Source organism: Manis javanica, chromosome 1 (genome assembly GCF_040802235.1).
Source record: "Manis javanica isolate MJ-LG chromosome 1, MJ_LKY, whole genome shotgun sequence".
NCBI classification, from domain to species: domain Eukaryota; kingdom Metazoa; phylum Chordata; class Mammalia; order Pholidota; family Manidae; genus Manis; species Manis javanica.
The window spans coordinates 55,515,398-55,637,293 of record NC_133156.1 but is presented as its reverse complement, the minus strand read 5'-3'; the positions used below and the strand labels follow the sequence as shown (position 1 = coordinate 55,637,293).

Sequence of the window (121,896 nt, the reverse complement as noted above, 5' to 3'; positions counted from 1 at the left end):
CATTTTCTAATATTTTCTCCCTTGCAGGTCCCAGTGAGTTCCCAGAGGTCCTTGGGAGTGACATACAGATTGTACAGGCATTAAGTGACAAAATATGCATTTTTCATGGAGAAAAGAAGATGGTAGCTACGCAGCAGCTCTAGAGTCAGCAAGGAGACAGGAACGTGGTCTGAGTAACCCAGGGCAGTTTTAACGTGGACTAGGAAGAAGCATATGCTTCAGGTGAAGTAAACTGGTAGGCTTACTGTCCCAAGAGCTGACAAAGACTTTCTTAATATTCTAGTATCTGACCTGTTTCACAGAATAAGATATCAAAAGGAAGAGGCATGAAGGGAACACTGTAGAAAAAGATGAAGACTTAATTATTAAGGGAAAAAACTGACAATTTTCCAAAGAGGTGTGGACAAGATACTTAGTACACCCAGTCTAGGGTAGGCCATTAATACCCTCCTGGGAACTGCCAGGAAAACAGCTGTGAATTCCTGACAGGGAGGGAGGCCCTGAGTTAAGTGGGAAAACTCCTCTTGGCATGGTTGTCAGCAGGAAGCACACTTTGCAGAAGGTTGAGCGGAGAACTTGTTTTATCCTGGTATTCACTTGAGATACATTTTAGGACAACAGTGAGCGATTTCCCACTCATCTGGCCTTGCGACAGCAGGAAACAAATTAGAATAGGCAGCCGGGAGAATACGTAAGTTTTCCTAAAGATGGTGTTCTAGACACTGGTGCTAAGACTACTGGGCAATTCTCAGGCCCCCCAGATGCTGCCTCTGAGGCTCCTCGCCCTGTCCCTTTGTGTTTACCCCAACCACTGAGGGCTGCAGAGAACAGGAGCCACATTACTGCTACCTGAAAGAGTGGCCCTAAGGTGTTAGTTAAGCAAGAGAGAAAGCCTTTGGAGACTGCAAATCTAGCAAATTATGTTTTATCTTGATACGCACACCCTGGCCTCACAGCATGCTAGGAACTACAATAACTTCAGAAGATTGCAGTGTTACCACGAGTCTGCACCAGTCTAGCTATGGAACACTTTGGAATACTTGTCAGCTCACGCTGGCATTGTTTCATACATGGCCTGACCCACATACCCATTACCATTAACTGAACCAGACGAGACATCCAGAGGTTAAAAAACCCTATTACTTCAACATAGCAATAGAGGGAGAGAATAAAAACTGCCTCCAGTAGGTGGCTACATCAGAAACGGAAATATGCCTCCTGACAGTGTACACAGGCTCAGTTGTCTTGGCTCCCTTCAAGGCCTCTCCATCCTTAAGCCGCCACCACACTCCAGATGCAGGGCACTCCGTGGTTCTGCTGGTTCCACCACAGGCCTGCCAGTCCTCTGGAAAGGCACCAAGCTTGGCAATTTAGGAAAGCTTAGGGCTGGGCAGGAACAGCGTAACAGCATGCACATGTCAGAAGAGTAACGAAGAGCTACCCTTTGGTTCACACCCCATAACCACCTGGTACAGATTCCCAGGAAAAGCTGCAATTATGTGTATAGGTGAGTATACATGGAGTTCATACTGCATTTATGGGTGTATCTGTAATACACAGACACTGTGGGGCTATATACCCAGATGCCCTCCCACTGCTCCAAGTGGAGTGCATAGGGAGCCAGAAAGGACAGCGAGAATTGGACCAAAAAGAACGACCTCTCTGGGAATGTGAGAGGGACAATGGCAGAAATAAGCACAGACCAGCCCAGGGCACCTTTATTATACTCTTGTGGGCTAAGAAGCCCAGGGCATGAACTGATGGGTTTAAGAATTGGCTTTTTACCAAATGAAGTTAAGGAAAAAATATACACCTTTGTCAGCTTCATTCCTTTGGTCATTACAAAGCAACAAACAAAATTAAAAGTTATCCATAAATTGTGGGAAGTGCAGAGAACATCTTTGCTCTGTGCCTTCTCTTCCCTCTTCTCTCTGACGGTGGGAGAAGTCCTCACGAGATGCTGCAGTAGTTCACTGATGAAGGTTTTTTTCACTTTTATTTTCTATAAAAGCAAGAAGAAATGAGAACTAGTGGGAATGTCTCCTTCCCCAGTTGGGACAGTGGCTGGGTTGGAGGTGAGGCGTCTCCTTTGGTTGGAAGGTGCGTGGTGCATGGGCAGTGGGGAAGGACTCCCTCGCTGGCGGGGGCGCTCGTTACCAACCTCGGGCACACACTCGGGTGGTGACTCTTGCAGGCAGCATGGTTTCTGATCCTTCCTTAGGATGCAGCAGTCTTTTAAAAAAAATATTGTATTATAATAATAATAATATGAATTTCTCTTTTTTGTTTTTGTTTTTTTCCATTTCTTTTAGGGATTGGAGTCGGAAGGGAGAGGAAGAAAAAGTGTCATTCGTCTGTTAGGTCCTGAACAAAGAGAACTTCTGTGTGGCTGAGTCCGGCCTCCTGCAGCGTTGGGGGGTTGGGCCACTCCTCGGAAGGGATGCAGGGCAGCACCCGCCGGGGAAAGTTGGCTTCAATCTGAAACTTTTCAGGGCTTTCTTTCAAGGAGAATAAGAAGTCGTGGATTACCTGCCAAGGTCATATAAGAGGAGAAGGGCAGTGAGAAAAAGACAGACAGGCACACACATAGCTACAAAATCAAGTATCCCACCGGTTCCCCAAGGATGCCTCTGAGATAGGAAGTAACCACACTACACTGGAATTCAATTTTGAGGTCCTTTCATTTCACAGAGCAATAGGTAGGGCGACTGTTTTAAGAGATTTATCAATGCTAGTCCTACTCTGAATTGATTCATCTGTTTCTTCTTTGACAACCATTTGATATAAAGCTAATTTTTCTTTAACTTAGAAATAATCAAAGAGTTAACAGAAAAGCTGGAAGTAGAAGACACAATATTTTTTTCTTTGAGCCAGCTGACAGTGAGGTGCCAACCTGATGTCACATTACCCTTGAGAACTGGTATGTCTTACAAACACTAGTCTCCTACACAACCATATACAGCCCTCAAAATCAGGAAACTTAACTAATACATTATTACTACAATAACATATATGAAATTTTTATTCAGGCCCCATTCGAGTTCTGCCAGTTGCCCTTTAGAGTAAAAGGACCCAGTTTAGAAATGTGTGTTACATTTAGTCCCATCTCCTAAGTCTCTTCCTTTAGTCTGCAGCAAATCCTGTCTTTCCTTGACTTTCATGACCTCAACACTTCTAAAGCTGAGTTATTTTGTAGAATGTTCCTCAATTTGTCTGTCTGATGCTTACTGACAATTAGATTTCAGTTTTGCATCTTTGACAAGAGTATTATAGAAATGATGCTACATTCTACGCCATGCATCAAATCATATTCAGCAGGAGCACAATTTCAGTTTGTTCCATGACTGATATTGTTCACTTTGATCACCTAAGGGTGACTGCCAAGGCCTCTCCACTCTGTTATTCTTTTCCCCTTTGTGATTAAAGAGTATTCTGTGGGGAAGTCCTTTGAAACTATGGAGACATTCTGTTACCAAACTTTTAATTTGTTTACCTATATTAAATGAGTCAAGCTTTCCTATTTTATTCAGTAGGTTATAATGTTAGAATTATTACATACTGTAATGTTTAAACTGTTCCAGATGGAGTCAGAAGGAACCCATTCACACTAGCTTCTGTGTCTTTGTAACATGTCCCCATGGCTCTTTGAATAATTCCTTGCTTTCTGGCATACAGTGTTCCAGACTGCTCTTGCATTTTCCCTGTCCCAGCTTTGGAAGCAGCCATTTCTCCAAGGAGTTCTGGTTCTTCTTAATGGACAGTGGTTTTTAAAAGCTATAATCTGGGTGCTAGGTATGTTCACTGCTGTTGGGGTGCTGCTCCCAAGCACTCTGTGAGAACTACAGAGTATGTGCACATACATATATACACCTACAGCTATATTTCTACACATGCAGTACACTGAAAACCATGAGTTCATTCTCCCCCGGACTCTACCCTCCTTTTTTCATCCACTTCTGACTTTAACACCCACCTTGCCCCAGGCATTTTGGGCTCTGACTTCTGCACTGGCAGCCCCAACATGTGGATGTCCCCCAAAACTTAATCAAGATCTGACCCCTTCTGTGTGGACCTCTCTTCTGTACAAATGCCCTCCTCATCCTTCTCTGGCTTTGAGAAGGTACAGGTTAGTTCTAACAAGAAGGCAAAATCATGACAACTCACATTGCTAAAATTTAAAATATAAGATACCTGTGGAATAATTCAACCTTATCTCTCCCTGTCTCTTAATGCCATATATTAAGAACAGGCATACTGGATCTGCTTTATAGCCCTCTTCACCTAGCCTTCTACTTCTGACAAAGAGTCTAAGGGATATGTTGTGAAGAGCACTCCTAACCTCTTCCAGGTCATTCCCAAAGATTAGGGACACACCATCCAAGTTATTCTTACTTCTTTGATGGAATTTATTTCTATATTCTTTTTGTTTCACCTCTTGTAAGTTTATTCACCTCTATGTGAAAAAGTCTTTTCTTCACTTGTCTTTAACTTACCTCTTTAGAGCTTTTAAGGGGCTACAACTCAAGAATTTGAGGAGTAAATCCATGTTCTTTTTATCTAAATTGATTCATAATTTTATAAACTTCTCATATTTTAGTCTATTAACCTCATTCATTTAGTTCCCTGCCCTCTTGGAAATTTCCACTAACATCCATTCTCCTTCTTTTCTTCATATGCATCAATTATATTTGCACCAAGTATTGCTGGTATGAACCCAAAGTGGGTTTTATATAAGGGTGAAATAACATAATAAAAAATTTTGTTTCCTTTTCAATTATTGCTTGAAAACACTCAACACTGGTACAAAACTAGCAATTTTTTTTCTTCACCCCTGACAATGGACCGATACCATGACATCACCTCCTGAGGTCCCTTTTGGTCATAATGGATAGAAAAATGAGTTCTGGGCTGAGCATGATTTGGATTCTAATATGCATTCATTTACGTTAAGTCAGCTACCACTCACAGGACCTGGAGTTTTTCCTACAGGTTACCCTTATTTATCTTAGAATTTTACTTTCAAGAGCTGAGCATCATGTGCAAATCGAATACTTCACTGAACACTCACTCTTTGAGGTTATTCATGAAGGGCACAGGAATATGACAAAGTCTGCAAGAGCATTAAAAACTATATTTTATTATGTAGTTTTATGTTATTAACTCTACGAATATTATACTGAAGATAAGCAATGCCATCACACTTCTTTACACTTCTTTCCCATCTCTAATTCTCATCCCCATTTATGACCAAGGATTTCTCTCAGTTTAAGGTTTGTTTTGTAAAAAACTTTTAGTGAGGACCTATTAAAGCCTCTAAGGATTAAATGGTTAACAATGGGATGGTTCCCCTTGGGCACAGGCCTATTCTGTTCTACTGTTCTAATATACTTTCCTTCAAAATTGTCAGGATAGTAAATTTTGGTTGTTTTTCACATACATAATGAGAGTTTGGGGAGGAGAAGCTCCATAAAATTCAGGCATACTACAGTGAAATTGTTATTGAACAAGGCTGCAAGCTAAAATCCATATTCACATCAACAGTTTGGAAACATACAAGGGGAAGGGAATGAACAATAATTACCTACTTACTACTACATGGGTATTTGTGAGGCTCATTCCTGTCATCCCAATTTAACAATCCAAAATTAGAAATGTGAGCACCTTCCCCCAATATAAATCAATGCATAATGATAAATAAATGAAATGAAGTATTACTTTGCTTCTCTTTCACCAGGATGCCCCTTGCCCTATTACTCTGTATTAGCTCTTAGACTTGTATTCCCTACTGGCCAGTAAGCTCCATGAATTCCAGAACCACATTTCTCATCATGTGTATAAGCCCTAGAGTGCCTCGGACAGTGCCTGAAATGTCATCAATTTGAAGTCATCAGAGGGCAGATTATATTTCTGTTTTACAGAAATATATTAGAACACTTTACAGAAGGGATCATATGAGGCTCTGTAAAAGATTGTGTAACTTGTCCAATGTTCTCCAGGTAAACAAGGAGAAGTAATGAATGTGCTACTCAGCCTCAAACTGACTACAGTGCATCTTCACTTATATTATGCAGTTAACTCTCGACTGCTTTGAAATGATCAGGGAAATGGCAGAATCTACTATACACGCATACCTCACTTCACTGCACTTTGCAGATACTGTACTTTTTACAAATTGAAGGTTTGTGGCAACTCTGCATTAAGCAAAACTATCAGTGCCATTTTTCCAACACCATTTGCTCACTTTGTGTCTGGGTTACATTTTGGTAATTCTCACAATATTTCAAACTTTTTCCTTATTGTATTTCTTATGGTGATCAGTGATTACGACTAGCTGGAAGTTCAGATGATGATTAGCATTTTTTAGCAATAAAGTATTTTAAGATTAAGGTATGTACATTGTTTTTTTAAGACAATGCTACTGTACACTTTCAATAGACTATAGTACAGTGTAAACATAATTTTAGGGGGAATCAAACAATTCGTTTGACTCACTGCATTATTCACTTTATTGCGTTGGTCTAGAATCAAACTAGCAATATTTTTGAGGTGTGCATGTAGTTGTAAATTTGGAAAGGCAGCATATCAACTCTCAGTATAAACAGAAACTTTCTTTTGGTTGTAAGTATCAAAAACAATAGCATTTAAGTGCTTTCTATGAGCTAAACACAATGTTGAACAATTTGCATATGAACTTAACCTGAATAACAATCCTATGAGAGAGTGCCTTTTATTATACCCATTTTAAAGATGGAGAAACAGAGAGTTAATTAAGTACAGTGACCAAGAACACATCTATTAACTCTGGAAGAATGAAAATTTGATCCTCATTCTGTGATAACTCTAAGAGTCTCTGCCTATAACTATTTCCCATGGAATGACAACACTACTTACCTATAGATGTTGAATATACCAGGTAGCGCCAAAAAGAGGGGTTTCTTACGGGCTAAATAGGTGGAAAGGGAGAATAACAACTGCATGCAAACTGCCCATGCACTTACACTCAGATGTGTAATTCTGATACTTCTACATCAGCACAGAGCTTTCTTCACAGAGCAAGGGGTTCTATGGGATTCTGAAGCCAGCCCAAACTGAGCACCATGGACCAGCCTCCCACTCCAAACACTGCAAGTCCTTCCTGGGACTTCTTGGTAATTACGGTACCTTTCTTTCTTAGCAGAGCTCAAACATGATGATAGAAAACCTTAATAACTGCTCTGAGTTAAAAGCTAGGACTAAGGAACATAGTTCACTGCACTATTCTCTTTCTGCCCCACTCCCTTCCCTGTTCATCAGAGCAGCATATAAACCAAGCACACTCTCAAGAGTCCTTAAAAGCTTCCAGATCTATACACTGCACACAACTTAGGTGGTCCTTACTGTTAAAGACTGTGAAAAGTGGAATCGTCTCTCTACTCGAGAATCATTGGGTAATTTGAAAACGATCTTGACACTTTCAGGATCATCAGGGGAAGGCTCTGGGGGCAGGCACTCCGACTTCCTTTCCTTTTCCTCCTGTAAATTCTACAGAGAGACAAAAGCAAAAGTGAGGCTACGGCTCCAATAGGAAAACAAGAAATACTATCATCATGTAGGTTTACTATGCAGCCAGAAGAAAAATTAGTGACTAATATCATAAGGAACACTTCTTGGCAGGAGTCATAAACACCCTAATTCAAAGTACTATTGCAGCATGTGTATTATTTATTGATTGTATTAGGGCATTTAACTGTCCAAACAAAAAGGAATTACTGAAAACACTGGGTATAATCAAGTGGTAACACATAATGAAATAAGATCGTGAATGAAATGGCAAATAAGCTAACACTGGTACTAAGAATGAATATTTAAAAACTACTGCTGTAACAGCAGTATGGACTACTTGTTATCTACTTACACTTACTATTAATCAAACACTTGCTTTGCCTGACTTTTACTCACTGTTCTATTTATTTTAATAAAATTAAAAAAAAATTCTTTGACTACTTCTTGTGAAAACACACTAATATAAAAATGACAAGGAGGATTTAAAACACCCACCATTCCATTATCTTCTAGTTTTTCCTTTCACAGGGAGAAGAAACTGTGGGCATCAGGAGTAAAGACAGTTCATTACCTGCCGCCGTCTCTCCTCTGCCAGCTTTCGCTGCTGCACCTCCTCCTCCTTCCGTCGCTTCCGCTCCCGCTCCTCCCGCTTCCTCCTCTCTTTCTCCTGGTCAGCCCTGAGAGAGGCCAGGTAGGCCTCATCCTGCTGCTGTCTCAGCACCTGCGTCTGGTTTCGCTCTTCCCTGCAGACAGATCACACAGAAGGAGAAGAGCAATCTCAGAAAACTCTGTGTCTTCTTATACTGGAATTTTGCGGGGAGGGTAGACAGGTAGACAATCTTGGCAGATGACTCTCCTCACTCTCCGCTAGGGGTTCCAAAGCAAAGCACGGCTGAATCTGAATAAGCCATCTCTCTCCCTAGGTTGACTAGGCAGAAAGAGAAATGGCAAGCTCCTCCTTCCCCTTTCAACTTTTTTCAAATAAAACTATCTTTCCCCCCAATTCTAACACAAGTACATAGTATTGTTATAGAACAATCAACGAGATCATATTTTACAAATCAATATACCCTTTGGCTTACTGCATTTTTGTATATGTTGCTTTCAAAAAGCCAAAAAACCACATATACACATCTTTGAAGATTTGAAAAATGAAGAAACACCTTACTCAGAGGTAACTAAAGAGAAACACTGTAACATTTTGGTGTATTTCCTATTTTCTCTTCCAAAAACTGTGTTTGTGTATAGGAGGATTGTGTGTGTGTGTCCATAAAATTAAAAGAAAATATAACAGTATGTTAAGAGTGGTAGGATTAAGGATGATTTTAAGTATGTTTTTGTGCTTTTCTGTGTTTTCCAGATTTTCTACAATTAATGTACACTATTTTTGTAATAGGGGAAAGAATTATAACCCATCTTCATTTTTTACATTCAAGTTCTTCATATCATGGTTCAGCTATTCTAACTGACCAGATATATACTCTTTTTTGTTGTTGTTTCAGGTATATATATTCTTGAGCACAGAGCCCTGTCTTCATTTTGGTTCATGTTCCCAAGAACAAATAATCTAATGGAGAATTACTTAGGTCAAAGTGCTAAATATTTTAACACTAAATGGACAAGGTTTTTAAAGTTGCTTAAGACAAAAGGTCAGGATTTGTGGAGCACTGGGTCAGCCACCCAAATCTTTAGCTGGTCTCTCAGTTCCAGAGAGGAGCTCCCCTGTACCTTTCTAGACGTTCTGACACCAGGTAAGTCTGATTTGCATCCATTATAAATGTCAGCTGATTAATGAGGTCATCAGGTTGAATGAGGCCTTCTAGCCGTCCCACCACAGTCATCCGCCGATCCTTCAGCATAATCATGGCCAGGAAGGGATATGTGTTTTCCCGTAAAGCCTGTGAGACTGAGAAAACGACCGAGCAGATAAAGAGCAAGATTTGGGATGAAACAGATTAACTCTTAGACTGTCAACAAAGAACAAGAAAGAACTGCTTTAATTCCACATAGGAAAGAAGGAAGGTATTATTTATTCTGGCCTGCTTCTTTTTTCCTCCTAGTTTCTTAATCTTTGTTGTTATATATTTGTGTCCCAAATTCCACGTAATTTGATTTGAACAGAACAGGATTTTCTGGTGGGGGTGTGGTTGTTATGATGGTGTTAGGGAAGGCTGAAGAATTCAAGGACAATGTCTATTTGGTGGGTAGGAAAGGATCTATAAAGAATCTGGCTGCTGTTTGGCATAATTTTCCCTTGTCAGGGGTCAAGCCTGAAGAAGACAAGGCTGCAAGTCAGCCTCAGGCTAGTGGTGATGCTCTCCACTATCACTGTCCTCGGTCCTTTCTTCCTCTTATCCAAGCCTTCCTTATCCCATTTCCCATGTTCCACCAGCCCCCCAAAAGAGCTAGCCTTTCTGTTCCAAAGGAGTTTAGAAAGTTGGTCTTCTAAGTAACCAACGTTTTACCATAATGGAGTTTTACCTATGTTTTCCTTATGGTTTAAAAGATAAGATTTTATTAATAATAATAATAAAGGGAGAAATGTGGGATCAACATATAAATCAAGTACAAAAATCAAACGAATATTCATATTTGACCTGATTGTTTGTAAGTCATAATGCGTGATCAAAACCGAAAGTTTCTGTGATGAATGCCCTTGTACTGTTCACCATGTAAGAATTTATTCACTATGTAAGAATTCGTTCACCATGTAAGAACTTGTTAGTTATGCTTCAGAAGATTGGAGACTGACGAGAATTAGACTTGAGATGGATTAATGATTGTACATTGAGCATTGACCCCCCATACTGAATTTTATTGTTGTTAACAACCATTTGATCAATAAATATGAGAGATGCCCTCTCAAAAAAAAAAAAAAAAAAGATAAGATTTTATAAACTTCTATAAAAAATATCCTTAGTCTCCTTCTATCCACCACTCCCCACCCACAAAGCCATATTAGAATGGCAAATGCATTCTGTTGGAATTTACCACATGTTTAAAAACCAATTAGAAGTAAAGAGATCCTAGGATATAAGTAAACATCTCCTGCATTTCTGGTTCTCAGGATCTAGCACAGTGCCCGGGTGCTAAGTATACATTCATAAGTTGCTGAAGAGAAGTAGCTGCAAAGTAACTAGTTTTCTTCACTGGATGCCTTTTTATCTTATCCTGACTTCTAAAAATACTTATCTCTAGTTATTGTCAGCGAAGATCTCAACTTTCTGAATCCCTTTCTGCATTCAAGGTACTCAAACAACTAACTCATTGTGCAAGAAGCTCTATTAAAACTGCTGATGATGAAAATAAACTCTTCAGTAAAAAGCCCATTAAGATTAAAAGGCAAGCTGCTGGCCAGGAATTGGTGTTTTAAAAACAAAACAGGCTTTGGCAATGGTTACCTGTAAAAAATGGGCTAGAGTCTGACAGACCTGTGCTCACTCCAAAACTTACCAACTCTGTGATATTGGGCTAGTGACTTAAACTCTCTGGGCCTGTTTCCTAAACCATAAAGTGACGGTAACACAACCCCTGTCTCTCAGGACTGCTGATAGGAATGAACACAATAATGTAATGAGTTGCAACTATCATATGTCCACCACAAATAATCATGCAGTAAATGGTATGTCTTCCCAGATTATTCCAAAGATAACTCAACAATCTCAATAAGGCAAAAGAAACATAACTTACCCCTGTACCCTTCAGGTTTGTTTGTGGAACATGCCCAGAAGAGCATCCTAGTGTTTATTAGAGAAATAACCTCAGGTGCACAGAGTGTGTTGCTGCGGAGAGGGATGAAAAGGACATGAAAAGAAATTGCTTACTACAAACTATCAGAAAATAACATCAGAAAAGAGAAAGAAAACAAGGTACGCTAGGGTAGGTAGGGCACATTCTACTTACCGACAGAACTCATCAGAGTCTTGGTGATCATCTCCATGAAGATAAACCAAAAGAAAGCGAAGTTCTCGCTTGGCATCATTAAGTGCCTGTGGGAAACAGAAGATTACTACTTACTATGAGGACTGTGCCTTGAGCTTTTAATTAGGCTAAGGGAACAAAAGGAGAAATGAGAAAAAAAGATGAGCAAGAAATGAGATTCCTAGGCTCCTATCTTCACACCCTTGGGATTTTTCTCCCTAAAGAAAGTCCATGCTAACAAGCTTTAATGAGAAGATTTTAGTGTTGTAAGGATTTAAATCATATTAGGCACATGAGAGTAGACAGGCTGACACAAAGTACCCAGCAAATCACAAAAAATCCAGCTATTTCCACAATCTGAAAGAAGATAAAAACAGGAGAATCTGACCATGGAAAAGGGAAGGGGAATTGTGCCATTTCACAGCTACAACATCCTTGTAAATAAAAAATGCCATGAAGATGAGCTTGATCCCAGGCCACTTGGCAAGCAGGGATGAGGGACCTGGGACCCAAAGGCATTTTAAAAGCACAGGGTTTAAAAGCTCTTCAAACACAAGGCTACTATCCAAGATTCCTGTGTATGTTTTAACATTTGCATAATCCTGCACAAATTAGAATTCAATTAACATTTCCTAAATAATCAATGGTTTTCTGCCCTCAGATCACAACAGAGGGTGCATGAGAGGTGCTCATCTTATTCATGTCCGCATCTCAAGCATTGAGCACAGTGCTTGGCATAGAGTAGGGGCTTAATGCTTATTCAGTAAGGGCCAGTAAGGAGACTGAGAAAAAGCAGATGTGGGAGATTTAAACACAAAATAGAATAAGCATTTTTCTCTTTCTCCAGGTAGTTTCAGAAATCCTAGAGGCTGCAAAATGGAACCCTTTGGCCTATACCCACAGTATTATTTCTGCATTTTTCTCTAGAAACTAGAGTTATGCTTAACACCCATAAGAAACCTTTATTTTTGCATGCTGAGAGACTACCAGTCAAAGGTCTATGTGGCTTGGGTTGACTGAGATATGCTGCCTTGAGTCTACGGTCTATGCCCTTATTCAATTCTGTGAGGAACCAAAGAAGACTTAGGCTTTGCCTTCAAGGGGCTTAAGGTCTGGTACAGGAGATAAGACAAACACAAACACCTGTAACATAGAGAATGTGAAATTGCTTTGTTTTTTTGTTAAAGCTATAAAAGCAGAAAAGGAGAAATTAGTATTTTAGATTGCAAGGTATGCCAGGGTAGGGCAAATTAATCAGGAAAGGGTATAAGAAGGGAGTGACATGAGCTGGTTGAAGGATGGGCAAGATTCCAATTAGCAAAAATGTGAGGAAGGCATTCCAGGTGGAGGGAACAGCATAAGCAAAAATAAAAGCACAGAGGTTGGAAAGTAGAGTATGTTCAGGAAATGGCTTAGCTGGAGCCAAGCACATGTGGAAACAAGTCACGCAGGAAAGACCTCAAAAGGAAGTTGGGATTAGATCAAGGAGGGCCCAGATAAAAGGTTTGGTCTTTTTCTTCTATAAACAGTGAAGAGCTATTTCAGGTTTTTGAGTAAAACAATGATATGATCAGTGTCGGGCTATGCTTTCCCTTGTGGATAGAATCATATCAGCAAATTGGCATCTATGTGGTTTGTGGCACTGACCTGGCTGTACGTTCCCTGGTAGAAGACAGGGTGTGCCCTCCCATATTTCTCTTCAAAAGTGTGCATAAATGAAACAATGTCCCCAACAGGGTCAGTGACCCGGCTGCGAGGGTCAGGCCGTATAAAACGAAGAGCAAACCTGGGGAGGAAGGAATAAATATCACATGAATTGGCTTACTGTAGTGCATATGAAGTGGGCCAATCTGTAAAGATTCCTGTAACTGAGCCAGAGGCATGGCAGCAAAGGAAGGTAAATGGTCTGTGAGCTGACCATCAAACATGAGAGCTGATTCTACCTCATAAGCTGCAAAGCAGCAAGTGTTGTTCCACTGCCTGTTCAAGAATGCAAACTACGAGGATTTTAAAGTCCAACAATGGGCTGAGAGCCTTTTGCAAAAAATTTAGGGCTAGAAGCACAGGGAAACGAAAACACAATATCCAAAAAGATCATGGGTCAGGCTGTTCACCCAGACTCTAGAATGACACTAATTCAGCAGCCACTATCCATAAGTGGCTACCTAAATTAAAATAAAAATTAAGAGAAATACAATAAAAAATTCAGTTCCTCAGTCATTCTAGGCACATTAAGTGCTCAACAACCACATATGGTTAACGGCTCCCACACTGGACAGTGCAAATACAAAATGTTCCCACTATCGCAGAAGTCCTACTGGACAGCGCTGCTCCAGAACAGAGCTCTGTCTTTTCTGGTTGGCCTACTTGCCTCTCCACTTTTCTGCTCTCCTGGGGTTTTGAATGTTTAGCGCATACTCCCAAGCTATTCAAAATTATGAACAGGCTTCAAACTCAAACCTTCAGCCATAATTTACTTGCTTTTCAAGAGGCAAGCAAATTCTGCTTAATGATTTATGGCTGATGGCATCCACGGAGGAGGTTATAAAATTGGTTTAGAGTTCACTGGCAGATGTGGAGACCTGGCAACTACTGGAAGGCTAAGGATGGTACCACACATCTGTTTCTAAAGAGCCCATCTTTGTATAGCAGCATTTATTTATCCTTTGGGCATTCCCAGAAGGCAATGGGGCAGAGGCTTGATAAGTCAATGTGCTACATAACATTACACAAGTTGCTTGGATGATACAGCTGCATTAAAATTAGTAACACATGCCATGCATATTTTTCCCAAAGAAGCAAACAATATTCATATACTTGAGGAATATTTAGCACAGAAAAGGTGACTAAACTATGACATTTTCCTTACCAAATCTCAAGTCAATTCCTTATCCCCTCAACAAATCCCCCTTGTGTATACAATTTCATTTGGAATTTCTCCTGAGTAATCAAATTAAATTCATTGACACAAACGTTCCAGAACAAACTGAAAAGAAATACAAGAAGGTGTGTATGTGGGGGAATGTTAGAACTCCTTTAAAAGACTGGTGTTTTGATAACTTTCTCAGTAAATGAGTATTTTAGGATTATCTTATTATCTTATTCTTTTTAAGTTTTCGAATTTTGATGAATCAATGGATAAAGGCTTTAACTTTGTTTCTTATTACAATATATTCACATGGCCTATATGACTCAGGACAATCAGCTTTTTAAAAACAGAGATGTCAACTCAGTCTTTGTTAGGACTTTAAAGGTTTTTATATACTTAATCTTAAATAGAACAGGGATGGAAAGAGTGCTGAAATGGTTTCTTGGTGAACCATTAAGAACTTTGCTAAAGCAAGGAAGCCATTAGGCAGGCTGTCTCATATAATACCAAGCAGCCACGGTAAAGGTACTGTCTGATTCTTGTACTTCTGCAGTGGCTGGGTCTTCCTTCACCTCCAGCATTTGCTCCCTAGAGCAAGGCAAAGGCTACCCAATATTGAGAGGGAGGTATAGGCTGCCCTCTATACAAGGCCTAGACCACATAGTCTAGCTCCACCTGTTGACATGGATGCCCATGAACATTCTAATTCCCCATAAAGCCTAGGTGTAGGTTCATCTACTACTCAGCTCTAGACCAGACACCCCAAGACTGATGTACCAGCACAGCAGCCCTCTTGACAATTTCTAGCCCTGGCCCCTCTGTAGCTTCCAGTGCTGAGCTCTCTAAATGGTACATGAGGAAGTGAGAAGAAAGGTGGAGGTGTGAAGCAAGGGGATATACACATTGAAGAATCCCAGTGTCAGCAATGAATGGGTTGCCAGGGTAGAGGGAAATGTATAGAAGTGTCCAGAAACGTAAACTTTTGAGAGAGGGATCTAGAGAAATGTGGGTAATCTCAGAACTAGGGAATTTGTTGGGATTGTAAGTAGTCAGATGGAGTTAGACAGTTTAGGGTAAAAGGAGTGTGAAGCTAGTAGATAATGACGGTTAGAAAGGAAAGAGTGTGAAGACTAGGAAATGTGGAGTTAACAAACATGGTGGGAGGAGGGAGGATAACATAAATGTAGGTAGACTGTTGAAAATGATAGGCAAGACTACTTTAAAACAATTGCATTTCACAATATCTGTTGTTATGTTTGAACAATTTAAAATGTTTCCATACTATATTAACAGACTGTTCAGGAAGAGTATTCAATCTGATGACAAACTGGCAAGTCAAAATTGACAGAGCATAAACTTTATTCTGGTCTGTTTCATCTCACAAGTCTATCCTGTTGCTACTAATACATAAATACAATGGTACATACCTAAATATATCAAGTATTGTGTAATAGGTAAACCGGAATGGAAGCATTATCAAGTAATAACCCCATCCAAGCAGCCCCTGAAATTCCAAAAACAAAGTTAGATAACATTTCTCAATCCCTAATACCTTATAAAATAGCTAGTTCAGATTCATACACTTTTTTGTTCAAGTCATTTCTCCTGCTGCAATCCAGGGCCCTTTTCCAGGGTACCTCATCCTTCTTAAGACCAAACTCATTTTAAGACCAAACTCATTTAAGACCATTTAAACTCATTCTATAAGACCATCTCATTTCATGAATGCTATCATAGTTTTATTTTATTATGTAATTTTTAAATTTAAAGCTACTTTAACACTTTCTTTGCAGGTACTTATATTAGTTGCCAAATTCAATCATAAGTTTTCCTCCCCAAATGATATCCTTTCTTCACTTTTTAGATTTATAGATTAAAATGTGATATATAAAAATAGCAAGAAAGATAACCACTCTTACTACCTTGGACATTTGTATATTATAAATTCCCATATACCTGTTAATCTTAGTTATAATGCTAATTATTATTTTAACAAAATTGATTATTGCTATTAACTAGCACATACATAGGGTGCTATAGTTTTTTTTTTATTAAAGTATCATTGATATACAATCTTGGGTTTCACATGAACAACACTATAGTTTTAACACTCACCCTATATTATCAAGTCCTCATTCCCCACCCCCCACTGCAGTCACTGTCTATCAGTGTAGTAAGATGCTACAGAGTCATTACTTGTCTTCTCCATACTGTACTGCCTTCCCTGTGACCTATCTATATTGTGACTGCGGATTATAGTGCCCCTTAATCCCCTTCTCCCCTCCCCAATGGTAACCACTAGTTCCTTCTTGGGTCTGTGACTCTGCTGCTATTTTGTTCCTTCAGTTTTGCTTTTTATTTTTATACTCCACAAATGAGTAAAGTCATGTGGTACTTGTCTTTCTCCGCCTGGTTTATTTCACTGAGCATAATAATAGGGCACTATAGTTTACAAAGCATTTCTTCTATGTCACATTGTATTAGATATCTGAGACTCTCCTTGTGTCCATGGCCAGGGAGCTCTGGAGCCCCATGGTGGACACTAGGGTCCCAAACACCAAGTCAAGCCCCAAACAAACTAAGGAAACTCTGACCATATACAGAACTACTCCTCGAGTCTCATAATTGCTCTAGTAATCTGCGCTCTTCTACTTCACAATACCCTAAAATGACTACTTTGATAGTCCATTTAAAAAATGCTGTCAGATAACTCCACAAAAGGTATGAAGATGGAGTAAATTCTAACTGCTGCAAGGTTAATGGGAGTTCTTTCTTGGAATCCTAAATCCAACAGGTGAGTGTAACTCCAAGGACAAGAAAGAGAAACTCCAAAAGTTCTCTAGAGTTCTTTATCAGCATACACATCTGACTTCTCTAATTAAGACTGAGAACAATCTGAAGGGGGAGGCTGGCTCTTTATTCATCTCTGGATTCCCAACAGCAAGATATACCAGACATGTAGTAGCACTCTTAAACTCCTGTTAAATTTAACTAAACCACCTCCTTTCTATTAGCCCTTCAAGACTAATTTCAAAAATATCACCAATGCCCCCACAAAGATTCCTTCCTAGAAGTAGCTTAAAATTAAGTAAAATAAAGCAACAAAGAACTCAGTAAACATTCTAACTTAAAAACAGAAGATCTACTAAACATGTAGCAAACATTTTTAGACATGTAAATAACCCTACTATGTGCTCAAAACAAGGCACAGAAAACGATTCAAATAACTAGCAAAGAACCAGGGGGACAAAAGGATAGTTATTATATGGAGTCATTCAGAAATCAAGGAAAAAGGATAAATGCAATAAACCTATCAAGGAGCCAGGTCTAGCTAACAGGTTTACAATAAGAGTATTTATTTTGCTCCATCCAGATAAAGATCAACATAACCAAGTGAACGGACTTATACAATAAAAAAAGGGAGAAATAGCTATACAATAACTTGCCCTTGGTTGTGGTCTTGAGACAACATAGCTGTAGATCCTGTGGTCAGCTGTATTAACCTGCAGAGGTCGGGATGGAGGTGGGTTGAAAACACTTGGTACACCCTCTTGCTCATTCAATCTGTCCTGTACAGCAGCCTGAGGAAGGAAACAGCAGCAAGAGTGTCAGCAAGGCTTAAATCGATCCAAAGGCAAATACAAGGCAACCAACCACTGCTTGGTGTTCCAAAATAAGTCACCCGATGCACGCATCTTTACAGACCTTTACCTTGTTGTGGTGAGATGCAGTATGGGTGATGGCTCCAGAATGCATACACAATACAGGAGAGTCCAAGGAACTTGTGTGGAAGCTCCATTTATGCGGCAGGCATACTGCTTTTATGCAGAAGGTGTTATTTAAGGTAGCTAGGACACACAGTGCTCACTGTACCAGCCTAAGGAAAGCCATCCACAGAGAATACAACTAAACAGCACTTCTAGAGCTGTGCAATGCAGCAATGCTGATGGATGGTCCTCGATGAAGGGTGTGGGTAAAATTGTAATTATTTCTAGAATATCTCGCCTGGCTTTAGTGCATATGCATATCAACAGGCATTCCTCAGAGGTGGACACAGTTCATCTCCATATCAACGGGCAATTACCTGGGCAACCGAGGGCTTACCTGAACCTGAGAGGTTAGGGGGTGGGCTGGTTTGCTTCTGCCCAAGCAGGAAAGAGAAATGGCCCCAGACCGCAGTTTGTAAGCAGTAAACGGGTTTTAAACTTTATTTCTCCCTTTGACTGATTTCAGTTTTAGAGGTACTTTGCCCCAGGATTTCCTTTCCCTAGAGTTACAAAGGGCTTAGCTTTGGAATACAGAAACTTAGGTCTGAATCCCAGCTCTACCATTAAGAAAAATTACTTGGCTTATGTTTCTATATATATTTTAAATATATAGCAATATTTCTAAGGGTTAATTTGAAAATTTAATGAAATGATCATACATAAAGATCCTAACACAACTTCTGGCAGACAGATGATATTCAATAAATTATCATTCCCTTCTTAACTCTGGCCCTGAGAACAGATTATTTGTCCCCATGTACTAAAAAATTTGGCCTTACCCAAAGAGGGGTCTCATTTTTTGCCTTTGGCTTCTGGGAGATAATCTATGTCACTTCTGATAGAAGTGTCTTTTTTTACTGGATTTCAGGGTGGGGACTAGCCACCCCAGAAAGACCAACCATGTGATTTAGGATGGGAACTTTGGATAATGCGATATCAGTTGACCTGGAGGCTAAGAGTCTAATCACCAGTCAACCAATCAAATCAATCATGCCTATGTAATGAAGCCCAATGAAAACTCTGGATATTGAAGAAAAGGTAAGCTTCCCTGTTTGGCAGTACTTCATGCATATTGTCATAATCTACGCCAGAAGGGTGGCTTGTCCTGATACCATGAGAGATGAATATAGAAACTTAGTGTTTGGAACTCAAGTCTCTGTTCCATGTGTCGCTTCCTTTAGCTGATTTTAATCTGTGTCCTCTCCTTGTAAAACTGTAACCCTGAGTATAACAGCTTTGAGTGAGCCCTTCTAGTGAATTATCAAACCTGGGGAGGATTTTAAGAACCCCCTATACTGCAGGTCGTGTGAGCAGTGAGCATTGTCTTGTGTACCCTTTAACCTTAATAGTTGGCTCTGGACTTTGCAGAGTGGCCAACTCCAGGTAGACATCTAATTTTCATGTTTTTGAGTGTTAAGGCACAATTCAATGGGAAAGAAGTCTCACCAAATAGTGCTGGGATGACTGGATAGCCACATGCCAAAGAATGAAGTTGAACCCCTAAATCTAACTATATACAAAAATAAACTTAAAATACACGAAAGGCCCAAATGTAAGAGCTAAAATTATAAAACTCCTAAAAGAGAACATAGGTAAAAATCTTCATGACTGTGGATTAGGCAATGGTTTCTTAGATATATGACAGCAAAAGCAAGAAAGGAAAAACTAGATAAATTTGACTTCATCAAAATTGAAAACTTTTGTGCATCAAAGGACACTATCAAGAAAGTCAAAAGATAACCCACTGAATGAGAGAAAGTATTTATAAATCATATATCTGATAAGGCCTAGTACCTAGAATATATAAAGAACTCTTACAGCTCATTAAAAACACAAACAACCCAATTTAAAAATGGGCAAGGCAAAGGTCTTACATTTCTCCAAAGAAGATATACAAATGACCAACAAACAGATGAAAAGATGCCCCACATCGTTACTATCAGAAAAACACAAATCAAAATCATAAGATACTACTTCACATCCACTAGAAGGCTCTAACATAAAGGATATTCCCAAGTGTTGGTGAGGATGTGGAGAAACTGGAACCATCACACACTATTGTTGGGAATGCAAAACAGTGTAGGCTCTCTGGAAACAGTCTGGCAAATCTTCAAATGATACAAGAGTTGCCATATAACTCAGCAATTCTACTCCTAGGTGTTTTACCCAAGAGAAATGAAAATGTACATTCACACAAAAACTTGTACACTAACTAATGTTTACTCCAACATTACTGACACAAAAGTGGAAACAATCCAAACATCTATCAACTGATGAATGGATAAAGATATTGTGGCATATTGATACAGGGGACTATTATTTGACAATAAAAAGGAATGAAATACTGCTAATATACTATGACATCGATAAACCCTGAAAACATTGTGCTAAGTGAAATAAGCCAGACACAAAAGGATAAATACTGTCTGGTTCCACTCATATGAGGTATCCAGAACAGTCAAATTTGAAAGAGAAAGGATTGTGACTCCTAGAAGTTGGGGGGGAGGATAATGGGATTTGTTTAACAGGTACAGTTTCAGTTTGAGATGAAGAAGTTCTTAAGATGGATAGTGGTAATGGTTGCACAATGTAAATGTACTTAATACCACTAAATTGTATACTTTGGTAAACTTTGTTATGTATATTTTACTACAACACAAAAAAAGGAATGAAGTACTGCTATATGCTACAACATAGGTGAACCTTGAAAGCAGGTTAAGTGAAAGAAGCCAGTCACAACAGACCACATACTCTGACACCACTTACATGAAAGTCCAGGAATGGGAAATAAACATTTGGTTAGTAGTTGTTTAGGGATGGTGAGGATTATTAGGAAGGTAAGAGCTAAAGGGTATGAGCTTTCTTTTTGGGGTAATGTTCTCAATATTCTAAACATTTTTGGAAAAATGTTTTAAAACTTTGGTAATGGCTATACAACTCTGAATATATTAAAAACTCTACATTTCACATTCTAAATGGATAAATTGGTGTGTGAATTACACAGCAATAAAGCTGTTATTTAAAAAACAACTGATAGCAATTGTTGTCAATTAAAAAACTAAAGCTTTAATTTTTTACAACAGATTAAAGGCATAGAAAATATGAAAATCCAGTTATTTTCTATTAAGCCAGACATTAAGAAGATTTGCAAAAACTTATGTTAACCTTTAATGAGTTTATTATTTCTTAAAAGGAATAAACTAAGAAAATGTTGAGTTTTATTTCAGTTTGGAAAAAATCAAGACATTGTTATTATCACCATGTTGGGCATAGGACTGAGAAATAGAGGTAGGAAGGTGATTTGAGTGGGACTTTTTTTTGTATTTCATCTTAGGCTTTGTTTGAACTTTTTAAAACTAAAATTAGATTTATATATTTTTGTATTATTTTTATGAGTTCTTAAAACAGACTAAAGTAAAAAAAACTGTAAATACAGCACATCATCGGTGTAACAATAAAATTAAAGGTAAATCTAAATAGCTCTATAAACCAACATCAAGAGCCTGAAATTTAACTAGCTATCCATGAAGTGGTGGGATTAAGGGTGAACATTTCTTCTTTATGCTTTTTTGAATTCTATGTGTGGGTGCACACATATACATGAGTATTTTTCTAACTCGCATTTAATATTATACCAGATAGCTGCAAACCAATAAAGAAAGAAAGCAGGGGTGGCAATATAATAAATCAAACTAGTTAAAGCAAAAAGCACCATCTGATATTAACAAAAGATATTACAAGAAAGTTCTAACAGCACTTGTTTTTATGTGTCAAATAAAATAGCCAAACTATATAAAAATCAGAGTGTCTCCCCACAAAATAGAGAATTTACTAATGTATTTTATTTGTGCCATGTCAAATCAAGATGCTGAAAAAAACATAAACCTGCAGAAGTTAAAAATAGATTTTTAATAGATAAAAACAACAGAAAAAATGAACTGGTAAATACAAGAACTTTTTATAAACAAAGAATAAAATAAACCAGTCTCCAAAAAAGGAAGACAAACATAAAAGAAACAATGAGAAGAGGGAATAATAGAAGATATACAGAAGACATGCTACATTGTATAGCCTATGCTAAAAAATATGAAAATCTCTAAGACAAAAGCATTTTCTCAGAAAGCTTACCAAGAAAGATTTAGGAAACACAGGTTATAAAAGATGAAGAAAACATGAAAAAAGTAATAGATAATTGACAGAAACAAGTTTTTAAATGCTTTCTTTCGTATCTATGCAATTTATGCTTCTCAATTCATTTATGCAATTTATGCTTCTCAATTCATTTAATAAGTTAGTCATTTCATAAAACCAGCATATGCTTGAAATCAAAATCTACCAAGGAAACAGCAAAAAGTATCATACAGAGCAACTCTGCCTGAAATGCATTTCCCCACATATTTGCACATTTGTCACTCCTTTTCATCATTCAGGTGTCAGCTTAAACACAACCTCCTCAGAAACATCTTTTCTGACCACCCCATTTAAAGTAACTTCCAGATATTCTGTTGTACTTCCTATACTCATCTTGTTCATAGTATTTATTACAAAATGAAATTGTTCAGAATTAAGCTCCATGAGAGTAGGGACTATCTTGTTTGCTTATACTGTTCTGGTATAATGTCAGAACCTAGAATTTAACTGCTTAAAAATATGTGTTGAATAACTAACTGAAGAATATATTTTTAAAAATCCATCACCCTATTCCAATAACATATCATAATGAAAACAAGTAATTTCAAAAGAGATCAAAAGGGTGTTGATAAAATTCAACACCCAATCCTGATATAAACATTTAACATAACAAGAATGGAAGAACAGTCAACAGATATTTATTGAGCTTCTGATGTGCTAGGATCAGTTTTAGATGCTGGGAATACAGCAGTTAACACAACTGGAAAAAAAATCTTTGCTAGCAGTCACAGAGCTTACATTCCAGTGGAGCTACCTCAAAACCACCACCACCATTGCACTTGATAATAAAACATCAGAGGCATTACAGTGAGGACAGGCTGTTTGCTATCCATTATTAATTAACATTGTTCTGAAGTTCTAGCCAATTCCATGATCAAGTAAAAGAAACAAAAGATCTACATACTGAAAAAAATCAATGAATTGCAGATGATACAACTACCTAAAGAAAAAAAAAACCACCTATAAAATATGTAATAAGAAGGTTCACATTAAGGTATCCAGTTACAAACCAAATATATAAAAACCAATGTTTTCCCAAAGAGCCATTAAGAAGATATAAAGGAGGGGCACTATACTCAGAGACTTGGTCACTATCTCTTCTTTCATAAGCTTCACCTTTCCCATACCTTTTTTTAATGACCGAAGAGTTGTAAATGTGCAAAAAATCTGTTGAGAGAAAAGATTTCTGCTGTGGACAACTATGTGTCTTTGATTTGTTATCAAACTAAGGGAGAAAAAAAAAGCTCAGAATGAATCCTATTATACCTCTATGTTCCAGTTATGCTGTTCCAAGGTATGGCGACATTGATCCATAGATTCTATGCCAGTCAAATCCTGAAAAGAGGGAAAAAACAAGTTACTTCAGGAAAAACCGACAGTATAAATGTAGATACTTTTACCCCTAAAAGAATACTGCTGGGAAAATACACTAAAAACTTCACTATTCAGAAATTATCCAGGCAGTCCAGGCAGTAATAGTAGATATTACCCCATACAACAAAAAAAATGAGAACTTATCTTTTTAAACTTTGAGGCTTCCACTTAAGATTGTTGATTAAAATAAATTACTCCTTTCAAATTCTAGTTTGAAAAATTAAAGATTTTTTTCAACTACTGGGTCCAGCAAAATATTCTTTAATGATAAATAAGTATTCTGTTTATAATACATAATAATATTATAATGCAGGTTTCCTGCAAAATGTAATGCCTTCATTAATTTACATTATTTTACCCATTGGCATATAACTGAGATTATAATATGCAATGTGTAAAACTTTTTAGTAAAGAGTCTGTATTTCAGGTGTTTCCCTGAAGTAATATTTTCCCTACCCCTTTCCCCCTTCTCAAGTTTCACTTTGTCTCAGACCAAAGCTCCTCCTCTGGCTCTTCTTCCATCCCTCCAAATGCAAGAATTTCCCTAAGGATGTGTTCTCAGTTTCTGTTCCCTCTATACCTATCTTACTGGCAATCTCATTTAATACTCAGCCTTCAATCACCCTTTCTTCTCAGATGACTCCTACCTTAATTTCTCGATTTGCCATATTTTCTGAAGTTTAGTAGCACATTTCCAACTGCATATTCAACATTTCCACCTAGATGTGGCAGCCATACCCCAAATGCATCATTTAAACTATTATGTGTGTTAAAGACACCACCACCTTCCAAATATACAAGCAAAGATGTTATCTGGAACCTAGGCCTCATCTTTTGAGTACTCTACCCCTTGAACTTCATCAGTAATCAAGTTCTGACCATATTCTGTAGTACATCTGTAACCACATTTCCATTTTCACAGCTTCTTTCAACAATCAAGCTTTTCTAACACTTCAAGTGAATTACCAAAATAATTACTCTGTCTCCTCCTAACTCTTCTCTAGTGTGTGTGCGCACATGCATATGTGTGCATGCATGTGTGTTACTCCTCTGCTCAAAACTTTGGTTGACTGGTAATAAATTTCAAAATCCTTAATTTGGCACTCAAGTATTACTTTAATGTGGCCCCAACTTAGCCTCCTGGCTTTCTAGATTATTTTCTATTTCCCTTAAAGAATCCAATACTCAACAAATCTAACAGTTGGTATGTACGTCTAATGGCCAGAATTTCCAGAGCTAAATCCTAGCCTTCCTTCAGGTCTAATACAAAAGCCAAATCCATCCATCCCTTCTTTCATGCCGCTATTGTCTATTTTGTGTATTACTTACAACATCCAAGACATATAAAGATGAAGACAATATAGTCTCATCTTTTAAGAAATCCTCTTAGTAACCAGCAAGAAACAAACAAACAAAAAGACACTGATCTCCATCTGGCAAGTGCTTAAGTGCAAATTAAGTCAGGAGCCTGAGATTCTTGCCTCGATTCGAGATCCTGTGACCATGGACCAGACACATTTTAACTCTGGATTTTAGGTTCCTTTAGGTTCAACATGAGACATTTAATTTGGACTAGATAGCCTTTCCAGAGCTCAAAATAAAAATACTGAAGCTTGAATTCTACAGGTATGCAATTGTTTTGTTTTGTTTTTAATTGTCAAGCTAGTAACATTTTTAAAGAAAACTTAAAGTACTGTAAAAACTGCAGTATTAAAATGGAAAGTTCTGTTAAGAACTCTAGAGCTCTATTAAGAACCACTGGCTTTGATAGCTTTAATAGTCTGGATGTTAGTTCCTGGCCATTCCAGGACTCTTACTAGTTCGGCTATATTGCCTTCTGGCTTATAATAGGCTTCCCCTTACCTTCCAATTTCCTTCTAGCCCACAGAAGACTGGGATGTCTGGGGTTCTGCACTCTGTCATCCTAGTCCTTTAAGAATTATTTTTACCTCCTTCCCAGGGTGTGAATGACCACCCATTTTTAAACACTAAAATTGTTTTCCACCTCTCTTTTGCACCTATTATTTTCTACCTTCTATTATGATTATTCATAATCATTTGCAGCCTTATCAGGGGATATAGGCTCCTTGAGAGTAATGTCTGTGATCTGTCTCTATATATTGCTGCTCCCCAGTACCTAGCTACAGTAACAGCTTAATAAGCTGCAGAAAAAGTTAGCCCCAAGTTAAAAGACCTTTCCATATAAGCTTCGATGGTCATTGCTATGAACTGAAATCCTCTAGACATTTTCACCAAAATGTCTTATTGTACCTCAACGCCCTCAGCTTATTAAACTCCAAATGTTCTGACTAGATGCTAAAATGGCAGTTAAACACACAAATTTACAGTATCTTCCTGGAGATCAGTAAGTCAGGGATGGAACCCAAGAATCAGTGTTTTTTCTCAAAAGCTCCTCAGCTGACTCTAATCCCAGCCAGGCTGGGAAATCCATGGTATTGTACAATTCTATGTAGGACCAGGGATTAATTATAAGTCACTTATTAAAATAACTGGTATGTGTTTTTTTTTTAAAGGTTATCAACATCGTAGGACAATCAGGGTAATTGCACATCTTCATTACACTGAACTACTTAACCCAATTTGCAAGCAAAACCCTTTTGTAAGCAGAGAATCAGGGTGAGCTGGAAGTACAGCTGACCAAGCCTGCTTTTAATCACTACTGATGAGTATAAAACATGCACCAGGAATAAACAATGCTGGGCACACCCAGGACAGGACTACTCATTCATATATCCAAGAGATCCAGTATTCTAGATATCCAGGATACAGACAGAGTCCCTGCTCTCATTATGTTTGTATCCTACTAGAGGGAGATTAACCAAAAAGAAAAAACAACCCAAGTAAGAGCAAGTAAATGAACAGAATTTTAGGATGGGGGATTCCTTTGGATTGGTGCTAAAGGAAGGCCTCTCTAAGGAGGTATTTCAGCTGGTACAATTCGAGCAACAAAATAAAGTAGTAATAGATTACAATCCAACATACAAAACAAACATCCATGAGTCTATATAGATACAAATACATGACTGAATAAATAAATGGCAGACAGCAGACAAACATCCTGGGCAGAATTCCAAACAATTATGTAGACACTTGCTTCAAGGAGGAAGAAAGTAACTCCTCACTTCTTTACATGTGGGCTATGCACAGTGAGTCCTTCCTACCTCTGCCAAGTGATCAGCATGATAAATGCCAACATGGTAAACCATGTCGATAGTACGTATCCTTGGTAAGATATAATGTCATTTCTGTATTTGGATTCAGAACCCATGCAGGTGGTGGCAAGACAACTGGCTTTGGCATGATTTACAAGTCTTCAGATTATGCAAAGAAAAATGAACCTGAACATGGACTCACAAGACAAGGACTCTATCAGAAAAAGACCTCAAGAAAACAGCAAAAGGAACTCAAGAACAGAATGAAGACGATCAGGGGGACTGGAAAAGTCAATGTTGGTGCTGGCAAAAAGTGAGCTGGAGATTGGACAACAAACAGGAGTAAAGGTCCTGTGCTGACTTGACCTGTGGTGACTGCAGATTTTTCATGAGAGGATTAATAAACTAAGAACTTTTATGTGGGGAAAAAAAGCTTTGATATTGGTTTATTAATTATGATAAATGGGCTTTAGTTAATAATGTATCAATATTGGTTTATTAATATGACAAATGTACCGAACTAATAATGTAAGGCGTTAATGGGGAACACTGAATGCAGATTATGTGGCAGGTCTCTGTAAAATTTTTGCAATTTTTCTGTAAATCTACATCTATTCTAAAATAAAAAGTTTATTTAGCAAGTGAAAAAACAAACTGGAGTGAGGAGGATTTCTGAGACAGAATAAGCTTGGTAAATTGGCAGATAAGGTCTGAGATGTAGGCAGGGGAGAGAACATTTGCCTAGCACAGTTTCTCAACCTTACTTGAATTATCAGAAGCACCTATAGGGAATACATAGCTGCCCAGACATTCTCCACCCCACCCCCACCCTCAAGCAATTTAATAAAATTCCCTGAATGTGTCATTTACTAAGAATTAGGAAAACTGTTAAAATCATTTTGCTTACCTTCATGAGAAAATTTTTTTTTCTGGTGAAGTGTTTTAAAAGATTACAGGACACTGTGGAAACAGACTGCCAAACAAAGATAAATGCACTCTTATCACGATGTTAACTAACTGCACTGTGTGAGAAAGGACTGCCTGACCCCAGTGCTGGCCAGCAGAATGACTAGTGATCTAGCTAAAGTATCAAATGCAAAACAAGCTGAACTCATTTGGCACTTATTTTATGAAAATAGCTGTACTCATAGCCCAAACAGAGTTGGTGACCTGGGTTTTCTCTGAGTTTTGTATTTTTGAAAAATCTAATCTAATTTAGGCAAAGAAAGTGTAAATACTAGAGAAAGGAAGGTTTCCGTTCCCTGTGATCCCAACTACTATTAATACAATTCGTTTATATTTTAGTGTATTTCTTAGTTCCCTGCACTCTTAAGAAAATGATTTTAGGTTTTGATTCACCCTCCTTTCCAATCTCTCTTTCTTGCATACAGAGGGATCTGGTTAATGGGCTTTGCTTCTCCTTTCTAGACTGTAAGCATCTTGTGAAGAGTCCATTCACCTTTGCTTTTTGGAGGACTCCAGTGGTGCTCTCTCCTGGCTTGAGAATCAATCTCTCCACCCCACACTTTGCGCTAACCAAATCCATCCCACATCACTGTATACAGTCAAGGTTTGGGGAGCTTTCTCTAATTTTTCTTGTCTGTGAGACTCCTCTCTCCTAGATATGTACAATTTTGAGCACTCTTAATCATTACGGCAAGTACTCCCTTATGCATTTTAATGGTCAATGATATTCCAATTGGCTAGAACAATTCTTATAGATGTTACAGTTGTTTCTGATTTTCTGCTATTAAAATACCACCTTGACCAACATTTCTGTTCATGAAGCTTCTCCATATTTAGGACTTTGCCTCTTATGATTCAGTTAAAATTATGGGTTACTAAATATGCATATTTTTCAAGTTCTTGATACATATTGCCAAATTACACTTTGAAAGGACTATTCCAATTTACACTGAATACTACTGCTTTCCATGTGAGTCAAAAAGCATATTTAGATCAAGCTAAATTGTCTCAAACCAATAACTCATTCCCATTTAAGTGCCAATGTGAGTTCTCCAATGCCAGCTTTGTTCAGAAAGAAAGAGTACTGCAATATTGGCTGGAGATGTTACATTAGCTTTGCTACCAGTTCTTTCCTTCACAGTTACATAAATGTTTGGCTATCAGCACTATGGAGCAGAGGTGAAAGCAGAGAAGTTGAAGGAGTGCTAGACTTAATAATCTCAGTCACTGGTTTTAAGCTCCTCCCAAATAAATTCCTTCATAACTCAAGAGGTTGTAATTCTTTTAAAAGGAATTTTCTTTTGAGAAAGAACCCATTTATCTCTATATTCCCAAGACCCAGTGCACAGCCTTAGCATACAGGAGACAATGCTTGAATGAATGAATCTTACCTCATGCTAATAATCAACTTTTCTTTCCCTCTCTAGTTTTTAAACACTGTTCTTATAATCACTCATTTATTCCTACTTCGCTATGCTAGCCACCTTCACTATGTTTTCCTTAACAATCCTGTAAGATGGATAGTACCATCATGCCCATTATCAGTTACGAATATTGAGACTCTAAAAAGAATTATGTGGAAGCACCCCATACCAATTCAGATACACAGTAAGTGCTCAGTAAAAGTCAGCTGAATCTGCTAACCTTACTCTCCAGACTTGTTCTTCAGAACTTTGGTTTATATTCAGAGTTACTGACATCTGAGGTGACTTAAGATGGCACTGGATGAAATAGTTACAATGGATGTGAAGGTTAACTTTAAAGCCTCGGCATAAAAGTTAACTTCAGCACCTCCTTCTCATTCTAATCTCTCAGAGCCAGTGTCAAGTGCCAACTGCTACCACTTCTAGACAGGTCCATCAGGTCTCTTACTGAGAAATATCCCTTCCTCCAAGATGAACATTCCCTCCTTCATTCTCCCCTCAGATCTAATCCCCCTTCTATTAACTGTCCTCCTAAGGATTTAGGATAATACTGCATTTAGTTACAGCAATTTAACAAGTGTAATTAATTGACTAATAGCATTAGGAGAAGAGCAATATTTATCTTTAGAACAAAAAAATACCCAGAACCCTAATAAATCTCTAACTAGTAAAAAAATGAATAGGGGAGATTGGAGTAAAGTGTGTGAACTATTCTATACCTCTCCTACTCCAGCTTTGGTGTAACTTCCTCGTTTCCCAAGTTAGAAGAGGATGCCAACACTACTTGGCAACCCACTTATGAAATAATGTGATCCCTGTTTATCTCTTGCTTAAGATTCAAGGAGGGTATCACAAACAATAGATGGTGTAGCATTTTAATCTGATGCCTCATTCAACCATTTGGATAGGGATTGGGTAACACTCTAGATTATTCAAATGTAATCACTACACTAAAGTGCTTTCTTAAGAAATGTTTTTCTTTCCCTCATCTGCTTAGACTAATAAACACTGTAGAAGGTTGGTGTGAAATCTCAGTTGAAATCTAAGTTCTCTCTAAATCCCAACTGACTTGTTGCCTGTAGCTTGTTTTTCAGCTATTTTTGGATTTTGTTTGTATGTTTGTTTTTTATATTGGTATCATTAATCTACAATTGCATGAAGAACATTATGTTTACTAGACTCCCCCCTTCACCAAGTCGCCCCCACATACCCCATTAGTCACTGCCCATCAGCGTAATAAGATGCTGTAAAATCACTACTTGTCTTCTCTGGGTTGCACAGCTCTCCCCGTGCTCCCTCCCACACTATACATGCTAATCGTAATGCCCCCTTTCTTTTTCCCCACCCTTATCCTTCCCTTCCCACCCATCCTCCCCAGTCCCTTTCCCTTTGGTAAGTGTTAGTCCATTCTTGGGTTCTGTGATTCTGCTGCTGTTTTGTTCCTTCAGTTTTCCTTTGTTCTTATACTCCACATATGAGTGAAATCATTTGGTACTTGTCTTTCTCCACCTGGCTTATTTCACTGAGCATAATACCCTCTAGCTCCATCCATGTTGTTGCAAATGGTAGGATCTGTTGTTTTCTTACGGCTGAGTAATACTGCATTGTGTATATGTACCACATCTTGTTTATCCATTCATCTACTGATGGACATTTAGGTTGCTTCCATATCTTGGCTGTTGTAAATAGTGCTGCGATAAACATAGGGGTGCATCTGTCTTTTTCAAACTGGGCTGCTGTATTCTTAGGGTAAATTCCTAGAAGTGGTATTCCTGGGTCAAATGGTATTTCTATTTTGAACTCTTTGAGGAACATCCATATTGCTTTCCACAATGGTTGAACTAATTTACATTCCCACCAGCAGTGTAGGAGGGTTCGTCTTTCTCCACAACCTCGCCATCATTTGTTGTTGTTTGTCTTTTGGATGGTGGTGATCCTTAATGGTGTGAGGTGATATCTCATTGTGGTTTTAATTTGCATTTCTCTGATGACTAGTGATGTGGAGCATCTTTTCATGTGTCTGTTGGCCATCTGAATTTCTTCTTTGGAGAACTGTCTGTTCAGCTACTCTGCCCATTTTTTAATTGGAATATTTGCTTTTTGATGTTGAGGTGCATGAGCTCTTTATATATTTTGGATGTCAACCCTTTATCGGATCTGTCATTAATGAATATATTCTCCCACACAGTAGGATGCCTTTTTTTTCTATTGATGGTGTCCTTTGCTGTATAGAAGTTTTTCAGCTTGATACAGCCCCACTTGTTAATTTTTGCTTTTGTTTCCCTTGCCAGGGGAGATATATTCATGAAGAAGTCGCTCATGTTTATGTCCAAGAGATTTTTGCCTATGCTTTTTTCTAAGAGTTTTATGGTTTCATGACTTACATTCAGGTCTTTGATCCATTTTGAATTTACTTTTGTGTATGGGGTTAGACAATGATCCAGTTTCATTCTTACATGAAGCTGTCCAGTTTTGCCAACACCAGCTGTTGAAGAGGCTGTCATTTCCCCATTGTATGTCCATGGCTCCTTTATCATATATTAATTGACCATATATGTTTGGGTTGATGTGTGGAGTCTCTATTCTGTTCCACCGGTCTGTGGGTCTGTTCTTTTGCCAGTACCAAAATGTCTTGACTACTGTGGCTTTGTAGTAGAGCTTGAAGTTGGGGAGTGAGATCCCCCCCACTTTACACTACGTACTCAGGATTGCTTTGGGTATTTGGGGTCTTTGGTGGTTCCATATATTTTGAAGTATTTGTTCCAGTTTGTTGAAGAATGCTGTTGGCAATTTGATAGGGACTGCATCAAATTTGAATATTGCTTTACGCAGGATGGCCATTTTGACAATATTAATTCTTGCTAACCAAGAGCATGGGATGAGTTTCCATTTGTTAGTGTCCTCTTTAATTTCTCTTTACAGTGTCTTGTAGTTTTAAGGGTATAGGTCTTTCACTTCCTTGGTTAGGTTTATTCCTGGGTATGTTATTATTTTTGATGCAATTGTTACTGGCATTGTTTTCCTGGTTTCTCTTTCTATTAGTTCATTGTTAGTGTATAGGAAAGCCTCAGATTTCTGTGTATTAATTTTGTATCCTGCAACTTTGCTGTATTCCGATATCAGTTCTAGTAGTTTTGGAGTGGAATCTTTAGGGTTTTTTTTATGTACAATATCATATCATCTGCAAATAGTAACAGTTCGACTTCTTCTTTACCAATCTGGATTCCTTGTATTTCTTTGTTTTGTCTAATTACTGTGGCTAGGACGGTAATCTACGGAGATGATCATGTGGTTTTTGTCCTTCTTTTTGTTGATGTGATGGATGATGCTGATGGATTTTCAAATGTTGCACCATCCTTGCAACCCTGAGATGTATCCCATTTGGTCATGGTGTACGGTCCTCTTGATGTATTTTTTAATTTGGTTTGCTAATATTTTGTTGAGTATTTTTGTATCTATGTTCATTAAGGATATTGATCTGTAATTTTCTTTTTTGGTGGGGTCTTTGCCTGTTTTTTTGTTAGGGTGATGCTAGCTCCATACAATGAGTTTGACAGTATTCCCTCCTCTTCTGTTTTTTGGAAAACTTTAAGGAGAATGGGTATTATGTCTTTTCTGTATGTGTGATAAAATTCCGCGGTAAATCCATCTGGTCCAGGGGCTTTGCTCTTGGGTAATTTTTTGATTACCGGTTCAATTTTGCTGCTGGTAATTGGTCTGTTTAGATTTTCTGTTTCTTCCTTGGTCATTCTTGGAAGGTTGTATTTTTCTAGGAAGTTGTTCATTTCTTCTAGGTTAACCAGCTTGTTAGCATATAGGTTTTCATAGTAGTCTCTAATAATTCTTTGTATTTCTGTGGGGTCCATCGTGATTTTTCCTTGCTCGTTTCTGATTCTGTTGATGTGCGTTGAGTCTCTTCTTCTGTTAGTAAGTCTGGCTAGAGGCTTACCTATTTTGTTTATTTTCTCAAAGAACCAGCTCTTGGTTTAATTGATTTTTTCTATTGTTTTATTCTTCTCAATTTTATTTCTTTCTTCTCTGATCTTTATTATGTCCCTCCTTCTGCTGACTTTAGGCCTCATTTATTCTTCTTTTTCTAATTTCAATAATTGTGACTTTCGACTATTCATTTGGGATTGTTCCTCCTTCTTTAAATAGGCCTGGATTGCTATATACTTTCCTCTTAAAACTGCTTTTGCTGCATCCCACAGAGGTTGGAGCTTTGTGTTGTTGTTGTCATTTGTTTCCATATATTGTCTGATCTCTATTTTAATTTAGTCATTGATCCATTAATTATATAGGAGCATGTTGTTAAGCCTCCATGTGTTTGTGAGCCTTTTTGCTTTCTTTGTATTATTTATTTGCAGTTTTATACATTTGTGGTCTGAGAAGTTGGTTGGTAGAATTTCAAACTTTTTTAATTTACTGAGGCTCTTTCCGTGGCCTAGTATGTTTTTTTTTCTGGAGAATGTTCCATATGCACTTGAGAAGAATGTGTATCCTGCTGCTTTTGGGTACAGTTCTATAGATGTCTATTAAGTCCTTCTGTTCTAGTGTGTTGTTCAGGCCTCTGTGTCCTTACTTATTGTCTGTCTCGTGGATCAGTCCTTTGAAGTGAGTGGTGTGTTGAAGTCTCCTAAAATAAATAAATTGTATTCTATTTCCTCCTTTAACTTTGTTAGTATTTGTTTCACATATGTTGGTGCTCCTGTGCTGGCTGCATAGATATTTATAATGGTTATATCCTCTTGTTGGACTGAGCCCTTTATCATTATGTAATGTCCTTGTTTATCTCTTGTTACTTCCTTTGTTTTGAAGTCTATTTTGTCTGATATTAGTTCTGCAACCCCTGCTTTCTTCTCACTGCTGTTTGCCTGAAATATGTTTTTCCATACCTTGGCTTTTAGTCTGTGCATGTCTTTGGGTTTGAGGTGAGTTTCTTGTAAGCAGCATACAAATGGGTCTTGCTTTTTTATCCATTCTATTACTCTGTGTCTTTTGATTGGTGCATTCAGTCTATTTACATTTAGGGTGATTACTGAAAGATAGGTACTTATTGCCGTTGCAAGCTTTAGATTCGTGGTTACCAAAGGTTCAAGGTTAACTTCTTTACTATCTTACTGTCTAACTAAACTCACTGAGCTATTATAAACACAGTCTGATGATTCTTTATTTCTCTCCCTTCTTATTCCTCCTCCTCCATTCTTTATATGTTAGGTGTTTTATTCTGTACTCTTTTGTGTTTCCTTTGACTGCTTTTGTGTGTAGTTGATTTTACTTTTTGCCTTTAGTTAGTATTTCATTGGTCTGCTTTCCTTGCTTTGATTTTATTTTCTCTGGCGACATCTATTTAGCCTTAGGAGTGCTTCCATCTAGAGCAGTCCCTCTAAAATACCCTGTAGAGTTGGTTTGTGGGAGGCATATTCCCTCAACTTTTGTTTGTCTGGGAATTGTTTAATCCCTCCTTCATATTTAAATGATAATCATGCTGGATACAGTATTCTTGGTTCAAGGCCCTTCTATTTCATTGCATTAAATATATCATGCCATTCTCTTTTGGCCTGTAAGCTTTCTGTTGAGAAGTCTGATGATAGCCTGATGGGTTTTCCTTTGTAGGTGACCTTTTTTCTCTCTCTTGCTGCCTTTAATACTCTGTCCTTGTCCTTGATCTTTGCCATTTTAACTATTATGTGTTTTGGCGTTGTCCTCCTTGTGTCCCTTCTGTTGGGATTTCTGTGTGCTTCCGTGGTCTGGGTGACGATTTCCTCCAGTTTTCAGCAATTATTTCTTCAAGTTTTCAGCAATTATTTCTCCAAAGATACTTTCAATCCTTTTTTCTCTATCTTCTTCTTCTGGTACCCTTATAATGTGGATATTGTTCCATTTGGATTGGTCACACAGTTCTCTTAATATTATTTCATTCGTGGAGATGCTTTTATCTCTCTGCGTCAGCTTCTCTGCATTCGTGTTCTCTGGTTTCTATTCCATTAATGGCCTATTGCACCTTGTCCATTCTGCTTTTAAGTCCTTCCATGGATTATTTTATTTCTGTATTCTCCCTCCCAACTTTATCTGTTAGCTCTTGCATTTCTCTCTGCAGCTCCACCAGCATGGTTATGACCTATATTTTGAATTCTTTTTCAGGAAGATTGGTTGAATCTATCTCCCTTGGTTCCCTCTCAGGGGATGTCTGTGTGATTCTGGTCTGGATCAAATTCTTCTGCCTTTTCATGGCGATAGAAGTAGTCATGGGCAGTCGTGCATGTGTCAGCTGGGAGAACGAAGTCCCTTCCCTCTTCCTTGTCACCTTCCTCTCCTGTGAGAACGGCCACCCCTAGCAGCTTGTGCTGGGCAGCTGCGCGCTGACAGGGTCTCTGAGTCTGGTCCGGGCAGCTGTGCAGGATGTTCTGTGTGGCTGCTGTGTGTGTCGCTGGCCTCAGGCTGCTCCCCGCTATGGAGGGGCCATGCAGGAGTGGGAATGGGCAGGAGGCAGTTTATCGCCATGAGGGGCCTCAGAGCTGCGCTGTCACCCAAGGGGTTAGGGCACTTGGACTTCCCTGAGCTTCCCAGCTGCTGGGCTGAGTGTGCCAGGACACTTCCATCCAACTGTGATGCTCCTGTCCCTTTAAGACTTTCAAAAAGCACTCGCTTTTCTTTTGTCCCAGGGGCGCTGGCTTTTGGAACCTGCTCACAGGTTTTACTATTCTGTTTCCCTAGTATCCAGCACACCACACACTGTGTGTCTATGCTGCCGGTGCGGATAACTAGGGCTGGGTATTTAGCAGTCCTGGGTTCCCACTCCCTCCCCACTCCGACTCATCTCCTCCCGCTGGAGAGCTGGTGTGGGGGGGCAATCGGGTCCCGCCAGGCCGTGGATGGTATCTTACCCCCTTCGTGAGGTGCTGGGTTCTCACAGGTGTAGTTGTAGCCTGGCTGTTGTACTGTACCTTCTGGTCTCTCTTTTAGGAATAGTTGTATTTTTTATGTTTTCAAAAATATATATGGGAAGATGGGGTGAGTAGAGCAGCAGAAATCTCCCAAAGCCACAACTATGAAAATATAACAAAGACAACTCTTCCTAAATTAGAGACGAGAGGACACAGGACAACATCCAGACCACATCCACACCTGCGAGAACCCAGCGCCTTGTGAAGGGGGTAAGATACAAGCCCCGGCCGCCTGGCGGAACCTGAACGCCCCTCCTCCCAGCTCCAGCGGGAAGAGAGAGATGGGAACAGGAGGGAGAAGGAGGCCAGGACTGCTGAACACCCAGCCCCAGCCATCCAGAACAGAGCGCAGACACAGTGCATGCGTGGGGGTCCTGGATACTAGGGAAACAGGGCAGCAGGACCAGTGAGCAGGTGCCTGAGGCCGACACCGGAGAACAAAGAAATGGGAGCAGCCTTTTTTTTTTTTTTTGGTGAGTGCTTTTTGGAAGTCTTAAAGGGACAGGGACCCCAATACTAGGGAAACAGGGAAGCAAGACTGGTGAGCGGGTGCCTGAGACCAGCGCCTGAGGACAAAGAAAATCGTGTGTTTTCCTTTCTTTTTTTAAAAAATTATTTCTTTAATTTTTTTTCTTTTGTTGTTGCTGTTGTTGTTTTGGTTTGGAGAGTGCTTTTTGGAAGTCTTAAAGGGGCAGGGCAGGACACTAAATCCAGAGGCAAGGAATCTGGGGATCTCTGGGCACTCTAACCCCCTGGGCAGCAGGGAGCACAGAGGCCCCTTACGGAGATAAATAGCCTCCCGGCCGCTCCCCCTCCAATGGGGCTCCACCATTTTGGAGTATCAGCCCGAGCAAGGCCACGCCCACAGCAACAGCAGAGATAAACTCCATAGCTGCCGGGCAGGAAGCAGAAGCCCTGTCTGTGCACAGATGCCAAGCATAAGCCACTAGAGGTCGCTATTCTCCCAGGAGAGGAAGGCCACAACCCAACAAGAAGGAAAGCTCTTCCAACTGTCACTCGTACCAGCTCTGCAAACTATCTCTATCACCATGAAAAGGCAAAACTACAGGCAGACAAAGATCACAGAGACAACACCTGAGAAGGAGGCAGACCTAACCAGTCTTCCTGAAAAAGAATTCAAAATAAAAATCATGAACATGCTGACAGAGACGCAGAGAAAAATACAAGAGCAATGGGATGAGATGCAGAGAAAAATGCAAGAACAATGGGATGAAGTCTGGAGGGAGATCACAGATGTCAGGAAGGAAATCACAGAAGTGAAACAAACCATGGAAGGATTTATAAGCAGAATGGGTAAGATGCAAGAAGCCATTGAAGGAACAGAAACCAGACAACAGGAACGTATAGAAGCTGACATAGAGAGAGATAAAAGGATCTCCAGGAAGGAAACAATACTAAGAAAACTATGAGAACAATCCAAAAGGAACAATATCCGTATTATAGGGGTACCAGAAGAAGAAGAGAGAGGAAAAGGGATAGAAAGTCTCTTTGAAGAAATAATTACTGAAAACTTCCCCAAACTGGGGGAGGAAATAATCGAACAGACCACGGAAATACACAGAACCCCCAACAGAAAGGATCCAAGGAAGACAACACCAAGACACATAATAATTAAAATGGCAAGGATCGAGGACAAGGAAAGAGTTTTAAAGGCAGCTAGAGAGAAAAAGGTCACCTATAAAGGAAAACCCATCAGGCTAACATCAGACTTCTTGACAGAAACCCTACAGGCCAGAAGAGAATGCCATGATATATTTAATGCAATGAAACAGAAGGGCCTTGAACCAAGGATACTGTATCTAGCACGACTATCATTTAAATATGATGGCGGGATTAAACAATTCCCAGACAAGCAAAAGCTGAGGGAATTTGCTTCCCACAAACCACCTCTACAGGGCATCTTACAGGGACTGCTCTAGATGGGAGCACTCCTAAAAAGAGCCCAGAACAAAACACACAACATATGAAGAATAGAGGAGGAGGTATAAGAAGGGAGAGAAGAAAAGAATCTCCAGACAGTGTATATCTAACAGCTCAATAAGCGAGCTAAGTTAGGCAGTAAGATACTAAAGAGGCTAACCTTGAACCTTTGGTAACCACGAATCTAAAGCCTGCAATGGCAATAAGTACATATCTCTCAATAGTTACCCTAAATGTAAATGGACTTAATGCACCAATCAAAAGACACAGAGTAATAGAATGGATAAAAAAGCAAGACCCATTTATATGCTGCTTACAAGAAACTCACCTCAAACCCAAAGACATGCACAGACTAAAAGTCAAGGGATGGAAAAACATATTTCAGGCAAACAACAGTGAGAAGAAAGCAGGGGTTGCAGAACTAATATCAGACAAAATAGACTTCAAAACAAAGAAAGTAACAAGAGATAAAGAAGGACACTACATAATGATAAAGGGCTCAGTCCAACGAGAGGATATAACCACTCTAAATATATATGCACCCAACACAGGAGCACCAGCATATGTGAAACAAATACTAACAGAACTAAACGGGGAAATAGACTGCAATGCATTCATTTTAGGAGACTTCAACACACCACTCACCCCAAAGGATAGATCCACCAGGCAGAAAATAAGTAAGGACACAGAGGCACTGAACAACACACTAGAACAGATGGACCTAATAGACATCTACAGAACTCTACATCCAAAAGCAACAGGATACACATTCTTCTCAAGTGCACATGGAACACTCTCCAGAATAGACCACATACTAGGCCACAAAAAGAGCCTCAGTAAATACCAAAAGACTGAAATCCCACCAACCAACTTTTCAGACCACAAAGGCATAAAACTAGAAATAAATAGTACAAAGAAAGCAAAAAGGCTCACAAACACATGGAGGCTTAACAACACACTCCTAAATAATCAATGGATCAATGACCAAATCAAAATGGAGATCCAGCAATATATGGAAACAAACGACAACAACACTAAGCCCCAACTACTGTGGGACACAGCAAAAGCAGTCTTAAGAGGAAAGTATATAGCAATCCATGCATATTTAAAAAAGGAAGAACAATCCCAAATAAATGGTCTAATGTCACAATTATCAAAATTGGAAAAAGAAGAACAAATGAGGACTAAGGTCAGCAGAAGGAGGGACATAATAATGATCAGAGAAGAAATAAATAAAATTGAGAAGAATAAAACAATAGCAAAAATCAATGAAACCAAGAGCTGGTTCTTCAAGAAAATAAACAAAATAGATAAGCCTCTAGCCAGACTTACTAAGAGGAAAAGAGAGTCAACACATATCAACAGTATCAGAAATAAGAAAGGAAAAATCACGACGGACCCCACAGAAATACAAAGAATTATTAGTGAGTACTATGAAAACCTATATGCTCACAAGCTTGGAAACCTAGCAGAAATGGACAACTTCCTAGAAAAATACAACCTTCCAAGACTGACCCAGAAAGAAACAGAAAATCTGAACAGACCAATTATCAGCAATGAAATTGAAGCGGTAATCAAAAAACTACCAAAGAACAAAACCCCCGGGCCAGATGGAGTCACCTCAGAATTGTATCAGACATACAGGGAAGACATAATACCCATTCTCCTTAAAAGTTTTCAAAAAGATAGAAGAGGAGGGGATACTCCCAAACTAACATCACCCTAATACCAAAACCAGGCAAAGACCCCACCAAAAAAGAAAACTACAGACCAATATCCCTGATGAACGTAGATGCAAAAATACTCAACAAAATATTAGCAAACCGAATTAAAAAATACATGAAAAGGATCAAACACCATGACCAAGTGGGATTCATCCCAGGGATGCAAGGATGGTACAACATTTGAAAGTCCATCAACATCATCTACCACATCAACAAAAAGAAAGACAAAAACCACATGATCATCTCCATAGATGCTGAAAAAGCATTTGACAAAGTTCAACATCCATTCATGATAAAAACTCTCAGCAAAATGGGAATAGAGGGCAAGTACCTCAACATAATAAAGGCCATCTATGATAAACCCACAGCCAACATTATATTGAACAGCGAGAAGCTGAAAGCTTTTCCTCTGAGATCAGGAACTAGACAGGGATGCCCACTCTCCCCACTGTTATTTAACATAGTACTGGAGGTCCTAGCCACGGCAATTAGACAAAACAAAGAAATACAAGGAATCCAGACTGGTAAAGAAGTTAAACTGTCACTATTTGCAGATGACATGATACTATACATATAAAACCCTAAAGACTCCACCCCAAAACTACTAGAACTGATATCGGAATACAGGAAAGTTGCAGGATACAAAATCAACACACAGAAATCTGTGGCTTTCCTATACACTAACAATGAACCAACAGAAAGAGAAATTAGGAAAACAACTCCATTCACAATTGCATCAAAAAAAATAAAATACCTAGGAATAAACCTAACCAACGAAGTGAAAGACTTTTACTCTGAAAACTACAAGTCACTCTTAAGAGAAATTAAAGGGGACACTAACAGATGGAAACTCATCCCATGCTCATGGCTAGGAAGAATTAATATCGTCAAAATGGCCATCCTGCCCAAAGCAATATACAGATTTGATGCAATTCCTATGAAACTACCAGCAACATTCTTCAATGAACTGGAACAAATAATTCAAAAATTCATATGGAAACACCAAAGACCCCGAATAGCCAAAGCAATCCTGAGAAAGAAGAATAAAGTAGGGGGGATCTCACTCCCCAACTTCAAGCTCTACTATAAAGCCATAGTAATCAAGACAACTTGGTACTGGCACAAGAACAGAGCCACAGACAATAGAACAGACTAGAGAATCCAGACATTAACCCGGACATATATGGTCAATTAATATTTGATAAAAGAGCCATGGACATACAATGGCAAAATGACAGTCTCTTCAACAGATGGTGCTGGCAAAACTGGACAGCTACATGTAGGAGAATGAAACTGGACCATTGCCTAACCCCATATACAAAAGTAAACTCAAAATGGGTCAAAGACCTGAATGTAAGTCATGAAACCATTAAACTCTTGGAAAAAAACATAGGCAAAAACCTCTTAGACATAAACATGAGTGACCTCTTCTTGAACATATCTCCCCGGGCAAGGAAAACAACAGCAAAAATGAACAAGTGGGACTATATTAAGCTGAAAAGCTTCTGTACAGCAAAAGACACCATCAATAGAACAAAAAGGAACCCTACAGTATGGGAGAATATACTTGCAAATGACAGATCCGATAAAGGCTTGATGTCCAGAATATATAAAGAGCTCACAAGCCTCAACAAAAAACAAATAACCCAATTAAAAAATGGGCAGAGGAACTGAACAGACAGTTCTCTAAAGAAGAAATTCAGATGGCCAACAGACACATGAAAAGATGCTCCACGTCGCTAATTATCAGAGAAATGCAAATTAAAACTACAATGAGATATCATCTCACACCAGTAAGGATGGCTGCCATCCAAAAGATAAACAACAACAAATGTTGGCAAGGCTGTGGAGAAAGGGGAACCCTCCTACACTGCTGGTGGGAATTAAATTAGTTCAACCATTGTGGAAAGTAGTATGGAGGTACATCAAAACGCTCAACACAGACTTACCATTTGACCCAGGAATTCCACTCCTAGGAATTTACCCTAAGAATGCAGCAATCAAGTTTGAGAAAGACAGATGCACCCCTATGTTTATCGCTGCACTATTTACAATAGCCAAGAATTGGAAGCAACCTAAATTTCGATCGATAGATGAATGGATAAAGAAGATGTGGTACATATACACAATGGAATGCTACTCAGCCATAAGAAAAGGGCAAATCCAACCATTTGCAGCAACATGGATGGAGCTGGAGGGTATTATGCTCAGCGAAATAAGCCAAGTGGAGAAAGAGAAATACCAAATGATTTCACTCATCTGTGGAGTATAGGAACAAAGGAAAAACTGAAGGAACAAAACAGCAGCAGAATCACAGAACTCAAGAATGGACTAACAGGTACCAAAGGGAAAGGGACTGGGGATGGGTGGGTACGGAGGGATAAGCGGGGGGGAAGAAGAAGGGGGGATATTAAGATTAACATGCATGGGGGGTGGGAGAAAGGGGAGGGCTGTACAACACAGAGAAGACAAGTAGTGACTCTACAACACTTTGCTATGCTGATGGACAGTGACTGTAAAGGGGTTTATAGGGGGGACCTGGTATAGGGGAGAGCCTAGTAAACATAATATTCATCATATAAGTGTAGATTAATGATAAGAAAAATAAAATAAAATAAAATAAAGCAGTTCCTGTGTGGTGACCTCCAATGAGTTCTACACAATGGTATAAAGGGCATATAAAAGTGTAGGCAAAGGGTTTGTCTGTGCTTATACAGAGGATCAAAGCCTAATTTGGCTACCCCGAAAATGAACTAAGATACGATATGAAAAAGAATTTCCAACATCAGCACTCTCTGGAAGACTCATGCCAGAAGATGATCAACAAAAAACCCCAACAAAGATCCACACGCTGGTAAAGGTGTAGATGCACTCATCCCACCGGTTCCTGGACTTGCCATGGGAATGAAGAAGGTGATATCTAAGCTGGCCTGTGCATACAGTAAAACAACAAATTTGACTGGATCTACACTGTTGGAACTCAACCAAGAATTAGGAGAAGTGCAAATTGTAGCACTCCAAAATCTTACAACTACAGACTATTTACTGTTAAAAGAACATATGGGATGTGAACAGTCCACAGGAATGGGTTGTTTTAATTTGTCTGATTTCTCTCAGACTGTTCAAGTTCAGTTGGACAATATCCACCATATCATAGATAAGTTTTCACAAATGCCTAAGGTGCCTAACTGGTTTTCTTGGTTTCACTGGAAATGGCTGGTAATTATAGGTATGCTTTGGTTATGTAACTGTATTCCTATTATGTTAATGTGTGTGCACAATTTAATTAGTAGTTTAAAACCTATATATGCTGAAGTTACTATACAAGATATGTCAAGAAATAATCAATCTTCCCATGTTTTCTTCCACCTGCTACTTCTATAGCTTTACTTCTTCCTTCCTAATTACAACCCATAAATATCATTTGTGCCTCATATCGAATTTACCGTGTATCACAATTCTTCCAAGTGGTAAAGATACCTCAAGACAAATGCTGGGCATAGAAGCCACGGGGCATAAATATGCAAAGAAGTAAAAAACTAACCTTTTCAAACAATAAGGCTTCTCTCTCACTTACCAACTTTATATTTCCCCGTATGGTCCCAGAAGATGACTGGTTAGCCAGAGACGGGTAAGATTCCTCAAGGGAGGAACAACCTAAGACAGGCAGTCACAGGGGGGCCATCAGGTGAGGAATTGGGGATCAACAGAGGTGAGGCTTAGAACCTCCCCCCACCCCCTGTTCTGAGAGAAATCTGCTGCATCCGTGGATGTTTTATTGCCCTTGTCTAGCTTGGATTAACACATAGTCTACAGGCACACACCTGATCATCTACATTTGCTCTCTTACAACACTAAACTATGTTTTCTACCTTTATCTTGTATCTACCTACCACTTCAGCATTTTATTAAAAATAATAATAATAAAGAGAGAAATGTGGTATCCACATATAAATCAAGTATAAAAATCAAACGAATACTCATATTTGAACTGACTGTTTATAGTTCATAATGCATGATCAAAACTGAAAGTTTCTGTGATGACTGCCCTTGTACTATTCACCATGTAACTTATTCACTATGTAAGAATTTGTTCTCCATGTAAGAACTTGTTCGTTATGCTTCAGAAGAGTGGAGACTGATGAAAATTAGGCTTGGGGTGGATTAATGATTATACATTGAGCATTGAGTCCCCTATACAGAATTTTATTGTTGTTAACAACCATTTGATCAAAAAAAATAGGAGAGATGCCCTCACAAAAATAAAGAAATAAATGAATGAATGAATGAATAAACAAAGTACACACTTTCAATTGTAAAATAAGTAAGTAACTGGGATGTAATGTATAGCATAAGGAATATAGTCAAAATATTGTGACAGCTTGGTATGGTGATAGCTGGTACCTAGAATTATCATGTATATAAATGTTCAATCACTGTGTTGTACATCTGAAAGTAATGTAAAACTGTATGTCAACTACCCTTCAATAAAAAATAATTATCTAAGAAAAAAAAGAAAAAAATATATATATATGGTTCTGGGAGGAGATTTCCACTGCCCTACTCATGCCGCCATCTTGGCTCCTCCCCCAAAATACTTCGTTAAAAGGTACTGCCTTTAGTTAAAAAAATATTTTTTTTAACTTCACATAGGGGAAGGACTCATTTTAAAGATTATTAATATCCATTAAAGTTTTCCCTTAAAATTGGCTTCAGAACCACAGGTTTAGATCATCATGGATGTTAAACCAATTGGTCCACATGAATCAAGAGATAACCAGACCCACACAACAGACTCTTAAATATATGGTGATTGACTGGACATAAAGACAGCACACAAAATATTTTGTGTGCAAATATTTGAATCTGCATTAAAAATACCTGTGGTACTCGATGAACACTTCCAGAAAGAAATCCACAATATTCTTTATTCAAGCAACTAAGAGTAGATGGGATAAGGGGTTGAGCTCTGTTGAATACCAGAATCTTTAATAATCCTTCATTCTAACTTTTACCACTCACTAGCTTGGTAGCCTTAGGCATCTTTGAGTTTGTTTCTTTACTGGTAAAATGTAAATAAAAATAGTGATTAACCCACTGGGTTGTAAAGATTAAGTGTACAATGCCCAATTTAGCTGTTAAGACATATGAAGGTGACACTTAAAATGAGAAGGTTACTTAGAAATTTACTTGGTGGCATAATAACAAGAAAAAGACATTTGTACATCAATTGGGATGATCATACAGATCTTCATTCTGTTAACGCGATGTTTTATGCTAATAAATTTTCCTATGTTGAAATGAACATTCCTTGTATCCCAGGAATAAATCCCACTTGGTCATGGTTATAATACTTTTAATATGCTGCTGAATTCAGTTTGCTAGGATTTTGTTGAGGATATTTGCATCAATGCTTATGAGGGATTCTGGTGTGTAGTTTTCTTGTAGTATCTTTATCTGGCTTTGGCATCAGGATAAAGCTGGACTCACTAAATGAGTTAGGAAGTGTTTCTTCCTCTTCAACTTTTTGGAAAAGTTTGAAATTAGTTCTTGAAATGCTTGATAGAATTCACCAGTAAAGCCATCAGGTCCAAGGCTCTTCTTTGTCAGATTTTTGATTACAGAGTCAACCACCTTATACTAGTTACATAGTTATTATTTCTACTCTATTCTATAGTTCTAATAGATCTGTTCACATTTTCTATTTCTTCATGATCTAGGTTTGGTAGGCTTTGTGTTTCTGGGAATTTGTCCATCTCATCTAGGTTATCCAATATGTTAGTGTATAAACTGTTCATAGTACTCTGTCTTCTATTCACTTTTATTTCTGTAGAAATGGCAATGTCTCCATTCTCACTTCTGATTTTACCAATTCGAGTCTCCCCTAAAGTTTGTTAATTTTGTTGATCTTTTCAAAGTACCAACTTTTTGTTTCATTGTTTTTCTCTGTTGTTTTTCTAGTCTCTAGTTCATTTATCTAGGCTCTAATCTTTATTCCTTCCTTTTCCTAGCTCTGGTCATAGTTTGCTCTTTTTCTACTTCCTTAAGTTATAAAGTTAGGTTGATTTGTGATCTTTCTTGTTTTTTAAGGTAGGTATTTAAGAGCTATAAGTTCCCCCTCCTGCCCCCTCCATAGCACTTCTTGCTGTGTCCCTTTAAGTCTTGGCATGTGTTTTCATATTCATTTGTCTCTACCAATTTCCTAATTTCCCTTGTGACTACTTCTTTGATCCACTGGTTGTTTAAGAGTGTTGTGCTTAATATCTACACAAATTTGTGAATTTTCTGATTTTACTTGTTACTCATTTCTCACTTGATGTGGCTGGAGAAGACACTCTATATGATATCTATTTTTAAAATCGACTGAGACATAATTTCTTAAATGTAGAAAGCTCTAAAGATTCCACCAAAAAAATCCATTAGAAATAATAAATGAATTAAACAAAGTAGCAGGTTATCAAATCAACACACAAAGTTCAGCTCCATTTTCCTTACATCAGCAATGAATATTATAAAAAGGACATTAAGAAAACAATGCCACTTAGAATAATATCATAAAGAATAAAATACCCAGGAATTAACCAAGGAGGTATACAATGAAAATTATGAAACACTGCTGAAAGAAATTCTAAAAGACCTACATAAATGGAAAGACATTCAGTACATCCAGTGTTCATGGACTGGAAGACTTACTAGTGTTAAAATGTCACCACTACCCAAAGTGATCTACAGATTCAAAGGAATCCCTATCAAAATCCCCAGGATCTTTCTTTGGCAGAAATAGGAAAGCAAATCCTAAAATTCATATAGAATCTCAAATGATTATGAATAGCCAAAATTATATATATATATATATATATATATATGTATATATATATATATATATATATATATATATATATATAGAGAGAGAGAGAGAGAGAGAGAGAGAGAGAGAGAGAGAGAGAGAGAGAAACAACAAAGCTAGAGATCTGATACTTACTGGTTTCAAAAGTTACTATGAAACTACAGTAATCAAAACAGTGTGGTATTGGCACAAAAACAGACACATGGGCCAAGGAATAGAATAGAAAGCCCAGAAATAAACCCTTGCATATATGGTAAAATGACATTTGGCAAGGGTGCCAAGATGATTCAATGGGGAAAGAGCAGCCTTTTTTTCAACAAATGGTACTGAACAATTGGATCTCCTCCTGCAAAAAAAGGAAGTTGATCCCCTACTGTAAAATAAGAAATACATATATTGGTCTCTGTCCCCAGTTCCTAACAGATAGCTCCTAAAACCCTTGTAAATAGGGGTATTAGGAGAATCTTTTATTCTAACATTTAGTCTTTGACCCCAGTTCCTGACTCAGAGCTCCTAAATCCTTGTAATTTCCTAAGTGCACTAGCAGCATCTTTTGTTAAAATATTTGGTCTTTGACCCTGGTTCCTGACAGAGAGATCCTAAATCCCCTGGAATTTCCTAGATGACAGCAGTGACTTTTTTTCTAATAAGGTGACTCCTCCTGGGCTCATGGATAGGGGCTGGTCATAAAACAAACCAAGCCATGATTAGAAGCCTGAGATTTTCATCCCCAGCTCCCATTCTCCAGAGGGGGAAGATGGGCTGGAAATGGAGTAAATAATCAGTCATGCCTACATAATGGAGCCTCCATAAAAATGCCATTAGTATAAGGTTTAGAGCTTATGAACACATCTACATGCCTGGAGGGTGATATATTCCAACTCCATAGGAACAGAAGCTCCTGCACCTGGGACCCTTCCACACCTTGCCTATATATCTCTTCATCTGGCTGTTCTTCTGTATCCTTTATTATATCCTTGTGATAACCAGCAAATTAAAGTAAGTGTTTCCCTGAGTTCAGTACATCATTCTAACAAATTACTGAACCCAGGAGGGGTCATGGGAACCTCAACTTTTAGCCGGTAACTCAGAAGTAAAGGTGACAACCTGGGACTTGTGACTGACATCTAAGTGGGGTTGGGCTTGTGGGATCTGACACTAACCTCCACGGAGTATCAGAATTCAACTGAACTGAATGAATCTAGGAGAATTTCTTGATGTGTGGAGAACCCATATACGTGGTATCAGAAGTGTGGTGAGTATGGCAGGAGTGTAAGAGTAAAGGAGAAACACATGAAGAGTGTGTTTTTCCTACTCATTTACCTAACACCATGTACTAAAGTTAACTTGAAATGGATCCATGACCTACAAATAAGACCTAAAGTAGTAAAACTTTTAGAAGAAAACATATGACAAAAGCTTCCCAACCTTGGATTTAGCAATGATTTCTTGGATATGACACCAAAGGTACAGGCAACAAAAGAAAACAGACAAACTGGACTTCGTGAAAAAAATTTTAAATGTGCATCAAAAGATACTATCCATACAGTAAAACCATAGAGTAGAAAAGCAACCCACAGAGTAGGAGTAAATATTTGTAAACTTTATATCTGATAAGGAATTATTATTCCAATAATAGTCACAATATATAGAGAACTCCTAAAATTCTACAAAACAACCTGATTCAAAAATGGGCAAAAGACTTGAACAAACATTTCTCCAAAGAAGATACACAAATGTAGTTCATAATGCGTGATCAAAACCGAAAGTTTCTGTGATGAATGCCCTTGTACTGTTCACCATGTAAGAACTTATTCACTATGTAAGAATTTGTTCACCATCTAAGAACTTGTTTGTTATGCTTCAGAAGATTGGAGACTGACGAGAATTAGGCTTGGGGTAGATTAATGATTATGCATTGAGCACTGACTCCCCTATACAGAATTTTATTGCTGTTAACAACCATTTGATCAATAAATATGAGAGATGCCCTCTCAAAAAAAAAAAAGATATACAAATGACCAATAAATACATGAAAACATATTCAACATCACTAATTATTAGGAAAATGCAAATCAAAACTACAAGCTATCACTTTACTCCTGTCAGGATGGCTACTATTAAAAACCCAAAATATAATACATGATTGATTGGCTTAAAGATGGTGGTGTGAGAGGTGAAACAGAAATGTCCTCCCAAAACCACATATAATATGAAACTAGAGCAAATATAACTAATCCTGAAAGAGCAACAAGAAAGAAGGATACAACAGACTGCCTACATCTGGGGAAAAAAAGCAGACCTCATGGAAAAGGGTAATGTACCAAAGCCGTGATGCGGCAGGACCCAAGCCCTTTCCCAACTTCAGCTCACCGGAGGGAGGAAGAGAAATGGAGCAGGGAGTGGATATCTAGGACTGCTGAACTCTCACTCCTGGAGATCTGCTCTGGGAGCATGAACCTACATTACATGGTGCTTCAGAGATTAGTGGGGTTGGAAAGCTAGACAGGCAGAATACTGAGAGAGACTGAGATTTCAGCCACTTGTGGAGAACAGGTACCCCCAAACGGCCGCTCGACAAAAGGCAGGCAGGCACTCTGAGAGACTTCCCAACAGTGAGAGGACTGCTAAAGGGGCAAGGATTGCACAGAGCTTGCTGCTCAGGAGAAAGGACAGGTGAACAAAGTTGTCCCAACACACTCAGCCCAGCAGGGTGGGAACTTTCAGGAGCTTCAGGCACTCCATTCCCCTGGCTGGAAATGCAGCTCCGAGGCCCCCACCACAATACGCAGCCTGCCACTTCTCACTCCCAGCTGGCACTAGCTTGCAAAGCTCCTGCCCCCGCCATTGCGCCAGGCCAGCCAGAGGGCAGCCCCACCTATGGGAGCTACAAGGGAATAGCACAGAGGCTCCTCCATGCACACTTGGCTGGCTGGCCCTAGCAGTGGAGGCAGGCACTGCAGCCGGGAAGCAGGAAAGAGCTCTTTCCTCCTGGCTGGCACTGGCACAGCTCACCAGTGACCCTCACCATTGCTCCAGGAAAGCCAGAGGGAAGCCCCACCTATGGCAGCTACAGGGGAGTATCCAACAGGTTGCTCCTTGTGCATGTGGCTCACTGGCCCTGAGAGTGAAGGCAGGCATATGACTGGAAAGCAGGAAAGCTCTCTCCTCCTGAAAGGCACCAGAGCAGCTCCTCTGTGACTCCTGCCCCATTACTCCAGGGGCTGAGCAGCTTGAGAAAGTATAGCTTCTGGGCACTAGAGGGCGCCACCAAACCAAGTCATTACTACAAATATGAAACACCAAAAGAACCTGGTAAAAACCAAAACCCCACAAACACCAGAAAGAGGACCAAGTGCAACTGAACACACCACTCTTCTGAAAGATTTCAAAATAAGAATTATAAACATGCTCACTGAGCTACAGAAAAATACTCAAGACCTCAGGGAAGAATTCAAGAAAGAGACAGAAACTTTGAAAAATACAGTATCTGAAGTGAAACATACAATGGAGGGATTTAAAAGCAGATTAGATGGAGAGAGGAGACAGTAAATGAAATAGAAATTAGAGAACAGGAATCAAAAGAAGCTGAGGCACAGAGAGAAAAAAAGATCTTTAGGAATGAAAGAATATTAAGAGAATTGTATGACCAATCCAAATGAATAGTATTTGCATTACAGGGATACTAGAAGAAGAAGAAGAAGAGAGAATAAGGGATAGAAAGTGTCTTTGAGAAGGTAACTGCTGAAAAACTCCCCAACCTGGGGAAGCAGATAGTCTCTCAGGCCATTGAGATGCACAGATCTCCCAACACAAGAGAACTAAGGAAGACAACACCAAGACATAAAATAATAAAAATGGCAAGGAATAAGGATAAAGACAGAGTATTAAAAGCATCCAGAGAGAGAGAAAAAAATCACATACAAAGGAAAACCCACCAGGCTATCATCAGACTTCTCAATAGAAACCCTTATAGGCCAGAGGGAGTGGCATGATATATGTAATGCAATGAAACAGAAGGGCCTTGAACCAAGAATACTCTGCCCAGCAAGATTATCATTTAAATTTGAAGGAGGGATTAAACGATTTCCAGATAAGCAAAAGTTGAAAGAATTTATCTCCCACAAACTGTCTCTACAATGTATTTTGGAGGGACTGCTATAGATGGAAGTATTCCTAAGGCTAAATAACTGTCCCTAGAAAAACTGAAACCATAGTAAAGAAAGTAGATCAATTAATAACTAAGTAAATGCAAAACTAAATCAACTACCCTCAAAGTCAGTCAATGGATATACAAAGAGTACAAAATATGATACCTAATACAAAAAGAATGGAAGAGGAAGAAAAAGGAGGAAAAAAAGAACCTTGAGGTTGTGTTTGTCATAGCATACTAAGTGAATTAAGTTAGACTGTAGATAGTAAAGAAGTTATGCTTGAACCTTTGGTAACCACAATCTAAAGCCTGCAATGGCAATAAGTACATACCTATTTGTTAATCACCCTAAATACAAATGGTCTGAATGTACCAATCAAAAGGCATACAGTCACTGAATGGATAAAAAAACAAGACCCATCTGTATGCTGCCTACAAGAGACTCACTTAAACCCAAAGACATACACAGACTAAAAGTGAAGGGATGGAAAAAGATATTTTATGCAACTAATAGGGAGAACAAAGCAGGAGTTGCAGTACTTGGTTCAGATAAAATAGACTTCAAAGCAAAAAAAGTAGTAAGAGACAAAGAACATTACAAAATGATAAAGGGGTCAGTCCAACAAGAGGATATAACCATTACAAATATTTATGCACCCAACACAGAAGCACCTGCATATTGGAAACAAATACTAACAGAAATAAGGGAGGAAATAGAATGCAATGCATTCATTTTACGAGACTTCAACACACCACTAACTCTAAAGGACAGACCAACCAGACAGAAAATAAGTAAGGACACAGAGGCACTGAAGAACACACTAGAACAGATGGACCTAATAGACATCTACAGAACTCTACACCCAAAAGCAGCAGGACACACATTCTTCTCAAGTGCACATGGAACATTTTCTAATAGGCCACATACTAGGCCACAGAACCAACTTTTCAGATCACAAAGGTATAAAACTAGAAATAAATTGTACAAAGAAAACAAAAAGGCTCACAAACACATGGAGGCTTAACAACATGCTCCTAAATAATCAATGGATCAATGACCAAATTAAAATAGAGATCAAGCAATATATGGAGACAAACGACAACAACAGCACAAAGCCTCAACTTCTGTGGACCGCAGCGAAGGCAGTTCTAAGAGGAAAGTATATAGCAATCCAGGCCTATTTAAAGAAGGAAGAACAATCTCAAATGAATAGTTGAAAGTCACAATTATTGAAATCGGAAAAAGAACAAATGAAGCCCAAAGTTAGCAGAAGGAGGGACATAATAAAGATCAGAGAAGAAATAAATAAAATTGAGAAGAATAAAACAATAGAAAAAATCAATGAAACCAAGAGCTGGTTCTTTGAGAATATGAACAAGCCCCTAGCCAGACTTATTAAGAGAAAAAGAGAATCTACATGCATCAACAGAATGAGAAACTAGAAAGGAAAAATCATGACGGACCCCACAGAAATACAAAGAATCATTAGAGAATACTATGAAAACCTATATGCTAACAACTGGAAAACCTAGAAGAAATGGACAACTTCCTAGAAAAATACAGTCTTCCAAGACTGACCAAGGAAGAAACAAAAAATCTAAACAGACCAATTACCAACAACGAAATTGAAGCGGTAATCAAAAAACTACACAAGAGGAAAATCCCTGGGCCAAATGGATTTACAGCGGAGTTTTATCAGACATAGAGAGAAGACATAATACCCATTCTCCTTAAACTTTTCCAAAAAACAGAAGAGGAGAGAATACTTCCAAACTCATTCTATGAAGCTAGCATCATCCTAACACCAAAACCAGGCAAAGACCCCACCAAAAAAGAAAATTACAGACCATTATCCCTGATGAACATAGATGCAAAAATACTCAACAAAATATTAGCAAACCAAATTCAAAAAGACATCAAAAGAATCATACACCATGACCAAGTGGGTTTCATCTCAGGATGCAAGGATGGTACAACATTCAAAAATCCATCAACATCATCCACCACATAAACAAAAAGAAGGACAAAACCCACTTGATCATCTCCACAGATGAATGCTGAAAAAGCATTCAACAAAATACAACATCCATTCATGATAAAAACTCTTAAGAAAATGGGTATAGAGAGCAAGTACCTCAACATAATAAAGGCTATATATGACAAACCCACAGCCAACATCATACTTAACAGCGAGAAGCTGAAAGCTTTTCACCTAAGATTGGAACAAGACAGGGATGCCCACTCTCCCCACTGTTATTCAACATAGTACTGGAGGTCCTAGCGACAGCAATTAGACAAAACAAAGAAATACAAGGAATCCAGATTGGTAAAGAAGAAGTCAAACTGTCACTATTTGCAGATGACATGATATTGTACATAAAAAACCCTAAAGACTCCACTCCAAAACTACTAGAAGTAATATCTGAAATCAGCAAAGTTGCAGGATACAAAATTAATACACAGAAATCTGTTGCTTTCCTACACACTAACTATGAACGAGCAGAAAGAGAAATCAGGAAAACAATTCCATTCACAACTGCATCAAAAAGAATAAAATACCTAGGAATAAACCTAACCAAGGAAGTGAAAGACTTATACCCTGAAAACTACAAGGCACTCTTAAGAGAAATTAAAGAGGTCACTAACAAATGGAAACTCATCGCATGCTCCTGGCTAGGACAAATTAATATAGTCAAAATGGCCATCCTGCCCAAAGCAATATACAGCTTCGATGCAATCCCTATCAAATTACCAACAGCATTCTTCAATCAACTGGAACAAACAGTTCAAAAATTCATATGGAACCACCAAAGACCCCAAATAGCCAAAGCAATCCCAAGAAGGAAGAATAAGGTGGGGGGAATCTCGCTCCCCAACTTCAAGCTCTACTACAAAGGCACAGTAATCAAGACAACTTGGTACTGGCATAAGAACAGAGCCACATACCAGTGGAACAGAATATAGATTTCAGACATTATCCCAAACATAAAGGGCCAATTAATATACGATAAAGGAGCCATGGACATACAATGGGGAAATGACAGTCTCTTCAACAGATGGTGCTGGCAAAACTGGACAGCTACATGTAAGAGAATGAAACAGGATCATTGTCTAACCCCATACACAAAAGTAAATTCAAAATGGATCAAAGACTTGAACGTTAAGTCATGAAACCATAAAACTCTTAGAGAAAAACATAGGCAAAAATCTCTTAGACATAAACATGAATGACCTTTTCTTGAACATATTTCCCTGGGCAAGGGAAACAAAGGCAAAAATGAACAAGTGGGATATATCAAGCTGAAAAGCTTCTGTACAGCAAAGGACACCATGAATAGAACAAAAAGGTATCCTACAGTACGGGAGAATATATTCATTAATGACAGATCCGATAAAGGGTTGACATCCAAAATATATAAAGAGCTCACACACCTCAACAAACAAAAAGCAAAATAATCCAATTAAAAAATGGGCAGAGGAGCTGAACAGACAGTTCTCCAAAGGAGAAATTCAGATGGCCAACAGACACATGAAACGATGCTCCACATCACTAGTCATCAGAGAATTGCAAATTAAAACCACAATGAGATATCACCTCACACCAGTAAGGATCGCCACCATCCAAAAGACAAACAACAACAAGTGTTGGCAAGGTTGTGGAGAAAGGCGAACCCTCCTACACTGCTCGTGGGAATGTAAATTAGTTCAACCATCGTGGAAAGCAGTATGGAGGTTCCTCAGAATGCTCAAAATAGAAATACCATTTGACCCAGGAATTCCACTTCTGGGAATTTACCCTAAGAATGCAGCACTCCAGTTTTAAAAAGACAGATGCACCCCTATGTTTATCGCTGCACTATTTACAATAGCCAAGATATGGAAGCAACCTAAATGTCCATCAGTAGATGAATGGATAAAGATGTGGTACATATACACAATGGAATATTAATATTACTCAGCCATAAGAAAAAAACAGATCCTACCATTTGCAACAACATGGATGGAGCTAGAGGGTATTATGCTCAGTGAAATAAGCCAGGTGGAGAAAGACAAGTACCAAATGATTTCACTCATATGTGAAGTATAAGAACAAAGGAAAACTGAAGGAACAAAACAGCAGCAGAAACACAGAAACCCAAGAAGGGACTAGTGGTTACCAAAGGGGAGGGGTGGGGAGGGTTGGTGGGGAGTGAGGGAGAAGGGGATTGAAGAGCATTATGACTGGCATACATGGTGTGTAGGGGGTCCCGGGGAAGGCAGTACAGCACAGAGAAGACAAGTAGCGACTCTGTGGCATCTTACAATGCTGATGGACAGTGAGTGCAATGGGGCGTGGGGGGAACACGATAATATGGGTGACTGTAGTAACCACAATGTTTTTCATGTGAAACCTTTATAAGAGTGTATATCATTAATACCTTAATAAAAAAAGAATAATATAAATAAATAAATAAATTTAAGAATATTAAAAAAAAATTTTAAGAGATGCCCTCTAAAAAAAAAATTTTAAACCCCAAAATAAAAACGTGTTGGCCAGGATGTGGAGAAAATTGGAACACCTGTGTATTGCTGGTGGCAATTTAAAACAGTGAAACCACTGTAGAAAAGAGAATATGGCTCCTCAAAAAATTAAAAATAATAAAAACATATTATATAGCAATTCCACTTCTGTATATACCCAAAATAACTATAAGCAGAGTCTGAAAGAGATACTTGTGCACCCATGTTCATAGTATCATTGTTCACTGTAGGTAAACATGACAAGTCTAAGTGTCCTTGATAAATGAGCAAAACATGGTATATGCACACTATGTAATATTATTCAGCCTTCAAAAGGAAGGAAATTCTGCAATATGCTACAACATGCAAAAACTCTGAGGGCACTCTGCTAAGGGAAAAATGCCAGTCACAAAAAGATTAATACTGTATGAGTCCACTTACACAAAATATTTATAGTAGTAAAAAATCATAGAGACAGACAGTAGAATGATGGTTGCCATTGACTAAGAGAGAGGAAAATGGTTTACTGTTTAACAGGTAGTTCCTGCTTATCCACTGTTTCACTTTCTGCAGTTCTCAGTTACCCAGTCAACTGCAATCTGGAAGAAGATGACCCTCCTCTGAAGTATTGTCAGAAAGTCAAAAGTAGCCAAGTGCTACATTACAATGCTTACATTATTCACTTCAATTCATCATGTAGGCATTTTATCATCTCACATCATCACAAGAAGGGCCAATACAGTACAATATTTAGAAAGACCAAATTCACATAACTTTATTAGAGTACATTGCTACAACTATTATGTCGTTAATCTCTTACTGTGCTTATTTATAAATAAATCACAGCTATACATGTATAGAAAAACAACATACTGGGTGTATATATATAGTGTGTGTATATACACACACACACACACTATAAACACACACACACATACACATAGGGTTCAGTACTATCCATGGTTTCAGTCATCCACTGGGGGCCTTGGAATGCATTCCCCACAAGTAAGGGGGACTGATGTATAGTTTCAGTTTTACAAGAAGAGTTATGCAAATGGATGGTGGTAATGGCTGCACAATATTGTGAATGTATTTATTACCACTAAACTGTACTCTTAAAAATGGTTAAGATGCTAAGTTTTATGTGCATTTTGCCACATTTTAAAAATTAGGGACAAAAGACATCTATAAACTGTGAGATGAGCCTGAACTTTCCTAAAATGTTCTGAAGTATTACAATCAGATTACTTTATTTTCTGGGAATTAAATAAATTACCTTTCATTAAAATCTTATCCCAGTATCTATTCTATCATTTAACAAACTTAATTCCACTGAAAAACAAACAGAAACCACTTTGGCCTTATTTGATCTTTCCTAATGTGACTTCACCACTCAGAACCAAGCAGAAAATTTGCTTAGGGAGATACAAAGATATTACTGTTTTCTTCCTTATGAGAAACACCTTAACACACCAAACTTCACAAGTCTTCTAAAAGTCATCTGAGAATCTGGCCTTCTCTGTTCCCTCCCCACCCTCTGGGCCAACAAAATCTATCACTATTTCAAGATAACTTGAAAAACACATTTCCAAACCTTGACGTGCATAATGTGTGTGTGTACCTGGAAGCATAACCTAATGTCAAATCACAAAATGTTAATAATTTATCACAATTTCAATCTCAAAACGTGACATGCTTGAATGCTCTGGGATTTAGATTAAACTACTAAGCATCTACGAGCCAAACACTGTGTATGTGCTTTCTTATCATACAAAAGGAAAAGAATGATCTTTTCAACAAACAGTGCCAGGAAAACTCAGTATCTCCAAGCAAAAGAATCAAATCAGTCCCCTACCTCACATCCATTAACTAAACATGGATCAGACCTTGTAAGACTAAAACCACACAACTCCTAAAGGAAAACATGCATAAATCTTTCTAACCCTGGACTAAGCCTGGTTTCTTAGATTTGACACCAAAAGAGCAAGCAATATAAAGCAAATAAATTAGACTTCATCAAAATTTAAGAGTTCAAGACATCATTAAGAAAGTGAAAAGTCAACCCACAGTATGGGAAAACATTTTTGCACATAATGTATCTGATAAAGGACTTGTATCCAGAATACATAAAGAATTCTTAGGACTCAACAATAAAAAAAAATTCAATTTAAAAATGGGAAAGGTATTTGAATAGGCATTTCTCCAAAGATATACAAATGGCCAATAAGCATATGAAAAGGTGCTCAAAATCATTTCAATCATTAGGAAAATACAAATCAAAACGAGATTCCACTTCACACTTACCAGGATGGCTACAAGAATGGAGGATTAACAAATGTTGGTGAGGATGTGGAGAAATTGGAACCCTCACACCAGTGGTGGGGAAAATAATGTAACTGCTTTGAAAAAACAGTCTGGTGATTTCTCAAAAAGTTAAACAGAATTACCATGTAACCCAGCAATTCTACTCCTAGGAGAATGAAAACATGCCCACACAAAATTCATGGCAACATTAATCATAATAGCTGAAAAGTGCTAACAATCCAAATGGCCATCAACTGATGAATGGATAAACAATATGTGGCTTATCCATACAAGAGAATATTATTCAGCCATAAAAAAAGAATGAAGTCCTGATCTATGATATAAGTTACAGCACAGATGAACCTTGACAACATAATGCTAAGAGGAAGAAGCAAGATACAATAGGCTATTTACTGTATGATTCCATTTATACAAAATGCCCCAAATAGGCAAATCCATAGAAATAGAATACAGATTAGTGGTTGCCAGGGTTTAGAAAGAATAGAGTGTGGGAAGTAACTGCTAGTGGGCATGGATTTCTTTTTGGGGTGATAAAAATGTTCTAGAAGTAAAGAGTGGTAATGGCTGTACAACTCTGTAAGTATACTAAAAGCCACTGAATTGTATACTTTCAAAGAGTTAATTTATGCTATGTGAATTTTATCAATAAAATTACCCAAAAAAAAAGACCACAGGAGACTAAACCAGAAAACTATTAGTAATGAGCAGAAAATGTGTTAAGAAACTGGATAGGAGATAAATATACAAAAAAATCAAGGTAAATGTACAAAATTCAACATTATCTTTTAGTGATCACTTAGGAATAAAGAAATACTCCTTTCATAAGGGTGACCAAAAATACAAAATCCTAGGAATAAGCTTAATAAGGAATGCAAAAACTCTAAGAGGACAAAAGTCACAAAAAATATTTTAAAGGACATGTGACAACCGATTCAAGACATATGTATGTACCTGAATTCAATCAGTCCTAAATACATATATTTTATGCAATTCCAATTAATTCCACAACTGTGCAAATGATTTTTAAAGGTATATGAAGAACTTATGAGACTTATATTACCAATAATATTTTTAAAAAAGTAATAGATATTAAAACTTTATATAAAGCTATTGTTACTAGTTCAGTAATGGTACCAGCAGGCATATTAGTGAAATAGAACACAGTATGATGAAGAGGAATATTCAGATCAGTGGAGAAAGGGAAGGATTATTCAGCTAACCTATAGTCTCTACTGGAAAAAAGTAGTTAGGTTCCTACCTCATATATGCAAAAAGTAAGATTCTACAAGGGTTAAAGATCTGATTTTAAGAAGAAAACTATAAAATATTTCAAAGAAAACAAAGGAGAAGAACATTGTAGAACCTCATTAGGTGGAAGTCATTCTTAGACAAACAGAAAATCCAAAAGCCAGAAAGAAAAAAATGCCAATTTGGTAACAAGTTTAGACAAATGTAAATGAAAAGATAACAAGATCGAAGATAAATGATGTCATGAAAGAAAATGTTTGCTATACATGACCAATATCCCTTTTTATACAAAGAATTCCTGTAAAATGGTAAGAAAATATCAGATAATCTAACAAAATGGATAGACAGGCAATTTACACAGGGACCATGAATGGCCCAAAGCAATTCATCTGTAATCAGGGGGACAATGGTATTCAATCTTAAAATCAGCACTTTTATTCTGCAACCAAATTGGCTGGAAAGCAAACCTCATACACACACCAGGGGACATGTATGTTATATCTTAAAAAACAGAGGCTGATAAATCAATCCCTCTCTTAATGTCCCTATTCTTTCTTATTTGAAATAGCTTAAAGCAAGTGTTTGTTTTGGCCATTCACACTCAATTGGCTGCAAAACAAAACCAAAAACCACTACCATGAGAAATGCATATTAAAATGAGAACTTTTTAAATTAATCAAATCAACAAAAATCGAAAAAGATACCATCCAATCGTGGCAAGGATGTAGAGAAACAGGTCTTCTCACATCTTCTTGGTGGAAGTGTGAAGTGCCAAAACTCTTGGCAAAGTAGTCTAGCAGTAGCCATTAAAGTGCACGATGGTCCATTTATTTTGACCCAGCAACACATTTTTACGATGCTGTTCAACAGAAATAAAAGCCCTGCTATATATATGGGCAACATCCCTTTATATCCTAACTTCTCTGAGCATTTCCTTCACCCTCATGCTCTAACTGAAACTTGGCTTTTCCCAGAAGCTTTCTCTCACCCATTTTCTCTCATATCTGTGGGTATAGAAGTGAGAATTGTCATCCTTGTTCATCCCACTTGTAGGGATTCTTCTTCCTTTCTCCTTAAAAAGTCCACCTTCATGAACAAAACAGGAGCAGACTCACAGACTCCAGAAGGGACCAGTGATTACCAAAGGGAAAGGATTAGGGAGGGTGGGACAGAGGGAGGGAGAAAGGGAGAAGGAGATCAAGGGGCATTATTATTAGCACACATAATGTAGTGGGGCACGGGGAAGACAGTAGAGCACAGAAGACAAGTAGTGACTCTATAGCATCTTACTACGCTGAGGGACAGTGACTGCAATGGGGTTGGGGGGACTTGACAATATGGGTGAATGTAGCAACTACATGTGAAACCTTTATAAGATTGTATATTAATGATACCTTAAAAAAAGAGACAGGGACCGTGGGTATAGTCAGAGTAGGGTGAGGGCTTCCGGAAAAAGCAAGGCAGGATATTTAGTTAAAGCAATGTAACAATGTAAAGTCCCTATTGAAACTCTGTGTTCAGCATTGTGCAAAGTCAAGGTCACACTAATTCTCTAGGGTAAAGGTACCGGACTAAGAATATAGACATCTTCATTGAGATCAGTTAAAGGTCAAAGGCCAGGAGCAACTTGGCCTGGAATGTTTGAGAGTTCCGCAAGGGTATCTCAGCATAACCCATGACTTCGCTGTAAACAGCCCTAGCAAACAGACAACGACCCAGCCCATCCTGAGGGCAGGGCAGGTGGTACAAGTCCACACCCTAAGCCCTCAATTCCCAAAAATCCTCAACTGTCTATAAAATCCCTAGACAACATACCACCCTGGGCTCTCTTGTCCCCTCCTGGTGTGAGCCAGGAGCTCTGTCTGTCCTCTCACTGTATCTCTCAATAAAAGCCTCTGCCCTGGCTCTCCTACCTTGACTGCTTGCTAAATTCATTCTTTGACTCCACAAACAAGAACCCCGGCATCACACCTTCATGTAGAGGAAATTAAGACAATTGCCATGAGTGATGGTGTCCAGGATTAGAACCTCACTTTTGGATGCCCCTTGCTATGTTCTCTTTCTTAAAACTACCACATAGCTCTCACTGTTGGCCCTATTCATTTACTTGTAGTTGAAAACAAATCAACACTTAGGGCCAGAGAGGCAGTGCTAGGTAGCAGGAAAGAGAAAAAAATCCAGAAGTCTGTAATCCAGTCTAAGCTCATTACTACTGACCTTGGGTAAACTACCTAGTGACCCTACATATTACCAGTATCAGAAACCTACACCATTTGTTTACTGGGAGGAATTGATCTAATGGATCTAGAACACTTTGGACAAAGAAAATGCTCATTAAATGTTTAAATGATATCAAAATCAAAAATACCATAGTATCTCAAAACCTCATCAGTCTACACCATTCACCCTCCCTTCCTTGCTGTGGTCATTTGTTCACTTCAAACTACTGCCTTTCACTCTAAAAATTTAGTGCCTGGCTTCCTGTCATTTGCTCCAACTCTACTCATGTCCTAGAGATCTTATTATTTGCACAACTGTTCTAATATCTTGGTCTCACAATTCCTTATCTGTCATTCCCCAGAAGTGGTCAAAATCGAGACCTCACCATTATGACTGACCGCAAACCCCTCCACTTCCCACCATGTCTTTCTACCTTTTCAGCTTCCTCCTTCAAACGCTCTAAATTCTTCAAACCTGCCTGGACCTACAATTCACTGATCCTACTACATCTTCACTGTACCTCAGGACCTCTCATGTCGTCCTCATTTCCCATCTTACTCATTGTAAATTCTATAGTCAAACATTATGATCAGTCTCTTGCACACATCTTCAACTCCTTTGCCCTGCTATCCTATTCATATTCCCTTGGCTAAACCACAGTTTTTTTAAGACTCCAAATGTCTGCTTACTCTGCACTTGCATCATTACAGCTGAAGGAGGCTGACTGGTCTTACTTTAAATAAATTTATAATCATTAGCCTCACGTGGATCTGTAATATTGCCTGGCTTTCATACTAGTGACTCCATTCACTCCCATTCTCCTAGATGACCATACCTTCTCTCTCCTCAAACTTCCAACACCTTCTCCACCCTCATTCTTAGTTCATGATCTTGTTCCCTAATTCACAGAGAAAATAATCAGAAGCTCCACCCAATACATCAACCTACCTACCTGCACCTGTGCAACACACTTATCTTTTGTCCATAAATTTATACACAAATTTATCCATGCTCCTGGCAAAGGCCAATTTCTCTTCATCTTGTGTGGCCAATCCTACCCCCTTTCACTTACTCAAGGATATCTCAAAAGCAAGTCTCCTTTCTCTGCATCAAATTTTGTGTCTCTAATACATGCTCCTCATTTGCATACAAACATGCTGATACTTATTGCAAATTAAAAGAAAAAATAAATCCCTCTTTCCCACTATAGCTTCTGCTCAATCTCGTTCTCTTTAGAGCAAAACCTGCGGAAAAATCTCCAATTTCTCATGCCATTCTCTCTTGCATTCACACCAATCAAGCCTTCACCTACCCAAAGTTCCAACAAAACTTCTAGTCAGGATTACCAATGACCCACAAAATGTAAATATAAAGATCTGTCAAGTTACTTCCCTTGAATTCTATGACAATATACTGGTTTTCCTCCTATCTCACTTAACACTAGTCTCCTTTGCTAGACCCTCTGTACACCCTAAAAATGCTAAAGACTGAAGTGCCCCAGGGCTTAGCCCTCTGCCCTTTTATTTTGTATTGCTCTCTAGATCTTGAACAGTTTCGAGGCTTAAATATTATCAATATGCAGATGATTTCCAAATTTGTATTGCCAGCTCAAATCATTCAGTATATATCTAGATATCTTTACTTGGATGTCTAACAGAAACCTCAAATTTTATATGACCAAAACTGAGCTCCTGATCTCAACCCCACACCAAAATATGCTCTTCCCATTGCCTTATCTCACTTAATGATTCTTCCACCCTTCCAGTTACTTAGGTCAGAAATCTTGGAGACATCCTTAACTTCTCTCTTTTTCTCTCACTTTACATACAATCCCTTAGGAAATTCTCACTCACCACCTTCAAAACATCCACAATTCAACTCCTCCTCAAGAATACTTCCTCCTTCATCCCGGTCCCAGCAGTCCTAGATCCCACTGCAAACATCTCCTAATTGGTCTCCCTACTCCACCCTTATCTTCCTTCAGGCTATCCTCAAGAAAATAGCCTAAAAAATGGTAAATCCTGTCACTACTCAAAATCCTCCCATGCCTACCCACCTTACCTTAGAGTTAAAGCCAAAATTCCTAACCATAGCCGAAATGGCCTTCAAATAACTGGCCCTACCTTCAACTCTCACTGTATCTCCTACTTTCTTTCTCCCTCTTGCAGTTCTAGCCACACTGGCCTCCTCAGCATTCCTGGAAAAGGTCCCACAGCCCATGCCTTTGGGCTCTTGCATGGTTCATTCCCTCAATCCGGAATCCTCTTAGCTATCCACATGATTTGTTTCATACTTCCTTCAGGTTTTCACAAAAATGACACTTTTTTAGTGAGGCTGTTCCTTGATTATCTTATTTAAAATTAAACACCCTCTATTTATTTTTTAAATTTTCTACTTTTCTCCACAGCACTCATCACCATCTAAGACACTATATATTTCACTTTGACACTTCTCTGACTCCTGCTTGAATGAGAACTCCACAAGGGTAGGAATTTTATCTAATATACTGCTGTTTCCTGTGCCTAGATTATAACACACAGTCAATGCTGAATAAATAGGAGGTGACCGAGAATGGGATAAGTGTATATATATAAAAGGAGAGTCATTGCAGCAATTATTTGTATGAATCCGAAAAATGAAAACTTGATCATCTATCCATGTTTCAAAAACTACAAATATTATAATGTTTAGCATCTAAGCGCTTAATGATGCGCTTAATATTTGCCAGTGCTTTAGATATATTAACATTTAATTACTGAAACAACCCCACTAGGGAGATAGTATTATTACTGCACAGATGAAGAAACCAAGATTAAGTAATTTACCCAATGTCAGAAAGTAACTGGAGAAGCTAGGATTCAAATCTGTTTCACTCCGGAGACAGAGAAGAGAGCTGGTCTTAATGATCACTTACTGTGCTATGCTCACTTCCTAGTATATGATCCTATCTCTGTAAGACTGACAGTAGAAACTTTTTAATCAATGAGAATGGGATCCGTAACTCGTCAATTAATTTAAAAGGCCTCATAGTGAGGAATAAAAACATTTCACACATTACTTAAATATTTCATTTAAACATAAAGCACACACATCCATGCAGCAATCTTTTAATGAAAGTCTAACCTTTTCTTCAGGAAATGGGCCCACCGGACTTCTTTCTAGCATAAATCCTCTCTGTAAGACACTGATTGGGTTTCTGCAAGTCAAGTGCAACCTCCAACACTCACCAAGCAATAAGTGCACAATCCTGTATCTCAATGATTTTTTCCCAAGTTATCTTTACACCCATCTTGCCCACATAAAACTGATCAGCAATTTTTCAGCAACTTAACCCTACAAAGCCCTTCCAAAGCATTTAATTTAGTTTTCAGATAAGCAAAAACTTTTTACATTGCTATTTTATCAGATTATGTATATATATTTGTATGACAGATATAACCAGTACACATTGGTTTGGGAGCAAATACTGACTTGTCAAGAGTACAACTCAACTGGTGAGAGCAAAAGTACTTGGGCATATCAGAGCAGACCCTAGGAAATGGAGGGCCTCTGTCCTACCTAATCAGCTAAGTGAAGATTAGGTGAGAGAGCTTATGCATTTATGTATCTGAATATGCAGAAGAAAATGGTATACAAAGATACCTTTCAGGGGTTAAGAATTAGGAGAACAAGATGAGATTTAACTGCCTTTTCATACAATTTTATGTTACTGATGTGCAACAAGCATGCATTACTTGGTAGATTTTTTAAGTTTTTTTAAAATGCTATGAATTAGGTTACAGTTATTCCCCTTTTATAGATGAGTTAAGATTCAAAGTGAGAACTTGCCCAAGGTGACAAAACGCACCAGAAACAAAGCTGAAAAGCTAACTCAGATTTTGTCACGAGTTTTGTTTAATCCTTTTTAATTTTTTTATATAAGTATCATTGATATGCAATCTTATATTGCTTTTAAGTATACAACACAGTGGTTCAACAGTTACCCATATTATTAAATTCTTACCCACTAATGTAGTTACTGTCTGTCAACATAGGAAGACATTATAGAATTATTGGCTATATTCTCCATGTTGTACCTACCATCCCCATGACCAACTCATACTATGAGAATTTTTGTGCTCCTTTACCTGCTCCCCCTCCCCACCCACTGACCCCAACCCCTCCCCCTTGGTAGCCACCAGTTACTTTTCAGTGTCTGTCAGTCTACTGCTATTTGTTCATTGTTTCGTTTTGCTTTTAGATTCCACATATAAGTGAAATCATATGGTATTTGTCTACTCCACCTGTCTTATTTCACTGAGCATAATACCCTCTAGGTCCATCCATGTTGTCACAAATGGCAGGGTTTTTCTGTGGCTGAATAATATTCTATGGTGTGTATGTACCACATCTTTTTTATCCATTCATCTATTGATGGACACTTAGGTTGCTTCCATAACTTGATTTGCCTTGAGTTTTAAAGCTCATGTTTTCACTACAATAACAAATTCCCTGGCAAAAAAAATCCAGGGATTTTTTTAAATTCTTTTTTTAATGCATGAACAAAGAGCATCGTGTATTTTCTTCCCTTTAGGTAATGAAGAGTTGCATAAAGCCAAAAGGGGAGATTTTCAAAGTGAGTTGTAAGCTTGATTCTACAGCACAGAGTTCATGCTTAATTTCATATAATTTAAGAGAACAAGGGTCAGACAGACCCTAATATCCATTTAAAAGGAAAGAAATTTCTTACTCCTGTATGAGCAGACAAGGATCACTTCCTCCACAGGCTGTGCATAGCTCTTTTAGTTCCTTCTCTGTCCATGTCATTTTCTCCAGGTGTTCAAACAGAACCTAGAGGCAGTAAACCAAGGCACTAGAGTGTCCACTATATTTGGAAATTTTTAGGAAACTGGACTGTAATAAAAGTAGCCTCCCCTTTATTTGCATTAGCTGTTCTCAAAACCTATTATTTCCCATTTGAAACAACTGCATTAGTTATTTATACTCAAATGATTCCAAAATAAACAGGAGAAAAGGATAACTAGAAAAATATTTGAAGACAGATCAAAAAGGACTGAGAAGCCTGATAAATATACCCTAGGGAATTCCAATTAAATCACATCACCAAAAGAGTAAAACAGGGAAAAACCTAAGATTTCTGAAGTATTTTACTTTGCGAATTTCAATATATCAAATGAAGCCCCATATTGAGACCTACCTCCTAGCAGTGTCACCCTGTTCTGTTCTTACCCATGGAGATTCCAAGCACATGCTCCATATAGTGTTAGTGAAGTAAACCTGAAACTTAGTGTTATGTCACTCCCCAGTTGAAAAATCCTTTGATGGCTCTCCATCCCTACAGATTAAAACTTTAAACCACTGTTTATGCACAGCTCTGAAAGACCTCCAAAATCTGGCTCTAATTTCTTTCCAGTTTTATCTTTCACCATTAATTCTCTAAATCAATCACAACAAACACATTCTACACTATTCCATCTCCATACCTTGCTAGAGCTGTTTCATCAGCTTTGAACATTTTCCGGCCCACCACCTGTTGAGCTTCCATTTCTCCTTCAAAGTAGCAAAGTACAGTAGGAAGAGCCCAGCCCTTGAAATCCAGATTCAGACCCACTAGATTTTTAATTTGAATTCCATCTCTATTACTTAATAGCTTAATAAACTTGAGCAAATACTTAATGGATGTGTTTCATCACCTAGGATCAGGCATACCACCTATGGCACTTTACAAAGCTAATGTGAGGATTAAGCATGTTTATAATCTATCAAGCACCATGCCTAAGGCACAGTACTTAAATGGTAACTTCTAAGCAATCTTTTTCTCCCCCTCTCACCTCATCAATACTCCTGTCCTTCCTTAAATCTCCACAGCACTTTTCTTATACCACATTATACCAGAAACACTAATATACTGCAGGATACTCATTCATCAGGTATCTGGCTTCTCCAATAGGTTACAGACAAGACGGTTATGGGTATGGATTTCTATATCTTTGCCACTTACCACCTGAACAAGTTATTTGATCTCACAGAACCTTCATTAAATAATGAATGGGGTTTAACACCTTAACAGTGTTACTGAGTTTTAAAAGAATTAATGTACATCAAATACCTGGTAAAATGCTTGATACCTAGGAAGTTTCAGAGAATGTTAAATGGCAATCTGAATGATGAACCTGAACTAGCAAATGCTTAAAAACAACATAATGTAAAATGCATTTGCCTTATTAAATCCAATTTCCTGAAGCAGTCATAATACAATTTGTACCTGCTACTCACCTCTCTTACTGATACAGATGTTCAATTAAGGCAAAAACAGAGGTACCTATACACTTTACCTCAGAAATACTATGGTTATTTGTATTCTTCCAGTACCAGACTATGTACATCATGACTCACACATCACCTCATTACACTTAACATGGAGGCATACCCCTCAAGAGTTATAGGGGCAAAATGGCCTGCCAAAATAAACAAAGTTCTGAAATTAGTGGTCTACCAGGAAGGGGAAGCTGGTTGTCTGTTTATTAATTCTGATTCTAATCTGCTATGTCATCAATTTCTCTACTCAAACTCCAATCAAATGTCAACTGCTAATAAGATAGTTATTTTTCCATTTACATACTTCCAACTGACTGCTCAATTTAAGAGAAAAACCCACTTCAAAATTAATTAGTGAAATTTAACAAAGGAAATTACAGAAAAGTGAGAACTTGCTGGAAGAAAAGGCCTAATATCACAGCACTTGCATTCCATTCTCAACTGTATGCTGATACTTTCACAGATTGTGTATCACACAAATCAAGAGCTCAGGAAAAGTTTTGTAAAGATGGATCTGACTTTAAATCTGGTACTACTAATTACTGTGTGACCTAAGTATGGTACCTCTTAAGTGTCATATCCCTCACCTGTAAAATGTGGACTGTTAATAGTGTGAATTTCATAGGGTGGTTGTATTAAATACGGTAATGTATGCTAAGTGATTATTTAGCAAATATGTAGCTACAACATCACAAATACTCAATATATGGTACTCGACCTAGGAGTGCCTAAGTCAAGCACAAAACAAAGGTTTTTGGTAAATACTGCTTAAGTAATGAATATTTAGCACATTTTATATTTAGGAAATAAGTGTATTAACTTTAATCCTATCCTTAGTTAATGATTGATAGCAGCAATACTGTTTTGAAACGTTTTACAGTTTGCAAAGTCCTTCAGACATCTATAAATTCATTTGATCTCCCCAACACCCTTACAGGGTACATTTTAAAGATGTGTATTTCAGAACTAAGGAAACTGGTATCTACTAGGGTAACAAAGAGCCAAGGTTACCCACCCTAGCGGTCCCCTCCAACCAGATTCTCCAGCGCAGAGGTAATGCTTTAGTGCCGAAAGTTCCCACCAAAAAGAGGCAGATTCCTGCAAGTTACCACGCTCCTCAAGCATAGTCAAGCACATGTGTCTAGAAATAAGCCCAGGGTAAACCCCGTCAGAAGGCACTGATGACATTCGAAGTGTTGCACTGTTTCCTTACGTGGTGTCCTCCCACACCTTTAGGGCAGGAGAAGAGCCTGCACCCTCCCCCACCAGGGCGTCCAAGACGGGACCTGGCATCCAAGAAGCCATCAGTAAATGTTTATGGGAATAACATGGATGCTGGTAGGAGGTTTTCCGGAGGCCCGACAAGGCCAATTCAGCAATGGGAATTAGGCATCTCGGAAGATCCTGAGTCGTCAGGCAGAGAGGATCCAATGGGCAACAGGGTTGGAAAGGATGGTTGAGGACAGGAGCCACGAAGGAAAATCAGGAAGTTGACCCGCTGAGGGGAGAAGGGAAAGGGGGCAGAGGGAAGGTGGGTCTGGCCGCAGCTCTGGCTGGAAGGCCGGGGACCGACAGAGGCTCGGGGGCCGGGAGCAGCAGAGCAGTTAGCGTCTGCGGGGAGGGGGCCGCCGCTGGTCTGAGAAGACTCTCGGGCCCAATCTGAAGAGGGTTCTGGGGCCTCTAGGGGCCTGCTCCTCAGCCTGCAGCGGCATCTGCTGCACCGAGTACTCGCTGCTACCTGAAACTGCAGCAACTTCTCTGTCTGCTCCTGGGTTAGATCCCGCTCCTCTGGCGCCGCCATTTTGCCGCCGCCTCTACGCTTCTGACCCGTCCGCACCGTCACCCGCCGGAACTGATCTCAACAACAAACACGTCCGGTCCGAACGGCTGGCGGCGCGCTACTGCGTCTGCGCTTGCTTGCCCAGCCTGGGGCTTGCTGGTGTTGACAGTTACCGCCGCCAGAGGGCGGCACTCTATGGCCGAGTCCGAATATTTACGGAAATTGCCGAGAGCTGTCAGTCCCTTACGATTTAGGCTAGAAACCTGACTCCTGATAGATCGCGAAGAGCCGAAAGCCCCCCAGTGTGCCTTGAGAAAGCAGGAAATTACAGAATGCAATTCGGCAGATTTCGTCTGCTCTCTAACCATTTCCCTGTAATCTACAATTCTCCTGAATATTTCGTAGATTGTAGCTGTCCTAAAATATCGGCCGTTTGATATTTGAGTCCTGCCCTGACATTTCCAAAAGCTCTTGATCATCTCTCGGGAGGTCCCGAAAGTCCCTGAATACTGGTGGGACCTTTCCTATGCTGCCTTCTAGCCGCAAGCTGTGAAAGTCTTTAGGCCACATGAAATCACGGCTTCGAAGTCGCTTGTTCGGATTATTTGGACTCAACTACTTGGGTCTTGGACCATTAAGAGCACTACCAGCTTTCGGCAGAGCGTTCTGTCCACTCTGGTTGCTACTCGACTCCTGCCTGCCTCTGACCTTTTTGCGTCTCTCGACCCACTGACTTATCTTCCCTGTGACAAACAGAAGGAAGTTCCTGGACTGGGATCAGGGTACTGGGGTTCAGGTTCTAGTGCCCACCTGGCAAAGTGTTGGACATCCTTGGGCAAACCACCTCTCCTCTGGGCTCCATTTTGCCATTTGTGGGGTGAGGTTCCCCCAAAGCCCCTGATATACCACCTCAGCTCTTTCTCCTTGAAGACAGTCCCTCACCCTTTCCACTGCCCTATCCTTAACCCCTCAATGTCTGCCTTCATCTGCACTTTCTTAGCCCCTTCTAATCTGCCAGCTTTCTTTAGATCACCCTTCTCCAATTCCATTTATTTTCTCCTGCCATCTGCCTTCTCTGTCCACCCTCCAGAAGGCCTTGGGAAGGCAGAGCAGTCTGGGTCTGGTATGTGCTTTTCCTCAGACTCCCAAGACTAATGTGTTCCTATCAAGGCGCCCTGCTTCCCTGTCTGTGCAATTCCACTCCTACCCACTTCACAGGGTCGATCAGGTGAGACAGGACAGGAGGTGCTTTGAAAGCTGAAGTTCTGTGAGGAGTACAGCAAGGGATGCAAGGACTTAGTTTTGGCTACTTCTTCTTTCTGGCCTGTGTCAGGTCTTACCAGGTGTCTTGCAAATGGGTTTCAGCACCCAGCAAGTTCCACTATGGATTCAATGAGACTGAGGAATGACAGGGGAACATTCTTGGAGTGAAAGGGTTTATTACCTGCTTTGTTTTCCTGGTGATAGGTCGAGCACTAGAATTATGTCTGCATCCAACAGTCTGTGAACCTGTAATCCTTTTTCGTTTCTGCCTCAGCCCAGAGCACTGGGCAGAGCCCTTTATATAGTGACTCAGTCAATAATAGCTTATTGCCTATGGGTGTGGAAGCAGTAGCCTAGCAGCAAGACAGTTACATCATCAAGTAGTTGAGGTTCAGGTGAGGATCCTGGTTATAGGAACCTTCACTTGATCCACACAGGTTTGCACAAACTTCATAACAATGCCCTGGAATTTTCCTTAGACTGTAAAGGCAAAATTGGAAGCAAACAGCTGTGACTTCACATCAACTCAAAGTTCCAAGGAGGCACAGTACTATTCAGCATCTCCAATAATTTTGGATCCAGACAAACCAGATGAGGGATTGCAAAATCAGATGCCCTCTGGAGTTGTTGCATAATTCTGATTTAAGATACATTCTTTCAACAGACATATTTATGGTTATATTAAATACCATTGAATGTTTTGCACTCCCTCAAAGAAATTTACACCTTCATGGCTTACTTTCCTGTTTTCTTCTTTGAATAAAGACATGTTTACAAGAAATACTAACTTTTTTTCTTGTAACTCTACAAATGAGAATTTGCCTCAGTCCAGGGGATACAATATGACAAACTGGAGAGTCTATTCCTGACCAAACATGGTTTCTGCTTTTAAGGTGTAGCTGACGGCCTCCAACTAAGATCATTTTTTTTTTGAGAGGGCATCTCTCATATTTATTGATCAAATGGTTGTTAACAACAATAAAATTCTGTATAGGGGACTCAATGCACAATCATTAATCCACTGCAAGTCTAATTCTCATCAGTCTCCAATCTTCTGAAGCATAACGAACAAGTTCTTACATGGTGAACAAATTCTTACATAGTGAATAAGTTCTTACATGGTGAACAGTACAAGGGCAGTCATCACAGAAATTTTCAGTTTTGATCACACATTATGAACTATAAACAATCAGGTCAAATATGAATATTTGTTTGATTTTTTTTTTTGAGAGGGCATCTCTCATATTTATTGATCAAATGGTTGTTAACAACAATAAAATTCTGTATAGGGGACTCAATGCACAATCATTAATCCACTGCAAGTCTAATTCTCATCAGTCTCCAATCTTCTGAAGCATAACGAACAAGTTCTTACATGGTGAACAAATTCTTACATAGTGAATAAGTTCTTACATGGTGAACAGTACAAGGGCAGTCATCACAGAAATTTTCAGTTTTGATCACACATTATGAACTATAAACAATCAGGTCAAATATGAATATTTGTTTGATTTTTTTTTTTTGAGAGGGCATCTCTCATATTTATTGATCAAATGGTTGTTAACAACAATAAAATTCTGTATAGGGGAACTCAATGCACAATCATTAATCAACCCCAAGCCTAATTCTCAACAGTCTCCAATCTTCTGAAGCATAACGAACAAGTTCTTACATGGTGAACGAATTCTTACATAGTGAATAAATTCTTACATGGTGAACAGTACAAGGGCATTCATCACAGAAACTTTCGGTTTTGATCACGCATTATGAACTATAAACAATCAGGTCAAATATGAATATTCATTTGATTTTTGTACTTGATTTATATGTTGATCCCACATTTCTCCCTTTATTATTATTATTATTTTTATTTTTAATAAGATGCTGAAGTGGTAGGTAGATGCAAGATAAAGGTAGAAAACATTGTTTTGTGCTGTAAGAGGGCAAATGTAGATGATCAGATGATCAGGTGTGTGCCTATTGACTAAGTATTAATCCAAGCTAGACAAGGGCAGCAAAACATCCACGGATGCAGAAGATTTCTCTCAAAGCAGAGGGGTGAGGTTCTGAGCCTCACCTCTTTTGATCCCCAATTTCTCACCTGATGGCCCCCCTGTGACTGTGCCTGTCTTAGGTTGTTCCTCCCTTGAGGAATCTTACCCGTCTCTGGCTAACCAGTCATCTTCCGGGGCCATACAGGGAGATGTAAAGTTGGTAAGTGAGAGAGAAGCCATATTGTTTGAAAAGGTTAGCTTTTTACTTCTTTGCAGATTTATGCCCTGTGGCTTCTATGACCAGCACTTGTCTCGAGGTATCTTTACCACCTGGAGGAATTATGATGCTCGGTAAATTCGATATGAGGCATTAATTCTATTTAAGGGTTGTAATTAGGAAGGAAGAAGAAAAGCTATAGATGTAGCATATGGAAGAAAACATGGGAGGATTGATTATTTCTTTGACATATCTTCTTGTAGAGTACCTTAAGTATGTATAGGTTTTAAACTACTAACTAATTTGCACACACATATTAACATAATAGGAATACGGTGACATAAACAAAGCAAATCTATAATTACCATCCATCTCCAGTGAAGCCAAGAAAACCATTTAGGCACCCTAGGCATTTGTGAAAATTTGTCTATGATATGATGGATATTGTCCAGTTGTGCTTGAACAGTCTGAGAGAAATCAGACAAATTAAAGCAGCCCATTTCTGGGATCTGTTCACATCCCATATGTTCTTTTAACCGTAGATAGTCTATAGTTATAAGATTTTGGAGTGCTACAACTTGCACCCCTCTTGTTTGATTTTTATACTTGATTTATATGTGAATCCCACCTTTATCCCTTATTATTATTATTATTATTTTTAATAAAATGCTGAAGCGGTAGGTAGATGCAAGATAAAGGTAGAAAATATAGTTTAGTGCTGTAAGAAAGCAAATGTAGATGATCAGGTGTGTGCCTATCAACTAAGACCATTTTTAAGAGGACCTACAGATTTGGATCTGCATATGAAATCTCCCCATTTTAAAATGGTAATAACTGATTTGGTTTTTAAGAAAATTACAGTCAGTCAGCCATAATTGCAAGCCATATTTCAGCCTATGAGCTGCCAGTGTGTCCCTCTGACACAGGCAGAATCCTCATAACCTCAATTAGCCTTGGAGAAACCTAAGATTTTTTGATAAGTTCAAGAAAGAGTGTGGAAAGTGTCATCAATAAATGGCTTTTTTTTATTTTTAATTTTTAATTAATTAATTATTTTCATTTTGGTATCATTAATCTACAATTACAGAAAGAACATTATGTTTACTAGGTTCCCCCCTTCACCAAGTCCCCCCTACATACTCCTTCACAGTCACTGTCCATCTGTGTAGTAAGATGCTGTAAAATCACTACTTGTCTTCTCTGTGTTGCACAGCCCTCCCCGTGCTCCCCATGCACTATACATGCTAATCGTAATGCCCTCTTTCTTTTTCCCTGCCCTTATCCCTCCCTTCCCACCCATCCTCCCCAGTCCCTTTCCCTTTGGTAAGTGTTAGTCCATTCTTGGGTTCTGTGATTCTGCTGCTGTTTGGTTCCTTCAGTTTTCCTTTGTTCTTATACTCCACATATGAGTGAAATCATTTGGTACGTGTCTTTCTCTGCCTGGCTTATTTCACTGAGCATAATACCCTCTAGCTCCATCCATGTTGTTGGGAATGGTAGGATCTGTTTTTTTTCTTATGGCTGAGTAACATTCCATTGTGTATATGTACCACATCTTCTTTATCCATTCATCTACTGATGGACACTCAGGTTGCTTCCATTTCTTGGCTATTGTAAATAGTGCAGCAATAAACATAGGGGTGCATCTGTCTTTTTAAAACTGGAGTGCTGCATTCTTAGGGTAAATTCCTAGAAGTGGAATTCTTGGGTCAAATGGTATTTCTATGTTGAGCATTCTGAGGAACCTCCATACTGCTTTCCACAATGGTTGAACTAATTTACATTCCCGCCAGCAGTGTAAGAGGGTTCCCCTTTGTCCACACCCTCGCCAGCATGTGTTGTTGTTTGTCTTTTCGATGATGGCGATCCTTACTGGTGTGAGGTGATATCTCATTGTGGTTTTAATTTGCATTTCTCTGATGATTAGCAATGTGGAGCATCTTTTCATGTGTCTGTTGGCCATCTGGATTTCTTCTTTAGAGAACTGTCTGTTCAGCTCCTCTGCCCATTTTTTAACTGGATTATTTGCTTTTTGTTTGTTAATAAATGGCTTTTATTAAGAACAATTTTTTCCTCTCAACTTTATTTTGCCCTTAGTAGTGCTACCCAATCAAAATAAAATGTGAGTCACATGTATAATTTTAAATACTCTAGTCCCACATTTAACACAGGTTAAATTAGTTTTGGTAACATTTGATTTAACCCAATATATCCAAGGTGGTTTTTTTGGTACTAACTTGCAAAATTGGGTGTATATTTTACACTTACCCCACATCTCTATTTGGACTAGCCACATTTCAAATACCCAATTGCCACACATGGTTAGTGACCACTATACTGGACAGTGCAGTTCTAGAATACTCTAAAGATCTTTCTTACAGATTTATTAATTCATCTACAGATTTTAGAAATTTATTCAACAAATATTTACTGAGTGCTTATTCTGACCCAGGTTCTGGACCAGATGCTGCAAAGATAAACAGGACTGTGGATAAAGTGAAAGTTCCTGTAGCCAAGAATCTCACCTGGCCCTGGTTAGCTAGCTCACTACACATGTGTGGGCAAAACGACCCTATATAAAGAGCTCTGCCCAGTGCTCTGGGCAACACAGTACTACTGCTGCAAGGCTGCAGGAGAGCAGAGACAAGACTGGAGTGGTGGCAGTGTCAAGCACAGAGACTGAGACGGCTGTTGGGGTAGAGAGGGCCAGAGGCAGAGACCAGCTTGCTGCATGCAGACTCGCTCTGGAGTGGACAGGATTCTAGTGATTGACCTGTGTCTTGCCAATGGGTTTCAGCCCTGGGCAAGTTCGCTATGGATTCAATGTGACCAGAGAAATTGACAGCAAAACATTCTTTGGGATGAAAGAGTTTATTACCCTGTTTGTTCTCCTGGTGGTAGGTCAAGCATTAGCGTCTCTGCCTCCACCCAGAGCCCTGGGCCGAGCTCTCTATATAGCGCAATAATAGCTTATTGCCTAAAGGTGTGGAAGCAGTAGCCTAGGAACAGGCCAGTTACATCATCAGGTGGTTTAGTTCAGTGAGGATCCTGGCCATAGGAACCCCAACTTCCCCACACTCCATCCCTCCAGGATTCTCGCCTTACAATCTACACGCTTTCAATCTTCCGCAGTGGTCCCTGTGCAAGAATGCTGGAGCACTGTAACCAGATTCCACAACAGCAACAGAGGATAACAACAACTTAGAGATAATAAAAATTCAGATACAGCAAGATTTTGATACAGTAACAAAAATTATAATAATCCTCAAGCCAGAGGAAGTTCCCAATCCACAAAAACTTTAGGTGATAAGTCACATGTTTTAATGACACCAACATAGGCAAATCTTGTCCATCAGGTAGGATGCATGCAAGAGAGTGGTCCTGTGATAGGACTGTAGCAGGAAGGGGGTCCCTTCCAGGTCTAGTATACCACACTTTTACTCCTTTCCCCATGCGGGTTACTGAAGGGCATATATAGTGCTAGTGGAGGTGCATGTACTGGCCATAATGATAAAACCAAACTCCCCGGTAAGATCTTCCTACCTTCTGGCCATTCAGGATATACTACTGTGACCTTTGGTGGCCACTCTGCTGTTATTCCAGGAATACACAGGAGGCCAGCTTCCAGGCCTTGTCCCCAAGGTGCCAGGAGAGCCAGCCATTGTTGGTTCATGTGTCGAAAGGTCAAAGGCCACGTCCACTCAATGGAGTCTCCGGGGTTCAGTGCAGTTGGTGCTGGCAGCAAGATGTTGTTCTGGTGGCCAAACCTCAGCTTCAGTGATTCTTCCTTGGTTTGTACTTGCAGTTGTATAGGGGAGGCAGCCATATGTGTTAACATGTCTATGGGGCTCAGGGCTCCCTTTCAGGGTCTTTCGTGTAAATGCCGTAGCACGGTCCATAAGTGGACTGACCTTCCCCACAGACCTTTGGTATCTGACTTTAGTCTGGATTTTAACAAGCCATTGTGCCTCTCTATCATGCCAGCTGTGGAAGGATTGTATGGGACATGAAACTTCCATTTGATTCCCAGCTGTCACACCCATTCTTGCAGTGTATGTCCAGTAAAATGGGTGCTCTGATCACTCTCAAATACCTGTGGTCGGCCATAGGCAGCAAAGAGATGCTCCAGGCCTCTTTTGGTCATCTGCTGGTCTGCACAACTGGTAGGAAAAGCAACCAGAAGTCCAGTAGCTGTGTCCACACAGCTCATAGCATACCGATATTCTTCTGACACAGGTAGAGGCCCAATATAGTCTATCTGCCACCTGATGAGGGGTATAGGCCCCTTAGCTATTGTCCCATGTTGCTGTGGAACTCTGTGTAAGTCCCTTTTGGAGCACATGACACACTCCTGCCGGGCTCTACTAACTTCTACAAAGGTCAAAGGCAAGCCCCACTGACAGGCTATGGCCCACATTGTCTTTTGCCCCACATACAACAAACACTGATGCAACCATTGGGCTACATCAGAGGCAGGCTTTCCTTCTAACCAATGAATCTGGGCCAATTTATAGGCTTCATCATTTCCTTGGGATGCCAGTGGCAAATGACCTGTCACATGGTATACTGTAATTATTTTAGTCTGACCACAGGCCCATAAGTCCTGCCACAATTCTTGCTCCCAAAGGGGTCAGTGACCAACCAGCCAGTTGGCATGGTACCAGGTTGGTAGCCACAGGGTCAAGCCCCAATAGACAGCCCAGCTGTCTGTGCAGATAACTATAGGGGAGGGCTCCTGGCTGATCACAAGCCACACAGCCCACAACTCAGCCCACTGGCTGCTCTTCCCCTCACCATTTTCCATCCATATTGTCTCAGTCTTAGGATAGAAAGGTATGGCCCTCCATTTTGGGGGCTGCCCACAGTTAGAGCCATCTGTATACCATGCATCTTCGGGTATAGGGGCTCTTCCCTCCCAATAGGGACTCTCTGCTACTAATGGTTCAAAAGCAAGTTCTTCATGCTTTTCACTAGCATATATCACCAGCTCCAATAAGCATTGGAGTTCTTCACTCAAGGGGCTGCTAGAGAGGGCACTAGCTGCTGTAGGTAAGCACACCACTTGGCTAGTGTGTGTGTTTGTGCTACACCACTCCTTGGCTTTTGGGTCCAGTCTCGTACCCACCCCAAGATGGGAGAGGTGGTTATTACTTTTATCGGGGCCATTCCAGTGATAAGTTCTGTAGCCAGCAAGGTGTAATAGATGGCAGCCACTTGTTTTCTGTCAAAGTGTATTGTACCTCTGCCCCTTTCCAGAATTGTGACCAGAATCCAACAGGTTGGTGAGTTCCTTCAAGCTGCTGCCAGAGACCCCAGCCATAACTGTCTGCAGTCATGTGAATGTCCAGCTCACAGGGCCCTGATGGGTCTATCACACTCAAGGCCTGTATGGCCTTGACTGCCCATTTTGCTGTAGTAAAGGCAGATGCATATTTCTCATCCCAGTCCCATCTGACGCCCTTTCATACTAACTGGTATAAGGGCTTCAGAATTTGTGCCAGGTAAGGGATAAACACTCTCCAGTAGCCTAGAAGACCCAGAAACTCCTGTAGCAATGCTACAGTTGTAGGGGTAGGAAAGGCCTGGACTTTATCTATAACTGCTTCTGGTATAACTTTGGTCTTACCTGACCAGACGATCTCCAAGAATTTGACAGACAAACCAGGTCCTGAACCTTGGTACTGTTCACAGCCCATCCTTTCTCCTATAGATGTTGCAGCAGTCTAGGTGCTGCACCTTCTATATCTGAATGAGAATCGGACGTGAGCATGACATCATCAATATAATGGTACAGCTGCACCATTGGTGGTTCTCCCATGTAGCCAAGTCCTGGGCTACAAGTCCATGACAGATGGTGGGGCTGTGGAGGTATCCCTATGGAAGGACGGTGAAAGTCCATTGCTGTCCTCCCCACGTGAAGGCAAACTGTTCCTGACTTTCCTGCTCAATGTGAGTGGAAAAGAAGGCATTAGCAAGATCTACCACATTTTGGTATGTTCCTGGTTCATGACTGAGGGTATCCATCAGGCCTGCAATAGAGGGGACAGCAGCATGCATAGGAGGTATGACTCTATTCAGTTCTCTGTAATCCACAGTCATACATCAGGAGCCATCTGGCTTTTTCACTGGCCACACTGGGGAACTGAAAGGACTATGGATGGGCTTTATAACATCCACCTTTTCCAGCTCCTGGAGAGTTTCTCCAGTCTCTTTATGCCCTCCAGGCAGTTTGTATTGTTTGGTATTAGTCACCCGCTGGGGCACAGGCAAAGCTATGGGTGGGTGCCTAGCATGTCCCCTCAGAACTGCCTTCACCACACATACTCTCAGTCTGAACTCACCTGTAGTGGTCTGCAGCCATAGACCCCATAGGATATCAATCCTCAAAATATACTCAGGGATAGGAGATGTATACACAGTATACTCCTTTGGGGATAGATGCCCTATTCCCAAAGGGATTTGGGCTTTTTTCACTCTGATAGCCTTACCTCATCTATGATAGTAGGGGTCCTGGTGAACCACTCAGGGTTACCATGAATCAGTGAATATTCAGCCCCTGTGTCCACCAGAGCCAGGACACATTGTATGTTCACTGGGGACCAAATGGATAGCTATTTACTATTTCAACATGTGGCCCTGGTTCCCCCCTGGTCCCTCAGGGCAGATACCTTGACCTTCCCCTCAGTCAAACCATGTTCCCCTATCACCTTCCTGTGTGGACTCAAGTGAGGTTGGCTCGCTGTCCAGCAGGAAGTCTTGCAAACACACAGGAGAGACTCAGGTGTCACCTCCACTTGCCTCCAGTTCTGGGATGGGGCCCAGTCCTCTAGGAGGCAATCCACCTCAGACCACCAATGAATCCTACCAACTATGCCAATTGTCTTGCCAGTGGGTTTCAGCCCCAGGCAAGTTCACTATGGATTCAATGTAACCAAAGAAATTCACTACAAAACGTTCTTTGGGGTGAAAGGGTTTATTACCCGGCTTGTTCTCCCAGCAGGAGGTCGAGCACTAGCGTCTCTGCCTCCGCCCAGAGCACTGGGCCCAGCTCTCTATACAGCACAGTAATAGCTTATTGCCTAAAGGTGTGGAAGCAGCAGCCTAGCAACAGGCCAGTTACATCATCAGGTGGTTAAGTTCAGTGAGGATCCTGGGCGTAGGAACCCCAACTTCCCCACACCTGCCACTGTGGAAATAAAGTTGGGTATAAACCCTTTCACCCCAAGAATGTTCCATTGTCATTTCTTTGGTCTCATTGAATCCATAGTGAACTTGTTTGGGGCTGAAACCCATGGGCAAGACAAGGATACAACTGCTGCCCTCTAAGAACACACAGTTTAATAGAAAGTGAAAGGCATTTCATCACTCTTTGGAAGGATTTGTGGGCATGTATTTGTGTGTGTTTATGGGTATGGGGAAAATGGAAGTTCCTATGCCCAGGATCCTCACCTGACTGTAAATTACTTGATGATGTAATTGGCCTACTGCTAAACTAATGCTTCCACACCCTAGAGAATGAGCTATTATTGACTGAGTCACTGTTATAAAGCTCTTCCCAGTGTTCTGGGCAGAGGCAGAGACTGAGGTGAATTACAGACCAGCAGACCGCTGGATGCAGACATGATTCTAGTGCTCAACCTACCACTGCGAGAATAAAGCAGGGTGTAAGCCCTTTTACCCCAAGAATGTTCCGTTGTCATTTCTCAACCTCATTGAATCCATAGTGAAATTGCCCAGGGCTGAAACCCTCAGGCAAGACAATTAGCATCAATTTTGACTTCCAGTTTTATAACTTTTGGGATTCGTTATAGACTGAAAGCTATCATAGAGAATCTAATGAATATTTGTTTCTCTAATCCTAGTCATAAGGTTTTGTTGACACCTTACCATTCTGCTCCTGATAAAGGATGAATTCTGTCCTACTGAGTCATGGAAATCCTAAAACAAGCCTTTAATTTCTGAACAGCTGGAACATGAGATATTTTCTATCAGTTGGGGACACAATATCTTGATTGCTGAGTAAAGTAAACCACTGAGATGTTGGCAACAGTTTTTGGTTTTTTGGCCCCCTGCCCCATCAGATTATTGAGAAAGGTAATATCTGCACCCAACAGTATATAATAGATCCTCAGGCTTCTGCCAGGAGTTTTTAGATTGAGGCAACAAATTCAATTTGGAGAGAAAGTTTTGCCTTATGTAAGTCCCAAATTACATCTCATACCATTCAGGAAGACCTGAGCACAAACTGATTGCCACCATTAATTGACTGTGTAACTTTGGCAAGTTAACGTCTCTAAATCTTAGTTTTCTCATCTTTCAGCTATGAACAGACTAATAGTCTGTACCTCACAATGTAATGGCAAGGATTAAATCAAAAAGAACTCATAAAATTGATGGCCAAATTGTAGCCACTTTACAGACTAGGTGAGATGGAATGAAAGAACAGATTAAAAAGAAGTTCTGTCATTGCTAAAGCCCTTCGCAGAAGTTAGATTTTGCTATAGATTGAATCAACATGTGTTTGTTACTGTCTTACAGTTACTTGGTTTTGGGTGTGACTTAGTCTCAGGAATCTCCTAGTCTAGCAGAAAGTCAACTGCAGTACCAGGTGGAAAGTGACAGACCCAAAGGCATGTAGTTGATGATGGGCTACATTGGTAACAGAGGCCCTCTTTGTTCCCCACCTCAGCCCTCACCTGGATCACTGCAGTTACCCACTAACTGGTCTCCTTGACCTTATTACTCCTCTCTAATTTGGTCTCATCATAGCTGCCAGGAGTGATAGGACTGATCCTATCATTCCCAGACTCAAAACCCTCTTTTGGCTTTCCATTATCCTTAGAATAGAATCCAAGCTCCTTACTTTCACCTTCAAGGCCCTATGTGCTCAGGTCCCTACTGCTTCTCTGACCTCATTACTGGAGACTCATTACTCACATTCACTTCATTTTCCTCATTCATGCCTCAGGGACTTTGTATTTGCAGTACCCTCTGCCTGGAACACACTTTCCTTGAGTCCTCACATGGCTGGGCCCTTGAACATTCAGATCCCAGCACACGTGTACTACATCCTCAGAGAAGACCCAAACATGTTATGTTTTCTTCAAAGCACATATCACCAGATGATATCATCTTGTTTACTTGTTTATTGTTTATCTGTTTATCTCCCAGCTCTGCATTCCATGAGGGTAACAGAGGCCAAGTTAGCTTGGGCCATTACTAAGTCCCCAGTGTTGAAGACTGCACTGGGCACAGAGGAAAAGGTCTATACGTATTTGATCCAGGATAGATCCTTAGAGCAAGGGCCTTATGAATGTGGGTGGAATTATGGGAATAAAGCCATGGGAACCAAATAGGGAAATTGAGGTACCACCTGTGAGCTATAACAGGATAGTCTCTAACTAGAGCATCTCAAATCAGAAAATAAACGAAGGACCACCTCAATTTTAGGTGGAGAAAAAAGGCTGATATCAGGTGACCTTTAAAGCAGAGATACCTTATTGCTCTTTTAAACCCCCATGCTCATTACATGACTTGTGAGCTGTGAACAAGTTCAAACAACACCTCAGTTGACAGGATGGGAAAGGGAGGAAAAGCAGGAGACCTATTTACAGATGGTTTAAATAACCCAGATGCATTTAAATGATCCCTTCAGTCTTAGATTTTGCCTGGTTCAGAAGAGGGGGAGCATGTTTCTCAGGGGACATAGTGTGGGTTCCACTGAATTAGGGATTGCAGTGACCACTTGGACACTCTGGGCTCCTTCTGTCTGTGAACCAGGAAATGGAGGAGCTCCCACACTGGCAGGGTAATGCCCACCACTGCAGTGAGGGGGCCAGGTTTGCTGTTACACACAACAGCATCAGGAGGACTTTGTCTGGAGCCCAGGGGATTCCCTGGAACATCTCTCAGTGCTTCCATACCTAATGGTTACGGCACATAAGCAACTGTAACAACTACAACTTGACTAGGACAAGGCAACTCAAGGCTCCAACCCTTCAGAATTGAAAGGCTGGGTTACTCCACTGAAAAGCAATCAGGCCAACCAAAATATTAGCCAAGAGTGAGGCAATCGAGAATGAGTAGTAGAGGAAATACATGATAGGATTATCAGGGCTGGGGACCAGCTGCAGCTGCGGAGGGCCGTAGCTTGCTTCCCTGTCTCACTTGCCTTAAGTCTTTCCAGAGACTGTGGCTGGCTACCACATTAAAGGGAATTTTGTACATTAAAGGGATTGGGCTTGTACCACTCTTCCTGGAAGGAGTAAGGGCACTTTGTGGCCCCAGGAGTGGGGAATCCATATCATAGTAGGGACTGGATATAATGAGACTGAGCTGCACTGAGGGGCATAAGGGTGTACTGGGTCAAACACCTCTTATGTTTCACATCAGATCTTTGCAGTCTCTCATGCCTCCAAAGCCCCTGACCACTTATTTCACTCCAGCTAGTTCTGTAGTGACCAGCTCTACGTGGATTCTGTCTAGCCACCACCATGCTGACCAGCTTACCCACACACAACCCGACAGCTCCTCACCTCATACAGGTACTACAGGATTCCTATCTCCCACCCTACAGCTTGCCTATTGCTACTGAAGCATGAGACGCCACAGACCACAGCGTCCACACATGCATAACCCCAAAGTGCAGAGGAATTAATGTCCCATGAGGCAAAACCCTGACCAATAAGAGATGGGATCTACCAAGTAAAAACTTCATTTCCTGCCCCACGATGAGCTATCCTGAGATGCAGTTGTTCATGCAGTCTCTCTGAGGGCAGACTGATGGGATGGAACAGTGCACTTCTTACCAAGCAGTAGCCAACGTCTTGTATATGCCCTCCCTCTTTCTCTGCCTCAGTCCTCTGTTCCACTGTGGATAAAATGAGAGTGCCAGTGGCCAAGATTCTCACCTGGCCCTGGTTGACTAGCTAACTGCACACCTGTGGGCAATACATGGCTGCTGACTCTATATAAAGAGCTCTGTCCAGTGCTCTGTGCACGACACCGTGGCAGGTCTGCAAGGTTGCAGGAGAGCAGAGCAGAGGCTGGAGTGGTGGCAGCACTGAGGACAGAGGCCCAGAGGGCGCCTGTGCGGGAGGGCTGTGCAGACAGAGGGGCCCAGAGGCAGAGACTGGCTTGCAGAGACTCGCTCTGAGTGAACGGGATTTTAGTGACTGACCTGCCACCTGGAAATAAAGTTGGGTATAACCCTTTCACCCCAAGAACATTTTGCTGTCACTTTCTTTGGTCACACTGAATCCATAGTGAACTTGCCCGGGGCTGAAACCCATTGGCAAGACATCCACCATGCCTGATTTCCTAGGATTTCATTCTCCAGTAAAGTATAAACATGTAAGTTTTGATTCAGGCTATGTTTTCTATGGAACCTGGATTATAACACTGTATATCAATGGCTCAGCCACAGAAAATAATAATTTCAAGTGGATTTAAAACATAGTAATTTGCCTATATAATCTTTATAGACTTCTGAGGGCCTGAATTTTCTAGACAGAAACAGGCAGTTCAGAAAGAGACACAGACATCTCAGGAAAATCGTGAAATCCCAAGATCAACAACTGTGATGGAGGCATCCTCCTTCCATGATCCCCGGGGATTGTGTGCCCCATCCAGCCCTCATCAAGATGTACCAAGAATGTCAGAATCTCAGAGTGTTGTCAATTACATTTCAATAAAACCAGGGGAAAATCTATTGAATTTCTATATACTAACAGTGAATAATAATCAGAAGGTGGAAGTTTTAAAGATATCATTTGCTATAGCACCAAAACCCATAAAACACTTAGATGACCAAGACCTGTACTTTGAAAGCTATAAAACATTGCTGCAAGAAATGGAAGACCTGTGTAAATGAAGAAATATGTCATGTTCATTTATCTGGAGACTCAATATTGTCAGTGTCAGTTCGCCAGAAGTTGATCTATAGATTTAGGTCCTTTCTAATTAAAATCAAAATAGGTGGGTTTTTTTGGTAGAAATTGATGAGCTTATTCTAAAATGTCTATAGAAATGCAAAGGATCAAAAAGAACCAAAACAATTTTGAAAAAGAAAAATAAAGGTGGAAGATATACATGATCTGGCTACAAAACTTACTTTTATCTATAGTAGTAAGTAATAGTACAGTGTAGTATTAACAAAAGGCTAGACATATAGATCAGTGTAACAAAATAGAGAATCCAGAAAAAGACTCATATTATGGCCAATTTTTGTTCAACAAGGCTCTAAGTACTTCAGAGGAAAGTGTATAGTCTTCAACAAATGAAGCTGGAATAGATGGACATCATATGGAAAAAAATTAACCTCAATCCTTATCTCACACCACATACAAAAATTATTTTGAAATAGATCATAGACCAAAGTATAAAAGCTAGAACTATTGAAGTTCTAGAAGAAAACAGAAGAAAACATATGTGGTCTTGATATATGTAAAGGTTTTTAAAGGTCACAAAAAGCATGAACCATAAAATAAAAAATTGATAAATTGGACTTCATAAAAATTAAAATATTTTAGTTTTCTTCTGGTCTCTAGAAAGACACAGTTACAAAAATGAAATGGCAAAACATGCATTAGGAATATATATTCACAGTATATATGTTTGTTGAAGGACTTAAAACCCAGAATACATAAGCAGCTCTTATAACTCAACAATAAGAAAACAATCTAATAATAAAATGGACAACAGATTTGATCACTTTGTAAAAGAAGATATGCAAATAGCTGATAAGTCCTTGAAAAAATGCTCAACAATATTAGCTATCAGGGAAATACAAATTAAAACCATAATGATGTACCAGTACATACATAACAAGGTTATAATTAAAAAGATTAAGTGTTGGTGGTGACAGGGAGTAACAGGAAGTCTCGTATTTTACTGAAAGGAATGTAAAATGGTACAACCACTTAGGAAAATAGTTTGGCAGTTCCTCATAAAATTAAACCTGCATATACCTTTCAAACAACCCAGCAGTTCTATTTCTAGATGTTTATCCAAGAAAAAGGAAAAGATGTCTGCACAAAGATTGGACATGAATTTTCATAGCAGCTTTATACATCAGAGCAAAAACTTAGAAACAATCTAATGTTCATCCACAGGTGAAAAGATACACAATTTATGTTATATTCATACTACAGAATTCTACACACCAGTAAAACATAGATGAATTAACAAAAAGTAATCTGTAGTAACTGAAAGCAGTGGTTCCCTGGGGCTGGAAGTTGTGTGCAACAGAAGGAGTTAACTGAGAAGGGGTACAAGAGAACTTTTTAGGTGACGGATATGTTTTATATTTTGAGTGTGTTGAGTTACATAAATATACACATTTGTCAAAAGTCGTGGAATTGTACACTTAATATGGGTGTACTTTATTGATTATAAATTTTACTTCATATAGTTGATTTTCAAATGGACTTAACACACATAAATAAATGCAATTGGAGACATTGTTTAGATCCTGATTCTAACAAACCGATTGCAAAAAAAATTATAAGACAATCATGAAAACTTGAATACTGACTGCATATTTGCTGATATTGCTATCATTAAAATATTTTTATTTGTGATAACTACATCATGGTTATAGGAAAAGGGTGAAAGAATTCCTCTTTTACAAAAGAATTTAGGGATGAATTGATATAACATGTGGAATTTGCTTTAAAAATTAAAGTATGGAGCCACAGTAGGGGTATAGATGAAACAAGTTTGGTCAAATATTGATAACTATTGAGGCTGATGGTGGGCACATTGGTAGTTATTACTGTATCCTTGTAATTAAAATTAATTAATATAATAAATGTTATATCAATTTTGCTATTATCTCCACATTTGTATATTTAAAATTGTCATAATAAAACAAACCTAAAGAATTTAGATGTCATGTCAACCAAATGCAATGATAACCTTGTTTGGATCCTAAGTGAGAAAACTCACAATAAAAAGATCTTTGTAGGACAGTTGTGGAAACTTGAATACTGACCAGATAATGAGTAACATGAAGAAATTTAGGGGAGAAACTTCTTTCTGATGATATAAAAGTTCTGTGGTTATGTTAAAAAAAAAGCAAAAACAATGAGGAGAAGAAACTGCAGCCACAGCAATGATCACACCTGGCGCACATCATGGTTTCTTCATGTTCCACTCAGATGTACCAGGAGTCCTTGTAGATATGGTGTATTCTTAAGTCTGGAACATTTTATTGTGCCAGAAAGTAAGAAAACACTCAGAGGTATGTGGAAATATTGGAAACACAGGAGCCAGCTTGAAGGGGCACCCACTGCCCCAATATTGGACAATTTGAGCACTAAAATAAATGATGATAGCAAAGTATTACAGCCCATTGGATAAAATAAGTCTGTGAATCCATGCAGACATAAATAAGAAAACAAATATTTTCCTTATAGAAGAAAGCCAACTAATAAATGTGTAAAGAATGATGGTATTAGAAAATTATCATTTGGTCACTATCAATATAATACCTGAATCATGTAAAAATCGATAGGTGCTATAATGAATGAATTGATGAAAGTTTGAGAAGTGACATAAAATTTACATAGTTTAAATATTTATTAATATAAAGGGATAAACAAATGAAAACCATACTTATTAATTATAAAGGTAAAAAGAGTAATTTTACAGTGGGGAAACCTGAGAGACACCACCTTAACCAAATGGTCAGGGTTAACATTACCAATACCTGGACAAGTTGACATTATGTACCTCCTAATATGAGACATGGAGAAGAACTTAGCATCACATCCATGCTATTCCTGCCCAAAATGTTTAACCTGAAATGAGGTTACATAATAATAAGGAAACATAAGACAACTCAAATTGAAGGATGAAGTAACTGGTATTATTTTGTAATAATCTTTAAGACATCAATGACATGAAAAATAAAGGAGAGGAACTTTTCCAAATTAAAGGAGATTTAAAAAATAACAATGCAATACATAATCTGGAATTTTCTTTTCCTCTATTGTTGGGACATTTGGTGAAATCTGAGTAAGTTAAACTGAGTTTGATAATTATATAATGGTTATTTAAATGAATGTCCCCATTTTTTAGGAAACACACAGTGAAATATTTAGGGATGAAGAGACATTGTATTTGCAATTTACTCCCCAACAGTATGGAAAATAGAGAGAAGAAAAAGCCATTGTGATGACATGTGATCACTTGGAGAGTCTGGGTGAGAGGCATATGGGAATTATTTGCAATGTTCTGAAAGCCTGAAATTACATCAAAATAAAAAGTTGAAAAAAAGTGAGAAGAAAAAAAAACCTTGAAAATCAACCAATCCAAAACAAAACAAGAAAGAACTTAGTGGAAACGTAAAATGGTGCAGCCTCTGTGGAAACCAGTATGGTGGTTCCTCATCATTAAAAATAGAATTATTGCATCACCTGGCAATTCCAACATAACTAAAGGAGATGAAAGCAGTATCTCAAAGAGAAAGGTGTTCATTGTAGCATTATTCATATGGCTAAGTGGCAGAAGCAACCCAAATGTCTATGAATGGATGAATGGATAAAGAAAATGTGGCATATGCATCATACAATGGAACATTATTCAGCCTTAGAAAGGAAAAAAATTCTGACACATGCTATAACATGTATCAGAACAGTGAACCTTGAGGATATTATGCTGCATGAAAAAAATCACAAAAAGACAAGTATTGTATGATTCCACTTATGTGAGGTACCTAAAGTAGTCAAATTGATATAAAAGGAAAGCAGAATGGTGGTTGTCAGGGACATTAGAGAAGGGGCATGAAGTATTGTTTAATGGGTAGAGAATTTCTATTTTGCAAGATAAAAAAGCTCAGGGCACCTGTTGCCCAACAATGTGAATGTACTTAAGACTATGGAATTGTACATTTAAAAAACGGTAATGGCAATAAATTTTATGTGTTTTTGCCATTATTTTTTAAAAAGGTATTTTTTTAAAGAAGCTTAAAATAGTGAATTATTTACAGATGAAATTACATAATGTGTGGGGAGGAATAAAGGATGTAGCTGAAACAAGATTGAGTATGTATATGTTGGTGATACTGAGATTCAGGGGTTGTATATGGAGATTGATTCTATCATTCTTTCTCCTCTGTATGGTTGAAAATTTCCGTTAAAAATCTTTTAAAAAAATTCTCCACTTCAGACTTCATAAATTGAAATTTAGATTCTCTGAGATTGCCCTATAGCTTTACTCAGCTTTATTTATTGACGTCTTTTGACCACTACTGAGTTTCACAATGAAATGGATTTGTGTTCAGAGAACTACAAAGATATTTAGGGAAGTGCCAAGGAATGGGAATCTCTAGCACATAGAAGTGTTAATGGTTCAAAATACAACTTTAATAATAATTTTTAATATTAATGTAGAAAAGTAAGAGCAATGTGCAAGAGCAAGAGTGGTTGCAGAACAATCTGGACCAGTAACGTGTGTAAGTTGAGCATGGAGCTAAAATCTGCCAGTGGCTAAATGAGGAAGGATCAGGAAGGAGGAAGGAGCTGGGAAGAGAGCAGTGGATTTGCACGTGTACATGTCGTGTAAAGTTGCCTGGTGTAATGACTGAAGTCTCTGGGAACCAAATAAGAACATCCCGCAGAGGCCACAGTGGGCACACAGCATGTCCAACCGGTCCTTGGAGTTGACGTTTATGGCTGGTTTATTAAACTAGCAAACTGTCTAGGTCTTTCGCTGGGGGAATAAGGAAGAGGTGTGAGAGGATGATGGAGCATGTGCTTGGACCAGGTTGTGCCGGGCCTTAAGTTTCTTTTTATACAGTGAACATAAATGACTATATTCTCATTATGAGGTTGAAAACTACATCGAAGTATCACTGAGGAAAAGGAAATTCCCCTTCACCCTAACTCTACTTCTTCTCCCCACACCCTAAGGGAACCACTACCCACAGCGTGGGGCTCATCTTTTCTTTCTCTTTCAGTTCACAGTCGACCTTTAAGTCTCAAATCAGAAAGAGAAACTGCCGACGTCCAGATCTGATGGTGGATCTCCAGGGCTTCTGGTCCTGTGTGTGTCAGAGCACCTCGAACATGGTGCTGTGACTGGCATTTGCCGTCTGTTGGTCTCATAGATTGTAATCTCCTGACCGTCCAGGGTGGGTTTTACTTAATTTGTTGCCCTGATGCCTGGCAAAACTCGGGCAGGGAGGAAGGGTTGGGAGACTTTGCTGAGGACAGCTGGTGGAGTGGCAGGCTGCCTGTGTAAATAACTGTAGGTCTGCTCTTCTTAGGCCGGTTTATACTTTAGGGACATTGAAGGCGCCCAGCCTCTAAGTGGGGCCCAGTCAGGTCATACAAACTTTGGGGATCTGGGCTGAAGCCAAGCTGAAGACAAATGCGCAAGAAATGCACTGAAGCAGCACGGCCTGGTGGGAAGGCCTTGGACGTGCAGAAACGATGTCATGAAGCCGTGGGTCTTAGTGTCACCTCTCTGGGCCTCATTTTCCTCCTCTTACAAACGAGGGGGCTCATAATAAAGAGATTCAAAATGCTCGCCCAGCTTAGGTGAAAAGACCTTCGCAGAATGAATCAGGAACGCGGTCTGCGCAGCGACCACCCGCTGGGTGATTCCGAGGTCCGGGCTGCCGCCGTGGTGGTCCTGTGAGCAGTCTCTTGGCCTCTAGTCCCGGCCAGAGCCGTGCCATGCCCTGGGGTCCTGGAAATCATCCCCGCGGTTAGGGAGCACGGAGCGCTGTCGCGGCCTCCGGGCCCCCGCGGCTCCGCCGCCGTCCTGCTGCCGCCCTCCTGTGGCTGCTGCGAGCGACCTCCGGCCGTCCGGCGGGCCCCCTCCCTCGGCCGGTGACATCACCGCATTCCCGTCCCGGCCCCTCCCGCCTGCGGCCGCAGTGACAGGCAAGCCCGGCCTGTGGCGGAAAGGAAGTGCGGGGCCGCCGCGCCGAGCCCGTCCCCGCCGCGCCCGGCTCCCCCGGGCGGCTCGGGTGACAGCGTCGCGGCCGCCGGGCGCAGCGCCGGACAAGCTCGGGGCAGAGCCGAGCGCCAAGAGAAACCTTCCGCAGAGACGCGGGGAAAAATGGCTGATGACTTTGGCTTCTTCTCCTCGTCGGAGAGCGGGGCCCCCGAGGCGGCCGAGGAGGACCCGGCGGCTGCCTTTCTAGCCCAGCAGGAGAGCGAGATCGCCGGCATAGAGAATGACGAGGGCTTCGGCGCACCTGCCGGTAGCCATGCAGGGCTCGCGCAGCCGGGACCCGCGAGTGGGGGTGAGTCAGTGCAGTGGCCTGGGATCTGGCGGGGTGGGGGTGGGTCTGGGGCTTGCTTCTGGGGTACCCAGGCTGCACAGACCCGGCCTCGGGCCGTGCGGTAGAGTGAAGAGGGCCTGCCATGGCCAGCCAGAAGGTCTGGGTTTGTGTCTGTGACAGGGACCTGGGGGACATGGGGAGGAATCTTCTCGGAGATCCTCACCTGAGGCCCTGCCTGGAGCTGTGAATCTGGCGGCCCCCTAGACAGGAATTCGTCATGACATTTCATCCCTAGGCCAGGTGCACTACTGCCTGGCTTGGGAATCCAGTACAGCTCAGCACTCAGAGTCCTTCCTGAGACTCCCTGCATGGTGGCTGTCCCAGGCTCCCAGCTAAGCCGTGCAGGTGTGGGCAGAACCTCGGACCTCCGTGCCCCTCAGGCTTAGCTCCCTCCTGCACCTGGGAAAGCAGGGGACACACAGTGCTCCGAGAACTCACAAACGTTCCCTGAGGAACACCTGCCATCCTGCAGCCACTGGGCTAGGCACTTCACTTACATTCAGTCATTTCATACACATTATTAAACACATTTCAGAGATGGCAAAACTGAGGCTCAAAAGAAATGGTACACTACTGAAACTAGTAAATGGTTGTATGAGGATTTAAACCTGTTTCTGTCAGACTCTAAGTCTTCTCCCCTTGACCACACTGTCTTCTATATGCCTGGCTCTGACTCAGAACCAGTGTGGGGGCAGGGGCACAGAAGTCTTCAGTCAGTTGTGGTCCTGCCTCCCAGGGTTTGTAACTATTAGTGGTTTTCCAAAGATGGTCCAGAGCTCTTGCAGTTAGCTTCAGGCTCAGGGTTCAGGGTTCGATAGCATGTTTTCCAGTGATGTTCCTGCTTTGGTTCTGGCTTGAAAAAACAATTTCTTAAAATATTTAGTTAAAAAATATCACCTCCATAGGTGCACCCTATACAGCCTGGGCTTCTCATGAATGTTGTCAGTTTGGTGACGGTTTGTGGGCCTGTTGGAATGAGTGGTAGGCAGCTTACATATTTTTTAAAAAATGTTTATGAGTAAGGCTCCTTATAGTCGTATTTGTATTCATTCAGCATTTACCTGGGTACCTGCTGTGTGCCAGGCCCATTGGAGATACAGAAGAAAATAAGATAGTTCCTGTGGCCTGAGGAGCTTGAAGTATCTCTGTACCCCCTCAATATGAGAACTGTAACAAGTCTTACAACATATAAGAACCTGGAGGCTCAGAGAGCCTGAGTATCTGGCCCAAAGTCACACAGGACTTGATGCCTGACATTCCAGCTCTGGGTGCCATGCTCTTTCAAATGCTCTAGCAGACACCTTGGGAGGTGATGGGGTGTGGGGAAGAAGGGGGGGTCTTTTGCTACCCAGCCAAGCCACCCATGGAGGTCTTCTGAAGCAGCAGCTCCTAGCACCTCAGTATGGATCCTCATGCATTGCAGGGAATTCCCAGGAAATGCCTGCTCACTTTCATGCACCAATATTCATTAGTCCACACGTCTTCCTTGTGACTAACAGGTTCTTCAGTCTGGCTTGGCTTGGGGGGAGGCCCAGCTGGGAAGAGCTGATGTCAGAACCCCCTAGAAGAGAAGGGCAGGTAGAACTCAAGCTGAAGGCAGCCAGAGGCGTCTGGGAGTTGAGCAGGTTGTGGCCTCTCCCAGGATAGTGGGGCTCCAGGGGCTTATGGCCTGTTTGGGAGGTTTCCTCTTTGGCAGAGATGGGGCACAGATTGGCCCCAGACTGGAGGCAGCAGGGAGAGAAGCAGAGACATGGCCCTCTGAGGGTCTTCCAGACTGACACTGGCTGAAGCTGCAAATGCTCAGCTGCTCTCTTAAGAGGTATATGGGGATCAGGGAGGTATTATGAGATGGTGGCTCAGTAGGTGGCCAGACAGGATGGAACCGATCTGACCTCCTAGGCCTGGATGGTGCTGAGCAAGTAATCCTCCCCCACCAGTGACGAGTGTCAGAAGCCTGGATTGGGTGAGAAAAAGTGCCTTGCCTGCTGGGAGCTGGGTGGAAGCTGGCTCCCGCAGCTGTTGCTGCCAGTCAACACCTCCTAATCTCATCTCATAGATGATGCCCCTGTCCTGAGTGCCCTGATGCCAGGCCCCCTGGGCACCCTGGGGAAAGTGGTGTCTAATGTAGGCCTGAGCCTGAGCCATATTGACTCTCTCCTCTGAGGCTGGATTTGTGACCAGCCTGAGCAATGGACACTTTGTTTCCATTCACCAGCCTTGGGTAGGGCCCAGAAGGTTTACATTTTCACACCCAGATTTGTGACCGCCTAGCCTGGCTCTCTGCCCCTGACCTGTCTAGTCAGTTCCCCAGAGGCCTGTTTTCCCTGCTGGGCCTCTGTACGCTCCCAGGAATATTCTGTACCCAGGAATATTCTGTACCCTGTCTGCCCCTGTTCCAAAAGTGGTCAGGGATCTGGGAAGCAACACCCACAGGGTTAGCCCTGGGATTCATATCTGCTGCACTCCTGCTCTGTTGGCCTCTGACTAGGAACATATGATTATAAGTGTGCAATAGACTAATCAGAAAGCATTGTGGGAACAGAGACTCATAATTCTATGTGTGGGTGTATGTGGATTCCCAGAGACTGAAATTTTATCTCCAGAGGAACACTCATGGGACTGAGAAACTGAGGCAGGGAGACTTTCTGAAGGCCAGGGCAGGCAACAGGCCTGTGAATGAGGGGCCTGATACTGGGACTGGTCAGGTGGGGTGGGGTAGTACAACTGCTCCAGAAAGGCCAACTGAACAGAACAACAACATCATGAATGGACACCCCGTACCATGAGGCCCTGGTAGAGGAGACGCCCCAGGGAAAGTCCCTCTTGCAGAAGATGCTGCCACCGAAACCTTATTGCCCCCACCCTGGTTAAGGACAAGGCCACCTATGAAGGAAAAGCTCGATCTGAATGAGTAAGGATGACAGCTGACATAGTTGATCAGAATCAACCACAGGTTGACTCTGAAAAAAACTGATTGTAATTTATATCAGCCAGGGGTTATTTCCAGGGGATTATGAATTCCTCCCTTCAATGCGCGGGCTGAAAGCTCACTGCAGCTCACAGCTCTGTCTGCCTGGCAAAGGGATACTTGTCCATTTAGGATCATCTTGGTCAACTCCTGCAGCCTTCTGTGGCTCTTTGCTAGGAGGCATTGCAGTTTCTAAGAGGCCTTAGGCCTTGCAGATAACAGTGGGACCCAAAAGAGCAATTCAGCTTCCATTTAGGGAAGGCTTATTGCTCACCTGTTCTGTGCTAGAGGGTTTAGGAGCTGAACAGGAAACAGAGCCTGATAAGAGAGTTCATGACCCCTGGAAGGTCACAGGTAATCGCTTAAGAGTGTGGAGACTGCTTGTACAATATTCTGGGATACCCCGGGCACGGGAACTTCAGTGATTGCCTAGAGAAGTAGGGCAAGTAGTAGAGGTCTCCCAGAGGAAGTGACTTGTGAACTGAGCTTTGGGGCTGACTGCATCCAAAAGAGCATTCTACAGAGAGGGGAGCAGGAAAAGGCACTGTGCAGAGTGGTCTGTTCTGGGAAGGAGGAAACCAGAACAGGGTTTGTGGGAGGGACTGGTGAGAAATGAGGTAGGAAAATGGGCGAGGGCCCCTTGTAAAGCTCCTCACATGCTAGAGTCTGAGGTTCAGTGTATTCATTCAGCAAGTATTTATTGAGCCCCTATTATGTGCCAGGCACTCTTCTGGGTGCTGGGCCTTAGCAGCAGACAAAACTAATTCCCTACCCTCGTGGAGAGTCTATTAAAGTGGGGAACGCAGATAATAAACACATACACACATAATTTGTGTACACAAATCGGAGAGTTAGGTACGTGCTATAGAAAAAATACTGCTGAGTGGGAGGAAGGGTGCCTGAGGGGTAAATGTCTGGGGTGGTCAGGGAAGGCCACTAATAAGGCAGTGTTTGAGCAGAGACTGAAGGGAGTGAGGAAGCAGCCCATGTGGAAATAGGTAGGAAGACTTTGAGGCAGAGGGAACAGTATCTGCCGGGTCCCCAAGGCAGGAACAGCCCCTATCGGCCACTGTGGTCTGCGGGAGATGGACTTCTTTTTATTTGTTTTTGTTATATTTTTAATCAGAGGAGTGACGTAGGTGAGTGTATGCTTTGCAATATGTCAGGCCTGGCAGTTAGCGTTTGAAAGAGGGTTGGGATAGAGTGAACGTAGAGTTGGGGAGGCCTATGAGTGGCCAAAAGGCCATGCATTCATTCTTTCTCTAATGCATTTATTCATTTGTTTATTCACCAAATAGCTTCTGAGCTCTTACCAAGTCACAGGTACCATGCACAGCTCTGGGGGAGATGGTGGGGAAGAGAAAGGACCCGGGTGTGCCCCCCCAGGTGCTTGCCCCTATCAGGGCAGACAAACCAAGGTAGTAGCTGGGCAGGGGGCAGAGAACAGAGAACAACTTTGAGGGTCACTGTTGCGGCAGAAGCCTCAGGAATTTGTGACTAATCGTATGTAAGGGAAAGGGACCAGGAGGAATCTTTGCTGAGGGCAAAATAAAATCCTTCTGGGAGAGGCTGAAGGAAGAAAAAATAGGCCAGGTGCTGCCTGGTGGGGGCTGTGGTTCCTGCTCACCAGGTGGAGCAGTTGCTCAAGGCAGCACAGGGACAGGCAGAGACGCGCAGGCCCCTCTTCCTTCGGCTGTGGGACCCACCCTGAGCCTCCAGCAACGCTGCCTGCTTACCAGGCAGTCTCCACAGATAATCGGTCCATTCCCAGCCGCAGCAGAGAGTGAAATAATTTCAGGTAGGTAAGGAGCTATTTATTACTGGCTTGGTGACCTTTAGCAATCACAGAGCCTCTCTGAGCCTCAGTTTGAGAATCTGTTAAAATGGGCTGATAACAACTTCATTACAAGGCTCTGGTGGAAATCAAATGTGCTAATGGCTTTGAGAAGGTTTTGTGATTAGTTAAGGAATGAGCCCAAGTTATTTATGCATCCATTATGTCTGCGTGTGCCGGAGGCTGTCAAAACACACAAGAACATATACAGAGCTCGACTTTGGACACTAATATAGGAACGTTCTGTGCTTGCTATAAGCTGAGCAATGAGTAATGCCATATTCTTGTTCTCTTTCTAGCTGGTTCTGAGGACATGGGAACCACGATCAATGGAGATGTGTTTCAGGTAAGCAAGATTCTGTCTTAACAATGGTAGAGACCAAGGGTGTCTGGTAGCTTATGGTCCATCATCCTTAGGATTAGTGCTTCAAGTTACTCTGTTTATTATGTCTGATGCACTGGGATGGGAACATACAGAAAGGTCTTGATGTGTTTTTTTTGTCATGGAAGGGGATGAAGAGTAAGGACCACTAGAGATAGGGATTGATGCGGTGTGATGTCAGGCTGCCCATGGTGATGCTCAGCTTCAGGAGGGAGAGATAAAGTGGCCCACGCTGGCATGGACTGAAGGAAACACAGGGCCCTGCACACCTGTGCCACTGGTGAGAGGCTGAATCAAGTGGTCATCTCTAACATTTCTGAACATTTTAATTGGGCAGGACTTTAATCCAGAGATTCCACTTCTCAGAATTTTCCCTGTGGAAGCAATTGGACAAGGACTCCCAGATCTTTGCAGGATTATTTATAATAGCAGACAAACAGGAAACAACCTAAGTGTCCAGCAGTAGGGGCCTGAGTAGGTAAATTGGAAAACCATGCTGTTGATAAAAGAGCAATCAGGGCTTTCTGTACTGACATGAAAAGAAGCCCACAATAAAGTGGAAAAGCAGCTTGCAGGATAATATGCATAGTATGGCCCTATTTCTTATTTTAGAAATAGGTTTGCACAAAATGTCTGAAAGGATGAATACCAACTGTTCACAGTGGTTAGCCCCAAGGTTGAGGGTAGTGGTTAGCCCTGAGGAGGGACAAAAAGGGCTTTCACTGGATTGTTTTAAAATTTTTATAGGGATCCTATACCACACACAAAAAAAACAAAAACCAAAAACAAACCAAAACAATAAAAACAGTTAGTAAGCGTATTTCTAGTTAAAGATTACTTCTTGCCACACCCACCTAACCCCGCCCTTCATATATACACACTGGTTTAAGAGTGCTGAAGGCTGAAAGGACTCAGACCACAATTGGGATCCCCAGGATCCCACGGATGCAACAGTCCAGATGCCTCCCCCTCCCCCGCCAGGTACCTGGATGAGCCTCATTCCCTCTGGACTGGGTCAAAGCTCCTTGAACCCTGGGGCTGCAGCTTCAGGATCTCTTGAGCCCCACCCTCTAAAGAAGCTGGCCTCCCAAATCCTCAGTGGGGAATAAACAATGCTTTCTTATGTAAGAGGGATGGGCTGGTACCTAACACAGGGAAACTGGCCAAGTTCCGTCCTGTTTCTGGAAAATTACTCAATTCTTAGCAAACTAGAAAAGTCAGTCACTAGGACTATAGGAACATCGTGTCTCCTTATGCCTGAGAGCACCAAATAAGCAGCATTTACTCTTTATAGTTTGGTAGATCACTAAGACTCAGGCTGCCCCTGCCCTGGGCATGCTCAAAAGGACCTTGCTTGACCCAAAAGATCTGTGTCTCTAAAGTGGACCTGGAGCTGGAGATAAACTTGGAACCACAGAAGTACCTAGAACTCTAGGAGCACGATAATTTTTCCTTTCTAGAAATTAGGATCTTGAGGCTTTCTCCCTTCCTGACACCTTTCTTTGTATTTCATGGATGTAAAGAACCCGGGGTCTCCTTCCCAATCTCAGCAGGAACTCTTATCACATTGCTACAAATAATTTGTAAATTATTTCACATCCCTGCCATCCTAGAGTTCTTGCAGGTAGGGAAGGGGTCACAGATGAGGCGAGTCACTCAGAAGCTCAGTGCCAAAGCTCAGATTCTCCTAGATACCCTGTGGCTGATCTGAGGCCCTTTGTACCACCCCCTCGGGGCTGAGGCTGGCTGTCCTCACAGGCCAAGTTACTGGTGGAAAGACCCTGCAGACTTTCCTCAGGATGGAGCATAAAAAAGGTGGCTTGTGCTGCAGGGGCAGAAGAAGCCTTGCTGTGTGTGCCCAACACTTTCAAGGGGACTGGGCCAGAGCTTTCTTGTGCATTTCTTATTCTTTTCTGGAAGCCTGTGGGCCAGGAGGTTGTCCAGCTGCTAATCTGATCCCCAAAAAGGCCTAAGGATGAGCCCACTCACACCTATACCCGGTCCGTCTGGCACTGCTAGGTGCAGAGATAGAGGCCCCTGCAGACTCCCCCCTCCTGTGCAAACTCCCTTCCCATGTGCACTGCTATCATCCCCCTTTGAGCTACTTAGAGGAATCAACAGCTCAGCTTAGCTTAGCTTTCGTTGGTCAATCCCAAAGATGGATATGCCTCATCCTCCTGACTGTCGCTGATGTCACAGCATACGTTCGGCAAGTTGGCCCATGGAGGCTCTCATGGTGGTGTCCAGCACAGAGGTCCATCAGGAGAGGGGTGACAGGGAGCTGGACCAAGAAAAGCCTGTCCCTGACTGTAGCCTCCTGCCTTTTGGTCCTGGCCATTCCCGATCCCTTCCCTGTGGAGCTTGGGAGGGGCTCAGAGCATTCCTGCAGCCACTGGTGAGCCCTCCTGGGCTGCCAGCCCTCCTGGCAGCTGACCCCACTTGGTCACTGAGACACTTAAGTGACTAAAAAGAAGTCCTGCTGTGACCCACAAGCACAGTGCTCACTGGCAGGGCAGAAAAATAAGTCCAGAGTGGCCAGAGAAGAGGAGTTGGCAAACTGCTTTTCAGGATTTAGCATGCCAGCTACACCACTGTGCTCTTCCTGGTCGTGGGGCAATGCAGGCTGGCATGCACGGGGCCTGCCACACAGCAACAGTGAGCCACACAGAGTACCAGCCCTCACATGTGCTCGTCGAGTACAGCCTCTATGGGTTCCACGCAGTTATCACATTTGGATCCCACTTCACACCCTAAATGGGATGTTGTCACTCCCATTTCACAGGTGATGAAGCCCAAGGGAGCCCAGGGAAGGTGCTTCCCAAAGGTCATACATCCAGTGATGGCAGGAGAGGACTTAAAGCCCAGTCCCTCTCATGTGGTGTCCCAGGCTGTTCCTGTGCCCTCTACATCGCTCTGCAGGCTGCCATGTGTCCGTTCATTTAGACTACTCACATTCTCGGAGTGCCACGCACTTTATTTGGGGTGGTGGCTGCAGAGGCAAATCCAACACGTGTTTGTTCTCAAAGAGCTCACTCCAAATAGAAGACAAAGACTTGGAACAAAGTGATGGGGTGCAGGGTGGTAGGGGCTCAGGTATAAGGGTAGTATTGAGAGCTAGGAGTCTGCCTTCTTACCATATGTCAGGCACCACCCAAGAGCTTTACTTGTATTAATTAACTAATTTCATCCTCCCAACACCCCTACACATAAGTTCTGTCATTATCCCTGTTTTACAGACCAGGAGGAGGACACACAGGGAGGTTTACTAGCCTACTTCAGTTACACAGCAGGGAAAAGATGGGACTTTAATAAGTCTCAGGCACCAGAGCCTGCACTGAATTCAGGGAGTGCAACAGGGATGCTGAGTGTGGGCTTTGAGGCTGTCCAGGGGGATGTGGGTGGTCCTGGCTAAGGGGAAAGCAGTACAAAAGCACAGAGGGTAAGATATTCAGTCCAGGGTTTGCCTGGAGACTGGGGCCTGTTGCAGAGAAGGGTGTGCTGGGAGATCCCAGAGGCCAAAGCTGCAGGACCAGTGCACTGCAGGCGGGAGTGATACTCGCCCCCAGCCTCTGTCCCCCAACCCACCCTGCCCATTCACAGCTAGTGAGTGTTAGTGGGCTGTCCTGCTGGTGGGTAAGTGGGGGAGGCAGGCCTAGCTTGGCCATTCTTCACCCCCTGGGCCTGGTCCAGCCACCTCTGGGACAATGCGCTTGAGGCATACTGAGCAGTGTCCCTGGATGAGGGGTGCAGCTGCTCTAGGGGCTGAGAGAAGCACCCAGAGGACTCTGAGTGGCTCTTCAAGGCTGCCTCCATACCCACACTGGGTGCTGTGGTGGACTGCTACAGAAGAGTTTGGATGGAGTCATACCTGGGCTTTGTTTCTGTCCTTTCCCAGCTGGACGATGATCTTGGGCGTCACTTAACTGCTCTGTTGAATGGGTAGAGGCCCTGCCCTGCTGCCCTCACAGGGCTGCTGAGAAAAGTGTTCTGCAGCCTGGGAAGCTTCTTATAAATTCCTGACCTAACCACTGAGTGAGCTAAGGGGTGGTCTTGTGTAGGTATGAGGGGTATGGGGGCTAGGGGGAGGCACGTGGGGTCCTGGGAGGAGCCAGGCAGTCTCTAATCTTGGGAAAATAGACAAAGTAAGCATACAAATCACATGATATAGAAGTGACTTTGGTGTCTATTGGCTAATGTAGCCAGTATGTTCACACCTAGGAGTTCAGTTTGAATCCCAGCTCTGCCAGTTCCCTGTTGGGTGACCTTGGGACTCTGGAGCTAGAGTCTCCCTACCTGGAGAACGAGGATAATAAAATCCACTAGATAGGGTTGTAACCATCAAAGAGAACTGTTTAATTGCAAGTTTTAAGGCTGTATCATCTGGGACTCTCAATTTTAGGGTAGCCTTTATGGAGATGGCAAGCCCTGAAGGACACCTGCCAGATGAGACTTGGGCTCGGAGAACTCTTCTCCAGCCCACTTCTCCCACCCCATCTCCGCCACACCTGGTAGCATCTCTGCACTCAGAATTTCCCAAAGGCACTGGTCCCACGTGATCCTTACGCTGCCACTCTTGGTCTGACATGCCCTTTCCCCATCTCTTCCATCTTACTCTGCCCTCAGGCCACCATGGTCATGCCCTCCTGTGGGCCCCTCTTTACCTGGCCTTCTTGTGTTATAGCATGTACCCCAGCCGTGGTCCTCATTTGTGAGGGACTCCCCCTGCCAAGCTTCCAGATGACAGGCTATCTTGTTCTTCCTTGTCCCCAAGCCTGAACATCTGTTGATTCATTCGTTCAATAAATGTTCTAGGAATCCTCCTCCAGCCAGGCCCTCCCTGTTGTAGATACTGTACAGAGACAGGTAGTCTGTCCTCCTGGAGCTCATTTACTTGGGGGAAGGAGAGGAGACAGCAAACCTGTAAACAAACAAGCCATTTTAGATAGTGCTAAGGGCCAAGAAGAAATAAAATATAGCATCTGCATAAACAAATATACACAAAGTAACTAAAGTTGTCTGCAGACGGGACTTCTGTAGGATTGGGCAAGGCTTCTGGGAGCCTGGCCTCAGGACAGGACTGTTTCTAGAAGGGGACAGAGTGGGGCTCCCTCAGCATTAGTTGATCAACTTGTGTTCTCCAAATGAGGGCCCTGGAAGGCCCCCTTGGGAAGTCGTGAGAGACTCTAAATTGAAGTGTAATGCTGTGCAGGAGAGAGGAATAGGGTGGTGACTGCCCCACCCAAAGGTGGCCCTGAGCCGAGGTGCCAGGCTGTATCACCCCACCCTGGGCCTGCCCTTCCCTCCCCCCACAGACAGCTGGAGACTGCAGCCCTGATGTTCCATCTGTCTGCTCCTTTACCCGGGCCACCCACATCCCTCTGGGCAAATGCTTTCCCAGCACCTCCTCTGACCTGGACACTTGCTGGCTCTCAGATCTTCATCCATGCAGCCCCTGCTTACTGAGCACCGACCTGTGCTGAGGAAAGTGGGGAGCACTTCACTACTGTTTGACGGGTGCTTGAAGGAGGCACACAGGGAGCATTGAAAGGATGGAATATAGGGGTTCAGAGGCTTTAAGCAAGGTCTTGCTCTGCCCTCTGGGAGCTTGTGGTCCAGTGGGGAGACTCACGCAAAAGGTGTAAGTGTGACAGCACAGAGAGGAAGGGGTGTGAAATCTGCCTTGGGGAGGGGAAGAGATCCCAGAGCTCATGACTTTTGAGTTGGAAACTGGTGGGATAGAACAAGATTCCATCAACTGGAGAAGGGAGGGGAGGCAATTGCAGGTTGCAGCACAGGGACAAAGGCGGGGTGGCAGGATGTGTGGGATGAGTGCAGACAGGAATGTGTTGGGCGTGCAGAATGCCAGAGGGGGAGTGCAGGAGGTGGGGCTGGATCTAAAAGGTCTCTGGCTTTGTGAGACCTGGGGAGCCACATCACTGCTGGGCTGAGCTTTCCAACCCCAGCTCTTTGGTCCCCAGCTCTGGCAGGCAGCTTGGAGAAGTGGGCAGAGCCCCAGCTTAGGAGTCAGAGGCCTGAACTCTGGTCCTGACTCTGCCATCTCCTGGCCTCAGTTTCCTCCTCTATACAATGGGAATGAATAATAGTAATAATTCTAGCTACAGTTCAGTTGAGCCACCACTCCATGCTAGGCACTCTTCTAAAGGTCTTACAAATATTGTTGCATCAAATCTTCACAACAGTTCTTAAAGGGAGTTCTATTATAATTCCCATTTTCAAATGAGAAAACTGAGGCCCAGGAGAGAAGGTGAGGCTCAGCAACTTGCGCCGGCTACATACATCTGGTAATCAGGAAAAGTGGCTGCAGAGTCCACGTTCTTCACCACTTCATGTCTCAGCCATGGCCATCCTGCCTATCTCAGGGCTGCTTGTTCACTCAACAAACATTTCTTATATTTGCTAAGTGCTAGGCACTGTGTTGGCCTCTGGGGACACAGCAGTGAACAGGATGGACAAGGTCCCTGCTATCACAGAGGTGACATTCTGATAAAGGAGACAGATGAGTAAAAATATTCTAAAGTGGTTATTTCAGACTATATGTTTTTTGGATAAAATAAACTGTAATAGAGCGACGCTAATGATAGTTACACAGGGGTCTCACCATACCAAGATTTGTTCAACGTTCTTTACATGTTTTAACTCATTTTAACCTTACATCAACCCTAAGGAGTGAGTATTGTTATTTAGCCCATTTTATGGTGAGGAAAGTGAGACACAGAGAGGTTGAATAACTTGCCCAGGGCCAAACAGGGGGAAGAGTTGCTGGCAAAGGGCACTAAAAAAGCAGGGTATAGTCACAGGAGATTGTGGGTGTGAGGCCGTTGAGGCATCCAGATGTGAGGGGCTGTCCTGGTACTTGGGCAGCAGAAGACAGGGGGGCAGGTAGATGGGCTGGGTAACTGCAGTGTATTTTGTGTCCTAGGAGGCTAACGGTCCAGCTGACGGCTACGCTGCTATCGCCCAGGCGGACAGACTGACCCAGGAACCCGAGAGCATTCGCAAATGGAGGGAGGAGCAGAGGAAACGGCTGCAGGAGCTGGGTGAGGGTGGGGCTCGGGCTGGGAGGGGGGCGGAGGTCTTAGGGTGTACGGGCCCTGCACTGCGTTAATGTGAGGGCTGGGTGAGGGCTGGGTGAGGGTGGGCCCTGGGGCTGCCTGCAGGGGCAGAGGGGAGAAGCAGCCAGGAGCCGTGCTCATTTTCCTGTTGGGGTCACAGATGCTGCCTCCAAGGTGACAGAACAGGAGTGGCGGGAGAAGGCCAAGAAGGACCTGGAGGAGTGGAACCTGCGCCAGAGTGAACAAGTTGAGAAAAACAAGATCAACAACCGGTGAGAGGGTTGTGGGGACATGAGGGGACTGTGGGGACAGGGAGAGGAGTCATGGTATAGGGGACTCTCTTGAGGGTGGTGATTTGGTGTCAGGAACAGAGAGGAAGGTGAAGCTGGAGCCCCCCAGAGCTGGTTCCCTGCTGAGCCCCCATCTCCTCTCCATGCCAGAGAACAGCAAGTTCTGCAGTCAGCAGAGGGGGGCCCAGGGTCCTAGTGCTGGGGAGGAAGAAATTTCCTCTATCCCTCAAGGTTCTTCTAGCAGGTCTAAGAATCAAATTAACATGAGACAGATTGAGAGGACAAAACCCCCAAAGTTTAATGATGTACATATGGGAAAGCCTTAGACATGGTTTCCAAAGACAGCAGGGAGATTGAGGTATATATGTCATTCTGAACCTAGGAGAAGCGGGCAGGGGTCTGAAACATCAAATGAAATTCACAGGAATAGGAAAAGCATAAACGTTTGGTAAGCAAAGTACTTGATGGCCACACAAAACAACAGGACACAAACATTTTAACAGACATAGTCATATTCCTTCCTGTCTGTCACCCCTAGTTTACATCATAATATAGCTGTCTAAGGTGAGAGTTCTCCTCCTGGACTGGTTCCTCCATGTAAATTCTTTTTATGTAGTTGAGTGGGGAGGGGAAAAGGTCCAGTGGCTTCCTGAGTCTTTTGGGCTTTGATGGTTTTCAGCTCAAAATAATCTGCATGTCACAAGGGCACATGTTGGGGCAGCCTGCCTTCGGTTCCTGCAGTGCAATGGGAGCCAGACTGTCCTGGGCTCCAGTGGCCAGCAGCTAGTATCAGAGAGCACAGGACTGGCTGGAAGTAAACTAACCTGGGCACAGGATTTTATTGCTTGTAGAAGTGACAATGAGTCAACCCAGAGTGGCTAAAGAATAAGAGGGAATTTATGGCCTGTATTACTGAAGACCAGGAACTGGACTGCTGGCACAGACACTTGGGGGCTCAGAGACGATCAGCCCTCATTTTTACTGTCTCTCAACTGCTTTCCTCTATGTTCCTGGGATGAGGGCAAAGATGGCTGCCAGCAGCTCCAGGCTACTGCTGTTCTCTTGGCAACCTCAGTACAAATAGCATCTTCCTCCTAATAGCTCCAGTTGAAGTCCTCAACCTGACTGTCATTGGCCTGGAGTGGGTCATGTGCCCATCCCAGGCCCAGTGACTCTACCAGTGGGAGGGACTCTCCAGTGGAACCAGCCTAGGTGATAGTCCCATTCCATGGGTTGTGCATGGGGTCGGTCCCATCCAAACTGGATTGAAGTGGGGACAGCTTGATCCTGCAAAGAGACAACCAGGTGCCCTTCCTGGAAGAAGAGGGATGGATGCTGGGCAGGCAAAGACAGCAGATGCCCACCAGAGAACACCATTTCTGAGATGCTGCCCAGCAGCCCTGCCTTTGAGGTACCAGGCCTGCTAAAAAAAAGGAGAGGCCAGCTCTGGGAAGCAGTCACATCTTTATTCAAGAAGCCGCTGCGTGCAAGGCAGAGATGAGACAGAGATGAGAAGGTCCTAGTCTGCATCCTCAAGGAGCTCAGAGGAGAGAAACACACATATACAGCTGAACTCAACAGTAGGGCCCTCTGCAGGAGGCCACGCAAGTAAGGGATGTGAGGGGTGGGTGTGTGACACCTCCATGTTGTGGGACTTGGGCTTTAGAGGATAACTAGAGTTCATCAGGAGGAAGGGGGCAGGGGTGGGGGAAGGTAATCTAGATGGGGAACAGCATGGTATGAAAGAAAGGACTTTGTGCTTGAGCCCCGGGGCATGGTAGTGGCGGGAGAGAATGCAGGAATGAGGGGGCACATGTGCAGGACCTCAAATGACAGGGCTGTGCAGACAGGGGTGGTGGGGAGCCAATAAAAGTTTGTGACCAGGAAGAGTAATATGCTCAGGGCTAAGATGTGGAAGAGGCACTAGGGCATGTGGGAGATCCGCTCTCCTATCTGGGCTGTGGAGGGTTGCTGAGACTTCCGTACTGTGCTTCCTAACTCTTCTCTAGCTGTAGGAGCTAACGCTGTCTCTCTTTCTCTTTAATCCTCTGCCTGTCCGTCTGTCTGGCCGTCCCGTCTTCCCCCACCTAACCCCATTCCCTCAAGGATCGCTGACAAAGCATTCTACCAGCAGCCAGATGCTGATATCATCGGCTACGTGTATGTGCCTCCTCTGCTTCTCTGTGGGGGAAGTGGAAGAGGGAGAGGGCCCCTGCGGGTGGCTGGCAGTGTCTTGAGTCTCCAGCTGGGGGGATATAAATGGGTGTGGTTGGGCCAGGGGCAATAATCAGAGTACGACTCAAACCCCCAGGGCAGGTACAGGCACCAACCTTCACCTCCATCCCCTTAGCAAAGGTCTATTGAGGTTTACTCTGCCTGCAGGCAGCTCTGCTAAATCTAGGCAGAAAAAAGAAAAGAAAATGCCCCAGTGGGAGGGGAAAATGGCAAAGCAGCCCAACTCCCTCCCTCTGAGATACCTCTTGCTGGTGGGAGGTGGGGTGAAGGAGTCATTTATTGGACAAAACAACCATCAAGTGCCAGATGCAGAAAGAAGAAATGCTTCTATGCACACACCCACCCCTCCTGGCTCAAGTACACTGCTCCCTGTTAGCATGTCAGCCCCAGTTTGGCCATGAACACCTGCCCAAACGGCTCTCACGTGTTCCTGGCCTGGGGTCTAGTTGGAACTGTGACTTATCCAGACCTGAGATGAAAGACGTTTCTTCTCATGCTGCCACAACTGATTGGTAGTGACTGCCTGGTGGGTGTGTTAGGGATTTTGAAGCCAAAGGAAAAAATGCAGTGATGAATGTGTGATGTCTGCTGTGTGTGTGTGCCGAGGGCTTGCTGCTTCTCACTCTGGGCACACCCTTGGCAGGCCTCTGATACTGTCTGGGCTAACCCTTCTCTCACAGAGCACAGGATACACCAGAGTAACAGCCTTCTGCTCCCTCCTGTCCAACTCTCCCATCTACCCAATACTTACTGGGACTTGCCCAGTGTCAATCTGTGGTCAGACAGGAATGACATACATGGTCCTTCCCCAGCAAGTTGCTTGTGGCTGGCAGTGTGTCATAAGAACTGCATGGAAGGACACAGAGCTCTGGGAGCCACCCTCTGCTGGGGAAGCCAGGGCAGGCTTCAGAGATGTGGGACCTCGGCTGGACCTTAAAGTGTGAGCAGGAATGTGCTGGGTGGGGAGGGTGAGAGGAGAAGGGCATCCTAGGTGGGAGAAACACCTGAGGCAAAGGCAGTGGGACAGGAAATGCCTCCCTGCCTGCAGTGCCCGGGTGTAGGAATGGGTGGGAGCTGAGGCTGGAAGATAGTCAGCTTGGGGCCAGTTGCCAAATCCCTGTTGTGTCAGGTTAAGAAGCTCACACGTGAGCCTGAAGACAATGGGGATCCAGCCACTGGTTTCTAGTGGGAGAGAAGGGATGGCAGAGAGGCATCAGTGCTGGGGAGTAATACCACAGGGGGTTCAGTGCACCTGTCGCGTCTGAGGAAACTGCCCAAGGAGCACCCGAGGGAGTCCTGACAAGAGGGAGAGTCTAGACCAGTGCTTCTCAGATTTTCCTGTGGCTGTGAGTTACCAGGGCATCTTGTTAAAATGGAGATTCTGATTCAGTAGGACTGAGGTGATTCTGCATTTCTGAGAAGCTCCAAGGTGCAGTTGCTGCTGGACCATGCCCCCCAAGGCTGGAGGGGTCCCTCTTGACCTGGGAGGGGCAGCTCTTGAGACAGCATCCCTCTGCCCCACTGGCTGTCCAACTCTACACAGCACTTTACATTTTTCCAAGACTGCACACGCCTACCACTTTGTAGATTCTCAGGCCAGTGAGACAGATCACGAGCGTGGAAGCTCGGATCCCGCCTTTTCAGGTTAGAAAAGGAGCACACAGCAGGTCAGTAAAATCACTGGGTAGGGGCTGGCACCTAATTCAGGGCCAACTCCTCCTTGGCACAGCCCGTGGGGATCACCTGGAGAGAAGCTCCCGGCCATCAGTCAGTGCCTGGCATGTGGCCAAGCTGGTCCTGCTCAAGATGCAGAGGGGGCTTTCCAGGGACCTTGCTGGCCAAACAGGACACAGACCAAGTCCTCGACCTGAGAGCCCTTTATTGTCTTTCACTTAATGATGCCCATGTTTAGTTTTGTACACTAAGCTGTATTTATTAGACTTTGTTTCTCCATTGTTCCTTTATCAGTAGTTTCTATATAATTGTCAGCCAGACCTTCTGATGAAGAAACCACCAGTTTTAATTATAACGTGATTCCAACCATAAGCAAAGACTCCAATGGAGAATACCCCAGGCTATGAGTCCACAGAGATCATAGGCATTCTGGACTGAAAAGAGCTCTGCAGTCAGATACGCTTGGGGTGTGGCAGATTCTGTCTCCATCATGTCCTCCAACATGGAGGTTTGTGATGCACATTAGTACATTAAAGGCTTTGAAAGTCTTGCTTTGAAGATCTGTTTAACTGAGTTTTCTATATGCTTTTGACTGCAACCCTTTTCTGGAGAACACTTATAGGGTCCACAGAACATTGGGACAATGTTGAACCTGATAGTTAGTTAGTTAGGTGCTTAGTCTATGTCCTCTCTGCCAAGATTTTGGAAATGTTCAAATAGCTGAAGTACGCCATTAGTTCCTCCAAGGGCCTTTAGGAGTCAGGACCCCCAGGTTGGCAACTCCTGATGAACAGAGAGTGCATAAGCTGGGGGTGTAGGTGGGGAGGGGGAGGAGGCTATTTAGCTAGGCTATTGAGCTATTTCGCTTCATTAAGTGAAAGACAAAAAGGGAAGATCTTTTTGAGGTGAGGCTTGAAGTCAGACCTGAATGATAAGAAGCAACAAGCATTGAGCACTTCTGGGGTATGAACATTCCAGCAAGAGGTGGCAGCAAGTGCAAAGGCCCTGAGGCAGGACCAAGCTAGGCTTCCTCCAAGGCAAGGATGTTCTTGGGAGCCTGAGGTCAGAGGGTACAGGGCTGGGAGGAGATCTCTGGACAAAGCACACCAGAGGAGGCTGGGCAAAGCAGCTTTGCTCAGTTGGAGCAGAACATCACTGATTCAGGGGAAAGGCAGGTGGCTATAAAACTGTCCTTTCTCCCCATGCAGGGCATCTGAGGAGGCTTTTGTGAAGGAATCCAAGGAGGAGACCCCAGGCACAGAGTGGGAGAAGGTGGCCCAGCTGTGTGACTTCAACCCCAAAAGCAGCAAGCAATGCAAAGATGTGTCCCGCCTGCGCTCGGTGCTCATGTCCCTGAAGCAGACGCCACTGTCCCGCTAGGTGCCTGCCACAAGCATGGCCACAAAACATGGGTCAGGCCCAGGCAGAGGAGCAGCAGCTGCTTTGGCCAGGGGGAAATGCCTCCAGCAGCTGCTATACACAGCCTATTCCGTTCCTCCCCATGTCCTAGGGCTGGGAAGGGGAACCCTCACCCCTCTCACCCCTTACTTTCTCCTGGCCCTATGGCCCAGCCCCTCATACCTCCTTTTAGTCCACAAAATTGTGATTGTCCCTCCTGATGTTTTTTTTTTTTTTCCCTTGGCTTAAAGGGTGTGTTGGTAACTCTTTTTACATTTATTATCATTCTCATTTCTCTGGAAGCCACAACGGGTGTCAGGGCTCAGTTTGTGCTTAGGATGTTCCCAGCTTCATGGCCTTGAGAGAAGGTGAGACTATTGCCCCAGAAACGCAGACACTTCCAGCTGGAAGTGGGTGGCCCAGCTTGTCTCTGTTTGCTGCCTCTACCCCCAGGAGAAAACACAACCTCTCACAGAATGCTTGTGCTACTTGATCCTTTCTGATCCTTCAACAAGTCTGTGAGATAAGGATTCTGTTGTTCTCAGAGGTTCCTGGTGGTAGCTCCAAGGCCTGGGTGAGAAACTGGTGAAGGTAGCTTCCGCCGGGCCACTTTCCTTGGGATAGCCTGGTATCCTTTGGATGTGGAAAGCCCACTGCTCTCCCTCCTTTAGCTGTGCCCTGCTATGGATTCGGGACAAAAATCAGTGACCACATCTTCTTCCCTTTCAGTAGAGGTTGCAAACAGGTTACATCCAAGCCATTGTGACTTGTGCAGTATTTTAAAAAGATTTGAATAATTGCTAACTATTAGTTTCCTAGAGCTTCTATAACAAAGTACTACAGTGTCTTGCTTAGAACAACAGAAATGTGTATCTCACTATTCTGGAGGTCAGAAGTCAAGTTAAGGTGTCTACAGAGCCATGGCCCTTCTGAAGGCACTAGGGAAGGATCTGTTGCAAGCTTTTCACCTAGCTTCTGGAAGTCTCAGGCGTTACAAGTGCATCACTACAATCCTTTGCCTGCCCTCTATGCATGTCTGTTTTTGTGTGTAAATTTCCACTTTTTATAAGGCCTCAGGTCAGAATGGATTAGGGCCCACCTTAATGACCTCATTACCTCTATAAAGACCCTATTTCCAAATAAGGTTCAGATTCTGAGGTACTGGGGTTAGGATTTCAATGTACCTTTTTTGGGGGGACACAGTACCACCAACGGTTAAAAATAGCTGCCATACTGTTTGGAAGTGCTACAGTCCTTACCACTCCATATCCATTCCTTGAATCTGAGGCCAAGATGTACATAATGTACTGCTCTACATTCATAATCTGTGCCTTATAGCGGAGACCATGGTAGTGGCCAGATGTTTAGCTGGCCTTACTCATACACTTCTCCACTTGGAAATTTAGACTGTCAGGGAGCTCAAGAAATGGGTATGTTTTTTAATTCCCTTTTGTCTTCTAGTAGCTTGCAGCTGGTGTTGAAACTTATGGGAGTTACACAGGGAAAGATCCTGGGTCCAAATCAACACTAGAGAGCTGACCACAGACCAGGAATACCTGTTTGAGACTTTATATGAAGAACTCACTGGTTGCCTCTCTTCTAGAGTTTGGTCAGGTCCCTATCCTCATTTCTTTTTTAACCCTAAGCACCAGGTACACAAACCACTGACCAGCTTTGGGGCTAGGCTCTCTCCACTCCACCAGGCTGCTTCTCAGAGCTTCAGTTTCCTGTTTGGTAAGATGCATCATGAACCAAGCCAGGATGGTCTAGATGAGTGGAGCTTCAGGTGCTCTCAAAAGGTGGGAGTGGGGAGATGAGCAGAAGCACAGCGGAGGGCAGGGACCCCCTCTTTAGAAGTGATATAGTCCTCACTACTCCATAGCTGTTCCTCAGACAGGACCATGGCAAGGCTCATCTGAAGGAAGGTTTTCCTACTGAAAGCCTGAAAATTGTTGGAAAGATCAATTTTTTCAAGTAGCATCACTGTAGGGATTCTATTTTTAACTAGTGTCCCACATGATTGTTACCAGGAAAGCTTGGGAATATTAATTAGGCTGTATGATTTCTAAGGGTCCCTGCAGTCTTTGTTTCCTCCTAAACCAAAGACCAAAAACCTTTCACCAAACTACAAGTGGATCAGAGTTTATTAGCCAGGAAGTGATGAAGGTGAGGTACAAGTAGAGAAGCACGCAACACCAAACTGAACAGAACCGAAGATTCCTGAAAAATCTGTCGGCTGCATAGCTGGCCACCTCCTGCCCCACAGACATAGGGGTTCATCAGAGGAGATGAGGGAATAAGTCCGCTGGCGGGACTGGTGGGTTGCTCCTGGTGCTGGGACTGATCTCTGCAGTTTTTAAGGCCAGGTCGCAGGCTCAAGCTCTAGATTTCATAGCGGATGCAGCAAGACCCAGCAAGATGGCTGCGACAGTGAAGCCCTGGGCGGCGATACGGGTTCGCATCATGAGCTGGGAGCGCTGGCTCTGACCCCGGTGGAAGCAGAAGAGGCCGTAGGTAAGGGCGGCCGCCGTGCCCAAGCAGCCTGAGGAGGGGACAAAGCAGGCGAAGGAGTGGCAGGTCTGGCAGGGACGGCACTCCACGCTTGAGCCTCCCTCCTCGAGGGTCAAGATCTCTTTTTACCAGTAGCTGAGGTGCGAAGGGTAGAGGGTGGGGCCGAGGTGGGAGGGGTTGGTTGGGGCAGGGTACTCCGAGTTTCAGACTCCGCTTCATTCCACTCCCTGAATTCTGCCCACCTCTTACTTCAATCGGGTTCACCGCTCGCCGCCCCGCCCCTTCGCCACATCTCCGGTCACTCTCGTTCCGTACCCCGCTGGCGTCCCCGGTCCTCCCCTTATTTCATTCCCCCAACATCACTGTCCTCTCGGTCTGCAGTTCCTACAGCACCCGCTTACCTATGGGTACCATTGGGTTCTCGCGGGTCTTGCGAAGGAACTTTTCCTTGAAGCTTTCCGGAGTGCTGTGGACACCGGGGCTGAAGCCCTCAATGACTGGGGGCTGCGATGGTTCAAAGGGTGTCTCCGGAGTCACAGGGCCAGGAGTAGCCATGTCCCAGGTAGGAGCGGTAGGAGAAAATAGGGACGCTAAACCCCGCCTCTTGATTAGGTCATGAAGGGGGCTCAGGATTTGCTGAGCGTTATACGCAGGCGCAATCACTCATTGCCTTCTGGGAATCGTAGTAATCAGCACGGTATCGTTACGGGGAGGACTACATTTCCCAAAAAGCCTGCAAAGGCTCCCGCGGGAAGGAGTCTGCTGCACGAGGTCCTGGGAGTGAGAGGCACTGAGTTTGAGTTGTCCATGCTGTGGGTAGCACGATGCCCAAAGCCAAGGGAAAGACCAGGAAGCAGAAGTTCGGTTACAATGTTAACCGGAAGCGTCTGAATCGGAATGCTCGACGGAAGGCAGCGCCGCGGATCGAGTGGTGAGGGAGCCGGGATTCAGGAGGCAGGGGGCCCGACCTGGGACGGCCGGTGGGATGACGGTTCCATGATCTTTCCTTTGCCCGTAGCCCCCACATCCGACATGCCTGGGATCACGCAAAATCTGTGCGGCAGAACCTGGCCGAGATGGGGTTGGCTATGGATCCCAACAAGGCGGTGCCCCTCCGTAAGAGAAAGGTACTGCCAAGGCAGCCTCTTGGCTCTTGCCCCCTCGCCCCCGCCATACTTAGCTAGTTTCAGAATTTCAACCTATCCATTACCTCCCTCATGCCCTTCCTGGATTTGCGACTTCGTCACAGCCAACTGGGCCAGCCTACGCTGGTTCTGGTTGAGGGGCCCTTTAGGGCCTCCCTGCTAGCCCATCTTCAGCACGCGTTAGACTTGGGTTGGAACTTCTTTCTCTCTCCACTCTTTTTTTTCTTTGAAATTAACCTGCTTGGGTTCCCTTAGCATCTCAGTGGTATTTTACAGAATTTATCTTTTTCTGCCCTTAACTTCCCAGGACTCTCCAGAGTTTGGAATCTTTACTTACTGCTCCTTATACCTCCTCTCAACCATCCAGTCATTCTTGGTCTGAGGCTGCCCTAGGGCTACTTTCAAAAGTAGCACCATTTTTCACAAAGTGACTCGTTTCCTGCTTTATTTTAATTCATAGTACTTGTACATACTTGATAATATAGTAAATATATGCTTATTTGTTTATTGTCTGTGTCTATTTCCCCAACATAATCTCCTTGGGGACAAGGACTTGGTGTTTTGTTCACTGCTAAATCCCCAGTGGTGCTTTGGATGTGACTAGTGCTCGGTAAATAGGTAACCTAATGAATAGTCTGCTCATTTAATTTGCCCCATTGGCTTTAGGCAAATTTCCTTTGATCCCTTCCTGCCAGAGGAAAATGGTATTACTGTTTCTTGGACAAATGTGAAGATATAGCCAAGCACTGTCAGGTTTGTCTTCCTCATACAGGAAATACCTGACATCTCCCCCTCATTGTAAATTACAAAGTGCTTTCATGTGCATATTTTCATTCAATTAGCATACAGTGAAGTGAGGCACGCAAGGGGTATTATGCCCATTTTATAGATAGGCCCAGAAAGGTGAATTGCTTGCTTGAGTTCCTTTGGGAACTATGAAGGAAGCCTCTCCAGGTCATCTATCCCTGCTTGACAGTTGTGTAGGGATTCTCATGGTAATGCAGTTGTGGGATAGGCAGGAGCCTCTAGAATTTTCCCTCATCCAGATGGTTCCTTTGTCTACTGGTCTCACAGCCTTTCTTCTGCAGATGAAGGCCATGGAGGTGGACACGGAGGAGAGGCCTAAGGAGCTTGTGCGGAAGCCCTATGTGCTAAAAGGTGGGTGTTGGCTACATTCCTCTAGGTCACCATCCTGCACTTACAGGGCCAGAAAGGGCCCTGAGATGTCCTCATTTTACAGATGGAGAAACCGAGATTCAGAGGGAAGAAAGGAGTTTGTCTGGGGTTCACAGAATTAGGAATGTCCCTGGCTGAGACATTTTCAGTCTTCTGACTAAACTCAAGTGTGTAAAGTGAGGTTGGAGATGTTCAGGGAGGATGTACCTAGGTGCCTGAGAGCGTAGAAAAAAGACCACTAAGTCTCAGGCCTGTGTTCAGATTTACATAATTTTAGAGATTATACCATCTCATTTTATCTTCCCAATGACAAAATTTCACGTATAATAAGGCTATAGAGACTGAAATTAAAACAGAAGAGAGTAAATTCTTCAGTGAAATAAATATACCCTGAAATTGTCCATCCGTTCTTCCTTTTACATGTCTATGATTTTTAACAGTTCTCCTGAAGGTAAAAGGATTTGAATGGACAGACTTTTGATACAGAATTCTTTGAGTTACTGTCTTTAGTTTATCCTAGTGATTCTCATAAGAATTAATGCACAGGATTATATATACAAAATCTTGTGTACTTACTTTAGTGAAAACTAAATTTTAAGGTTAACTTTTTATTCTTTATAAACATTTTTTTCATTGTAAAAAAAATTCTATAAAACTTAACGTAATCATTTTGAAACATGATTCAGTGGTGTTAAGAATATTCATATAGTCATGCAACAGATCTCCAGAACCTCTTCATCTTCAAAACTGAAACTCTGTACCCATTAAACAACTCCCCATTTTCCCTTCCCGTAGCTCCCGACTATGAAATCAAAGATAATTTTGACTATGAACAATTTTAGTATGTAACCCCTCGTAAGATTTGACCATTTCATTTCCATGAGTAACCTTTCTGTCTTTATAGATGAGAAATGAGGGATGTTTGTCCAGCTATTTAAAAAGTGAAGCCATGATTGGCTCCCTGCTTGGCTTTTCCTTCACATGGAGCAGAGAGGTGCCTGGGCCTAGCCTCAGGCCCTAGTTCCTGCAGCCTTAGTTCTCATTCATTCACACCTTTTCATTTTCACATATTCTTGTAATAAAAGAGTTTCTCAGAGAGTTTTAGAGCTGGAAGGGAGTCCTGCCCTCTAACAGGCAGTGCATATTAACCTCTGTCTCCAGGACTTGGCACTCAGTAGAGGTTATATGGTGCCTGCTTTTTGCCCATCTGAGGCCCAAAGGTTTGCCTTTCAGGTAGTTGCCACGCTGATAGATGATTGTGTCCTAGGCAGAGCCTAGGATCTGAGGGGCTGAAGAGGAAGGTTCTGGCACTGGAGAGGCAAAGCCCATCAGATACCTGGTGTAGCAACTCTGGGTTTGGGATTGGGCTAAGGGGTGACTGGGCAATTCAGTGCAGAAGGCTAAGCCTCATTCCCACTCTCCTTGCTTCTCTCATCCCAGACCTGGAGGCAGAAGCCAGCCTCCCAGAAAAGAAAGGAAATACACTGTCCCGGGATCTCATTGACTATGTCCGCTACATGGTGGAGAACCATGGGGAGGACTATAAGGTGAGTGGCTCAGGCCTGGCAGAAGAACCATTTGGGCCCACTGGGAAGGCACCCCAGAAGATTTGGGTTCTGATCTGTTTGCCTGGTGCCAATTTCCTGAGACCGAGTGGAAAGAAAGGGAGGAGAGACTTTAGGAAATGGATCCATTGACATATGGCTGCGATAGATTGCATGGCCTATGGTTCATATCCCACTCACAGATAATGTTTTGCTTGCATGGTATTTTTAAGGACCTTGAACTAGTTGCAATTTTGATTATGGGAGGTTTCAAAAAAAAAAAAAACTGTGTATTTTTGGCTTTTAAAAATAAAAAGATTTGGCTGAGCCCTCTTGCTCAGGTGGGATCATTTGCCTGTAGATGGAACATGAGCTGCTGTGCTGGCTCCAGGCATCTCCTGTCTTTTTTCTCTGCATTTGTACCTCCTTTCCCCACATATACCATGGTTTTTGAAGTGAGGAATCTGAACTTCATGGACAGGAAGTTGTTTGTCCATGTCAGGCAGAGCTAGGATTTGAACCTTTGCCTGTCCTGTACTCCTCAAGTGGCCCTTCTCCATTTTTAGGCTATGGCCCGTGATGAGAAGAACTACTATCAAGATACCCCGAAACAGATTCGGAATAAGATCAATGTCTATAAGCGATTTTACCCAGTGGAGTGGCAAGCCTTCATTGATTCTTTGCAGAAGAATAAGATGGAGGTTGAGTGATAGGTTTATGGTTTCCTCCTGCACCAGAGAAGCTCAAGCCAGGATTTAAGGCAAGGAGGGGCATGTGGCTACAGATGAGCCTGGCCACACACCATGGAATTAAGAGGTTAAACACAACACACTCTTTTTCCCACACTTCCCTCTCTGGGAAGGATCTCCCCCAGAGGCTCCAGTATATATTCTCCTGGGTGTTCTGGGAAAAGCCAGAACCTGCAGAGTGGGTAGTTTGAATGTAGTCTGTACATAATAAAACAAAGGTCTTTTACTTCTGTGATGGTTATGCATTTGCCCCTCCCAGCCAAGCCCTGGGGCTGCTTCAGCAAAATCCAACTCAGCAAGGGCAGGGAGGCCATCCAATCCAGCCTTTCATGTGTCACATTCACAGGTGCGGCCTTCCTCCTGTCACCTCTTCTTGTTCTATTGCTGTCTTGGTTTCCTGCACAGCATTAACCCTTCTACAGAAATCTGCTGGGAACCCTGAGCTGTCTTGAAGGTGTCTGCCTTGCCAGCACTAGCCCTACCCCTGGGCCGGTGGCCGGGGGCCTGGTGTTGGCTCAGCTGAGAGTGAGGAGCTGTACAGCTGCCTCTTGGTCAGTCTTTGCTCGTCTTCAGCTTGCTTGCTCTGAATGGGATTCTGGGCCTCCAAAACCTGCTTTCTGAGACTGGTGAACTGCTGAGTACCACTCTGCTGTGTGCTAAGTACTGGGCTCTGCACTGCGTAGACATTCTCTGGGGCTAGGCCTGTCTGATTCAGTGGTGTGTGGAGAGGTGATGACTCATGTAACAGCATCACAGGCAGGGCATGGGATAGGCACTAGGTATTTTCTTAAGAACCCCCAAGGAGTGGGAAAATGGTTTGGATACCTCTGAAAAGGTACTGAGTTAGGCCAAAGACTTCGTAGCCAACCCACCCCTTGGGCTTAAGGGCCAGGGAACTGGGCCTTGCTGTTGGATGATTTATTGTGTCATGGGAAGTGTTCTGGGACCACCTCCAAAGCTGCCCCTCACTGGGACTGTAAGCACCCAGCATATACTCAAAAACCACAGTTCAGATGAAACCACATTTGAGTTTTTGGCATTTATTGTGTAGCTCAAACAGCTGCTGACATTCCATTTTATGCAGTTTGTCCTTGGCTACCTTGTGGGTCTGGGTTCACAGGGCATGTGCTGCAACACAAGGCCCCTTCATTTCCATATCTTTGATGGGAATCCTCCCCTTGTTCCCAATGGGCTCACCTTCCAGAGACAGCAGGTAAAAGGTTGAGAGTCCCCTTTTCATAGCTACTAGAAAAGACTTTAAAAATTTGTAAGCCAGCAACATGAGAGGCACACTGCTCAGACTGTTCCAGGTCCTGGGGCAGCTGAGTGGTGATAGACACCATGCAAGTTTCAGCAGCTGGTTTGAAATGCTGGCTATTGCTGCTAAACTAGCATAGGAACAACAAAATGTTTTCCAAGTGCAAGTAGAAATGTTTGGAGAATCTGGTGTTTCACTCCAGCAGATAGGCAAGAGGAGCCCCTCTCTGTGGATAGGGAGGCCATAATGGACAGGTTTCACACAGCCTTACGTTTGGGTACCACTGTCAGTGCAGGCTTACAACCACAGTTCTGGGTACCAAGAGGTAGCAGAGGAGGCTTCTCGGGATGATCAGCCAGTCCAAGGTGGTGGTCCCAGCAGCCTCGAGCACTCTTGCCCAGACCATCCGCATGTACAAACTCTGGGCCAGGCTGGCCTCAAAGAGATAGCAACAGGCCAGAGAGTAGAAAACCAGAAGCCACAGTTTTATTAAGTAATTAAGAACAGAAGCCCTCAGTGCCAGGGTGAATGATCCAGGCACAGGTTTAACAGGCAGGTAGAGGTGAGGCTTCTCTTGTGTGTGGAGTGCGCATGTGCTCTCACATCCAGAGCCTTCTCTCTGGCACTTCCGTTAGGATATTAGAGTATGAAAGCTGCCCTGACATTTAAGCTTGTTCCCAAGCTCGGGTAGGCTGGGTGCTGTAGAGCCAGGGCAGTGGAGGGAACAGTGTCACCTAAGCTAGCTCAGGGACCTCAGATGAACAGCTCCAGGTAACTTGGTTCCCAAGAACAGGTGATCTGGGTGCTAGAGCCAGTCACACTGAGGAGGAACTGGGTGAGTACCACTAGGCCAGGCAGATAGCTGTTCATGAGAGGCCTATTCCCCTTCGCCCAGTCTAGTTTGGGCAGAAACCAGAGCAGATGAGCACTGTTGGCATTGCTTCAGGGACAGGTCAGCAGCCTCACCAGATTGCAGCTGTCCGCTGCAAACGTGAGGCACCCCCAGAGGCCCATAGAACATCTACATCCTGCACAAGTTACCAGAGAGGGTGGCTGGCACTCTGGACCTTCAGTGCCCCTCAGTGGTGTGTGCCTGACATGCCACTAGGACCTGAGAGGGTCTTTAAAAGTTGCTCAAAGATAGTCAAACTCTTCAAGCTCACTTCCCCCCACTGGGGATTTTAAAAACTGTACTACATGTTACTCATTATACCAAAGGCAGCTCTTAATTAGGACACGGTGTCCTCTTCAACATTGCTGATTTCAAAGGTAACATTTAAGCACTGGAGAACATGGTGGAATTCATAGAACAAAGTAGTTTCTCAATCTAATACCAAAATGAGAAGTTGCCAGCAGTTTCAGAGGCTACCCAAAACCAGGTCATTCCTTAAATATTCAAAACAAAAGACAAATCATTTCTTAATGCAGAAAGTTGATGAGTATCTCAAAGAACAGTGATTCTATTCTGATACGCCCACAGCGTGAGAGCACAGCTGCTACCCCTTCATTGTAACGCTCTCTTCTGTACTTTGGGAGCTTCCCACCACAGCTGCCTTCCTGCGCCTCGCATAGGCCATAGCATGGAACTGAAGCACACAGGAAATGTCAAGTGAAACAAAGGCACATAATCACTATTCTCAATCACAAAGCAAACTGAGCTGGATATTTCCTTTAAAAAAGTCCATTTTTGGCTGTTGATTATTCAGTGGCCCCTGACAGACAAAAGGCTCCTTTTGCCTGCAGTGAAGAAAAATGTTAATACAGAGATAGTCCTTAAAGTACTGGCTGATCACAGAAAACAGAAGAATCATGGAATGTACACTGAAGAGAACAGCAGACATTCTGTCCAACTTAGCTTTAGCTGGGGAATCAATGGCTCCAGAAAGGCTGAGTGATGTACCCAAGGCCCCCATTTGGGCTGGTCTGCCAACTCCCATTTCTTTTTACTTGGATTTACATGACCGAAATTTCTACACAGCATGGGTTTGGACCAAGTGGTAGAGTTTATGTGTGTGTAGATCAATGTGAAGTATATCAATTATAGCTGCAAAGCGTGGGAGTAAGCTAGAGCTCTGTTTCCATTAACATGTGGAGGTTATCACATTGTTATTCATGATTGCAGCTATTTCCTCAGAGATCCAAATTTTCTGTGACATTTGGGGTTTTGATTAACAGCACCTAGAAACAGAACCTAAAATTTTGGCCTGTTCCTTTCATAAATAAATAATTCAAACAGTTCTGAGGCCAACACCCAGCTCCAGCTGAGTCTTCTGCCCAGGGACACAGGTTCCTTTCTTCCCCAGACTTATGTAAACATGGGCATTGGCACAGTTAGTGCAAGAGTAGCAGTTCTGTCTCCACACTGGGGGAAAGTCCAGTTTTACTGATTAGGGGCTGAATAACTTATTCCGTAGTTAACAGAGGATGGCCACCCAGGCCCTGGCTTTGGGGGAAAGCAGAGAGTTTTCAGAAGGCTCCTTGCTAGGACCTCCACGTTTGTTCCAGCACTTAACAGGGCTGAGAAATGCATCTTCAATTGAGAAAAACTGCAGAAATCACTTCCCTTTAAAAACGATGGCCCTGAGGCCAGAGAGGCCGAGACGACACAAGGCCATGAGCCAGCTGAGCAGAGCTGGGGCCAGAACCTGCCCTCATGAAAGAGGCATGAAGTTACCAAGAGGGAGCAGTCTAGACGGGGTACTCCTGACACTTACACTGGTCCTCAGGCATTGGGTCCTTCAGGGAAGAGAGAGCTGAGCTCCTGAGCATCTCACAGTACAGGTCAGAGGAGGGTGCCTTCACTAATGAAAGCTGGATCCACTTCCAGCCTGGACTGAGCCAGATACTATCATTTCCCACCCTCTGCCTCATTCACTTTTCAACTTCAGCCTTATGGCCACCTCACCAGGAAGGTTTCTGTACAGTTCTTGGCCTTGCTCAGGCTCTGCTTAGGGCAAGGAGGAGAGAAGGGAAATGCTGCCATGTGGCTCCTGTCTCAGGCCGTCTGGCAAAGAGGCAGCAGAGCCAGGGACTCCAGGGCTGGGTGGTGAGCAGGGGGTGCAGGCCTAGGAGAGAAGCTCCAAGAGCAGTCTCCAGATATGCACAGTCCCAGGGTTTTCAAAGCCGGGTCCTGCAGGGGCAATGCTGGCTGCCAAGAGGAAAACCTCCCGCTGGCTATCGACAGTCTGCAGGCCCAGTTCCTGCTGCAGCTCCACCATACTCATGGCTTCACTCAGGTCCTGGGATGAAACAAAGATGGGTTAGAAGAGAGCCAGCAGTGTTTCCTAACTCCCACCTTTGTCATCCCTGGAATGAATTGTTCTTTGGCTATCCTGGGGAACACTGGGGCCTAAGTTCCCAGAAGTGGCCTTTGGGTCCCTTGGTAAACTCTCTTCCTCATCTCTGACTTGCCTTTGTACCAACCTCTTTTCATCCCATCATCAGCTACTGTAATAAGGAGCAGTACTTCCTGTAAGTTGAGCATAGTGACAGGCACTGAGTCTTACTTGATTCTCACAGCCTGTACTTCACTGATGAGGAGAGTTGGCTCAGGGAGGTGAAGTCATTTAGCCAAGGAAACACTGACGAGTGGGCCAAGTCAGATTTCAAACTAAGGTTGGTTTGATGACTGAGCTTATGATCTTATAGAAATCCTAGCTCAGCTTCCCAAACTCAATAGTGGAGAGACCTGACTGTAGGATAACTTCCAGACAAGGACCTTACCTCCTCCAGCCTCCTAGACACTGGCTGAACAAAAATAGATGTCACTACAGAGCATGGCTGGTAAGAGTTCTTTTTAATTTCAATCATGGCCCAAGATTAAATTGATTGTTCTTGGAGCAGTTTGTAGAATGCTGGGACCTTAGGTTCTACGTCCTATAGGCTCAAATTTGCTGTAAATTATAAATAGGATTATGATGTAATTCATTATCCAAACCAGGGTACCTCTGAGACTCAAAGTGGGCACTTAATTATACCAGAACAGACTAAATGAGGACTGCCCCAAGCAGACCAGGACATATAATCACCTATTTATAAGTGATTGTTGAGTATTTCCTGATAGGCAGGGAGAATCTGAGGTCAAAGATGTATAGCCTCTGACCAAGTCAGGTTGGGGACATGTCCCATGGATCTTAGGAACATGGCCATGGGCCACAGGAAATATGATAGCATTCTGTACTGTGGCAGTTTCACCTGGAATTGAGAATGTGCTTTAGGTCTGATGCTGAGGGTGCCCAAGGCAGTTCTCTGCGTCCAAGAGAGGTAGAGTGTAGTGGATAATAGGAACTTGGAGTAAGATCTGAGTTCAAATCCTGCCTTTGCCACATACCAGCTGTAATTCTGGGCATTCTGGGGTAACAGCAAGACCTGTCATGGGGTTTTTGTGGGTCTGAAGTGAGGTCACGATTGTCAGGTGGTTGGCACTGTGCCTGGCACTGTAAGCCCACGGTAATCTGTTCGGTTTCTCATTGCTTCCCAGCTTTAGCTTTGTGATCTATAGGCAGAAGTGGCAAGGACATAGCAGGGTGGAGAAGGCACAGGTTTTGGAATTAAACATCCTAATTCCATTATTTTCAAGGTACACAACCTTGGGGAGATTATAGGATCTCTGAGCTTCAGATTCCCCACCTGTAAAATGTATCCCATACCTTGTAGGGT

The 121,896-nt window shown here is 42.1% G+C and overlaps 5 protein-coding genes across 9 annotated transcripts in view; 2 read left to right on the top strand and 3 right to left on the bottom strand.

Annotated features, from left to right (window-relative positions):
• Positions 1 to 1,692: 1,692 nt before the first annotated feature.
• Positions 1,693 to 69,333, bottom strand: FAF2 (Fas associated factor family member 2). Of its 2 annotated transcripts, none has more exons than XM_017668563.3 (11): positions 69,190 to 69,333; positions 23,557 to 23,625; positions 17,779 to 17,913; positions 15,760 to 15,836; positions 13,111 to 13,249; positions 11,446 to 11,531; positions 11,233 to 11,324; positions 9,271 to 9,448; positions 8,114 to 8,285; positions 7,378 to 7,521; positions 1,693 to 2,529 (listed from the first exon to the last, which is right to left on the bottom strand). In XM_017668563.3, the coding sequence occupies exons 1-11, from the start codon at positions 69,250 to 69,252 to the stop codon at positions 2,347 to 2,349; spliced, it is 1,338 nt and encodes a 445-aa protein (XP_017524052.1). In that variant the 5' UTR covers positions 69,253 to 69,333; the 3' UTR covers positions 1,693 to 2,346. The 2 variants fall into 2 exon arrangements, with proteins under 2 accessions (XP_017524052.1, XP_073088632.1); XM_073232531.1 differs by lacking the exon at positions 69,190 to 69,333 and adding an exon at positions 68,467 to 69,131.
• Positions 69,334 to 90,598: 21,265 nt separating this feature from the next.
• Positions 90,599 to 109,123, top strand: CLTB (clathrin light chain B). 3 transcript variants are annotated; one of them, XM_036995114.2, is made up of 6 exons: positions 90,599 to 90,961; positions 96,102 to 96,148; positions 103,128 to 103,242; positions 103,418 to 103,529; positions 105,654 to 105,707; positions 108,665 to 109,123. In XM_036995114.2, exons 1-6 carry the CDS (start codon positions 90,775 to 90,777, stop codon positions 108,834 to 108,836), a joined length of 687 nt encoding a protein of 228 aa, XP_036851009.1. In that variant the 5' UTR covers positions 90,599 to 90,774; the 3' UTR covers positions 108,837 to 109,123. The 3 variants fall into 3 exon arrangements, with proteins under 3 accessions (XP_036851009.1, XP_017524034.1, XP_017524035.1); XM_017668545.3 differs by having other exon boundaries at positions 90,602 to 90,961; positions 103,125 to 103,242; XM_017668546.3 differs by lacking the exon at positions 105,654 to 105,707 and having other exon boundaries at positions 90,602 to 90,961; positions 103,125 to 103,242.
• Positions 109,124 to 110,980: 1,857 nt separating this feature from the next.
• On the bottom strand, positions 110,981 to 111,942 carry HIGD2A (HIG1 hypoxia inducible domain family member 2A). Its single transcript, XM_017668549.3, has 2 exons — positions 111,767 to 111,942; positions 110,981 to 111,396 (listed from the first exon to the last, which is right to left on the bottom strand). The coding sequence occupies exons 1-2, from the start codon at positions 111,918 to 111,920 to the stop codon at positions 111,230 to 111,232; spliced, it is 321 nt and encodes a 106-aa protein (XP_017524038.1). The 5' UTR covers positions 111,921 to 111,942; the 3' UTR covers positions 110,981 to 111,229.
• Positions 111,190 to 116,205, top strand: NOP16 (NOP16 nucleolar protein). Of its 2 annotated transcripts, none has more exons than XM_073232516.1 (6): positions 111,190 to 111,368; positions 112,052 to 112,296; positions 112,384 to 112,492; positions 113,599 to 113,668; positions 115,127 to 115,233; positions 115,797 to 116,205. In XM_073232516.1, exons 2-6 carry the CDS (start codon positions 112,190 to 112,192, stop codon positions 115,938 to 115,940), a joined length of 537 nt encoding a protein of 178 aa, XP_073088617.1. In that variant the 5' UTR covers positions 111,190 to 111,368; positions 112,052 to 112,189; the 3' UTR covers positions 115,941 to 116,205. The 2 variants fall into 2 exon arrangements, with proteins under 2 accessions (XP_073088617.1, XP_017524037.1); XM_017668548.3 differs by lacking the exon at positions 111,190 to 111,368 and adding an exon at positions 111,788 to 111,927.
• A 794-nt stretch (positions 116,206 to 116,999) lies between these two features.
• The window catches only part of ARL10 (ARF like GTPase 10), a 9,396-nt gene continuing 4,499 nt past the window's right edge, over positions 117,000 to 121,896 (bottom strand). Inside the window, exon 4 of the mRNA XM_017668562.3 lies at positions 117,000 to 120,476. Within this exon, the coding sequence (XP_017524051.2) occupies positions 120,303 to 120,476 (174 nt within the window). The 3' untranslated portion in view covers positions 117,000 to 120,302. The remainder of the gene's footprint in view (positions 120,477 to 121,896) is intronic.

What these genes read in the sequence shown, in the direction of transcription:
- CLTB (XM_017668545.3), top strand. Translation starts at nt 90,775, where the DNA reads ATGGCTGATGACTTTGGCTTCTTCTCCTCGTCGGAGAGCGGGGCCCCC. An exon ending in TCAATGGAGATGTGTTTCAG is followed by an intron (nt 96,149 to 103,124) that starts GTAAGCAAGATT and finishes TTTGTGTCCTAG; the next exon opens with GAGGCTAACGGTCCAGCTGA. An exon ending in GCTGATATCATCGGCTACGT is followed by an intron (nt 105,708 to 108,664) that starts GTATGTGCCTCC and finishes CTCCCCATGCAG; the next exon opens with GGCATCTGAGGAGGCTTTTG.
- NOP16 (XM_073232516.1), top strand. Translation starts at nt 112,190, where the DNA reads ATGCCCAAAGCCAAGGGAAAGACCAGGAAGCAGAAGTTCGGTTACAAT. An exon ending in GCAGCGCCGCGGATCGAGTG is followed by an intron (nt 112,297 to 112,383) that starts GTGAGGGAGCCG and finishes CTTTGCCCGTAG; the next exon opens with CCCCCACATCCGACATGCCT. An exon ending in ACCATGGGGAGGACTATAAG is followed by an intron (nt 115,234 to 115,796) that starts GTGAGTGGCTCA and finishes CTCCATTTTTAG; the next exon opens with GCTATGGCCCGTGATGAGAA.
- FAF2 (XM_017668563.3), bottom strand. Translation starts at nt 69,252, where the DNA reads ATGGCGGCGCCAGAGGAGCGGGATCTAACCCAGGAGCAGACAGAGAAG. An exon ending in AGCATAACTGGAACATAGAG is followed by an intron (nt 17,914 to 23,556) that starts GTATAATAGGAT and finishes TTCCTTCCTCAG; the next exon opens with GCTGCTGTACAGGACAGATT. An exon ending in ACCAGGGAACGTACAGCCAG is followed by an intron (nt 11,532 to 13,110) that starts GTCAGTGCCACA and finishes TGTTTCCCACAG; the next exon opens with GCACTTAATGATGCCAAGCG.
- HIGD2A (XM_017668549.3), bottom strand. Translation starts at nt 111,920, where the DNA reads ATGGCTACTCCTGGCCCTGTGACTCCGGAGACACCCTTTGAACCATCG. An exon ending in GAACCCAATGGTACCCATAG is followed by an intron (nt 111,397 to 111,766) that starts GTAAGCGGGTGC and finishes TCCCCTCCTCAG; the next exon opens with GCTGCTTGGGCACGGCGGCC.